General features: G+C 50.9%; 5 protein-coding genes, 1 long non-coding RNA gene and 3 other non-coding genes across 24 annotated transcripts in view; 5 read left to right on the forward strand and 4 right to left on the reverse strand.

The window, feature by feature from the left end:
* Nucleotides 1-2,569: 2,569 nt before the first annotated feature.
* Nucleotides 2,570-33,139, reverse strand: CYGB (cytoglobin). Of its 3 annotated transcripts, none has more exons than XM_063599422.1 (4): nucleotides 33,118-33,139; nucleotides 26,313-26,614; nucleotides 6,648-6,879; nucleotides 2,570-3,820 (listed from the first exon to the last, which is right to left on the reverse strand). In XM_063599422.1, the coding sequence occupies exons 3-4, from the start codon at nucleotides 6,825-6,827 to the stop codon at nucleotides 3,530-3,532; spliced, it is 471 nt and encodes a 156-aa protein (XP_063455492.1). In that variant the 5' UTR covers nucleotides 6,828-6,879; nucleotides 26,313-26,614; nucleotides 33,118-33,139; the 3' UTR covers nucleotides 2,570-3,529. The 3 variants fall into 3 exon arrangements, with proteins under 3 accessions (XP_063455492.1, XP_034798840.1, XP_034798839.1); XM_034942949.4 differs by lacking the exons at nucleotides 26,313-26,614; nucleotides 33,118-33,139 and adding exons at nucleotides 6,167-6,330; nucleotides 12,813-13,652; XM_034942948.3 differs by lacking the exons at nucleotides 26,313-26,614; nucleotides 33,118-33,139 and adding an exon at nucleotides 12,813-13,352.
* On the forward strand, nucleotides 12,511-29,441 carry PRCD (photoreceptor disc component). Of its 7 annotated transcripts, none has more exons than XR_010110717.1 (8): nucleotides 13,219-13,351; nucleotides 15,911-15,979; nucleotides 17,958-18,038; nucleotides 18,437-18,529; nucleotides 19,213-19,342; nucleotides 19,541-19,780; nucleotides 20,942-21,048; nucleotides 28,610-29,420. XR_010110717.1 is itself a non-coding variant. In XM_063599424.1 (8 exons), the coding sequence occupies exons 1-3, from the start codon at nucleotides 15,548-15,550 to the stop codon at nucleotides 17,977-17,979; spliced, it is 165 nt and encodes a 54-aa protein (XP_063455494.1). In that variant the 5' UTR covers nucleotides 15,097-15,547; the 3' UTR covers nucleotides 17,980-18,038; nucleotides 18,437-18,529; nucleotides 19,213-19,342; nucleotides 20,942-21,048; nucleotides 21,428-22,778; nucleotides 28,610-29,441. The 7 variants fall into 7 exon arrangements, 3 of the variants coding, with proteins under 3 accessions (XP_063455494.1, XP_034798841.1, XP_063455493.1); XM_063599424.1 differs by lacking the exons at nucleotides 13,219-13,351; nucleotides 19,541-19,780 and adding exons at nucleotides 15,097-15,621; nucleotides 21,428-22,778 and having other exon boundaries at nucleotides 28,610-29,441; XM_034942950.3 differs by lacking the exons at nucleotides 13,219-13,351; nucleotides 19,541-19,780 and adding exons at nucleotides 15,097-15,621; nucleotides 21,428-21,543 and having other exon boundaries at nucleotides 28,610-29,427.
* A 107-nt stretch (nucleotides 33,140-33,246) lies between the features above and the next one.
* Nucleotides 33,247-40,501, forward strand: LOC100991630 (uncharacterized). Of its 6 annotated transcripts, none has more exons than XR_010110719.1 (5): nucleotides 33,261-33,351; nucleotides 33,869-34,095; nucleotides 34,440-34,538; nucleotides 36,815-36,929; nucleotides 38,314-40,501. It is a non-coding gene; the product is annotated as an uncharacterized LOC100991630 (long non-coding RNA). The 6 variants fall into 6 exon arrangements; XR_004667370.3 differs by having other exon boundaries at nucleotides 36,815-36,925; XR_004667368.3 differs by lacking the exon at nucleotides 33,869-34,095 and having other exon boundaries at nucleotides 33,247-33,351.
* On the forward strand, nucleotides 34,286-34,363 carry LOC112437641 (small nucleolar RNA R38). Its single transcript, XR_003026201.1, has one exon. It is a non-coding gene; the product is annotated as a small nucleolar RNA R38 (small nucleolar RNA).
* LOC112437642 (small nucleolar RNA R38) lies at nucleotides 36,635-36,718 on the forward strand. The gene has a single exon (XR_003026202.1). It is a non-coding gene; the product is annotated as a small nucleolar RNA R38 (small nucleolar RNA).
* LOC112437644 (small nucleolar RNA R38) lies at nucleotides 37,161-37,232 on the forward strand. The gene has a single exon (XR_003026204.1). It is a non-coding gene; the product is annotated as a small nucleolar RNA R38 (small nucleolar RNA).
* ST6GALNAC2 (ST6 N-acetylgalactosaminide alpha-2,6-sialyltransferase 2) lies at nucleotides 40,050-61,399 on the reverse strand. Its single transcript, XM_003818300.6, has 9 exons — nucleotides 61,143-61,399; nucleotides 53,860-53,920; nucleotides 49,492-49,666; nucleotides 48,322-48,490; nucleotides 47,763-47,901; nucleotides 45,692-45,795; nucleotides 43,841-43,924; nucleotides 42,582-42,681; nucleotides 40,050-41,429 (listed from the first exon to the last, which is right to left on the reverse strand). The coding sequence occupies exons 1-9, from the start codon at nucleotides 61,265-61,267 to the stop codon at nucleotides 41,262-41,264; spliced, it is 1,125 nt and encodes a 374-aa protein (XP_003818348.1). The 5' UTR covers nucleotides 61,268-61,399; the 3' UTR covers nucleotides 40,050-41,261.
* Nucleotides 43,925-44,876, reverse strand: LOC129394496 (uncharacterized). The gene has a single exon (XM_055102126.2). It carries the CDS (start codon nucleotides 44,774-44,776, stop codon nucleotides 43,925-43,927), a length of 852 nt encoding a protein of 283 aa, XP_054958101.1. The 5' UTR covers nucleotides 44,777-44,876.
* Nucleotides 61,400-100,362: 38,963 nt separating the features above from the next.
* The window catches only part of ST6GALNAC1 (ST6 N-acetylgalactosaminide alpha-2,6-sialyltransferase 1), a 25,349-nt gene continuing 22,907 nt past the window's right edge, over nucleotides 100,363-102,804 (reverse strand). For all 3 annotated transcript variants that reach the window (XM_055102127.2, XM_063599425.1, XM_057300364.2), the window contains 5 exons: nucleotides 102,259-102,397; nucleotides 101,897-102,000; nucleotides 101,614-101,703; nucleotides 101,427-101,526; nucleotides 100,363-101,135 (listed from right to left, as the gene is read on the reverse strand). In XM_055102127.2, the coding sequence (XP_054958102.2) occupies nucleotides 100,938-101,135; nucleotides 101,427-101,526; nucleotides 101,614-101,703; nucleotides 101,897-102,000; nucleotides 102,259-102,397 (631 nt within the window). In that variant the 3' untranslated portion in view covers nucleotides 100,363-100,937. The remainder of the gene's footprint in view (nucleotides 101,136-101,426; nucleotides 101,527-101,613; nucleotides 101,704-101,896; nucleotides 102,001-102,258; nucleotides 102,398-102,804) is intronic.

A 102,804-nucleotide genomic window follows, 5' to 3' on the forward strand; every position in this document is an offset into this window, starting at 1 on the left:
TGGAGTGTGGGCCCAGAGCCAGCACGCTGTCTTTTGGCATTGCCTCCCTGGAAAGGCGGGGCCCGCACTGTCCTCTCTGCCCTGCACTGTTTTAGTTCACACAGCTCACTCTTGGCCTGTGCCGGGTATTTGTCTTGCTTTCTAAGAGTGTTTATTTATTGATTCTTTGGATTTCTACTTAGTTCCTCCCCTGTGCCAGGCCCAGGAGACAAAGGCGGAGGCTGCACTCAAGGAGTTCATGGTCTGGGAGACAAGACTCTTTCTGCGTGTCAGCTGAGTCTTCCCAGGCAGCCCGCAGGACTCCCAAGGGGCAGAGGCTGTTTCCTGCTTCTCCTGCAGCCCACCCGGGGCTGGTGACCTCCTGGTCCCTTCTCAGGGAGCTGCTGCTGCTGCCGCCTCCATCGTCGGGTGGGGGCTGGGCAGGCCTGACCCAGCAGACTATGGGGTGAGGGATAGAAGGCTGAGGAAGGGGTCTGGGAGCTGAGAGCTCAGGGAAGGTGTTGGGGGTTTAAGGCTGATGAAAGCAGGCTTCCTTTCTCAAACACCCAAGGGCTGATCCACCGCATGTAACTTGAGCAGCAGGGCCGGGCCCTCAGCTTTGCCTGTGCGCAGCCTCCGGTGTTCAGGTGTAGAAGGTCAAGGTTCAGGCCAGGCACGGTGGCTCACGCCTATAATCCCAGCACTTTGGGAGGCCGAGGTGGGCAGATCACCTGAAGTCAGGAGATCAAGACCATCGTGGCCAACATGCTGAAACCCCGTCTCTGCTAAAAAATACAAAAATTAGCCAGGCGTGGTGGCACATGCTTGTAATCCCAGCTACTTGGGAGGCTGAGGCAAGAGAATTGCTTGAACCCAGGAGGCAGAGGTTGCGGTGAGCTGAGATTGTGCCATTGCACTCCAGCCTGAGCAACAACAGCAAAACTCCGTCTCAAAATAAATAAATAAATAAATAAATAAAAGAAGGTCAAGGTTCAAGGTTCAATCCTTGGATCTATCACTAAAGCACTGGGACAAACAGGGCCCTTCTGCCTTCTGTCTGGATATCTCGCCTCTGATTCCTTCATCTCTATTGTACCCTTGCTGGGAGGAGATTTCCAGAACCAAATCTTAAAAACCTCCTGACTTTTTTTTTTTTTTTTTAAGACGGAGTCTCGCTCTGTCCCCCAGGCTGGAGTGCAGTGGCCAGATCTCGGCTCACTGCAAGCTCCGCCTCCCGGGTTCACGCCATTCTCCTGCCTCAGCCTCCCGAGTAGCTGGGACTACAGGTGCCCACCACCACGCCCGGCTAATTTTTTGTATTTTTAGTAGAGACAGGGTTTCACCGTGTTAGCCAGGATGGTCTCGATCTCCTGACTTCGTGATCTGCCCGCCTCAGCCTCCCAAAGTGCTGGGATTATAGGCGTGAGCCACCACACCCGGCCTTGTTTTTTTTTTTTTTTTTTTTTTAGACTGAGTGTTGCTCTGTTGCCCAGGCTGGAGTGCAGTGGCGCGATCTCGGCTCACTGCAACCTCCTCCTCCTGGGTTCAAGCGATTCTCCTGCCTCGGCCTCTTGAGTAGCGGGACTACAGGCACGCGCCGCCACGCCTGGCTAATTTTTGTATTTTTAGTAGTGATGCGGTTTCACCATGTTGGCCAGGATGGTCTTGATCTCCTGACCTCAAGTGATCTGCCCACCTCGGCCTCCCAAAGTGCTAGGATTACAGGTGTGAGGCACCGTGCCCGGCCTTGCCTCCTGACCTTTTAACAAGGCTGACCTCCCCCAACCCCCACAAAACCCCAGTTCCGGTTTCCAGCCCTGCGTTCCTGATGAACCAGGTGAGGAACCCACAGCAATCTTAATCCCCAATTTAGAGAGAAGCCCAGGGGGAGCCAAAGGTGAGACACAGGGGATGGGGCGCCCTTGGTGTGGGACAGGGGATGGGGCACCCTTGGTGTGGGACAGGGGGTGGGGCGCCCTTGGTGTGGGAGAGGGGATGGGGTGCCCTTGGTGTGGGACAGGGGATGGGGTGCCCTTGGTGTGGGAGAGGGGATGGGCGCCCTTGGTGTGGGACAGGGGATGGGGCGCCCTTGGTGTGGGAGAGGGGATGGGCGCCCTTGGTGTGGGACAGGGGATGGGGCGCCCTTGGTGTGGGACAGGGGATGGGGCGCCCTTGGTGTGGGACAGGGGATGGGGTGCCCTTGGTGTGGGAGAGGGGATGGGCGCCCTTGGTGTGGGAGAGGGGATGGGCGCCCTTGGTGTGGGACAGGGGATGGGGCGCCCTTGGTGTGGGACAGGGGATGGGGCGCCCTTGGTGTGGGACAGGGGATGGGGTGCCCTTGGTGTGGGAGAGGGGATGGGCGCCCTTGGTGTGGGAGAGGGGATGGGCGCCCTTGGTGTGGGACAGGGGATGGGGCGCCCTTGGTGTGGGACAGGGGATGGGGCGCCCTTGGTGTGGGACAGGGGATGGGGCGCCCTTGGTGTGGGAGGTCAGGGGAGGACTTTCAGGAAAAAGGCCTGCGTCCAGAACCAGGGATGGGGGACAGAGGTGAGGGAAGGTGGCAGGAAGAGACTGCACGAGTGTGCACAGGTACAGCAAGAACGGGTCTGTTTAATGACACAGCTGGGTCTGGTTACAAACATCAGAAACTAGAAAAGGAGGACGGACGGTTGCACAGATGAGGATGAGGATGAGGATGAGGATGGGCCAGGAGGGGACACAGCAGGAGCCACAGCAGCAAAACATCCTTGAAGACGACACACGTGACCAAGGGGCACACACGGGGGGCCCCCCTGGCAAGCCTGACGCAGATGAATAGACAGGGCCGACTGCCGGCCAGGAGGAGGGTGGGGTGGGGAAAGCCCTCGGCCCTCGGAGCTGAGGGTGAGACCCAGGCATGTGGTCCCGCCGACCTGCTGCCCAGCAGCCCGGATCCCCCGGGGCTGCCCTGGTGGCCAAGGCAGGTGGAGCTGGCGGTCGAGGTTTCTGGACTGAGGCCCCTCCCCCAGTGCGGTCATCCCACCCAGAACTTCGCTCTGCCCCTGCCCATTCTAGGACAGCCGGTGAGTCAGTTCCTCTGAGGGAGTAGGGGGAGCCCACTCCTTTCTGCCTGGAAGTGGAATTCAGGAATGTGGGGAGCTGGTCTGAGAAGGGGCTGGGCTTTGCCGCCAAGCCGGGTTGCCCCAGCCCTGCCCCTCCAGGCCCAGGTCCTCTGCGCTGCTGTGGGATTTCCTCTTTGCCAGAACACTCTGTTCTCTGCACAACCGGAACCCCTCCCTGCCCCACTCACAGGTGGGCCAAACCGAGGCTTCTGGGCACCGCGGATACACATTCTAGATATGTATGTGTGTATATATATATATGTATATATATTTATATATAGCTCGTATATAGAATATATCTGTATATATGGTAGATGTGTGCGTGATACTCTAGATGGTGATGTGGAGATCTGCATGCTGGCCGGGCTGATAGAAACGGGGCTGGTTTATTCCCTAAGGGACTCCTAGACCCGTCCCGCTTCCTGCCAGCCACTCAGCTAGGTCTCTCTCTAACAGTGAGTAGAAAAGCTAAGAAGAGTGGGCCCCGCTCTGCCCGCCGCGCTGGGGTCAGCATCCAGGCAGCCAGCGCCGCCTCCCGGCAGCTCCAGGGGGGGGACCTTGGCCGCCACAGAGGCCTCCTTCGGGGAAGTTGAGTCAGGGATTCCTCCAGCTTCCTTGGCACCCAGAAATGGAGCGTCAAGGAGGGTCTTCAGAACTCGGCCTTCTGCTCGAGGTGCTGCCAGGGAGGGGGGTGGAGGGAGGGGTCCTACGGCCCCGAAGAGGGCAGTGTGGCCGGTGGGCTGTGGACGAGATAGGAAGGGAAGGACAAACGTTACCAGAGGCAGGGAAGGACCCTCGGGGGAAAGGGGGAGGACCTGGGGCTGGCGAGGCTCACTTCCTGCCAAGAGATCCGGCACAGTGCAGTTGAAAGCAACCGTGAGACCCAAGTTCTAGTCTCCGTCCTGCTACGAACGTGCTGTGTGATCTCAGGCAAGTCTACTGGCCCATGGGAGCTCCGGATCTTTTTCTCTAAAATGTGAATAATGTCTGTCTTGTGACATAAACTGGGTAAAAAAGTGTTTCACAAACTGCAAAGCACGATACCAATGTGAGCTCTTTTTCCATTAATTCTGAAACGTGGCGCATTCTGTCCGGCCTGTCTCGTCCCTCCTCAGGCCACCCATCTGTATTCTCGTATTCTCGGTACACACAGCGCCCCCTGCAGTCATTGCGCCCCCCCACCCCCCACCCACGCAAAGGCGCACACCCTGGAGCAGAGACGGCTCAATAAACAGTGGCGCCTGGCCCACCCCTGCTTCCCTGATAAGAGAAGTTGGGCGAGGGCCTTCTAGGACTCTACTCTGTAACTCCATCCTACCCTCGAGCCCATGGGGACCCTGGCAGCAGGGAGGCTCTGCAGGCTCAGGCCAGGGACACTAGGGGTGGGCTAGAGGGTGTAAAGGGATGAGGGGACCACCCCACCACCTGACAGCTGGGAGTAACCCCCATGGGGTGCCAGTTTCCACGGTAGCCCATCTCCATTCAGTCCACAAGGAGCAGAAGTGGGCGGAGGAGGAGACTTCGGCCGTTTCAAAATGTTTGGGGTTTGGAGAGATCTTAGTCCCTAGGGCAGGGTGGGGAGGGCAGGACGGGCAGCGTGCTGGGGAACTTGGGCCATGTGTTTTTGATTCACTGGGGCTCACGCCCAGCCAGCTCTCTTTCCAGTCTCTCTTGGCCCTTGTAAAAAAGCCCTTTTCTCTGGAAGCAGGAAGTCTTGTGTCCTGGCTGTAAACAAACTCATCTTTGGCAGCAGAGCCTGCGTGGGGAGAGGGGTGGGAGGGCAGGCAAGCCCCCTCCCCTTCTCTTCCCCTGTCTTTTCCCTGGACCCTCTGGGTGACCGCTGGTGGGGGGTGAGGGGGCAACCACTGCTCTCCATGCCCTGCCAGTGCCCTCCTCTGGTGGGCCAACATCTGCTTGTTTCCCATTGACTCCCAGGTCTCAGGCAGGCCAGGGCCCAGCTGTGCACATCTGGAGTTGGCTTGGCTCCAGCCAGCAGTTCCCGAGGACTCCACTCTCTTGGGGTGGTGCTGACGGGAGAGGGGGGAGGGGAGCAGGAGCCAGCCCGGGGCCAGTGTGGTCAGCAGCAGGAAGGGCAGGAGGCCTGGCGCCCCCAGCTGCCCTCAGGGGACCTCCTCCAGGAGCCCTGCCTGTGAACAGAAGGGCCGGCAGTCTTGGGGGCCCGTGCAGAGCCCGGCGGGAGACGCCGCCTTTTCCATGGGAAACTGCTGGGAATGTTTCTCTACCACGCGTGTCCCGGGCTGCTGGCTGACCTCTGCTTCCCATTCCCGCCTCCGCTCCTCTCGCTCCTTCCTACTCCAGCCCTGCCTCCGCCTCTCCATTCAGCTCCCAGAGTCAGCCTCCCCTTGGGGGCCCAGGGAGGCCGAGTGTTCCCAACCGCCACGTCTGGGGGCTAGCCCTCCCCTCACGCTCCGAGTCAGCAGGAGTCACACAGGGCGGCCACCCTCCTTGAGCCACCTCCTGGGCCCAGAACTGGAAGCCCAGCCTCCAGGTCAGCCTGGAAGTAAACATCCCCCTGCTCGTGTGCGTGTGAGTGACACCCATGTAGCTTCCTCGTGGGCTGGGGTATGTGTGTGTGTGTATGTGTCCTCGTGATCCTCCGGGCTCTAGCCCTATTGAGGCAGAGGGCATTTAGCGGCACTGGTCGGCATGAGATGAAAAAACAGCCCCTTGTGATTGGCACCCAGGGAGGAAGTGGCTGCGCTGACCCGGGCTGCCTCCGAGCCTGATGATCGGACCTTACCGCCAGGAGCCTCTGGCGCCTCTCTGCCTGGGCAGCTGTGGCTTTGGGTGCTCTGAGCTCTCCCTGGCTCTAGGGAAGGGGAAGGCTCTTTGGGAGGATTTTTGCTCAGGGCTCATGGCTCTGAGCAGCCTGAAGTCACAGGGGAGCCATCTTGAAGGCCTTTCCTATTATGCCTGTTCTTACATGTCAGACCCCAGGGTTGGCCTGCCTCAAGTGTGCCTGCCCAGGTGGTCAGCCCCAGGGCCTCAGGAGATATGGGAGACCTCGGGGACAGCAGAGGACATGGCGGGGAGGCTGCCCAGCCCACCCTCGCCCGCCTCCTCACGTGGTGGCGTTGGGGACCTGCTGCACCCAGCCCACTTCCTTGTAGGCAGCGGTCACGTGGCTGTAGATGAGGCCACGCAGCTTGGCCCAGGCTCTCTGCGTCTCAGGTGGGAAGTCACTGGCAAATTCCTCGGCGACCACCTCCAGAATGACCCCAGAGAGGATCTGGGGGCGAAGGGAGGAAGGGGGAGTGAACGCCCGGGCGCCCTGCGTCCTGCAACCCCCAGGCCCCTCCGCCCCACGTGTGGCCGAGAGGATCATTCCTAACGCAACAGTCTGGCAGCTTTGGGAACCCAGTGCTCTCAGGACAAGGGTTGCCCTGGACCCAGCCCCTCCATCCTGCTGCCGGGCACTGCCCCTCCCTCTCGCAGCCACTCCGGGGATCACCTCTGTTGCTCCAGAGAGCGGTCGCAGAGCCTGCGAGCTGCAGATGGCCATGACGCGTGGGCGGTGGGGGCTCTGCAGCAGATGGGGGCGCATACCTTGAAGTACACCGGTTCCACCTTGTGCTTGAGGGCGTGGGCTTTCCCCACAAGGGCGAGCACAGAGGACACCTTGTCGGGGTCATGCAGGTTCTCCACGACAGTGTTGAGGGCCCCCATGACTCGGCAGGCGTGCTTCCGCAGCTGGGGGCTCCGCTCCATCTCCAGGGGATCCTCCATGTGCTTGAACTGGCTGAAGTACTGCTTGGCCGAGGGGAAGTTCACAAAGAACCTGGCAAGAGGAACAGGGGTGGTCGCTGAAGCTGGAGGCTGCCTCGGGCCCAACCTGAAGCTGCCAGGATAGTGGGGGCTGAAGAAGTGGACCGCAGTGCCCCCCACCCCCGCACCGTCACTGTTCTCACTACCATCAGTAGACCTCAGCATAGACCCTCCTCCCTCTGGCCAAGCCGGCTCGCCCCTACCAAGTCTGGCCATGTCTATCTGCCAGGCTTGCTCAGGCTGGCGGCTTCATCTCCTAGGCCTCTGTCTTCCTCGCTTCTTGCTTCCTTCCCAAACTCTACACCCCCTTCAAGCCCTGCTCTAGTCATAGCCGAGAGGGTAAGAACTCAGGTTCTGGAATCATGAGTTGATCTGAAATTAAATCCTCTCTAGTTGGACTGAAATTGTTCTGACTCTCCCAAAATACTGCTCTCATGAAGTCATGCTTATGCTCAAAAACATTCAATGGCTCCCTATTGTCTGCCAAAGTGAAACTCCTTAACCGGGCATTCCAGACTTCTGAACTGTCCCCCACCCGCTTCTTCAAACTCATGTCCACATTCCCCACTATACTCACATCATCCCTGTCCTGGCTCAGCGGCTTTACTTACTGTTGGGAAAGTGTTCCTCGGGTGAGCCACATTCCTTTCTACTACCCTTTTCCTGTGTCAGACATGCCTTACCTGGAGCAGGCTGGCCCAGGGGAAATGCTTTGCCCCTGAGGCCATTGGCACTACTCAGGTGACCTTCCCTGCCCTCCTTCCAGCGTGTCAGACTGGATCCCAAGGCTCTCACGCACCCTCTGACCCCCTGCCCTAGCTGGGGCCCTGCAGTGTGAAAAATGACAATGGCTTTTTTTTTTTTTTTTTTGAGATGGAGTCTCACTCTGTCATCCAGGCTGGAGTGTGGTGGTGCAATCTTGGCTCACTGCAACCTCTGCCTCCTGGGTTCAAGTGATTCTCTTGCCTCAGCTTCCTGAGTAGCTGGGACTACAGGCATCCATCACCACGCCCGGCTAGCTAATTTTTTGTATTTTTAGTAGAGACAGGGTTTCACCATGTTGGCCAGGCTGGTCTCGAATTCCTGACCTCAGGCGATCTGCCTGCCTCAGCCTCCCAAAGTGCTGGGATTACAGGTGTGAGCCACCACGCCCGGCCGACAATGACTTTTTCACCTCCCCTCCCTGTCGGGGCTGGATGTCATGTGAGACATGGGCACCGACTCAATCAGAACTTAAATAACTTAAGTGAATCCCCAGAAAATGTATGGAGTGGCCTGGACCTGTTCTTCCAGGTTGTTCTGCCCCTTCGTGTGTCCCCTTTGCGATCAGAGAGAGCTGATAATTTGCGGAAGTAGCCCTTTGGCCAGGAGTCGAGTCTCAGATGTGAGGGCTGGAACAGATGCGGAGAGGGCATCTGGCCGGGTCATCCCTGCTGCTGGTGGAACTGCTATTGGCGGGGAAGTTTGCACAGTGACCAGGGCACAGTCTGTGTGGAGACTCAGGAGGGCCCCTCTCAGAGGCCAACTGTGACCTTGGGCAAACCGCTTCACAAGCTCCCTGTTTGCAGAAGGGCAAGAGGAGGGCCCCCGCTCACTGCTTCATGGATACACGGGTGAGGACACGTGAGGCGACGGGTCTGAAAATACATTGAATTTTCTGGAGAAGCACTGTAATGAGGGACAAATGTGAAAAACCCAATTTGGACTTAAACAAGCATCTGAGACTTTGGAGGTTTTACAATTGCAATAAAAAATAATGATATGGCCGGGCACGGTGGCTCACGCCTATAATCCTAGCACTTTACGAGGCCGAGGCGGGTGGATTGCTTGAGCTCAGGCATTTGAGACCAGCCTGGGCAATGTGGCAAACGCTGTCTCTACAAAATACAAAAAATTAGCCAGGTGTGGTGGCACACACCTTTGATTCCAGCTACTCAGGGGCCTAAAGTGGGAGGATCACTTGAACCCGGGAGGCCAAGGCTGCAGGGAGCCAAGATTGTGCCATTGCACTCCAGCCTGGGTGACAGAGTGAGACGCTGAATCCAAAGAAATAATGATAATAATAATAATAAAAGGTCAGGTGTGGTGGCTCATGCCTGTAGAAATTTGGGAGGCCAAGGCAGGAAGATCACTTGAGGCCAGGAGTTTGAGACCAGCCTGGGCAACATAGTGAGATCCTGTCTCCAGAAAAAAAGAAAAAAATTGGCTGGGTGTGGTGGTGCCCGTCTGTAGTCCTAGCTACTTGGGAGGCTGCAGCAGGAAGATCCGATCGCATCACGAGCCCAGGATTGGAGGCTGCCATGAGCCATGATGGCGCCACCGTACTCCAGCTTGGGTGACAGAGCAAGACCCTGACAAAATAATAACAATGATATATATATTTGCCTGCTGTGTTACAATGTTATTGTACCTTTTTTCTTTTCTTTCTTTCTTTCTTCTTTCTTTCTCTGTCTTTCTCTTTCTTTCTTTCTTTCTTTCTTTCTTTCTTTCTTTCTTTCTTTCTTTCTTTCTTTCTTTCTTTCTTTCTTTCTTTCTTTCTTTCTTTCTTTCTTTCTTTCTTTCTTTCTTTCTTTCTTTCTTTCTTTCTTTCTTTCTTTCTTTCTTTCTTTCTTTCTTTCTTTCTTTCTTTCTTTCTTTCTTTCTTTCTTTCTTTCTTTCTTTCTTTCTTTCTTTCTTTCTTTCTTTCTTTCTTTCTTTCTTTCTTTCTTTCTTTCTTTCTTTCTTTCTTTCTTTCTTTCTTTCTTGAGACAGAATCTTACTCTGTTGCCCAGGCTGCAGTGCACTGGTGCAATCTTGGCTCACTGCAACCTCTGCCTCCTGGGTTCAAGGGATTCTCCTGTCTCAGCCTCACAAAGTTAGCTGGGATTACAGGTGCCCGCCACCACACCCGGCTAATTTTTGTGTTTTTAGTAGAGACGGGGTTTCGCCATGCTGGCCAGGCTGGTGTCGAACTCCTGACCTCCGGTGATCTGTCTGCCTCGGCCTCACAAAGTGCTGGGATTACAGGTGTGAGCCACGGTGCCCGGCCTGTTGTTGTATTTAATTGCCACAGCTAAGCGGGTATTACCTCTATTTTACTGATGAGGAAACAACAGGGAACATTTATTGAGCACTTACTGTATGATCTCACGAATCCTTGCAATTCTCTCCTGAGGTAGGCACTGTTTTAATCCCCATCCTATGAATTAGGAATTGATGTCCAAGATTGCCCAACAAAGTAGATGGCAGCGCCAGGAAGGGGCCCAGGCAGGCCCGCTTTGACAGTTTCCCTACACTGCCTGGAGAGACAGCTGTGCCAGGGGATCGTGGCCTGGTAACCAGGTGTCTCCGGCCTCAACACCCACCACCGGGTTGTGGCCCTGAGGAATGACAGTCTCAGGGAGTCCCCACCCAGACCCTCCACGGTTCTGTGGCCCCTGGGGCCCATGTGCCTGGCTCCTTCCTCCTGGCTCTGCGGTGTTTCCACCTGAGACCCTCCCGGTCTCAGCCTGTGCTGCCAGGGAGGAGCCTCCACAGCCAGCCCTGGGGAGTTTCTCAGCTCCCAGAGGCATCTGGGCTTCCAAGAGAGCCTGAAATAGGCCTGTCTGAGTGTGAGGAGGAAGGTGTCAGAGTTACAACCAGGAGGGAGGGTGGGTGTTCCCTCTTGGTCTCCTCCCTGGCAGGGAATGGAAGTGTGGGGTCTGCCTCAGGCTCGAAAGCAACGCCTCCTCCACCCCCACCAATGTGGCAACTTCTCCAGGTTGGGGGTGTGGAAGTGCAGCTGCCTCCTTCCTGCCCTGCAGGCTCATAAGGGCTGAGGGTGCTGGCCTGGCGCAGTGGGGAGGGCAGAGGTGAGAGTGCTGGCCAGAGGGCTGCAGCTGGGGTCTTGACCTTGAGGATGTGTATGTTGTGTGTGGGAAGACAGGGCGCTGTGTCAAGACTGACGGGCCCAGGATCTGAGAAGGGACCTTCAGGAGCCCTTATCCCCCTTTCCTCCCCTTCCCCCACTGACCAGGCCCTGGACAGAGACAGGAGGAGAGAAAAAGGAAAGCAAGGCCCTGTGGGGCTTGGGCTGGCAGGGAGTGGCTGAGACAAAGCTGGGCCAGGCTGTCCTGGGGCTGGGCTCTAGTCCACAAAGAAGTGGAGTCGGAGTGGTGAGGGGTTACTCTGGGCACTGAGTGCATTGGTAATGTCCTCCCCCAGCCCAGGCCCAGGCCCCTCTAAGAGACAGGAGTGGGTAACTGGAAGAGGGGTGTAGAGAGAGAAAGAAATCCTTGCTGAAAACTCGGACTGCCCAGACACGGCCCTGGCCTCGGTGTTTCGTTTCTCCCTTGGCATCTGCCCTACCCTGGTCCCCTTCCTGGGGAGGTTCAATGGTGTCCCGTGATGTGGACGGTGAGCACTTCCTCCACGTATCCGCACAGGTACCTGGCAGGGGTTGGGACACAAAACCTCCAAGGTCCTGAGGACCCTGCCTCGCTTCTTCATGGTGACCCATGAGTGTGCCAGACGCATGCAAGGCCGGTGGGCTGCAGGTGCTGACACACGGCTGACGGCACCCTCCGAGGATGCAGTCTGGCACGTCTGCGGCTCTGCTACCCACAATGTGCTTGTGTGGGTGCCAGCACCTGTGGGGATTGGTGGTTCCGAGCGTCTGAGGCCCTAGTATCCCAATGTCCCTCTTAGCTTCCTGCCACTCCCGACTGTGTTTCTGGGCTTGGGGGCTGCTGAGATAGCTGCCCCCTCCTCAGGAGCGCTCCTCTAACTCCTTAGAAGTGCTTCCTGCTCTTTTTCCTCCAAAATCTGCCTCTGAGTTGGAATCAGGGCATATCATGGTGGAGCTGGGTAGGTCCCAGGCTTGGGAGAGGCCACAGGGAGAAGAAGCTGGAGATGGAGCAGGCCTGGTAGTCAGGGATGCACTAAAGCTGCCCTTCCAGAGCGAGGCTTCACCCCGTCTGCACATGACAAGGCTGCCCTGCTCTGTCCTAGATTTGACCGCTTTCCTCTGCCAAGAAGAGGGGCTTGAGGGTGAGCATGGTCTGGGGCTCCTCTGCCTGCACCCCCAGGGACCAGCACGTGTGGAAAGAGAGCATGGATTTGTAGCTAGAGTCAGTGACTAGCTTTCGAGGCTTGGACACATCACCTCTATAAGGATTGTGTGTGTGCTCTAAGCCTAGGTGTGTGAAGAACGGGGCGCTCTGTGTTTGTGGGTCTCTTGGGGGCATGTAGTGCCTGAATGACCCCTAAGCCCAAGCCACTGCATTTCCTCCCTAGGTGGGAGGTTTTAGGGTTAGGCCCTGTCTCCTGAAGCTTCTCTCTTCTTCCCCTCACCCTCCAAACTCAGCAGGGATTGTATCCTAGGGGACTGTTTGCTTCTCCACTCACCTGTGCCTGCCCTGGGCGCTCCTGCTGGCCCGTGCCCTCCAGTGGGAAGGGGGCAGCTGGGAACACTGGCCCCCCGCGCTCTCCTCTTTCTCAACCTCTGCTCTTTGCGCTCTGTTCTTCCAAGAGGCTTTGAATCCCGCAAGCTGCTGAGCTGGAGACAGGGTTCTGCTCCTCTTTGTCCCCCTTCTTGGCTGAGCCTCGGTTTTCCCATCTCTAAAATGGGGAGCCCCTGCTACTACCTTTGAAAGGCCAGAAAAATGTGTGTGTCTGACAGTTTGGCTGGGTGTCTGGGGTGGCTGGCTGAGCAAGGAGTTCTGAGGCCGGGCAGAGGAGGGGGACCGAGGTGCTCTCCTGCATCTGGTTCCTAGATCCTGGTGAGCACCGCGCCGGAGCCAGGGAAGGCTCAACCCAGGCTTCGTTCACCCCAAGGCGCCCCACGCCGCCTGCCCCGCCGACCTCGGACCGGCCCCATTCGCGGCTGGGGAGGTGGCGCTGGAGCTCGGACCCGGGCCCAGCCCTCCTCTGCCCGGAGCCGCTGCCGCCCTCCCTGCCCAGGGCCCGGCCGGGCCGGGCGACACCTACCTCACCAGGATGGCCACCCCCACGTCCTCGCAGTTGGCATAGAGCCGGGCCCACATAGCCTGCACCGCCTTCCTCTCCGCCTCGGACAGCTCCTCGCTCCGCTCCCTGCGCTCGATCTCCATCTCGCCTGGCACTTGCTCCATGAGCAGCTCCAAGCCCAGCCCGGCTTTGCTCGGCGGCGGCGGTGGCGGGGCGCGGGGCGCGGGGCGCCGGGAGCCGGGGCCGGCTGCGTGCGCGGCGGGCGGGCGAGGGGTAGAGCGCGGAGGGAGGGAGCGTGTGTCTGTGCGCGCCGGGTGTGTGTGTGTGTGTGCGTGCGTGTGTGCAGGGTATATGTGCGGGGGGCGGGGGACAGCCAGCGGGGGGGCGGGGATGTGGTCTGCTGGAAAATGTTTAAAAAAACAAATCCGCTCCAAACCCCCAGCCCCGTGTGGGTAAGAGCCAATGCCGGCAAGGTGAAGGCTGCGCGGGGTGCGGGCGACGCGACTGCCGCCCGCCCACCCGCAGGCCACGGCGGAGTTGCACCGCGGGGCGGGGCTCGGGTAGGTGTGGCCGGGGCGCTGGGGGTCCCGGGAGGAATGGGCGGTCACGCGGCGCTGGGCGGCGCGGGCCGCACAGGAGTGCGCTGGGGCGGGCGCGGGCCGGGAGCGCTGGGTTCCGGGTCCCAGTGCTTGCGGCGTCGCGAGTGTGCGCGTGCGGACCCTTCCCGCGGCGGGGAACTGACTCAAAGTCCAACACTCCCGAGCTTTCGCGGCGAGGCCGACCGCCAGCCCGCCCGTGGGGGCGAACAGGAGCCCCTCCGGCGGCCGCCGTGGACCTAGCTGGGCTCCCCTCGCCCGGGCCTCTCCCCGCGCCCCCGAGCCAGCCGCTGGGGGCCGCGGCGCCATTCCCACGGCTCTGGACGCCCAGGCTCTGGGGGGTTAGCACGGGGGTCGTCCCCCTGCCCGCCCACCGCCCCGGCTGTCGGAACTTGAGCGCACCTCCGACCTCGGGCGCCAGAGGCCTGCGCCCCCTTTCCTTCCGCCCAGCACCTCCATGCCCTCGGTGCACGAACGCGGCGGCGGCGGCCAGAAGTCCCCCGTGGCTTATGAATGACACGCACAGGCAAGAACCAGGCGCTGCCCTGAATTCTGGCCCAGCTGGTGGCGGAGGAAGTCCAGAGAGGCACCGGATAGGGCAGACAGGACCTGGCAGACAAAAAGTCTTGAGGAAGGCGCAGGCTGCTGGGGACATCTCAGCCGCCACCAAGGGCCCGATTCCGGGCCTGGGGGAGGCAAATCCTTCCTCCTGGTGGGCCCTATCCAGGGCGGTGTGAGATTGGGCCAGAGGTGGGGGGAGAATCCCATAGTGCCTGCCCTGCAGCGGCTGCTCAGTCCTGGGGACAGCCTGAGGCCAGACAGGGCCTGGCAGTGTCGGGAAGAGATGTCACTCAGGCTCCCGGCGACCCCTGTCCTCGCTCAAGACTTGATGTCCCATTGCCCAAGCATTGCTAAGGGTTGGCTCTGCGCTTTCGCTATGGTTCATGTATTTATTCTTAAAATCCGACTTTAAGGTCCGGGGGAGGCGAGGAGAACTCACCCTGGCCAGCCTCAGCTGCAGCCTGGGCCCCTCCTGGGAGCTCAGGGTTCAGGTGCCTGGGGGACCCTGAGGCAGTGCCTCTGACACTGTCTCCCCCTTGTTGAGGGAATGAAAATCTAATGCCTCCTGGGGGTCTTGGAGGGGCTGGAGGGGAGTGGGTGGGTTCAGGTTCTCACACCACTCACAGACCCATGTCTCAGCGTGGCCATGGCTGGCTCCATGCTCCACACACACACTGAACAGTTTCTCAAAGTTGGTGTGACCAAGTGGCTGCCCAACAGGTCCCCTTGGGATGTGGAAAGAAAATAGGAGAAATCGTGTAACTATTTCTTTTCATCTCATCCTTTGCAAATGTAATGTAGTCGTATGGTGTAGGAATGAATCTGTACAGTAGTCTAGCATATAATTTGTAAGTGGCTGCACCTGTCTATTTTGTGAGTGCACACTTGAATTCTGCCTTTTACTGAAGAGGGCGTGTAATCAGAAAAGTTTGGAGAGGATTGTCCAGAGGGTAAAACTGCCAGCCCTTCACTGTTGAGTCTCCCGTCTCTCTGGCTTCATTATCCAATATTCCTCCCCTTTCTTCCTCCTCTCCTGATGCTTCCACGGTGACATCATTGCTTCACCTCCATTCACCTTGCAGTTACTGGCAGATGCTCCATGCTTTCATGTCAGTAGCTTCGGCAGCGTCTTCTGTCTGAGGGCTCATCCTGCCTTGTGCACTGCAAATTCAGATGCCCTTGCTCCTCTTTAAACGTTGCCCTGATGCCTGCAACTCTGAAAGTGCCCTGTAGGCGCCTTGAATAACTCCTGGGTCACTCTACTGCAGTCATTGTACTTGACAGCACATTTGTTTAGAGTGGCAGCTCCTTGCAAGCAAGGCCCAGTCTCATCAGATCGAGACTCCGAATACGTGCTCAATGCCACAGTGCATGCCTTGACCCTACCGCTGGAGGGGAGAACCTGGGTCCAGTGAGCTTAATCAGTCCTCACAAGGTCGGGGCCGCTGACCCACTAATCAGCTTGAGCCTCCTAATCCATCCCCAGCAGGAACCGCAGGACAGACGGCAGTGGCTCCTGAGAGCTGGCTGGGGCCATTTTGGCCCCTCGCCTGTGGCCTTCTGCAGACTTGGTCTGGGAGGGGATGGGGCAGCTGCGCCATGTGCACCACCCTTTTCCTGCTCAGCACCCTGGCCATGCTCTGGCGCCGCCGATTTGCCAACCGAGTCCAACCGTGAGAAACTGACCGGGCTATGGCTGGCGGTTGGTGGGGGGGGGGAACCATGGGGCTGGGCTGCCACCAAGCTGAAGGTGGGCAGGGGCTGCGTGAACCTTCAGTGGGGCTGGGAGGGCATTTTGAGGAACCCTTGAGAGAGCACAGTCTCAGAGCAGGGGGACTTAGAGCTTCAAAGGCTCTAGTTGCAGCCTCTACTCCCACAGCCCAATGCGGCCTGGAACTGTGGAGGGACAGTGAGGGGCTGGGCACAGCCATAGCTCTTTCTGCCTACTCTTGCCTCCCACAGAGAGCCCAGCGACGTGGATGGGGCAGCTAGGGGCAGCAGCGTGGATGCGGACCCTCAGTCCTCAGGCAGGTAAGGCAGGAGTCTGGGCTGGGGGAGGGAGGGTGCTGCCAAGGAAGCTGTGGCTGTGCATGCCTGGGGGTGCACGTGTGTGCCTGTGTGCGCGCCTGTGCGTGCACCGTATCCTGGCCCTTGCCCTAAGCACCCTGCTCCCTGTCTGCCTGCTGGGCAGGCTGGATGTCTGTTATCTGCGGTTGGGAATGGGAACCCTCAGCTCGCTCCTCTGGACCAAAGCCGCTGTGCCTCTCATCTCCAGCACCGGGCGGTCCCCCGGGGCACCTTCTGTTGGAAGGCACAGGGGAGTGGAAGGAGGGATGAGGCAGGAGTAGCTCTGTGTGGCTTTGCTCGCCTTTCCTTGCCCTTCCCCCTCCTCCTCCTCTGCCCCCGCCCTGCCTCAGCTCGGCTGCCTGAGCCTCCAGCAGGATTCGCTGTCCAGTCCCCAATAGAAGGCGCGGGAGGAGCATGACATCATCAGCATAGAGTGCCATTGGCTGGGCAGACCCTGCGGGCAGGACGCTGTCTCCAGTGGCCAGAAAGTTAACTCTTCCCTAGGCTGGAGCCATGTGGTCTTTAGGGGGTGAAGTTGGGGGAACTTCCAGACTTTTCCTTCCCTGGGTGACCAGTGTCGTTCGATGATAGGGGCGCCTATCCCAACCAAACACTGGAAAAAATCAGCAAATCTTTATGAAGTTCCCATGCATGAGGGGTTCCTTCTGTGCCTATGGACTCACCTAGCATGGGAGACCTGTCTGAAGAGTGACTTTCTTGCTCCCAGTGAAACAAAGAGTAAAAAAGATCCGATGACATCTTTGGGTCAGGGCGCACTGGCAGGAGGGTGTCTCCACACAGGGAAGACTCAGGTGGCAGGTACTGTGACCATCCATGTCTCTTTCTGAGTGGGGACCTGCCAGCAATGTGTCCCTTAGATATGCGGAAACTGGCAACCGAGAGAACTTCCGTCTTTCTGTCTCCTGTCGTCTGAGTCCTGGGATTCTGAGTCCTGAGATTCTGATGATCAGAAGGCCCAATGGGAAGCCCTGGGCCTGTACAGGAAGCGGAGGCATTTCTGCGACACCTCAACTCGATAGGCCAGCTGGCATCATAATAGTGCCTAATTGATATCACTAGTTAAATCAGCTACAATGACCACCCCTGGGCCTCCCCCGATAGGAGGCCCTCAAATGCTGGGTGGTCCACGCTATTGAGCCCAAGTCTGGAGTTGGGCAGGGAGAATTTAAATTCTGGCTTCCCTCTTACTAATGGAAAGACTATGGGGGAAATTTATGCAATCAGTTTATTTATATGTAAACTAGGATTAATAACAGTGGTTGTGAGGTTTTGGTGAGGGTGCAGAGTGATTGCTCCATAAATGCTAGCAGCTGTCTTGTTTCATGCTCGGGACCTGTGCTTTAGTTTTCTCCAGAGGTTTCCTATCTATTAAGTCACTCGGGAGGCTCAGTAACCCCAGAGGATTGGCAGGACATGTGTTTTTAATCTTTGGTTAATGGTTGTGGAAACTGAGGGACAGGGAGATTTAGGTGGCTTGCTCCGGATCATCTATCTCATTTGTGGCTAATGCGGGATGCTCAGGCCCGATTCCAGGCAGGGTCTCTTCTACATGAAATGGGCCTGGACCTCCTGGCAGGAGAGAAAAGGCCAAATCTGAGGACCATCTGGCCAGGCCTGGCCTGGCGTGACTTAGCCAGAAGGAAGCAGTTGCCTATTAACTCCTTGGGACCCAGTTAACTGGAAAAATTGGTCTGACATCGAGGAACCACCTGCCGATGGTGGCTGCCGTGGAAGGCTGGCAGTGGGGGTGACATTTCTACTCTCCAGTCACACTGTCCTAAATGCCAACTGATTCCTTAGGTGGTCCTGCCCCTCAATATTGGGGTGAATTGATAGGGATGGGAGGAGGAGGAAGAGGAGAGTCAGAAACATGGGAAGGTTGTGCCCTTCAATCCTGACCCCAGTGCTTTCCTCTGTTTAGGGAGAAAGAACCTCTGAAGTAAGCCCTCACCTCTGCAGGTGGGGCTCAGGCCCAGAGACTGGGATCAGCTGGCTCAGGCAGGTAGGGCAGGGCTGGGAGCCGGGGAGGGCAGAGGGCAAGGCTTGGGACAGGCAGGAAGCAATAGGCAAGTCCCGGCCATGTGGGAGGATAGCAGGCAGTGTTCAGCTCTTGTGGTCACTGATGGAGGTTCAAAGTAGGCGGATGGACTCATGCCTTTGGCTGCTACCTTGAGCCTGTTGTGGTCCGGGCCATGGGGCAAGGATGAGTTTGAAGAGAACCAGGTGTGGTTTGATCACATTTTCTAGGCTTGGGGATGGCAAGGTGGTCGTGCTGGGGCATGAGGGCAGTGTCGGAGGACGCCCAAGGGAGAGGTGGTGCTCGGGAACATCCACTCTGAAATGCGAGTCCCATCCCCAGGTGTGGGAGAAGTGCTGATCTGTTCTGGTTTTCTGTTTCAGCTCAGGTCCTGGTTCGTCCCCTAGCCCAGGAGGACGCTGTGGGAGCTGGAGCAGCGGCAAGAGGGAGAACGGGGGGAAGCAGCACTAGAGAAGGTAGACGCCTCCCTCTCAGCCCGGGACCTGCCAGTCTCCCCTTCCCCCAGGCCCTGGGTGTGGGCTCCTGAGCAGGACCTGGCTGGGCCTGGCAGAAAGAGCAGACGTGCTCGCTGCTCTCGGACGGGCTTCCTTCCCTCTGAGTTCCTGAGGCTCCTCTGAGGGACTGCTGAGCCTGAGAAAGCCTAGGATGAGGGACTTGCTGGGTCCACCAGGCTAATTCTGGGGCAGCCAGCAGCCCAGGCAAGAGGCAGGAATAAGTAAGGAGTGAGGAGACCCCAGAAGCAAGGGACGGCTGATAGCTCACATTTACTAAGCAAGGGCTTCCATTCATTCTGTAATTTAATCTTCAGTCACCCACAGAGCCTGGTAATGTTATTATCCACAATTTCTAAATGGGGAAACACAGAGACAGGTTAAATAATTTGCCCAACATCACCTAGCTAGGAAGTGGAGGCTCCCAGGCTCACACTGGAGCTGCAGAGCCCACGCTCCTACCCACCATGGCAGGCGGCCTCCCCCTGGAACCTAACACAGTTTGCAGGGGTTGGGGGTGGTTTGCTGGCCTGGCCAACTGCCTGTCAGCCCAGGAGCTATTCTTTTAAGCCGCCACTTGTGGTCCGAGGTGCTGGTGTCAGTTTGCCACAGTGGCACTCGCTTTTGTGTCATTTGCCTTTCCCCAGTTCCCAGAGCTCATCCTGTCACTGGCTGCTCTGCTGAAATTATCAATAAGAAATGCCAGTTGGATCTGTGACATGTCTGCCTGCAGCTGGATGGGAGCAACGGACAGCTTGTCCTCCGAATGTGTTTTCTGTATGTGTGCAAGTGCGGGTGTTCCAAACGGGCAGTAGCGTGTGGGAAGGAAAAAGCCTGACACTTGTTTTTATCAATTTGCTGATGCTCAGTCCCAGCGGCTGCCTCCTTTGCCCCCAGCTGCTCTGCCATCTCTCTCTTTTCAATCCTGCATGATCCTGAGCAGAGATAAAAGCAGATTTCCGCTTCTGCTCCCAGATCCAGGAGCAGACCCTGCAGGCAGCTGCTCCTGATGTCTCACAGCTATTAGTCTTCAAAAGCCCCCCGTGCCTCTGTGCACACGCGTCTCTCCTCCCCAGCCAGCCCCCCTCCCAGCCCAGCGGCGATGTCTCTGCCTGGCTGGCCCGTGCCCTTGACTTCCAGGCAGTAGGAGATGGAGTTCTCGAGACAGCAGCACTTCAGCCGCCACTCCGCCTCTGAAGGGAAGGAAGGGAAAGGGTGAGGGATGCCGCAGAGGAGAGGGAACCGCTGGGGAGGCGCTCAGGGTTGGGGAGGAGGTGCATCCCACTGGGGAGGGCCTGCTGGTACCTCGGGGAGCCTGGCTGGGGTGTGTGCGAAGGCAGTTCTGTGGGAGCCTCTCAAAGTAGGGCAGGCAGGAGGCAGGGGGAAAGTCACACTAGGGAAGGAGCCTGCAGAGGCAAAGCCAGAGCGCCAGCCTGACCCAGGTCGTGAGCCCGTGATCGCCTGTCTCAGCTCCTGTCAGCCTGTCTCTCTCTTTGGAGGCATCGGCCTTCCTGGTGACAGGCCTGTCAGGCTGAGGGCCAGAGGGCACTGTTCCCGGGACCCAGTCCGTGCTCCCCGATCCTATCTGCATTTATTCTCTAATCTATTTGCCATGTTCCTGTCACCTCATCCTTGCTGCCATTTCCAAGTTGCTCATCTTCCACTGGTCTGAGGAATTGTCAGGCCAAGGTCATGGAGCTGGCTCACGGCCCAGACGCACTTCCCCAGGGCAGCGCCCCTCCACGCCACTGTTCCGAGAACCTGCGCAGGAGGTGGTGGCTGCTCCAGGGATCCATCCAGAGGAAGGGCGGGAAAAAGAGAGGAAGGGGCTGCTGGCGGCCAGCGGGGCTGTGGCTGCCTGGGCTTGGAGGTTGCCTGGGCAGCTGGGGTGCCATGTGGGCTGGGTGGGGGGGCTGTCTCCCCCAGGGAGCAGGCTGGCTTTGGTGGGAGCAGATTGTGTTTACACCTTCCCCGCACACCCAGCCCACGCTCGCCTCTTATTCCCGGGGCCTCTCCCACCCCTGGGCTCTCTGCGCAATCTGCACATTTGCAGCTCCTGCTGCAGAAAGTTACCTCTCTCAGCCTAGAGCTCCCCACAGAAGGCTCCTGGGACCCGGGTGCCCCTTCCTTGGCCCACTGGCTCCCATCACAGGGCTTAGTGTGAAGCTCAGGGCAAGGGTGGACCTTTACATGGGGGAATTAAATCCTGACTATGACACTGTCCCCACTGAGGCTGAGTCCTTTTTCCTCCCTTTCCTTGCAAAGAGCCGCTGCTTGGGAATGGGAGCAGGAGTGCTCAGGGGCTTGGGAGAGGGCAGATAAAGGGCAGCTAGAGAGGGAGAGCTGAGCCAAAGGGTGGGGTCCCTTCTGGTCCAGGGTGCTGGCTACTGTGAAATAACAAGAGTCCAAGAGCAAGGTGTCCAGAGTCAGAGCTCCTGGGTTTGAACCTTGTTCCACCAGCACATCCTACCTCTGTGGCCTGGGTAAGTTTCTGAACACCTCTGTGCCTCAGTTTCTTTAGCTGTAGGATGGAGATCCTACTGGTATATGTCTCTTAGAGTTGTAAGGGTTGATTAGATAACGTGTGGAAGATGCTTAGCATGTTGGGTAAGTGTCCCATATATGTGAGCTGGCACAATCCGGTTTGAACTGTAAATTACTGAACAGTGGTAGATTCAGGACGGCTAGAGTTCCTCACATCCTCGCTCTCTGGTCCTTCCTGCCGTCTCTCCACATACACAGAGCTGGGCGACCGGTAGTTCTGCAACAGATCAGAGGATGGCAGAGGGTGGCATTGCTGGGGTGGGGAAGCCCCCTGTAAGCCTGTACTGGAGAAGACCACCACTGCCTCTCTGTGCCCAGAACCATGTCCCAACCTCCAGTGGTGACCTCGACTTGGACAGCGCCACTCCCAGCTGGCTCTGCTTCCGGAATGAACCTCAGCTCCTTGACAAGACGGGAGGCGCTGCCCTGCTGTGGTACCTTCCTCCGTGTGAATGCTAATCTCTCTGCTGGGGGAGCCTGAGTGACGGGGAAAGGCTGCTTGGAGCTGCAGGGCGGCTGAGGGCAGCAACCAGGAGCAGGGAGGTGCTGCTCCTACGACTGAGGCTCAGAGCGGCTGCCAGTCTCTCCTGGAGACTGGAGCATGACCAGGGAACTAATGAGGTGGTGGGGTGTGGTGGGAGCCAGGGAAGTAGCCACTGCAGCTGTGGCTGTCCACTGTCACCCTGGGGTGTAGATGTCACCTTGGGGAGTACCCACCCATTCCAAGTGTGCGGTTGTGTGTGTGTGGTTGTGTGTGTGTGTGTGTGTGCGCGCAGTCCTGGGCAAGGGCAAACAGTACAGGTGGTGGGCCAAGACTAGATGGGTAGGGCACGGTGCCCACTCTGAGACAGGCACAATGGCGAGAGAGCAAACCCTGCTGGTTCCTCAGGCTCCCGTAGCCTCTCGGTGGGGGGCCTCACTGTTAGGAAGAAGCCCAAGACCTAGAGCTAGAGGAAGATAATGCTTCTTTGTGAACCTCAGAAGAACAGTTTGGTTCGCACGGAAGCTTATGTTAACATAATGATGATACTAATCGTATGATTAATAACCACTAACATGCATTGGGCGCTTACTATGTGCTAGGCACTGTGCCAGCTGCTGTATTTTACGCACTGTTTCATTTATGCGGCAGGAACTGTTATCATTTATCCAATAAGGAAAGTGAGGTTCACAGAACTTGCTCAAGGTCACTCATAGCTGGCAGTGAAGCCAGGACCTGAGCCTGGGAAATCTGACACCAAAGCTTGGGATAGAGGGGGCCCAAGTCTCGAGTTGGGGGCTGTGAGGAAATTTTGATTGTGACCTGTCTACAAGGCACAAGGAATGGAGCTGTGGTCCCGCCCAGCCTGCCTTTGCAAGTGGGCTGGCGTTGGCCAGGGTCATTGCCACCGTTCTGTCTTCAGGAACTCACATTCAAGGGCAGACCAGACTCTAGGCCCTGAGAGGCTGGTTCTTGCCTGCCAGGTGAGGGGGAGAGGAGAGCTGCCCCTTTAGGACCCCTCAGTTTTCCTCAGGAAGGATGTGGTGGCCTCTGGCAGGGATGACCGACAGCGAGGTCATCACCCACAGTCACTGCAACTGCCACTCTGTTGCCTCCTTCAGCCAGGGGCAGGGCCCTGGGGAGAGGACAGGATGGCAGCCAGCAGCCCAGCTGGAGATGCGGAGCCTGGTGAGGAAGGTTGTTTTGATTTGTTTTTGCAGGGGGAGGGTGCAGGGCATGGAGACCAAGGAGGTGGCTTTCAGGGGGATCCGCTGACAGCGGGAAGCCAGTCCTTGTGCCTAAGGAGCACAGACCCTCTCTGTGTGACACATGTGCCCCCTAGTGGGGATGATGACTGTAGTGGGGGACTGAGAAAAATTTTAAAAATTTACTAACAGACTCAGCCTGTGCACCTGGGGAGGAGAGGCCAATCCTGTCCCTATGTGAACACACACACATTCACACATACACACATATTCACACACAGAGACACCCACATTCACACACACAGACACACACACACAGACACATACATTCACACACACGCATACACAAACACACAGACATATACCTATACAAACATATAATACACACACAGACATACACACACACATTCACAGAGACACACATTCACACACACACAACACACATTCACACACACACACAGACATACACATATACATATTCACACATACACATACACACAGACACACATAACACATTCACACACACATACACATATACAAACATTCACACACATATACACACAGACATACACATAGACACACATAACACACACACATTCACATATACACAGACATACACATAAACATATACATACACATTCACACACACATTCACACATACACATGCATACAGACATACACATATACGAACATTCACACACATACACATACACACAGACATACACGTACACACACAAAACAGACACACAGAAACACACACACATAATCACAGATACACATGCATACACAGACACACACACATTCACACATACACACATATACACCGGCACATACACATTTACACACATACAGACATATACACTTATAGACACACATAGCATACACATACACACAGTCACACACAGATACACATAAACATACATACACACAGAGAGACATACACATACACAAATACACACAGTATCATATGCAGAGGCAGAAGCCATTTGAACTAAGCATTAAAATAAATTAATGTGTTCATTTGGTCATTTATTTAACAAGCGTGTCCTGGGAACCTGCAATGTACAAACCCTGTATCAGGTGTCAGGAGTGACACTCGAGGAGAGACAGACCCTGCCCTGCTGGTTGGTCCTATAGGAAGGCCCCAGCCTAGGTGGCCTAGTTCTGCCAGCCCAACCCTGCCTGTCCCTGTGACCTTTTGTTCTCTGGACCTCGGTTTCCTCATTTGATAAACATTTGTCAAGCCCAGGTGGGCTGGAGTGAGGACGCAGAGGACTAATGATCTCCTCAGGAAAAGAACAGTTTAGTAAAATGAAGGGGATGGACCAGAAGCTCTCTGGGGGCCCCACCGACTTTCCCAATCGAAAGCGACTGTAATGAACTGTGTCTGGAGTGCTGTGTGCCAGGCACTGTGGATCCAGAAACGGATTAAGACCTTCTGCCACAAACAACCAGAAAACTGGGCAAGATATAAGCAGCAGACACTTGACAACAGGCAGCACACAGGACAGTGACCCCATGACTGCCTCAGCTTCTGCCTGGAGACAGTTCCCTGACTGTGCCTTGGGGAGGGGAAACCCAAGCAGACCACAGTGGCTTTGCTAAGGTGAGGAGGAGACAGAATCAGAGGGCAAGACAGTGTGAGAGTCATCAGGATATACACACAGATCAATGGAATCCAAAACCAGATGCAGCAAAGGCAATCCAATGGAGAAAGAAAGGTCCTTTCAACAGGACACAAAAAGCACTAACCAGAAAAGAAAAATCAATACACTGGACTTTATCAAAATTAAACCTCTGCTCTTGGAAAGACTAGGAGTAAATATTTGCCAAACAAAAATCTGAGAAAGGACTTGTATCCGGAATACATAAAGAACTTTTACAATTCGATAATAAGATGGCCCAATAAAAAAGTGGGGAAAGATTTTAATAGACACTACAACAAAAAATATACATACAGCTAAAATACATAGAAAGTTGTTCAACATGCGGCTGGGCGCGGTGGCTCACGCCTGTAATACCAGCACTTTGGGAAAGAAGAAAGATACTCCACATGCAAATCAAAAGCCCAATGACATACCACTACATGCCTACCAGAGTGGTTACAGCTGAAGGCCGACCATAGTAAGTACTGTCCAAGATGTCACCCTGTCATGCACGGCTGGGGACTGGTGAAGTGTTACAACCACTTGGGAAACCAGCATGGTGGTTCCTTATAAAGTTATCCCAGAGGAATGAAAACTTACATCCACAAAAAAGACTGCAAAGATGTTCATGGCAGCTTTATTACTAACAGCTCCAAACTGGAAACAACCCAAATATTCCTCGACGTGGGAACAGATAAACACACTGAGATATATGAAGATAGAATAATACTCAGCAATGAAAAGGAAATGAACTGCTGATGCCGACGACATGGGTAAATTGAGAGAAGCCAGACACAAAAGAGCCCCTACTGTGTGATGATGACATGTACACGGAATTCTAGAACAGGCAGAACCGACTGATAGTGACAGAAGGCATCAGTGGTTGAATGGGGCCGGGGTTAGATATCGTGGGGGTTGACTGCAAGGGTAAGAAGGTTTTTGTTTTTTTGGTTTTTTGTTTGTTTTTTTTTCTTTTTTTTGAGATGGAGTCTCACTTTGTCACCCAGGCTGGAGTGCAGTGGCATGATCTTGGCTCACTGCAACCTCCACCTCCTGAGTTCAAGCAATTCTCCTGCCTCAGCCTCCTAAGTAGTAGGGACTACCAGCTTACACTACCACGCCCAGCTGATGTTTGTATTTTTAGTAGAGACGGGGTTTCATCATATTGGCCAGGCTGGTCTTGAACTCCTGACCTCAAGTGATCCACCCGCCTCGGCCTCCCAAAGTGGTGGGATTACAGGTGTGAGCCACCGTGCCGGCCTAGAAGTTTCTTTTTTTTTTTTTGAGATGGAGTTTTGCTCTCATCACCTAGGCTGGAGTGCAATGGTGCGATCTCGGCTCATTGCAACCTCGCCTCCCAGGTTCAAGTGATTCTCCTGCCTCAGCCTCCTGAGTAGCTGGGATTACAGATGCCCACCACCACGCCCAGCTAATTTTTTGTATTTTTAGCAGAGACGGGGTTTCGCCACGTTGGCCAGACTGGTCTCAAACTCCTGACCTCAGGTGATCCACCGGCCTCAGCCTCCCAAAGTGCTGGGATTACAGGCATGAGCCACCGCACCCGCCTAAGAAGGTGCTTTTGAGGTGACAACAGTGTTCTAAATCTTAACTGGGATTGTGGTTACATGGGTCTATACACTTATTGGACTACTGAACCATACATTGTAAATGGTTATACTGTATTGTATGTAAGTTACACGAGAATAAAGATGATTTAGAGAGTTAGAAACAAAACAAGAATGAAGAATGATGCTTGTTTTGCTCACCATCTAGCAGAAAAGCCAGACATACAAACAAATAATCATCAAACAGTGGGATGAGTGTTCAAAGTATGTTGAAATAACACGAACTCCCATTTATCAAGTGCTTACCTTGCGCCAGGCGCTGTGCTAAGTGCCCCGAAGCACTGATTTAACGAAGTCCCGTGATGTTTGGATGATCCTCCTCCTCCTCCTCATTTTACAGATGAGAAAATAAGACTCAGAGAGAAGTGAGGTGACCTTTGCCAAGGTTACTCAGCTAGAATCAGCAGAGCTGGGACTTTCCTCCAAGTCCTCCTGGGTTGCAGACAATGTGCTAATCCACCTGCTACCAGGAAGGTGCCACGATGAAACAGCTCGGGAATTGTTGCAGCGTCTCAGTCAAAACTTCGCAGGAAGTATTTAAGTACAAGCTGGAATTTGCAGAGCAGAGAAGAGAATGCAGTGAAGGGACTTTCAAGGCAACAGGAACAAACACCACCACAAGCAAAGGTTATGCAACAGCTGTGAGAAGGCAAGGGTTTCTGGGCATGGAGAGACATGCCCAGGAAATAACAGAAGAGATCCATGGAGCATTATGTCGTCTTCAAATTCATTTATTTTTATTTTTAAAAAATCAATTTTTGAGTAATACTCTAGAGGCAGTGGCTCTGCCGAGCAGGGAAGTCAAATGCATCGCTTTTTTTCCTGGACACTGTTGGCAAGCACAGATAATCCACAACTCCAACGCCATCTATTCTCAATGCATAGGGTCTGTGTTATATTTCTCCTCCTCCAGAAAGTTAAAGCTCGGTGAAACTTAAAGCAGTGATCCCAGGTTTTTAAATTTTTATATTTTTACTTTTCTTCCATCTGCCTGGTCATCTGCATGATCCCAGCTTTCTGAACAGGATTTGTGACACTGTTTCATGGTCCTAAGAACTCTCAGGAAAAAATCCTCTATGTTTTCATGACAGGTTTTCTAGGTGGGTGAATTAAAGTCTCTGGAGTTAAGCAAAAACGGTCCACTGTCATAGCGTAATTTTTTTAGGAAACACGGCATGGTGGCTGAGACCATGGGTTTTTAGGCTGGATTGTCTGAGTTCAGATCGCAGTGCCTTCACTCATGAGTTCCTTTAACCTTTCTGCACCTTGACTTCCTCAGCTGTGAAATGGGAAGGTGGGGGGGCGGGGGATAATGACAGGGCTGTCATGAGAATCAGATGAGACAGTGAATAAAAGGTGCTTCCAGAGTACCTGCCACAGAGTAAACACTTCATATACACATAGCTGTTATGATTTCCAGAAGGAGGCTTGCACACATGAGCTCATTTTCTGTATTCTGCCATGATCCATTCTTCTGGGAAGAATTTTTAAAAGATATCATTTAGGATGATTTGACTGAAACAGAACACCCAACTTAAAATGACTTAATAAGATTTCTTTTTAAAATCTCACTTTTTATTTATTTATTTATTTTGAGATGGAGTCTCGCTCTGTCGCCCAGGCTGGAGTGCAGTGGTACGATCTCCACTCACTGCAAGCTCTGCCTCCCGGGTTCAAGCCATTCTCCTACCTCAGCCTCCTGAGTAGCTGGGACTACAGGCACCCGCCACCACGCCCGGCTAATTTTTTTTTTTTGTATTTTTAGTAGAGATGGGGTTTCACTGTGTTAGCCAGGATGGTCTCAATCTCCTAACCTCGTGATCCACCCTCCTCGGCCTCCCAAAGTGCTGGGATTACAGGCGTGAGCCACCGCACCCAGCCTAAAATCTCACATTTTGTAATTCACTCAAACTGAGATGCCATTGCTTGTAAGACACATCCTGCATTTAAGAATATGAAAATGCGACCGGCTGTGATGGCTCATGCTTGTGATTCCAGCACTTTGGGAGGCTGAAGTGGGTGGGTTACCTGAGGTCAGGAGTTCGAGACCAGCCTGGCCAGAATGGTGAAACTCTGTCTCTACTAAAAATACAAAAATTAGCTGGGTGGGATGGTGCACACCTGTAATCCCAGCTACGTGGGAGGCTGAGGCAGGAGAATCACATGAATCCAGGAGGTGGAGGTTGCAGTGAGCCGAGATCATGCCACTGCATTCCAGCCTGGGCGACAAGAGCAAAGCTCTGTCTCAAAAAAAAAATATATATATATATATATATAAAAAAATATATAAAAATATATATATAAATATAAATATATAAATATATATAAATATATATAAATATATATAATACATGTATATGTGTATATATATGTATACATGTATACATATATATGTGTGTGTATATATATATATGAAATGTATAAATGTGTCTCTGAATCAAAACGAGGTCTGAAGTTCGGGGGTGTCGGGACTGGCGGTTTCTGCGGGTCAGCAGCATCACTGAGGACTCATGTTCTTTCTTCTCTCTACTCTGCCATCGCAGTCCTTCAGCTCCTACTTAATGGAAGCCTCGCAGCTGCAAGATGGCTCCAGCAGGCCCAGCATCACTTCTTCTCAGTGTCCCAAAGCCAGAAGAGAGGCTGTTGTTTTTAAAAGCAGGAAAACTTTCCTAAACTTGGCCAGAATTGCATCACAGACCCTTTCCTAAAACAATTTCCAGCAAAGGGAATAGACTTACCATGTCTGGTACAGATGAATCAAGATTTGCCCCTGGGGGCTAGGGAGGGGCTTGCCCCTGCTGAAGCAGACCCTTGCCCAGCAGCTGAACGGAGCCTAGGTTCACCAGATGGAGGAAGAGACTGGCCACTAACAGTGCCTGACATACAGATGTGCTTCCTGTGATATCGCTGCCGCCACTGTTCCAAATGTAAGCAGTTGGCTGTCTGGGATACTACCTACCTTCGTTTGTGTTCTTATTAATAAAATTAAAGATTGCTTTCTGGGTAGAGAAATTAACCTCAATATTCTAAAGACTGTTTTATTTTTATGTATTTATTTTTTTGAGACAAGGTCTTGCTCTGTCATCCAGGCTGGAGGGCAGTGATGAGGTCATGGCTCACTGCACAGCCTCAATCTCACGGGCCCCAGCAATCCTCCCACCTCAGCCTCCCATCCAGCTGGGACCACAGGCATGTGCCACCACACCTGGCTGTTTCTCATTTTTTATTGGTAGAGACGGGGGTCTCCCTATGTTGCTCGGGCTGGTCTTGAACTCCTGGGCTCAAGTGATCCTCCTGCCTTGGCCAACCAAAGTGTTGGGATTATAGGCATGAGCCACTGCGACCAGCCCAAAGACTGTTTTCTATTACTGTGGGTTTCAGATACCATGTCTTAAACGCTGTCAGTGACCACCCCAATACAGCAGGCCAGCTGACTGGATTTTCCCTTTGTACTCAGAGCCTGGGTCCCTGAAAAGCGCTGGGGACTTCTGCCTTCCTGTTTGTAAAGAGTCACTAGACTGTGACTCTTTCCATGTCAATAAATAGAGGTCTGCACTAGCCTGGTATAAAGGCTGTATAATAATTCCATGGTAGGTAAAACTCAAATGTCCTAGCTCTCACTAGCAATGAGTGCAAATGAGATCACAGTAACATCCACATTTCAGTCTCAACAGCTCTGAGCCCTTGCCGGCTCATTCAGGAATTCTGATGCATTCTCTGAAGTCCCCCTAGTTATTTCTGGGTTGGCTGCACAGTGTACTTTACATGTGCTCGGCACAAGGCCTCTCATTGTATTTCGCTCCAGCCTCTTGGCCACTGCCCAGCTGCCCTGGCATCCCCATCTGCCATGAACCTGCTGTTGGGGAAGCGATGTCCAGTCAGGTGTGAAAGCAACTTGGTGGCCTGCGGCAGAGTGAAGAGCTGTAAAGAATGGCCCTCACTATACACTGGGTGGCATCCAGGCCCAATACAGCCCTGCTAGAGCCCAGAGCCTCCATCTTCCACACATCAGCTCTGCAGCCTCCCATCCTCACTCTTCCTGCCACGAAGTGGCTCAAATGGCAGAGCAGGTGCCCATTGTTCCCCCTTTCAACCTCATTTCTGATTTTGTCCCCAACCACCCCTACAAACACATGAAAATCTTCTTCCTTCTCCCTTCCTCCCCCAAAACAAAAGTCCTTATACATAAGGTCACCTTATTCATTAGTGGTAAAAGCATGGATTTTACAGGCTGGGAGCAAACCCTGACCCTGCCAGTTACTGGTTATGTGAATTCGGGCAAGTTACCGAATTTCCCAGTGCTTCCGTTTCCTTATCCGTAAAATGGGGACAGTGATAGTGTTACCGGAGAGGAGTCCTGATCCAGACCCCGAAAGAGGGTTCTTGGATCTTGAGCAAGAAAGAATTTGGGATGTCTATAGACTAAAGTGAAAGCAAGTTTATTAGAAAAGTAAAGGAATAAAAGAATGGCTACTTGGCCAGCCATGGTGGCTCAAGCCTATAATCCTAGCACTTTGGGAGGCTGAGGCAGGCAGATCACTTGAGGTCAGGAGTTCGAGACCAGCCTGGCCAACATGGTGAGACCCTGTTGCTACTAAAAATACAAAAATTAGCCGGGCGTGGTGGCGTGCGCCTGTAATCCAGCTACTCGGGAGGCTGAAGCAGGAGAATTGCTTGAACCCAGGAGGTGGAGGCTGCAGTGAGCCGAGACAGCAGCACCACTGCAGCCTGGGTGACAGAGCGAGACTCTGTCTCAAAAAAAAAAAAAAAAAAAGGCTACTCCACAGAGCAGCCCTGAGGGCTGCTGGTTGCCCATTTTTATGGTTATTTCTTGATTATATCCTAAACAAGGGGTGGATTATTTACGCCTCCCATTTTTAGACCACATAGGGTAACTTCCTGATGTTGCCATGGCGTTTGTAAACTGTCAGGGCGCTGGTGGGAGTGTAGCAGTGAGGACGACCAGAGGTCACTCTCATCGCCATCTTGGTTTTGGTTTTGGTGGACTTCTTTACTGCAAACTGTTTTATCAGCAAGGTCTTTATGACCTGTATCTTGTGCCGACCTCCTATCTCATCCTGTGACTTAGAATGCCTTAACCGTCCGGGAATGCAGCCCAGTAGGTTTCAGCCTCATTTCACCCAGCTCCTATTCAAGAAGGAGTTTTCTGGTTCCAACGCCTCTGACAGTAGTACTTCATCGCATTGTGAGGATTAAACGAGTTCATACATGTACAGAAACCAGTATAGGGAATGGCACCTGCTAAGTGCTATGAAGTATTAGCTATCACTACTATCTTGTCTACAGTAGGTCACCAGCCCGCTAGCAGCTTCTGGGAAATTCCACACTTAGAATTCCCACTGTAAGTCTCAAATGAAAGGAACTATGTTTGCAGGGATAGAACACATTCTTCCTTTCAGTATTACACAAAATAACGTGTCTTCAAGGGTAAGGTAGAGAAATCTAATGGCCAGAATTACTGCTGAATGAATTAATGATTATTTGCTGAAGACTTACTGTGAGCATAGCAGGTAAATACCAAACCCTGCACTGTTAAGAAATTAAAAAGAAAAAAATAAAAATAAAAAGAGGCTGGGCGTGGTGGCTCACGCCTGTAATCCCAGCACTTTGGGAGGCCGAGACGGGTGGATCACCTGAGGTCGGGAGTTTGAGAACAGCCTGACTAACATGGAGAAACCCCATCTCTACTAAAAATACAAAATTAGCTGGGCGTGGTGGCGCATGCCTGTAATCCCAGCTACTCGGGAGGCTGAGGCAGGAGAATCACTTGAGCTTGGGAGGCGGAGGTTGCCGTGAGCCGAGATCGTGCCATTGCATTCCAGTCTGGGCAACAAGAGCAAAAGTCCATCTCAAAAAAAAAAAATAATAATAATAATAATAAAAAGAGACTTCTGCTCTTGAAGAGCTTACAATCAAATGAAAGGAGGTAAACATAAGCAAATGTGGTAATTTGAAGATAAGTATCTGCAACATATTACCATCTGCAGGACAATATAACCCACACCGAAGGCCACAGAGATCACTGTTAATGGGTGGATGAGAACAGGGAGACTGGAATGGAGAAAAGGCTCTCGGTCTTGCAAACTTAAACTAGCTTTCAAATACGTGCAAATTCTGGCCCTGATTGTTGATGTCGTTTTTGCCTTATTTTTATTTCAAAAATGAAGCCAGACCGGGCGCAGTGGCTCACCTTTGTAATCCCAGCACTTTGGGAGGCCAAAACAGGAGGACTGCTTGAGGCCAGGAGTTTGAGACCAACCCGGGCAACATAGTGAGATCATCTCTGCAAAATAAAAATAACCAGCTGGGCGTGGTGGCGCTCGCCTGTCGTCCCGGCCACTCAGGAGGCTGAGGCGGGAGGATCACTTGAGCCCAGGTGGTCCAGGCTACAATAAGTTATGATTGCACCACTGCACTCCAGCCTGCGTGCCAGGGTGAAACCTTATCTCAAAAACAAACCAAAAAAACCCAGAAACAAAAAAAAATGAAGCCAAGGTGTTTGCCTGAAAAATAACACTCAGAAGAGCAGTGGGTGTCACATCATTCTCCGTTCTTTTCGTAATTCAGCTCGTGACACTTGCCTTTTTTTCTTTTCTCGGAATGCCCCGGGCCCCTGGGCAGCCGCGGAGGCCGAGCCCCGTCGCTCTCCAGCGCCCCTTGCCGCCCGCGCCTCGGCTTCACCGGCCTCGCCCCAAACTTAAAAACACCTGAGCAGGAGGTTGAACGATTCCCTCGGAATCTCCTTTTCACTAACCCAGCGAACCACCCCAAATGCCCCATCCTCCCCCAAATAAAATCCGCAGAGCAATTAACAAAGATATTCGGCCAAGCCCCGGTTTCCTCATCTGTCCCTGCCCCCTCGAACTTTCTGTGCTTCCCCAGTCTCGACCAGGGACAAACTGTGCTGAAGCTCAATGACTTTCTGGCAGAAGTGAACCTCCAGCTTCGTTTTCTGACAGCCGTGGTTCTTCACAGGCCTGGTTTCCCACTCCGGACCCTCCACTGCCCCTGGTGGCGGCCACCATCTTACCCCCAGCTCCCGGGTCGCGCTGAGGACGCGGCCAGCCCCCAGCCGCCGCAGTTTTGAACTACATTTCCCACCAGCCCTTTCTCAACATCGCGAGAGTTCCGGAGAGATTGCCGAGAAGACTTGCGCGCAGGCGCGGTCTCGCGTTCTTTTCGAGGTCGGCCGCGTGGCTGGAAGACATGGCCACTCCCGTCGGTGTTGAGCATGGCGAGCAGTCTCAGGCCTTTAGTGATGATGGTAAGGCTGCCTGAGTGGGAAAACGGGGTCTTCCTTGACACAACACTAACATACTTGGCTTCCCTTCCTCAGAGACGAAGTGGTGACGATAATCTCGGTTTCTCCCTCATAGGGTGGTTAGGAGGGTTAAAAGTACTGGATGAGAAAATGCTTTCCAAACGTTGAGAAAATGTTACTATGTGAAGGGAGAGAGCTCAAGCCCGTCCTCGGCGTCATAGGGCCGGCTTCTGCGGGGGAGAGCGCCTAACAACCTGGGCAGCCCCGTGCGCCTCCGCCGCGCGTGTGCTGAGCGTGCATGCCCAGGGGTCTTCGGTGCCCGCGCACGGGCAGACTCTGACGATGGTGGTTCTTAATTCAGCATCAGGAGTGTTAACGTGTGAAGACGTGATTCCGCTTGGAGTGCCTTGAGGACGGCCCCAATCGGTAGTTCATATTTAGCTTTACAGATAGGAGTCAATAGGATTGTAAACTTCTGGAAAGCCGTAGTTTTAACAACGAGCATTTTTTCCTCCCCCAGAGGCCTTTCTTTGTTTGGCGTCTGCAGAGGCGGTGAAAAGCAGAGCTCCAGATTGAAGGATCAGAGTAATAGATGGATCCCTTAACATGAGTAAGAGTGGGTGCAGGCAGGGCCTGAGTGGTCACTAGAAATGAGAAAGCACAGTTGGTGCCATCACATACCTTCACCTCCTGCTTTATTCTGAAGTTCAAGTATGAGAATACGTGTTGACATACAAGCCAGCTATGGTAAGAAATTACTCAAAATTCAGAATGCTAATTATTTTAATGATAAAAATGAGTAGGGTCTTTGCCCGTGTAATTTGGGGCCACTAGGTGTCATTGTAACCAACGTGGATCCTCGTTAGGGCATGCAGGGATGAAAGAGACATGGCAAATGAATTTTGGATCGCTAGGATTTAGGAATCTTTGTTATTGGCTGAGCTGAGGATGATTTAAAGTTATCCCTGTCTGAAATGGTATCTTTTGTGAGGAGGTCTGACTTGCTGAGGCTCAGCTGTTTAATACAAATCTGGAGAATAAACCTTAAGGTGGTTTCTGTTAGAATGAAGCCTGTTATCCTTCTCTTTTAGATTAAAGGTGTTGGCTGTGGCCTTGAAAACAGTCATGTGAAAACTCATCACCTTAAGGTGTTAAGTGTAAGGATCTTCATGATGAAATTTCTGTAAATGGTGAGATTTTTAGTACTTTCATAGACTTGAATATGCTTATGGTCCTCTTTAAGTATTGGTTTGTTAGTTTTGGGGATGTGTTGGCCTTCCAGGGTTATGATTGCCCAGATAATGGAAGTCCAGGGTTATGATTGCCCAGATAATGGAAGTAGTATGGAATTCCTTTTGATAGGGTCCTTGCCAAGCACTCTCATAAAGAGCATTTTTTGTTTGTTTGTTTTGAGACAGAGTTTTGCTCTTGTTGCCCAGGCTGGAGTGCGCTGGTGCGATCTTGGCTCAGCGCAACCTCTGCCTCCCGGGTTCAAGCTAGTCTCCTGCCTCAGCCTCCCAAGTAGCTGGGATTACAGGCATGCGCCACCACGCCTAGCTAATTTTGTATTTTTAGTAGAGACGGGGTTTCTCCATGTTGGTCAGGCTGGTCTTGAACTCCCGACTTCAGGTGATCCGTGCTGGGATTACAGGCGTGAGCCACCTCGCCTGGCCATAAATAGTATTTCTAATGTCAACCCCATATGAGGTAAATTTTTTTCCCCACTCTGCTGCTGAGTAAGTAAAAGTGAGGCGTAGAGAGTTCTTTTGCCCAAAGTTATACAAGCAGTTAGTGAGTTAGACTGGCAGTTCTGAACTGGGGAGCGATGGTGTTCCTGGCATCTGGTGAATGCTACTATTAATAAATACCCTGGCTGGGCCTGGATATTTATCTCATGCCTGTAATCCCAGCACTTTGGGAGGCCGAAACAGGTGGATCGCCTGAGGTCAGGAGTTCGAGTTCGAGACCAGCCTCGCCAACATGGTGAAACCTTGTCTCTACTAAAAATACAAAAATTAGCTGGGTGTAGTGGCGGGCACCTGTAATCCAAGCTGCTTGGGAGACTAAGGCAGGAGAATCTCTTGAACCCAGGAGGCAGAGGTTTGCAGTGAGCTGAGATCGCACTGTTGTACTCCAGTCTAGGCGACAAGAGCGAAACTCTGTAAATAAATAAATATCCTACAATGCATACAACAGCCTGCATGAGGAATAATTGATCCACCCAGTATGTTAGTAGAGCTGAGGTTGAGAAACTCTTGTATACCACACGTTAGGCTAACTAGAGATCTGAGCTCTAGTCTCAGCCTATTTTCTCACCAGAGTCTTGTTTCTTCATTTGTGAAACAGGGTTAGTGATTTCCAAACTTGATTATTACATCAGAGCCACCTACAAAGTGTTAAAATATACACATTCCTGGGCCTCACCTCCAGGCATGGGTGAGAATGGCTCTGGAGTGGAGTCCAGGAATCATGTGGCCAGTCCAAGAGCAAGTGGGTAGTAACTAGATCAGGGGTGTCAATCTTTTGGCTTCCCTGTGCCACATTGGAAGAAGAATTGTCTTGGGTCACACATAAAATAAACTAACACTAATGATAGCTGATGAGCTAAAAAAAAAAAAAAAAAACATAATATTTTAAGAAAGTTTACAAATTTGTTGGGCTGCATTCAAAGCCGTCCTAAAGTTTACAAATTTGTGTTGGGCTGCATTCAAAGCCGTCCTGAGCCACATGCAGGCTGTGGGTTAGACAAGCTTGAAGTAGATGATCTGATCTGTTTTTAGTGCAAGGATTTTATTATAGTGAGATTATAGTGCTGGCTATTTTTAAGTAGCTCTTGGGCAAATCTCTAATACTCTGTCTTAAAAAACTGAAAGCCTGGAGGGCACAGTGGCTGACACCTGTAATCCCAGCACTTTGGGAGGCCGAGGCGGGTGGATCATCTGAGGTCGGGAGTTCGAGACCAGCCTGACCAACATGGAGAAACTCCGTCTCTACTAAAAATACAAAATTAGCCTGGCGTGGTGGCGCATGCTTGTAATCCCAACTTACCTGGGAGTCTGAGGCAGGAGAATCACTTGAACCTGGGAGGTGGAGGTTGCAGTGAGCCGAGATCGCGTCATTGCACTCCAGCCTGGGCAACAAGAGTGAAACTACTTTTCAAAAAAAGAAAAAGTCACATACTTGCTCCACAAAGAGTTTGCGTGAGGGAAGTGAACAATTTGATAAGAAAAAAATAGTTTGCGTGTGCTGTGGCTGTTAGTGCTGTGGGCCAGCAGGTTGGTGGGAGCTGAGTCCATGATGATTTCAAGTTATCCCTGTCTGAAGGCAAAGAAAGGCCTTTCTGTGTGGAATTTGAATATCTGAAACTCAGTTTCCCAAGTTTGCCTTACAGAAATTTTAAGCTACTTGAGAGTTACTCTGTGTGTATCTTAAGTAGTTTTTTTTCTTAATTTCTCTTCCTTCCCAGGTGCAGTCAGCCTCAGTTTCCAAAGCCAGAAAAGGATCCTCTAGAAGCCACGGTGTGGCAGCTGCTCTGAACCAGGACCTGGACCCGGACCCAAAGTGCCATGTCTTCAATGTGAGTAAGTAGACGAACTGGTAAACAGGCTTGGTTTGGTTTGGGGGAGTGGTAATCTTTTTTGCTTCCCCTGCTCTGGACTTAAAGCAATGGGGGCAGGGAGACTTTAGTAGCGTTTTGTTGCTAGGTGTCTGCAATAAGAGACGAAACTGAACTGCTTTGCCGGAAACAAGTGAAATGATTGCTTTCCTGTTTGTAAGCTTTGTTTACATCTTTCATATCCGTAAGAAGTCCCACAAGCCTATGATGGTTAGTTATCCCTGTCTGAAAATCTGGACTGAGGGAAATAATCTATTCTGAGGCTTAAGGGTTTGGCTCCATGGTTTTTTTGTTTTTCCCCCCCCTTTTTTTTTCCCTCAGCATATCCTGCTGAGAGCCCAGTCTAGAGCATCATTCCTCTAAAACGTGAAAAGCAAATGAGTGATTGTCCTGCTTTCTCTAGTCCTTTGATTATGGCTCTGAGGGTACAGGCTGTGTGAGGTGGCAGAAATGCACAAGTACCCCGGATTTGATTTATGCCCTTATTGTGGAATGAAAGTGCTTGTTACATATTTCAAGAAAATGAATGCGCTCTTAGAAACAGATTGGAATGTAGGATGTATGCCAGCTTGTGGCAATGAGAATGCTTAATGACTCTGACCTTGCCTCTGCTCCAGGGTCCTGACATTTAGGGGAAACCATGGCTGTTTGGTTTCTATGTGCTTTGTTAAGGACGCCAGGGAGGTCTCCTAAGTTTGTAGCTTAGATCCTGTCTGAATGTCAGGACTGGCATGTGAGCAAGAAAGAAACCAAGTGGTGCTGGAGAGTGGGGTGCTCAGCTTTGTTCCCATTGGAATGCCAGGCTTGAAGTGCACACAGATTGCCTTTCTTTTCTGTTGAAAGGGGAGGTGTGTGCAAACTCTTTGTATTTAAGGTTGTGTTTTTGCTGGACACCAAAGAAGCTGTATTCTGGGTGAGATTTAATGAGCCTAAAAACTGGCCCCAGTAGTTTACAGCCTGCAAGTAAAACAGTGAAAAGGGTAGCTTATCAAGTGGTTATTGTCTGCTGAGTGGACTTGACTACAGAACTCAAGTAAACCATAAGATTTGACTTGAAATGTTTCTATCCAGAGGGAGTGCTTTCTGATAGTTGTTTACTGGCCTCTTACCAGAAACTGCTCCCTCAGAGGTACTGTCTCCTTAAAATGAGTCATCCTGGATCCACACCAGCCTGCACCAAAATGGTGTGATAGTGCCCCGTTACGCTCCCGCAACGTGCACATGCCTGCTGGTGGTGAGAGTGAGTGCTCTTGGACTGACTGCCTGTTCTCCCAAATTAGTTGTTATATAGCATTCAGTTTTGAGTCACTTCCTTGGCTGTTACTTCAAATTATTCTTCTGTTCTATAGGTTAGCTCCCAGCGATGCCAGATGGGATCAGCACAGCCCTGCCTCTGCTGCTAATTGTTCCTCTAAAGTAATCGCCATGCGTTCTTCGGGCTTCACCTTTAAAGGAATGAAGCAACTGAGATTATTCTGGAAAACCTTTTGGCAGTTGGTGAAATTAGAGTACAACTAAGAACATTTTCAGACCTCCACTGTGGATGACCTGGGTATAATCTCACAAATCGATGGGACTGCAAGGATTGTAAACTGAAATGAACATGATTATACTCTGTTGGAAGAGCCTAAGAGGAAACTGATGCCATGAGTTTCAGAGAGTAATGCTTAACCCCAGTTACACAGGATGCCGTCTTGTGTTTCCTCTTGTTTAGTTACCCACTACAGTGATTTTGTGATCTGCTAATGGGTTGCCACCCACAACCATTGCTTTAGCACTTTTCCTTCAAATCAATGAAGGATTGATAAAAGTTCTCCTGGTGTCTCCGCAGAGTGGCTTCCAGGAACAGATCTTTGCATAGAATATCAGTGGTTTCCTTTTTTGTTTCAAATAGTGGTCAGAAAATACCCAGTGTTGACTCACCAAGGCAATCCGCTTCCTTTTTCCCTTTTTTTTTTTTTTTTTTTTTTTTTACATTTTATATTTTTGCTTTATTTTATTTTATTTTGTTTATTTTTTGAGACGGAGTTCCACTCTGTCGCCAGGCTGGAGTGAAGTGGTACAATCTTGGCTCACTGCAACCTCCACCTCCCGGGTTCAAGCAATTCTCCTGGCTCAGCCTCCTGAGTGCTGGGACTACAGGCACGTACCTTCTTTAGTAGAGACTGGGTTTCACCATGTTGGCCAGGATGGTCTCTATCTCCTGACCTTGTGATCTGCCTGCCTCAGCTTCCCAAAGTGCTGAGATTACAGGCGTGAGCCATCAGACCCAGCATTTTTTTTTAATTTAAAATTTTTTCATTTTTTTGAGAGGTTTTTTGTTTTGTTTTGTTTTTGTTGTTGTTTTTGAGACAGTCTTGCTCTGTCACCCAGGCTGGGAGTGCAGTGGCATGATCTCTGCAACCTCTACCTCCCAGGTTCAAGCAATTCTTGTGCCGCAGCCTCCCAAGTAACTGGGACTACAGGTGCACGCTACCACACCTGGCTGATTTTTTATGTTTTAGTAGAGACAGGGTTTCAACCATGTTGCCCAGGTTGGTCTCAAACTCCCGAGCTCAGGCAATCCACCAGCCTTGGCCTCCCAAAGTGCTAGGATTACAGGTGTGAGCCACCACACCCAGCTATTTTTTCTTTCGTTTTTTAATTTTAAAGTTGGGGGGTTTCAATTTGTTACCCTGGCTGGTCTCGAACTCCTGGACTTAAGCGATCCTCTGGCTCCAAGCCCACTACTAGTCTCAGGTTTCTTTACTAAAAGATCACTACCTTTTTTTCTCTTATCTGCTGCCATGTGAGATGTGGCTTTCACCTTCCGCCATGATTGTGAGGCCTTCCCAGCCACGTGGAACTGTAAGTCCAATAAACCTCTTTTGTAAATAAAAAAAAAAAATCACTATTTAAGATACTAGGATGGATTGTGACTGTTGAGGAGTACTTACATATCCTACATTTGACTACATTCTTTCCAAACCAAGTATTCTATCCAAAGGAACATACTGCTATCATAGAGACCAAGGAGGGACTGTTTAAGGTTGCCAAGGTGAAGCGAGCTGAGAGGCTTTGTCCTCGTGCCAGTAACTCTGAAATCTCTCTTAATTCCTGCTGTCCAGGCAGCAGAATGCCATGGTTTCCCCAAGTAGGTAGCTGCTTTAGCAATTAAAGCCCAAATGTCTGTTCTGTTGATCAGAGGTCTCTGAATTTCTGAAGTGGTGTTTCGTTTCTGGTGACTGAGTTAATCCTTTACAATCCCTCTTGTAAAGTGTGCTAATAGAAAGAATCCACCTTTCAAAGCTGCAGAACCAGACCGTTTCCTAAATTGACCAACGTAACTGATGTGCCTCGGGAAGTCTCTTGGCAGCTGTCCCTGTGAAGACCCCCCTCCTGCCCCCCCAGCTGCTGCCTTGCACACTGAAGCATCTCAGACTGCAAAGCCATGTAGTCATCAAGACAGTAAATCCCAGGGCTTGGTTAAGTGCTGTGTGATAACTTGTTTGGATGAGACTTAACTTAAAACCACTTACAATAAACTTGGGAAACTACCGTCAGCTGAGTTCAAATTTACTGACGCCATGATATGAGGATGAAGGTTTATTACCTGGTGACATCATCCTGTTGGTGATAAGGTGGTGATACATCTCTAATGGGACTTCCCTCGGTGGCAGGCAGGCTGCCAAGCAACTAACCCCCATCAAGTGCCAGACGCTCCCAGTGTTCTGAGAGTCATCTCCATGCTAAACAGCCTGCGTTTTATATGATTTCTCTACCCAGCCAAAAAAAAAATGGTCCATCATGTACGCAGTTATCTAGTCTTAAGTTATATTCTGGCTTTTTTCTCCCACTTTATTATGGAGCAGAAGTAAGCCTATCATGTTCTTAGAAAGGCTCTTAAGAGGTGTCCTGGAGTCCTTGAATCACTTTAGCCTCTGGGGTAGGATGTGCCACAAGGAGGATTTGGGCTGGAGCGTGTGTGTTTGCCTTTGACCTGGACTGCTGTCTGATCTTGCTGAACACTCCACCGACATTTCCTAAAGTTGCTCAGGGCCAATCCAGCAAAGCAGTCCATTTTCCCTTGGCCAAGATTGAGATGTATTGTTTTAGATACAGAAGAGTTCTTGGATGAGCCAAGGACAAGCTGGGGTGTCCTATATTGAACAGACCTCGATGAAAATCTTGAATTCACCCCAGTGCCCTCTGTTGGCAAGAAGGGAAGGTGAAGATTGAAAAGTTAAAAAAGCTTTTGGCCACTTGAGAGGATCAGGGCCGCAACTCTTGAAGAAGCAAAGGGCTCAGTGCCTTGGGGTCAGCGCTGGTACAGCTGAAGGATGCCGGCCTTGTGCAGGTCCCTCCACAGGGCAGCTTCCAGGGACAGATCGTGGTTTGCATAAAATATCAGTGGCTTCATTTTTCGTTCGAAATAGTGGTCGGAAAATTTCCAGTAGTTGCTTGTGATGAATCCATAGGCACTGACCTGGGCAAGGACAGTCGTTGGATTAGTATTTGTTGAGCGTCTAGTGTGTACAGACACTTGGGTGAAGTGACATGAGTTTAGAAAGGTGTCCCTCTGCTGAGGTGAGGATAATGGTCTAGGGCTTATTCCCACTTAGCAAGTGGGGAGATGGATTCAGGGGTGACTCACTGTGTCCCCACTTGGCATAGCTGGTGATTGCCAGAGCTGGATTTGGAACTTGAGGGTGGAGGCAAAAGCCCATTACTACTCTCTCTATCCTAACTGGGGACTGCAGTCAAGACACTCCTGCATCAGAATAGGAAAAGGCCCTGTGTGGTGGCTCACGCCTGTAATCCCAACACTGGGAAGTTGAGGTGGGAGGATCACTTGAGCTTGGAAGTTTGAGACCAGCCTGGGCAACATGGTGAGACCCTGTCTCTACAAAAAGTAAAAAAAAAAAAAAAAAAGAGCCGGGTGTGGCAGTACATGCCTGTGATCCCAGCTACCCAGCTACTTGGGAAGCTGAGGCAGGAGGATCATCACACCACTGCACTTAAGCCTGGGTGACAGAGTTGAGGCCCTGTCTCAAAAAAGAGGGAAAAGATTTAGGTGTGAGTCGTGGAGAGGCATTTGGACCCCAGCTCTCCATACCAGCTTTAGCGTGGGTCACGGCCTCTCCTTGAAAGCTGCTGCTTGGCCCCTGCCTCCACGAGCTTCACGTGGGTCATATCCCATCAGGAATGACTCTTAACGGTGATTTCAAAGTAGTTGCATGTGGGAGGCTAAACCTGCTGCCCTACCCCAGCTCTAGGATGTCCCCATAAAAGAATGTCCCTATTTGGCCCAGTATGTTGAGGACTTTGGCTTTCACAAGGGCAGTTTGATGATTTGAGCCTTAAATACCGTATTGAGTGGCTGCCTTGGAGAAGAGTGAAAGAAGGAAGCCTGGGGCAGGTGTCAGGAGCCAAGGCAAGGCTGGCCCAGGACCTGTCCTTCAAAGTCCCCTGGGTTGTGGGCAAGGAAATGAGCAGTACCAGCAGCACTCTTGGAACTGGGGATTCCACGAACAGAGGCCAAGAGTCCCAGCTCCGAGGTAAGGGATATCGGGATCCTGTTGGGTTCTGTTATCCTGTGTTCTGCCGGCATGGGCTTCTGGAAGAGAAGGCCTCTTACCTGGTCACAGGTATGCAAAGCTGTCAGCAGCATGAGAGCCCCGGTACTAGGCATATATAGGTCTCCAAAATTTGTGTTAATCAACTTTGATTTCAAGAACCTGGAAGCAAAAAGAGACGTTTCAGCTCACTAGCTTGATGGCTATCATCACACTTCACAACTACACATTCAGATAGGTGGGAAAACTTCAAAAACTGAGGGCCTTCTACTCCAATCAGTTCTTTATTTGGTCCAAGTGGACTAAATACAAAGATCTTTGAGACCTTAGGTAAGGTTGGGGGAGGGGGTAGTGAGAAAGGAACCACAGGTTCCCCCTTTTGGCAACAGCTTGTTTTCACCCCAAGCTACTAAGTAACCACACTGCCAAGGGCATAGGTGGCCTGTTTATTTAGCCTGAGACTGCAGTTTCTCTCTACTCCACATCTTGATTAAGTAGGAATCACGCGTGAGGAACAGGGAGCTCAGACCCTGTGACTGGACCCACACAGTCCAAGAGTGAGGCCAGGGTGTGACCACGGGCTCTGCCCTCAGGCCCGAGTTCACATCGAGCTGTGCCAGGCCGATCACCTGACCTCTCAGAGCCTGTCTTCCTCTGTAGCACGGGACTAATTAGAGGGGCTTCATTTGCCTCCCCAGATCCACACACCCCTCCAACTGCTCCCTGCCCTGGGATTCGAGCTTCTGGTCCACAGCAGGGTTTCTCAGTCTCAGTGCTATTGACACTTGGGGCCAGGTGCTTCTTGTGATGTTCAGCAGCATCCCTGGCCTCTACCCACTGATGGCACTTGCCCCCACCACCCTTGTGACAACCCCAAATGAGGACCATATGCACATCCACATTGAGAACCCCTGGCAGGAGGGAGGGAAGGGGGTTGAGGCTGGTCCCTGGGTTCCTTCCGGCACCTTGTGTTGGCTGTGTTTGGGCCTGAAGGTTCTGATGCCCTGCTGCTGACGGCGCCACTGCTGCTGTGCACCTTATGGCCCCAACTCCCAGTCTGTGCCTTTGTATAAACCTCCTTGAGTTATCCTGAGTTTCCTGTCCATTTCCTGGTGACTGACACATATCACCCTCCCTCTATCAAGGTGCTAAATAAAACAGTAAATGAAGTGACAGTGCTTCGCACACAGCACTCGGGACAGTGGAGCTCTGGTTATCGGTCAGTGCGTGGGGCTCGTGCAAGGGCGCTGACTGGATGTGGGGTGGGTGTGTAAAAGGCGGAAGGAAGGGGACGCTGTTCTTCAGGCACCCCACTCCGTACCTTTCTGTCAGGTAGCTGATGAAGTCCGGGTGTAGCAGCTTGAATTTACTGGCAGAGGCTTCTGGTCCAAAATAGGTGTGCGGCCTAGGACCCATGATAGAAGTGGACAGAGCGCCCAGAGCCGTCGTATTGCAAGGGGGAGATGGAGGGGAGGGTCAGGGCGCCGGAGTAGCCGCGGTACCCTGAGCGGTAGGAGCGGGGCTGGGAGTAGTAGCGGGAGAAGGGGGTGTAGAAGGTGGCAGGCAGTACGGTGGGGACCACGTGCGGCTTCCTGCTCACCAGGACCTCCACGGGAGGGGTGTAGGAGAGAGAGGAGGGGGGCAGGAACAGACCGGGGGGAGTTGGGAAGGGGCAGTTAAACTGGGGGTGGTGGGGGGGTGGGGGAAGGAGAGGTAAGTAGAGTGAGTCAGGAGGGGGTGGGGGCTTCCGGGCAGGGCAGGGAGAGGGACAGGCAAAGCATGGGTTTTGGGGAAGTGGTGCTGTGGGGGGCTGGAAAAAGGGGGGCTCCTTCAGAAAGCGGGGCACATAGGGGGTGATATAGGACGGGATGTTCTGAATTGGCCCGATATAGGAAGATGAGGTGGCAGGGCTGTAGAAGGAGGACTTGGGGGGCACAGCGGGGGTTAGGGAAGGGTTTCGAGAGAGGGATTTGAAACCAGACTGGGAGGGAGATTTGGAGGTGGGTGGGGTGGGGGTTTGGGCAGCCCCGCGGGGCACGTGTTGGACCTGAGGACTGGGGTTCAGGGACGAAGTCCGGGAAGAGGGCTGTGAGGCATTTGGGGTGGGAGGGTGGGAGGGGGGCCGGGAGGAAGAGCCCCGAGTGGGGGAGGGGGAAGGGGCAGGCTGCTGGCCTGGAGGGGAGACAATGTTGTTGGAACGGGACTGGGAGGGAGACTGGGTAGGGGATGGATTAGGGGTGTGGGAAGGGGAGCTCATTGGTGTTGGGGAGGCTTAGGTCCACCCGATGTCTCTGAGGCAGCCCCCAAGGGCCCAAGCCCAGCGTGTCACAAAGCCCAGCTCAGACCAGCAGTGGAAGCAATTGTTGGGTAATCACCAAGCGGGGGTGGGGTGGGCCTGGCTTTAGAGCCCTTAACCCATAAGGACCACCTGTAAAGCCGCTCTGTGGGGGTGGGGAAGATGTCCTCAGCGAGACGCCGAGATAGGAGGGCTGGTTGTCTGGGCCACAGCAGTGGCGTCGGTTTTTAGGGACCTGATCTCAGGGACAAGAGATTGTCTCAGAACCCCTGGGAGGAGGTTCAGATGAGAGTCAGGTCGTGGCTCAAGAGAGCTGGACCCAGGCCTGCTGTGCAGGAAGGTGGGAAAGAAGACAAAGGGCCCATTGTTTCCGCCTCTCAGGACGCTGGGCCTCGAGTCTGCTCTCCCGTTTCATGGGTATGACCCTGGGAAGGATGCCCAGCAGGAGGAGTGGCCCAGACTGGCCCCAACTCTGGTTTCCAGCACAGTGTGCTCAGTGGGACAGCAGACCCAGCCCAGTCTGTGACCCGGAGCCGCTGGCGGCTGGGCTGGGCAGGGAGAGTGCAGCCCGAAGCCGAGAAGCCAGACCTGCTCAGCCCATTCAGAAGAGCTGCCTCTCCCACCCCCAGCCCACTGCCCCCAGAGGGCTACTGGGAACCCGGAGGGTCACCTAGGCTTTCCAGGGGTAGACAAAAAGTAGAATTTCCCAGTGCTGTTATGTGAATAATTGGAGATGATTGAATTCTTAGGGCTTTTCTTGCTGCCCTTCACCCACCTCCTCTTACCCCATGATGGGCCCTGGGAGCAAAAAGGAGATGACCACAGTGTCCCTTGCCCCTCTGCCACGCCCCACACCACCACGGCCTGGCTGCTCACCTGTCCCCTTTATCTAGGCCCTCAGGGACAGGCACGCCCAGAATGGCCGATCTCAGCATCACATAGTCGCGGATGTCTGAGGGGATGAAGATATACTGCAGGTCCTGTCAGAATAGAGACAATGAGCCCGGAGGGGAACCAGGACATGTTTAGCTCCTCAGTGTGGACAGCCCTCCACCCAACCTTGCCCCCTGAGCCGACTGGAGAATTTCCCTTAAATACCTTTCATTCCCACCCAGAGGTGCTGTACTGGTTTCAATGTAGGTCCACAAATCCTCTAATGCTCCTTCAGGAGGTGGCACCCAATTGCCATCCCCTGGAGTATGGGCTGGACTTAGCGACTCATGCACAGGATTTTTGTGATAAAGAGGAAAGTGATGGTGTGTGGCTTAGAGACTAGGTCATAAAAGGCACTGTGGCTTCCTTTACGTTCTCAGATCACTCACTCTGGATGAAGTTAGCTGCCATGTCGTGAGGATACTCAAATAGCCTACAGGGGGCCCAAGTGGCAAGGGCCTGTGAGACGTCATCTTGATGTCAGCTCCAGTCAAGCTTTTGGGTCTCTCAGATGATGCAGCCCATCACCTGCACCTGAGCCAAAACCTCCCACTAAGCTCCCCCCAAATTCCTGACCCATTGAAACCACAAGATAGTCAATATTTGTTGTTTAAAGCCACCAAGTTTTGAGATCATTTGTTACACAGTAATAGATAACTCGTACATGTACTGTGGCTACGCTGAAACTAAGGCCAGGCGCAGTGGCTCATGCCTATAATCCCAACACTTTGGGTGGCCGAGGCAGATGGATCATTTGAGGTCAGGAGTTCAAGACCAGCCTGGCCAACATGGTGAAACCCCATCTCCACTAAAAATACAAAAATTAGCCAGGCGTGGTGGTGTGTGCCTGTAATCCCAGCTTCTTGAGAGGCTGAGGCAGGAGAATCGCTTGAACCCAGGAGGCAGACGTTGCAGTGAGCTGAGATTGCACCATTGCACTCCAGCCTGGGTGACAGAGTGAGACTCCGTCTCAAAACAAAACAAAAGTCTAAAGCTGCTCTATTTTGTTCCACTTCACAGAAGAGAGGTTCTAGTGTGAGGACTCAGTGTGGTGTAGACACTATGGTAGGACACTCCTTAAGCCCCTGGTCAGGGGAGGAAGCTTCTAGAAACCCAACTCAGCTTCCTCCGGCGCTGCAGATCCCCTTTTCCTGAGATCCCCTAACCCTGTGGCTGTGGCACCCACAGCCCCTGAGGAGGGAAGCTTTGAGTTACGGCCTTTGGGTGTGGGTGGAGGAACCTGGAGGCCAGCAGGTAGGGCCAGATGCTGGCTCGCATGCAGTGGCTGCCACCTGGGACACGTCCCTCAGTGTCTCTGACCCTCAATTTCTCACACAGGGCTATTGTGAGATTTCAAGAGGCCACACATCATTCTTCCAGGGGCCAGTGTGGGGAAATGGAAACAACCCCAGCGCTGGGGTCAGAGGGTCCTAGATCTAGATGGTTCCAGCTGGGTGACCTTGGACATGTTCCTGAACCTCTCAGCGTCCCTGCTTTGTCATCTGGAAATGGGTACACGGGTCCCACTCAGGGCTGCTGTGGTGACCGTGTGTGTGCCCTGTAACATGCTGGGAGGAGGAACTCCATAAATCCCCTTCCCCTGGGAGTCTGAGCTCCCCAAAGAATGCCAGCTCTCGAGGTGGGGGGTACTCTGGGTGCAAATCCTGACCCTACCGCTGACTCACTGAATGAAAGGCACCAGGCTTTTATCCCCGCACCAGTAAAACCATGGGTTGCACGGTCTCTGTAAAGTGCCTGGCAAGTCACAAGCGTTGGGTAAATGCTGGCCATTCGCATCCCATGCTGCAGAGGAGTCCTGTGACGCCTGAATCAGCAGGGAGTCCGGGACCAGATCCCCCCTCACCTTCAGTGGCCGTATCTTGCATCCAGAGTCCTGGCACCCCCTCAGCATCCACTGGACCAGGGTGTGTGAGCCCTGTGGCCCCCACTGAGGGGACTCCAGGAACAATGGTGCCATTGTCAACCACAATGGCATGCCCGCCAGAGGCCTCACCTGTCCTTGTGGCACGGAGGTAAAGCCCAGGTTCCAGTAGGAGACGAGGGAGTTCTTCATCGTGTTCACAGTGAAACCGTAGAAGGAAGTCTTGGTGCCCACATCGCGCTCGAAGCCTTTGATCACAGCTCCATTGAGTCTGGTTGGCACAGAGGCCGGTCAGTGTCTGCGGTTACACCAGGCCGTCTGTTCTGCTTCCATCTCCACGGCTCTGCATGGCCTATCCCCCTGCTTCTGTACGACCACTCCCTTCTGCCCATGGCAGTACCAGTGCCCAGTTGTCAACCAGACCCCCACTCCTCCAGACCTCAAGGGGTGACGCCCTGTGAGTGGGTAGAGCTGGCCCTGGCGGCTGCTTCCTCCTGGGTCCCCTGCATGGGCACCCATGCTCCGTCCTCAGGGCCTACTGTTTGTTTTTGCCTTGTCCATGCCCGTGTGCTGGTCACAACTGCTGAGCCGCCCAGGCCACTGCTGCCATAGCCCACCGCCCCTGGGGGAGACACCCCCACCCTCCAGGCAACTCTCCCTCCCGCCCCTCCCCAGCCCCTACCCCTCATACCTGAATACATAGTCATGGGCATCGATGTTGGGACCCTGGCGGGACCCATTCAGAATGCCTCCGTTGCCCACCACGGCACACCGGATACACTTTGGAGGGGTGTCCCTGGGCGGGGCCAACAGCTTGGCACTCTCTGAGCCGTTCAGAAGGCTCAGGGTGGAGGCGATGACTGTGGGTACAGATGGGGAGCAGCCATGAGGAGGGCTGGCATCGGGGGCACCTGGGGCCTTCCCTAGGCTGGTTCTGGTGCCCCATCTCCCCTGAGGCCTGACCCTAGTCCCTCCCAAGAAGCACAGAGGGTGGGAGGGGAAGGAGATGTCTGTGGGGGGAGAACTGAAAAGCTGACAGTGGAAGAGGGGGCTTGGCGGCCTTCACTTGTCTTAAGAACTTGAATAACTTATCTTCTTAAGACTAGTGCTAGAGAAGTGAGCTCAGGGCTTAAAAAAGACTGGGCTGGGCACGGTGGCTCACACCTGTAATACCAGAACTTTGGAAGGGTGAGGTGGGCGAATCACTTGAGGCCAGGAGTTCGAGACCAGCCTGGGCAACATGGTGAAACCATGTCTCTATTAAAAATACAAAAATTAGCCAGGCGTGGTGGTGCATGCCTAATCCCAGCTACTTGGGAGGCTGAGGCACAAGAATCACTTGAACCCGGGAGGCGGAGGTTGTAGTGAGCTGAGATTGTGCCATTGCACTCCAGCCTGAGTGACAGAGCGAGACTCCGTCTCAAAAATAAAAAAGACTGTATATTGCAAAAGAAAAGAATCGGAGGCCTGTGGGGGTTTGGGTGCAGGTATAATGTAGAGGGGGCTCTGGGCCTGCAGTGTGAGGGTTCCTGCAGCAGCAACTGTGAGTGAGGTGGTTTGAGGCCCCACAGCCTCTGTCCTTGGCCACCATTGGACGCTGCAGCCTTTCTTGCCAGGGAGGCCCCAGGACGGTGAGGCCCACTGGCGGGGGCAGCCCCATGACTCTCACTGACCCCTGGGTGCTTGGACGGAGGAGGGAGGTGAGGCAGGAGTTGCATAGCTGGGGCTTCTGGGAGGAGAGAGGGGGTCAGGGAGACCTGGCATCACCAGTGCTATGAGGGCAGAGAGGCCTGGCCTACTTCAGGGCAAAGAGCAGGAAGCTGAGGCAGAAGGCAGGTGAGAGACGGCGGGCGCGGGTTACCTTGGTGAGAGAGCCCCCGCCAGCCATACGGGGCTTTGTGTTGGCTCAGGCGGTCCCAGAGCGCTGGGGTGAAGAGGTCCCCCCACAGCAGCACTGGAATGGAGAGATTGAACAGGCCACGGAAGTGGGGGTGCCGCTGAATGGCCAGGTGAAGCAGGTGTCGGCAGGCCTGGCCCTGTGGGTGGGAAGGTGAGGGCTGAGCCCCGTTAGGTGGGGGCTGGGGTGGGTGGGGCCCTGCAGACGCTGCAGGGGAGTTGTGAGTTGTGAGGGAAGGCCTGTCCTGTCCCCTCCAGATTGGGGTCATCCTTGCATTTTTTTTTTCTTTTTTTGAGACAGAATCTCGCTCTGTCGCCCAGGCTGGAGTGCAGTGGCCCCATCTCGGCTCACTGCAAGCTCCGTCTCCCGGGTTCACGCCGTTCTCCTGCCTCAGCCTCCCGAGTAGCTGGGTCTACAGGCGCCGGCCACCACGCCCGGCTGTATTTTTAGTAGAGACGGGGTTTCACCATGTTAGCCAGGGTGGTCTTGATCTCCTGACCTCGTGATCCACCCGCCTCGGCCTCCCAAAGTGCTGGGATTACAGGCGTGAGCCACCGCGCCTGGCCCATCCTTGCATTTTTGAACTGAGCTGGCAGCTAGGGGGTCTGGGAACTTTCTGGATTTAGCCTGCCCAGCTCTTCCTCTCCCAGAGGCCACGTCCCCTTGGCCTGGTGGTTCTGGCCTCACACTCCTTCATCTCACGCTTGAGCAAACTCTGGGGCATTTTCTGATGCATGGGTCTGACCTGCCTGCCCTTTGGTGGAGTAGTTTCAGCCTGGGCTGAGCTGAGGCTGTCACCCTGGATGCAAAACCCTAACCCTACTGGTACTCGCTGTATAATTTGTGTGTGAACAGGCTGCCAGGAAGATCTGTGATAGTCTTTCTTTCCAGTGGTGCCTTTAGGGAGTGGAAGTGTCCTCCCAAAATTCATTACCCAGAGCCTTGGAATGTGACCTTAGTTGGAACTAGGGTCTTTGGAGATGGAATTAGGAGGAGGTCATATAGGGTGAGGTCAGGCCCTAACTAGCATCTGTGGAAAGAGGCCGGGTGATGATGAAGCAGGGATCTGTGCGATGCACCACAAGCCAAAGAGCAGTGGAGCCGCCAGAGCTGGGGAAAGGCGGGGGAGGCTTTCTTCGAGCCTTCGGAGGGAGCGTGGCCCTGCCAGCACCTTGATTCTGGGCTTCTGGGCTCCAGAACTGTGACGATTCAATTTCTGTGGATCGAAGCCCCCCAGGCTGTGATCATTTGTTCCAGCAGCCACGGGGAAGGAACACAGCACCTCTGTACTTGTGGGCCTCGAGGGAGGGTGAGGTCAGGAAACAGGCCCCAGCCTTGTCTGCCCGTGACCCCACAAGTTCAGAATCGCACACAGTCATGGCCTGGGTGGGCCTTCTATTACTCCTGAATGGCGCTCTTTGTTAAGCCATTGGTTTGATCAAAAGACAAAGCAGGAAATAGCTGTACAGTAATTTCTGCTATAATGCAACTTATGAGTGGCTAAATATCACCATGCTATGCAAAGCTATGCAATCATGATCATGGGGCAGCTGGGCATGGGGGCTCACCCCTCTAATGCCAGCGCTTTGGGAGGTCAAGGCGGGAGGATAACTTGAGGCCAGGAGTTTCCAGATTAGCTTGGTCAACATAACGAGACCCCATGTCTGCAAAAAAATGTTTTTTCATTAGCCAGGCATGGTGGCCCAGACCTGTGGTCCCAGCTACTTGGGAAACTGAGGTGGGAGGATTGCTTGAACCTGGGAGATTGAGGCTGCAGTGAGCTACTGAGACTGCACTCCAGCCTGGGCAACAGAGTGAGACCCCATCTGAAAAACAAAACAAAACAACAATAGCAAAACGAAAAACCACGGGCCTATGAGAAAATGGGATGAGTGACATAACACTGAAACGCTGTCAGGAATGCATAAAACCAAAGATACAAATCGAAGAAAGACAGAAGCACAGTTTTACTGATGTCCCGTGGTTAAAGAATACTTGAGATTGATGTGGAAGTGGGTGTGGAAGTGGGTGTCGGAAGGGGGCAGTTTGTGTGATATTGTGAAATGGTGGAAAGAAGTTGTCTGAAATCGGAGGGAATTGTGCCACCAGACTCACTAGGGCAGGTGAACCCATAACACACTCGGTGAAGCTGATGGAGATTTCAGGTGCGCATGTGTGTACTTTTTGTGTATTCCTACATGGCTCTGCTGAGTTGGGTGTGGTTTCTATGTTAACCTAGAGTTTTCACTGACAAAACCACTCAAAAAAAAATCCAGGCCAGGCACGGTGGCTCATGCCTATAATCCCAGCACTTTGGGAAGCAGAGGTGGGTGGATCACCTAAGTTCAGGGGTTTGAGACCAGCCTGAGCAACGTGGTGAAACCCCGTCTGTACTAAAAATACAAAATTAGCCTGGCGTGGTGGCACATCCCTGTAATTCCAGCTACTTGGGGGGCTGAGGCACAAGAATTGCTTGAACGTGGGAGGCGGAGGTTGCAGTGAGCCAAGATGGTGCCATTGCACTCCAGCCTGGGCAACAAGAGCGAAACTCCATCTCAAAAAAAAAAAAAAAAAAATGCAAAATGTGATGCTCAGATTGTTTCCTAATATGTCAATCTTGTTGGAACAAATTAACAAATTCTTTTTTTTCTTTCTTTTTTTTTTTGAGACGGAATTTCGCTCTTGTTGCCCAGGCTGGAGTACAATGGCATGATCTCAGCTCACTGCAACCTCCACCTCCCAGGTTCAAGCGATTCTCCTGCCTTAGCCTCCCAAGTAGCTGGGATTACAGGCGCCTGCCACCATGCCTGGCTAATTTTTTGTATTTTTTGTAGAGACAGGGTTTCACCATATTGACCAGGCTGGTCTCGAACTCCTGATCTCAGGTGATCCACCCACCTCAGCCTCCCAAAAGTGCTGGGATTACAGGCATGAGCCACTGCGCCTGGCCGTTTTTGCCTTCTTATATGTGTCCAAAAGCCACCTCAGACCCTTTGTTTTAGACCAGGTGGGGACATACGTCAATTAGCATCGAACAGCTCAAGGCTCAAGGTGGAAAAGAGTTTAGGAAGCTTGAAGATGACCTGGTCCAAGCACTCCTAAGGTGCTCAAGGCCTCTCTTCAGCCTGCCGGCCAAGTGTCCATTGGCCTCTGTATTTTTTTTTTTTTTGGAGACGGAGTCTTGCTCTGTCACTCACAGTGGAGTGCAGTGGCACAATCTCAGCTCACTGCAACCTCCGTCTCCTGGGTTCAAGCAATTCTGCCTCAGTCTCCCAAGTAGCTGGGATTACAGGAGCCCGCCACCATGCCTGGCTAATTTTTTGTATTTTAGTAGAGACGGGGTTTCACTGTGTTGCCCAGGCTGGTCTTGAACTCCTGAACTCAGGCAATCTGCCCACCTCGGCCCCCCAAAGTGCTGGGATTACGGGTGTGAGCCACCACATCCAGCGGCCTCTGTTCCTAAGACAGGGCCTCCATCACCTGCCCGGGCTACTTGCTGTGTCTCTGAACAGCTTGGCTGTCGCTAAGCTCTAGCATGCAGTGAAATCTTTCTCCTGGAGGCCCCAGTCAGCATGTCCCATTTTAGTCTCTTGGGCATGGAAAACACCTCTTAAGCCTGTATTAATCCAGAACAACACAGTCATCATCCTGCTTATCGGCAGCACATGGAGCCAGGGTGGGGTGGAGTGGGATGGGGTTGGGGAGGTTGTATCGCGCAGTGGTTCTGAGCCAGGTTCTAGACAAGAGGCTCAAACTCCAGGACTACCTCTTACTACCTAAGCGGGGTACTTAACTTCTTGATGCCTCATTTTGCTCATTTGTAAGGGCCACGTTCTAGGGTTGCTGCGAGGCTTCCGTGAGAGAACGCAGGTAAAGTCCCAAAATTAATGCTGTCTGTTACTTAAGGTTATGAGGCAGGGCCCTGAAGCTTCTCAAACCTTCTGGGCAAGCAAGGGCATCTTTTCAGAGCTTGGAGTTTGCTCCAGGGTGAGCAGTTTAAATGTGACTTTTATAGGAAGTAGATATTTTGAGGAGTAGAATATAAAATTCACAGGACTATTTAAGATACAATCTTAAGACTCCGAAGAACTGTTCAGCTGGCTACACCCCATGAGTACATATTTATTCATCCTTCTCTGCTGTTGGGCCACAAGAAACCCTATTGGTCAGGTCTGAGAGGCCCTGAAGGGACGGATGCTCAGCTGTAACTTAGGGCGTTCCAAAGAGCTCCTGCCCAGCAATCTCATGAGAGTGTTCTCGTTTGCTCTTCTTCCCTCCTCCCCACTAATTTGAGGGTGCTCAAAACTGCCACGGGGTAGTCAACCACTCTACCTTTCCTGTCCAAGAATTCGATGGCTTGGATTGAAAGAATGCTTCAAATGATGTGGTGTCCCTGGGGGAAAAAGCAGAAAAAAGCAGGGGTCAGCAGCTCTGACCTACCCCTTGGAAGCTTTTGGACTGACCAACCCCCTTAGCTCTAGGGGCGGACAAAGTCTGTCTGTGCCCATCGTGGTGGCTCACATCTGTAATCCCAGTGCTTTGGGAGGCTGAGGTGGGAGGATCGCTTGGGACCAGGGGTTGGAGACCAACCCGGCCAACATAGCGAGACCTCATGTTTACCAAATTAAAAAAATTAGCTGGGCATGGTGGCAGGCGCCTGTAGTCCCAGCTGCTCAGGAGGCTGAGGCAGCAAGATTGTTTGAGACCAGGGGCCAAGGCTGCAGTGAACGTGATTGTGCCACCGGACTCCAGCCTAGGTGACAGTGAGACCTTGTCTCAAAAAAAAAAAAAAAAAAGTTTGTTTGTTCTTTTGATTTTTTCACTTCTGTACTCTTATTCTTTTTTTTTTTTTGAGAGGGAGTTTTGCTCTTGTCACCCAGGCTGGAGTACAGTGGTGCAATCTCGGCTCACTGCAACCTCTGCCTCCTGGGTTCAAGTGATTCTCCTGCCTCAGGCTCCTGAGTAGCTGGGATTACAGGCATGCGCCACCACACCCAGCTAATTTTGTATTTTTAGTAGAGATGGGGTTTTTCCATGTTGGTCAGGCTGGTCTCGAACTCCCGACTTCAGGTGATCTGCCCACCTTGGCCTTCCAAAGTGCTGGGATTACAGGCGTAAGCCACTGCGCCCAGCTCTGTGCTCTTATTCTTGCTATGTCTCTCTTTAGGCACACAGGATACTGTCACTTTCTTATGTTTTGCCTCACTGTGTAAACTCAGAGATCAAGGCATCCCTCAGCAAGTGGCAGAAATGTGGAGTTTATAGGAACAGTGAGATGGTGGCTTAAAATATATGAAAATAGAAAAGATTGCCAGCCACCTGGAACTGTGACCATCTGAAGGATCTCCCTGACAGGGCCCCAGAGGCAGGCATTAGGTCTGAGATGACTGGGCCTTCCTTCCCCTTTGTGTGGGTCACGCCCACCACTCCTGAAGTACAATCCTGGTTACGGTTATGGCTCTTGCTATGGTTTGAATGAGTCCCCCAAAGTTTATGTGTTGGAAACTGAATCCCCAATGCAACAGTGTTGAGAGATGAGACCTTTAAGAGGTGATTAGGTCACTTGGGCTCTGCCTTCATGAATGGATTAATTTGGTTATTGCAAGAGTGGGTTAGTTATTGTGGAGTGGGTTCCTGATACAAGGATGAATCCAGCCTCTCTTCTCTGGAGCATACGTGCTCTCTTGTCTTTCTGCCTTCCAGCTATGAGGATGCAGCAAGAAGGCCCTCTCCAGACACAGACCCCATGACCTGGGACTTCCCAGCCTCCAGAACCATAAGAGGTAACTCTCTGTTTTTTGTAAATGATCCAACTCAGGTGTTCTGTGATAGCAGCACAAAACAGACTAAGACAGCTCTGAAACCTCACTTCCTGGGTTTGCAACCTGTCTCCACCACTTGGCTGCTGTGTGATCTTGGGCAGTTGCTGAACTTCTCAGAACCTCAGTCTCTGCATTTATACAATAGGGATAATCATATTGAGCTCCTTTGATTGTTAGGAGGGTTCAAACAGAGAGTGTATGTTAGCACATATAAAAAGTGTCCTCTAGGTGGCCAGGCACGGTGGCTCATGCCTGTAATCCCAGTACTTTGGGAGACCGAGGTGGGTGGATCACGAGGTCAGGAGTTCGAGACCAACCTGGCCAACATGGTGAAACCCCATCTCTACTAAAAATACAAAAATTAGCTGGCATGTTGGCACATGCCTGTAATCCCAGCTACTTGGGAAGCTGAGGCAGGAGAATCGCTTGAAGGTGGAGGTTGTGGTGAGCTGAGATCACACCACTGCATTCCAGCCTGGGTGAAAGAGTGAAACTCCTGGCCGGGTGCGGTGGCTCACGTCTGCAATCCCAGCACTTTGGGAGGCCTAGGCGGGTGGATCACAAGTTCAGGAGATCGAGACCATCCTGGCTAACACGGTGAAACCCCATCTCTACTACAAATACAAAAAAATTAGCCAGGTGAGGCGGCGGGTGCCTGTAGTCCCAGCTACTTGGGAGGCTGAGGCCCAGGCTACTCAGGAGGCTGAGGCAGGAGAATGGCGTGAACCTGGGAGGTGGAGCTCGTAGTAAGGGGAGATCACACCACTGCACTCCAGCCTGGGTGACAGAGTGAGACTCCGTCTCAAAAAAAAAAAAAAGAGTGAAAGTTTGTCTCAAAAAGAAAATAAAAGAAAAATGTGTTCTCTAAATATTATTTTTACCTCCTAAAGGAGGAAGAGAAAGGATCTTGCTGTGTCAGCCTCTATTATTAGTGTCCCTTCTAGAGGGCAGTAAGGGGATAGTGTTACTATCCCCTCCCAATGCCCAATTCCCAGGCGCTAGGTGGCCCCTGAATCAGGGCAGAAGGAAAACATGAAGGAAGGAACAGGGGTCCTTACCCTTTCAAAAGGTGGCCAGGCTTCTCTCAGACCCCTCCCTTCACCCCAGCAGCCACAGGTGGAGGGGACTCTGGGTTGGCAGCTTGCAAGAGAAACAAAGGTCTCTTGTTACCTGCTTCTAGGTGCTGAGATGCCTGAGCCACAAGGGAACCCAGGATCTGCCTCCCTTTGGTTTCTAGGTTTCCTATAAGACCCTGGAGGGACGGCCCAGAAAGAGCAGAGTTGATCCCTTCCCCCATCCCTCCCTTGCCCCCTTGGACTGTCCACTTGTCTGCCCACGTAATCCCGTAGTTCCTGCTCATGAGCACAAAATGACCCCCTCTGGGAAGGAACTAGGACGGTGGTGCTCAGCCTAGGTTGCCTATGAGAACCCCCAGGGAGGCTTGAAAAACCCCATTGCTCAGCCCCGAAATCCTGAGATTCTGATCTGATTGTTCTGGGGTCGGGGGAGGGCATTGGTGAGTCCAGTCCCTACCCTCCCACCCCAACCAGGTGATTCTGCTGTGCAGCCAGGCTGGAGAGCCTGATGGAGGAGCTGCGGAACAGGGCAGAGTTGAGACGGGTGGGGGACAGGGGTAGAGCTGTAAAGGAGATGATGGGGAACCCCCAAGTTCAGTTTTGCTGCCCTGAACTACCCACCCTCAGGGAGGCCTGGTGTGACTTCAGAGTATCCCTGGTGCTCAGCCACTTCTCCCAGACCCGCTCCTACTGATCCTTCCAGCCCCTCCCTCTCAGGAATCCAAGTGCCTGGGACACCTGGGAGGGCGTAGGAAGGGGACCAGCCTGCGCATGCCCTTCTGGGAGGTTTTACCAGCCTGAGGAGATATACAGACCATGTGCTGCGTTTTTCAGAAAGCTAATTTTACTCACAACTTAGATCATATTCTCTTTTTTATTTTTATTTTTATTTTTTTTAAGACGGAGTCTCGCTCTGTCACCAGGCTGGAGTAGTACAGTGGTGCATCTTGGCTCACTGCAACCTCCACCTCCTGGGTTCAAGCGATTCTCCTGCCTCAGCTTCCCAAGTAGCTGGGACTACAGGCGCATGCCACCATGCCCAGCTAAGTTTTGTATTTTTAGTAGAGACGAGTTTCACCATGTTGGCCAGGATGGTCTTGATCTCTTGACCTTGTGATCCACCCGCCTCGGCCTCCCAAAGTACTGGGGTTACAAGCGTGAGCCACCGTGCCCAGCCTTTTTTTTTTTTTTTTTTTTTGAGACAGGGTCTCACTTTGTCACTCAGGCTGGAGTGCAGTGGCAGGATCTTGGCTCACTACAGCCTTGACCTCCTGGGCTCAAGCGATCCTCCCATCTCAGTCCCCCAAGTAGCTGTGGCTTACAGGCATGTGTCACCATGCCTGGCTATTTTTTTTTTTTTTTTTTTTTTTTTTGGTATTTTTAGTAGAAATGGGGTTTTGCCATGTTGCTCAGTCTGGTCTCAAACTCCTGGGCTCAAGCAATCTGCCTGCCTCAGCCTCCCAAAGTGCTAGGATTATAGGCATGAGCCACCGTGCCCGGCCTTCATATTCTTAATACTTAGCCCTAAAATGTTCTCTTTTTAAAAACATAACGTTGACAATGGATAGTAACTGGCAGCCCTATGTTGATTCTCACTCTCCTATTAAACAACAACAACAACTTTTAATAGAAATGCCCATGTGGGGACCCACTGATCCAGATTCTGCCATGAGGAAATGCCCAGACTGGGCTCCACTCTAATCTGCACTAAAGAGCCCTCTCCTTGGGCTCTGTAGACCCTGTCCCAGCTGCCCATCTTCCTGGACTGTCCCCGGTAGCCAGGCATGTCCGTTTGCAGTCCCAAGCTGGGGAAGCTCATGTGGCCTGCCGGCTCTGCCCAGAATGCCATCCACCTCCCACTCTCTCCCAGACTAAATATCTACCTCCCACAGCAAGGCTGAGTCCTGAGCTGCCCCGCACTGGGGTTTAAGCTACAGTGCAAATACAGAGAAACAGCAGGAAAGGGCCAGGTGCTTGAGTCATACTACATTTTGAAAAGAGGAAAGATCTTTTTTTAAAAAAAGCATTGTTGCATTATAATAGAAGTATAGTAAACTTCATACTTAAAGTCTATTAGATACCCTGAAACAATTTTAATTTGTGTTTTTTAAAAAATGTATTACTCGGGGCTGGGCGCGGTGGCTCATGCCTATAATCCCAGCACTTTGGGAGGCCCAGGTGGACGGATCACGAGGTCAGGAGATCGAGACCATCCTGGCTAACACGGTGAAAACCTGTCTGTACTAAAACATACAAAAAATCAGCTGGGCATGGTGGCGGGCGCCTGTAGACCCAGCTACTCGGGAGGCTGAGGTAGGAGAATGGCATGAACCCGGGAGACAGAGCTTGCAGTGAGCCGAGATGGGGCCACTGCACTCCAGCCTGGGCGACAGAGGGAGACTCTGTCCCAAAAAAAAAAAAAAAAAAAAAAAAGAAGATAATGTATTACTTGGGAGGATGAGGTGGGAGAATCATTTTAGCTCAGGAGGTGGAGGTTACAGTGAGCCAAGATAGACCCACTGTACTCCAGCCTGGGTGACAGAGTGAGACTGTCCCCAAAAGATTATTTTTATAAGAAAAGGAATTCATTTCTTACAGTTATGGAGGCTGAGAAGTCCAAGGTCGAGGAACCACATTTGGTGAAGGCCTTTTTTTTTTTTTTTTCTTTTCTGCTCCTTGTGGAGCAGGGCTACCCCATAGGCAGTGGTCCAGGGCAGCCAGAGGGCCTTGGTGTTGGTGGGGCAGGACGTCACATGCAAAGTGGGGCTGAGTTGCTAGATCAGGTCTCTTCCTTTTTGTAAAATTATTTTTAATTGGCACATACTTGCACATATGTATAGGGTACAGTGTGATTTTTTTTTTTTTTTTGAGATGGAGTCTCGCTCTGTCACCAGGCTGGAGTGCAGTGGCGCGATCTTGGCTCACTGCAAGCTCCACCTCCCAGGTTCACGCCATTCTCCTGCCTCAGCCTCCCGAGTAGCTGGGACTACAGGTGCCCGCCACCACGCCCAGCTAATTTTTTGTATTTTTTAGTAGAGACGGGGTTTCACCGTGTTAGCCAGGATGGTCTGGATCTCCTGACCTCGTGATCCGCCTGCCTCGGCCTCCCAAAATGCTGAGACTACAGGCGTGAGCCACCGCGCCCGGCCACAGTGTGATATTTCAATACGTGTATGTAATGTGTAATAATCAAACCAGCTAATTAGCATGTCCATCACCTCGAACTTTTTTTTTTTTTTTTTTCTGGAGACAGGACCTTGCTGTATTGCCCAGGCTGGAGTGCAGTGGCGCGATCACAGCTCACTGCAGCCTCGACCTCCCAGACTCAAGGGATCTTGGTCAGCTCCCGGAATAGATAGATGGAAGCACAGGCATGCACCACCATCCCCGGATAAGTTTTGTATTTTTGGTAGAGACGAGGTTTCGCCATGTTGCCCAGGCTGATATCAAACATGTATTCTTTCTTTGCATTGAGATACTTTGTGTTTTAAACATCTTTACATAAAAGTGACAAGGATTCCTTTTCTTTTGAGACAGGGTCTCGCTCTGTCAACCAGGCTGGAATGCAGTAGTGCAATCACAGCTCACAGCCTCGAATTCCTGGCCTCAAGCTATCCTCCCACCTCCGCCTCCCAGAGTGCTGGGACTACAGGCGTTAAGTCACCGTGGCGGGGCAAGCACCCTTTGTTCTAAGAGTGCTGGACTCCTGATCACTGGCAAGCTGTTTCACATTCTTCTGCAACTTTTGGTGTATCCTTTGACAGCATCTGTGGAGACCAGATACTTATTTTGTTTTCATCCCGTTAGGCCCCCAGCAAGGTTGGTAGGGGGTGCGCAGATGGAAAAGCTCCAGGAAGGGAAAGGCTGGGGCTGGAGGCCTCTCCCTGAGGCTGCCGGGCCCTTCCCTCTTCCCAAACCCAGACTTCGCACGGCTTGGTCCGCCTTTCTTAAGCTAAGCGAAATCGTTTTGCGGCTTCTTCAGTCACCGGAACCACCACCTGCTAGAGGCCGGCTCCCAGGTTCTCCTCGTGGGACACCCAGGAAAGTGCCTAGGGAGGAGGAGGGAGTGGAGCGCAGGACGCGGCGCGGGGAGGAGAACGCGGATGGAGCCAGGAGTCACCCCTCTTTCCCTCGGGCGCCCGCCTCTTCGCGGATCGCGCCGGCACTGGGCTTATCCAGACACGGCCAGCGGAAGCCGGGGAGAAGGGAGCGGGCGCGGGGCGGACAGAGACCGCAGCGGGCGGGAAAGGTGACTGGCCGCGGCCCGACGGAGGGTCCCCGCGAAGTTGGAAACCGGAGACTTGGGCCCCTGCCCAAAAAGCAGAATCTGACGTTACCGAGGGAGAGTTCCCGACAAAAAAGGAAGTTTTTATCTGCTTCGGGGACCCAGCCAGATTTCGACAATAGAAAGTGTACTTATCAGGCCGAGGAGGACTTCACCAACAAGGGGCACCGGGGCGGGTCGCCAGTGCACAGGGGCGAGGTCTTCCTTGGACCCAGGCAAAGGCCGCGGGGTCCGGGCAGCGCGAGGTCAAGGCTGGGAGAGGGTTCTGGCGACAAAGGGCCGCGGCCGAGTCCTCGCTGAGAGCTGGCCCCAGAGGGGTCCACGCGGAGGTTGGGCTGAGGGCTGCGGGCCGCCGGGGAGCCCTGGGCTGGGGACCCTCCCCGCGCCCTGGTCGCCCCTGCGCCCTCCCGCTCTGCGCTCGGCAGCCCCTACCTGGCTCCGGCCGCTGGCCCCGGGTACCGCTGCACCGCCGAGAAGTACAGGGCAAAGAGGAGCCCCGAGCAGGCAGCCGTGAGCAGGAGCAGCAGCCAGAAGAACGACCCGCGCGGGAGCCCCATACAGCCCCGGCCCGCGAGCGCCCCGTCCGCTGACGTCCCAGGCAGAAGGGAGAGGCCCGGGTGGGTCGGGTGGCACTTGCGGAGGCGGCCGTCTTGCCCTGCCCCGCCCTGCCCGCCGGGTGCCTGCGGCGCCTCCCCGCCCGGCAGCTCCCTCTCGGCCCCGGCTGAGTGGCCAGAGGCTGCCGCACCCTCGGGAGCTGGGCGGCGGGTCCCCCGGGGCTGGAGTGTCGCCCCGGCGCCCAGAGCGCGCGCTCCTTTGGCCCTGCCCCCTGCCCGGGGGACTTCGGCAGCGGCCACTCCTGCCACTGCGCTCTCTCCAGAGCCCAGCCCCGGGAGGCCGCCAGTCTCGGGTTGGGCAGGGCGCTTTCCTCGCGCCGTCCGGGGCTAGCTAGGCGCGGGTAGACGCCGCCACCTGCTGCGCTGGCTGCGCTCTGCCCTCTGCGGGCCCGGCACTCGGCCTCCAGACTCTGTGGCGGGTGGGCGGCGGCCGGGAGGAGATCTGCCCGGCTCCCTCCAAAGGACCCTCAGATCTGTCAGTCTGCGGACGCCAGGACAGCTGGGAGGGGGCGGGCAGGGTGGAGGAGCAAAACCCGACAGCTCAGTCTCTGGGCTGGCGGTAGAGGGGGGAAAAGGGGGTGAGGTGGGGAGCTTGCCGTGATGGGTTTCGTGGGGGAGCTAAGGCTGTCAGCGCTTATTTGGTAACCATCCAGGGTGGCCAGTCCCCTCAATCGCATTGAGTTCCTTTCACAGAACGAGGCCAGTCAGAGAGACCACCTGAAATGTTCAGCACAACGGGTTCCCAAACTTATTGGCACCAGGGACTGGTTTCCTGGAAGACAATTTTTCCACGGAGGGGGGTGGGGGTGGGGGGGTTGGGGATGAAACTGTTCCACCTCAGATCACCAGGCATGAGTTAAGATGCTCTCATAAGGAGCCCGCAACCTAGATCCCTGGCATGCGCATTTCACAAAAGGGTTCGCGCTCCTTTGAGACTCTAATGCCGAGGCTGATCTGAAGTAGGCGGAGCTCAGGCGGTAATGCTCCTTCCCCCTCCACTCACCTCCTGCTGCGAGGCCCTGTTTCTAACAGGTCGCGGACCAGGCTTGGGATTGGGGACCCCTGGTCTAGCAGGCTCCAGCATCAGAAAGGGCTGGGAAGCTCAGCACCCGTGCTCTCTAAGTGGAACACTCCCTGGCAGTGAGTGGTGGATGAGATGGGTGTGCTCCAGTGGCCACTGTTCGGCAAGCTGTGACATGCGGCAAGCTGTGACATGCCCCAGACTCCCAACTGTCAGCAGGCTGCAAGGATGAGAGGGACCTAGGCTACCGTGTCACGTGCCTTCGGCTCTAATCTGTTCTTCATGTATCCGAGGAAGTCTGGATGCAGCAACAGGTACCTGTCTGATTGCAAGGCTTCCCGAAAACCTCCCAGGGCTTGGGCCTGTGGTCAGGAATGGCCATTCAGTCCATCCAGTCTCAGTACTCCTACCAAGTCAGGGTCACTGGAGGTCACTTACATTGGGCCAGTTCTTTCCTTCACCCCAAGACTGCTCAGCAGAGCCGGACTCATCTTGCTACCCCGCAGATGGGCACTACTTGGAATTTATGGTGTCACGACTTTCATTTCAATCTTTATGGGTTTACTTGTCAAAATTCCTGTAGATGTTACTTATCCCCTGATCACTGGCTTCTCACATTTCCTCAGACCCTCTCTCTGTGCCCATAAATATCCCTCCTAGCCCTTGCTCTCAGTAAGTGCCTTACCCTCTACTTCATGGAGAAAAGGAGAATCATTCATTAGTAATTTATTCAACTTTCCACTTACAAACCTACAAACTTGGCCCCCACCACAGCCCAGCCTCTCCCTGCCGGGACTCTAGTCTTTTTTTTTTTTTTTTTGAGACAGCCTGTTACCCAGGCTGGAGTGCAGAGGCGTGATCTCGGCTCACTGCAACTTCCACCTCCCAGGTTCAAGCGATTCTCCTGCCTCAGCCTCCCCAGTAGCTGGGATTACAGGAGTGCACCCCCATGCCCAGCTTTTTTTTTTTTTGTATTTTTAGTAGGGATGGGGGTTTTACCACGTTGGCCAGGCTGGTCTCAAACTCCTGACCTCAGGTGATCTGCCCACCTTGGCCTCCCAAACTGCTGGGATTACATGTGCGAGCCACTGCGCCAGGCCTCAGGACTCCAGTCTTAAGAGTTGGGGAGAGGGTGCTCTCCTCCTGTGTGGGAGTTAACCCCCTATCTGTGTTAATAATCCAGGTCCACCTCCAATGCCTTAAATGGCAGTACTCCCCTCACACCAAGATCTCCTATCCACCCACCTGGAGTTCTCCTTCCTCCCATCTTCAGCCTCACAGGACCTCCAGGGTCTCCATCCTTCCCTTTTCTCCCAGTGGGCCAACCCTCTCTCAGCAGCTTTCTTTCCTATCTAGGCAGGACTCCCTGGGTTATAATCTGAGCTACTCCTGCATCAGTAACCCAGATTCTCTTGTGTTCCTGGCTTTCTTCCCAGCAAAACTCTGACCTGGATTCACTCTTGCCTCTGCCTCTCCTGTGCTGCCTGTCCCTGGCCTGGCTGAGTGCTGCGGGGGTCAGGGGTCAGGTGTCAGGTGTAGCTCATTCCAGAGTGTGAATTGGGAACACAAGTTTGGCCTCAGCTGGCTCTCAACATCAGCCATTTCCTTATCCTTGCTCAGCTCCAGCTTCTATCCTGCTCAACAATGATTCTAGAACTTACTTCTTTCCTCAAGCCTCCTCTTTTCCCAGCCATACCTGTGAGAAAATGCAGCCCATCAGGAGTGACCTTCAACTTCCCATGCCCCCAAGTTCAAAGTCATCTTTTGTTAAGAACTGTGCAGATTTTGCTCTCCTTACAAGCTAACCAATGAAACTGCCATAGTTCTGTGGATGCTGGTAGAAGACACAAGACTACTGGATCAGAGACAAAGGACTTTATTACTCATGGTGCAGCAAGCAACATAGGCATCATGTTTGTGTCACTTCTCTTTACTCCTCAAGCCCCATGAGAGTGATACAGAGAGGCCCAGGTGAGTGTTGCACACACAATGGGTTTGCAGCACAGCTGAGAATCCCTGAGATAAGGAAACCAGAATCTTTATAATGGGCTGCAAGCAAACCTGCTCTTGTCCAAGAGGGAGACATTATCTTTATTACGTTGGATAGTGAGGAAATCTGCCCTCTGCTCCAGAGGGAGGCACTATCTTTATCTTCCAAGGCAGTCTGCTGTACCAACAATCTTTTTTTTTTTTTTCTTTTTTAGACAGAGTCTCGCTCTGTCGCCAGGCTGGGGTGCAGTGGCACGATCTTGGCTCACTGCAAGCTCCACCTCCCGGGTTCACGCCATTCTCCTGCCTCAGCCTCCCAAGTAGCTGGGACTACAGGCGCCCGCCACCACATCTGGCTAATTTTTCGTATTTTTAGTAGAGATGGGGTTTCACCATGTTACCCAGGATGAACTCGATCTCCTGACCTCGTGATCCGCCCGCCTCGGCCTCCCAAAGTGCTGGGATTACAGGCGTGAGCCACTGCGCCTGGCCTATACCAACATTCTTGAAAAGAGCCTGGAACAAAAGGTCAGTTGGTCCCTCTGCTCACAGCATGATCCTGCCCATGCACCCTCACCTTATTGCTCCAGACTCTCCTCCTTCCAGGGAGAGCCAGCCTCTTCACTGTGACCTCCCATTCTTCAGCTCTTGCTTCAGCAGCCCTCCCTGCCCCCTCTGCAAGGTCCTTATCACAGCCTATGAACATGCCCCAAATAGCTCATCCTAAAAAGCAAAGCAAAGCAAAACAAACAAAAAACGCCATGGAGCTGGCCCCCTTCATAGCTACTCTCTTTTTCTTTCATCCAAGTTCTTGGTAGAGTCTATTCTGTCTCTGCTTCTTTTTGCATCTGACTTCCTTACCTACGATGCCATTGAAATTGTACCCACTGAAGTCACTAGCAACCATCATCCTTCCAAAGGGAGTCCACATTTTCCAGTTCTAATTCTGCTGCATCTGTCTCTCTGAATTTGACACATAGCTCCCAGTAACTCCAGCCTGCAACTCTTTGTTCTCATGGTTTCAACAACCAGCTTTCTGTTTGTGACTCCTGAATTAGTCTCCATCTGAGGCCCAGATCTCTATCAGCTGCAAACCTGTTCAGCTGTGTATAAAGGCCATCCCTGGAGACCTGCGTTACTTTTTTCTTTCTTTCTTACTGTTTTTTTTTTTTTTTTTTTTTTTGAGTCAGAGTCTCACTCTTGTTGTTCAGGCTGTAGTACAGTGGTGCAATCATGGCTCCTGCAGTCTTTTTCTTTTTTTCGAGACGGAGTCTCACTCTGTTGTCCAAGCTGGAGTGCAGTGGCATGATCTCGGCTCACTGCAACCTCCACCTCCTGAGTTCAAGCTGCCTTGATTCTCCTGCCTCAGCCTCCCAAGTAGCTAGGACCACAGGCGTGTGCTACCATGCCCAGCTAAGTTTTTGTATTTTTAGTAGAGATGGGATTTCACCATGTTAGCCAGGATGGTCTTGATCTCCTGACCTCATGATTTGCCCGCCTCAGCCTCCCAAAGTGCTGGGATTACAGGCGTGGGCCACCGTGCCCAGCTGGCTCCTGCAGTCTTAAACTCCTGGGCTCAAGCGATCCTCCTGCCTTAGCCTCCCAAGTAGCCAGGTCGATAGGCATGTGCCACTGTATCCATCTAATTTATTTTTGTTTTAATTTTTGCAGAGACAGGGTCTTGCAGACACAGAGGGCCTACTTCTCATGGGTTTTTCAGGGCTAACTATGGGACTTGAGTATGTGTGGATTTGGTTTGGTTATACGGGCAGTCCTGGAACCAGTCCCCCATGGATCATAAGGGATGACTGTACGTAAATACACTTACATAATATATAATTATAAAATTATACTTTTTATAATTACAGAATTTCCTTTACCAGAGTTGTTGTTTTTTTTTTTGTCTCATGTGTATTTGAATCTTGTTTCAGCCTGAAGATTCCTTTAGTATTTCTTGTAATGTGTGTCTGCTAGCAATAAATCCTCTTACTTTCTGTTTACTTAGAAGTGTCTAGGCACCTGCCACCACACCTGGCTAATTTTTGTATTTTTAGTAGAGACAGGGTTTCACCACGTTGACCAGGCTGGAGTCCACTTTCACTAGAAAGTGGGGCTATAGAGTTCCTCATGCTGGCAGTTCATCTTTTGCAATTTTTTTTTTTTAAACAGTCTCACTGTATTGCCCAGGCTGGAGTGCAGTGGCGCAATCTCAGCTCACTGCAACCTCCACCTCCCGGGCTCAAACGATTCTCCTGCCTCAGCCTCCAGAATAGCTGGGATTACAGGCACCTGCCACCACACCCGGCTAATTTTTGTATTTTTAGTAGAGATAGGGTTTCACCGTGTTGGCCAGGCTGGTCTCGAACTCCTGACTTCAAGTGATCCACTTGCCTCGGCCTCCCAAAGTGTTGGGATTACAGGCGTGAACCACCGCGCCCGGCCACAATAGTTTTTAATTTAATGTTGACTTCCTCATTGATTTGTCATCTTAAAATTCTATTTTTTGAATCAGGAAGATTGATCTGGATGTTTGATAAATCTAAGGAATTGTTAACTTTTAAAATGTGTGGCTAGGTGCGGTGGCTCACACTGTAATCCAGCACTTTGGGAGGCTGAGGCAAGATGATATCTTGAGCCCAGGAGTTTGAGACCAGCCAGGGCAACCTAGTGAGACTCCATCTCTATTTTTAAAAAGAAAGAGGTGAGGTGCAGTGGTTCACACCTGTCATCCCAGCACTTTGGGAGGCCAAGGTGGGCAGATCACCTGAAGTCAGGAGTTTGAGACCAGCCTGGCCAATATGGCAAAACCCTGTCTCTACTAAAAATACAAAATTTAGCCCGGGGTGGGTGGCGGGCGCCTGTAATCCCAGCTACTCAGGAGGCTGAGACGGGAGAATCGCTTGAACCCAGGAGGCAGAAGTTGCAGTGAGCCAAGATCACGCCACTGCACTCCAGCCTGTGAGACAGAATGAGACTCCATCTCAAAAGAAAAGAAAGAAAGAAAATGTGTGATAGTAGCATTGTGGTTATTTTTTAAAAGTGTCCTTATTGTTAGTAATACATACTGAATATTTACAAACGAATATGATACATGGAATTCTTTAAAAATAACCAAGTCTGGGCCGGAAGTGGAGAGTGGATGGGGACACAGATGAAACAAATTGGCTATGAGTGTGGCTCATTGTTGGGGCTGTATAATGGGGATATGAGGGTGCATTACAGTATTCTCTCTACTTTTGTATATATTTGAAATTTTCCCTAACAAAAACCTAAATTTTTCTTTTTAGCTGAAATATGCTTCATTACATATTTTTAAACTATAAGGTTATCCTTAACTTCAATCAAAGTCTTTAAAAGTATATATACATGCTTTTCACACAAGATGAACTATGGATTACGGATTTGCAAAACCAAGAGATCAAAACTTTGAGTACTCTATGTTCTAAAACAACCACGTGTAAGCATTTTGTAAAAACATATTTTTACTAAAATCAATTTATTTCTCAGTATCTGAAACTGGCATGAATGTCGAGCAAGTTCCTAATCAAAATGTATTAGATGTTCTAATTATGTGTCAGAGGCTGTTTTTGTCATTTCAATCAAAACCATTTTTAGATGATTGATTATTTTATGAAAAAAAGCAATGATGAAAATTGTTTCAGTTGTATTTCAAGAGTTTATAAAAAGACAAATTTATGCATTGAATTGAAGCTGAGTAGAAACCGAGTTTGGAAAAAGAAAATACAGTTGATGGCTTAAATTTGAATATGAACCGGATATTCTAGATCAGTCAGAAAATGGATTATTAGCACTTGAGATTCACGAAATTAGAGCCTACTGCTTTTCAGGGTATAAGAAGTTTCTTTTTTTTTTTTTTTAATAAACTCATTAATGGGAAGACTTTTTTTTTAACTTCTTGAAAATGTCAACATTTTGAAAAAAATGTTATTTTATCATAAATGAGAAACCAATTTTTTTTTTGAGACCGAGTTTCCCTTTTGTTGCCCAGGCTGGAGTGCAGTGGCGCGATCTTGCCTGACCGCAACCTCCACTTCCTGGGTTCAAGCGATTCTACTGCCCCAGCCTCCCAAGTAGCTGGGATTACAGGTGCACGCCACCACCCTCAGCTATTTTTGTATTTTTAGTAGAGATGGGGTTTCACCATGTTGGCCAGTCTGGTCTCAAACTCACAACCTCAGTTGATCCACCTGCCTTGGCCTCCCAAAGTGCTGGGATTACAGGTGTGAGCCACTGTGCCCGGCCAAACCATTTTTGTTTAATTTCATTTCTACATGGTCGTCAAACGTGCCTATCCAATGAAGCCTTCATAGAAGGCCCAAGAAGACAGAGTTTGGGGAGCTTCTGGATAGCGGAGCATGTGGAGGTTCCAGGAGGGCGGGGTGCCCAGGAAGGGCATGGAAGCTCCGTGTCCCTTCCCCATACCTTGCCCTATGCATTTCTTCATCTGTATCTATTGTGATATCCTTTACAATTAAACTGGTAAACATAAGTGTTTCCTGCCTCTGTGAGCCACTCTAGCAATTTAATTGAACTTGAGGAGTGAGTCATGGGAACCCAAATTTATAGCCGGTTAGTCAGTAGCACAGGTAATACAACCCCTGGGGGTTGTGATGGGAATTGGAAGTGGGAGGGAGCAGTCTTGTGGGACTGAGCCCTCAACCTGTGATCTGATGCTGTCTCCAGGCAGATGGTCTCAGAAGTGAACTGAATTAGAGGACACCCAGCTGGAGTCCGCTGCAGAATTGATTGCTTGCTTGTTGGTGGGGAGAGATCTGCACACATCTGGTCACAGAAGTCTTCTGTGTTGATTGTTGTTGAGTGAGAGCAGAGGAAAAATGCGTGTAGGAAATGCGCACGAAGGAAATGTGCACGTGTGGGATGGTGGGGCAGGGCCGGGAGCCGGATCCTCATCTTCCCTGGGAGACATCAGTAGATAATCTAAAACATAATTGTCAACGCACACATGTAATTTCGAAGTATGGAGGTAAATGCCAAAGGCTCAGCTGGAAGATTTGAAAGTGGCTGACTCTGCATAGATGAAATAGCAGGAGAGTAGCTGGGGACTACCAATTTTGAAAAACAATATTCTCTCAGGGAATTCACAAGTTGAATTTTATCCTCAGGCCCAGCATCTAGAAAATAAGCCCAAGCTCTGATGCCTCTCATTCAGGGCTCCCAATGAGCTGGACCTCGCCTGCTGCTCTAGTAAGATTCCTGCGTTATATTTTCTGCAACGGCATCACCTACTGTCTTGTAGGCCTCACACGTGCATGTTGCTGTCTCGCCCCATTCTTGTTCCTGCATTCCTCTTTGCCTGGCTTGCTATTTCTTCCCTCCACCCTCCACCTGCCCCACCATCACCTTTTTCTCCTGCCTTCCTGTGGATTATTTTGCTTTTAGCATTCTGTTTTTGTTTCTTGTTTGTTTGTTTTTTGAGACAGAGTCTCACTCTGTCACCCAGGCTGGTGTGCAGTGGCATGATCTCAGCTCACTGCAACCTCTGCCTCCTGGGTTCAAGCGATTCTCCCACCTCAACCTTCCGAGTAGCTGGGATTACAGGTGTGCATCACCACACCCGGATAATTTTTGTATTTTTAGTAGAGATGGGGTTTCACCACGTTGGCCAGGCTGGTCTTGAACTCTTGGCCTCAAGTGATCCACCGCCTTGGCCTCCTAAAGTTCTGGGATTACAGGCGTGAGCCACCGTGCCCGGCTCCATTGTTTTCTTTATTCCCCATGTTCCATGTTTTCTTCTTTTATCATTTCCTTCCTGTTCGAAGAGCTTCCTTTAGTTATTCTTTCAGGGTAGTTCTTCTGGGGACAATTCTCTTAGTTTTCTTCATCTTGTCTGGACGCTACTGCTTTCCTTGGGTCAGTCTATCTTCGTGGCAATACCACATTGCCTTAATTACTTTAGCTACGTAAACATCTAGATATGTGTGATGTAAGCCCTCTAGCTTTGTGGGATTTCTTCAGTATTGCCTTGGCTATTCTTGGCCTTTTGCATTTCCAAATGTTTTAGAATCAGCTTGTTATTTCTACAAGAATCCTCTTGGGATTTGGTTGGGATCACATTATAGGTTAATGTGAGTAAATGGGATATCCAGAAACATTATATATAGTTCCATGTATTTGGGTTAATTTCTCAATAATATTTCATAGTTTTCAGTATGCAATTGTGCTCATTTTTCCGTAAATGTATACCTAGGCGTTTGGTCCTTTTTTTTTTCAACTTAAACGTACTTTATTTACTGATTAAGAACTTATTGTACAGAAAATGTCTTATGTGGTTGATCTTAGCTTTGTTCATGCTGACTTCAGGGGGTCTGGTTCTCTATGCTCAAGACTGTTCGATTGGCCGGGTGCAGTGGCTCATGCCTGTAATCCCAGCATTCTGGGAGGCCGAGGTGGGCGGATCACGAGGTCAGGAGATCGAGACCATCCCGGCTAACACAGTGAAACCCGGTCTCTACTAAAATATACAAAAAATTAGCCGGGCGTGTTGGTGGGTGCCTGTAGTCCCAGCTACTTGGGAGGCTGAGGCAGGAGAATGGTGTGAACCCAGGAGGCGGAGCTTGCAGTGAGCAGAGATCGAGCCACCGCACTCCAGCCTGGGCGACTGAGGGAGACTCTGTCTCAAAAAAAAAAAAAAAAAAAAAAGATTGTTCGATTGCCGCTGTTGCTTTCAGGCTCAAGGTGAGTACTTTCATAGATCTTAGTTTTCATTCCTTCTCTGGCAATTCTTTCCTGGATTCTTTGCTTTGCATAATTATACCTCCAATGAAACCAGCATCCCAAAGTCACCAAGATAAATCCCCCTACTCCAATGTCACATGATCTTCTAATTCTACCTTCCCCTGCGCGCGGCTCGCCGGGCTCCAACCGGGAAGGCCATGGGAACGATTCCGAGCCTGCACCCGCCCTCTGTTTGGTGCTTTTTGATGTTATTGTAAACAACCTTGTTTTTAAAATTTCATTTCTTTATTTTTTCATTGCTGACATATAGAAATGCAATGGTTTGTTTAATTACCTGTGTATTGAGATTTTGCTAAATTCACTTTTAAATTTATGTATTTTTGGCCGGGAGCAGTGGCTCACGCCTGTAATCCCAGCACTTTGGGAGGCTGAGGTGGGCGGATCACGAGGTCAGGAGTTCGAGACCAGCCTGAGCAACATGGTGAAACCCCATCTCTACTAAAAATACAAAAATTAGCTGGGTTTGGTGGCGCGTGCCTGTAATCCCAGCTACTCAGGGGGTTGAGGCAGGAGAATTGCTTGAACCAGGGAGGTGGAGGTTGCAGTGAGCCAAGATTGCACCACTGCACTCCAGCCTGAGTAACAGAGCGAGACTCCACCTCAAAACAAAAAAATTATTTATTTATTTATTTATTTTTTAGTGATGGAGTCTTGCTCTGTTGTTCTGTAGGCTGGAATGCAAGGGTACAACCACAGCTCACTGTAGCCTCAACCTCCCAGGCTCAAGTGATCCTCCCACCTCAGCCTCCCAAGGAGTAGCTGGGACCACAGGCACACACCACCATGCCTGGCTAATTTTTATGGATTTTTAGTAGAGACAGGGTTTCGCCATGTTGGCCGGGCTGGTCTCGAACTCCTGGGCTCAAGCGATCCACCTGCCTCGGCTTCCCAAAGTACTGGGATTATAGGCATGAGCTACAGTGCCTGGCCTAGTGTTTAATGAGTACAAAGTTTCTGTTATCCATGATGAAAGAGTTCTGGAGATGGACAGTGGTGACCGTTGCACAACATTATGATGTTTGCAATTGTTGAATACATAGAGGGAAGGGTCCCTCTCCTGCCAGGGAAGCTGAAGGACAGATGGCCCTCTCCCTGCTCATGGCAGCCAGAACACAAGCACAGGGCAGAGTCCGCCACCTGGGTGCTCCTGGGACTTTGAATATTGAGAGATTGATACAGAGATGCAGAGATAAACAGAGTTTCTTTTTGTCGTTGTTGTTGAGACGGAGTCTCGCTCTGTCACCCAGGCTGGAGTGCACTGGCACGATCTCGGCTCACTGCAAGCTCCGCCTCCCGGGTTCACGCCATTCTCCTGCCTCAGCCTCCCAAGTAGCTGGGACTACAGGCGCCCACCACCACATCTGGCTAATTTTTTGTATTTTTAGTAGAGATGGGGTTTCACTGTGTTAGCCAGGATGGTCTTGATCTCCTGACCTCGTGATCCGCCCGCCTTGGCCTCCCAAAGTGCTGGGATTACAGGCGTGAGCCACCGCTCCTGGCCAAGATAAACCGAGTTTCTTACAACTGTGCATGGATAGATCAAGAGTCCACTGGGCTGGTGGCAGATCCCTGGTGGCAGCAATACAATGGCGTTGTCCCAAATGGACAGTTCCAGCAGCAAGATCTTGGATGTAGTCTCACTGCCTGGTCACATGACCACTTATTTGAAGTCAACTTTATACCTTATGAAAGCACTCAGAACTGGATTAAGAAACAGAGGACGTAACTGAGACTTTATGTGTGTGTAGGCGTGGGTGTGTGGTGAGGGCAGTGCCACCCAGTGACCTCCAGCTGGTACTCTGAAACTGTGCATGCCTCCCCAGCCTCCAATCTACTCTGGCTGAGTCCTCTTGGGAAACTCCCAGAGGCTGCACTTTCCCCCAGAATGCAAGACCAGGCAAGCTCTCCTTTTTGCTGCTGGTCCCTAGTGACAATCTCTCACCTCAGCACCAAAACAAAGCAAGTCCTCACCTGCTCCTTTCCCCAGGGAGCCCTGGATCTCAGATGTACTTGCCAAGTCCTGTGTGATTGCCTCCCTGGCTGCTGTCTTACTTCAGAGAGGCAGTTGTGGGGACAGACAGAGTCAGGGACATCTGCTCCAGCCACTGTTCCCCGAGAATCCCGTAGCTGGGTTCCCTTGGAATAAAAAAAGGAAGTGGGGAGGAATGCCAAGGAAGAGGACACTTCGAACATCTCTGAGCTTCACACACTCCAAACGGCAGTAGAGCACTTAAGAGAGGGGACTCCAAAGCCCAACAATCTCAGCTCTATTTGTTAACCGTGTGAACCCAGGGGAAATTACTTAGACTCTCTATGCATCAGTTTCCTCATCTATAGCACAGAAATGATGATAGTACCAACTTCATGAGGATTGCTGTGCTCATTAAATGTGCTTGCAACAGTTCTGGAAACAGGAAGCACTATACAAACGTTGGCTGATACAGTCCTGAACAGACTGAAAAGTGATGTGTTGGGGACAGACCTAGACCTTGAGAAAGACTGGGCTCTTTGTGAAGGAAGAACTACACTGCCAGGCATTGGACAGGGGAAGAGCTGGACTCTGCCTGCAAATCTGGTGTCACCAGATGTGTTGGATTGCTGACAAAGATGGCATTGAATGCACAGCCCTTTGCAATGTGACTTTGTCACTCCTCCTAACAAGAGGCTGAGTCTGTTTACCCACCTGCAGAATGTCGGCAGCTGCATGGGTAACCCCAAGCCAGAGCAGAAGGAAGCTGATCCCAGCACAAATTGCTGATCTTTAAAATCATAAGCAAATACATGGTCATTCTTTTAAACCTTCAGATTTTGGAAGACTTGGAGGGCAGCTTCACAGGTAGTGAAGTTGTTCTTGGGCCCTGTCTTTAGGGTAGAGCTGCTGCTTACACCTGGGGAGCCCCAGGAGTGGTGACATTTTCTTCCTGGGCTCCAACAGGTGCCTCATGATGTGCTGTTTGTTCATCCCTTACCCACAAAGATGGAAGCTGTTATTTCTTATATCACTTCTCTGGTTTTTTTTTGTTGTTTTTTTTTTTTCTGAAGCAAGCTCTTACTCTGTCGCCCAGGCTGGAGTGCAGCGGTGCCATCCCAGCTCACTGACCTCCCAGGCTCAATCATCCACCTGCCTCAGCCTCCTGAGTAGCTGGGACTAAGGTATGCACCTCTACACTCAGCTAGTTTTTTGTATTTTTTTGTACAGATAGGGTTTCGCCATGTTGCCCAGGCTGGTCTCAAACTCCTGGGCTCAAGCGATCTGTCTGCCTCAGACACCCAAAGAGATTACAGGCATGAGCTCCCGTGCCTGGCCATCACATACTTCTTGAAAAACTCTAGATGCTGGACCTGGTTGCTGGGCAAATACAAAGCTGTAAGCAGGTTAAAAGAGAATTGCTAATTTGGGAGGACTGCACAACCAGAGGAAGGGAGACCAAAGGAAAGGAGACACCCAGAACTGTCTCCTACTGAAGGAGAATGAGGAAAGGACCAGGTGGGAACTTTAATCAAACAATTCTAAGTGTCCTTGCCGGGCGCGATGGCTCACGCCTGTAATCCCAGCACTTTGGGAGGCCAAGGCAGGCCGATCACCTGAGGTCAGGAGTTTGAGAACAGCCTGGCCAACATGGTGAAAACTCGTCTGTACTAAAAATACAAAAATTAGTTGGGTGTGGTGGTACGCACCGTAATCCTAGCTACTCAGGAGTGTGAGGCAGGAGAATCACTTGAACCCGGGAGGCGGAGGTTGCAGTGAGCTGAGATCGCACCATTGCACTCCAGCCTGGGTGACAGAGCAAGATTCTATCTCAATAATAATAATAATAATAATAATAATAAGCGTCCTTGGGCCCGGTGCGGTGGCTCACGCCTGTAATCCCAGCACTTTGGGAGGCCAAGGTGGGCGGATCACCTGAGGTCAGGAGTTCAAGACCAGCCTGACCAACATGGTGAAACCCCTTCTCTACTAAAAATATAAAAATTAGCTGGGCATGGTGGCAGGCACCTGTAATCCCAGCTACTTGGGAGACTGAGGCAGGAGAATCGCTTGAACCCGGGAGGTGGAGGTTGCAGTGAGCTGAGATTGGCCCCACTGTACTCTAGCCTGGGTGACAAGAGGGAAATTTCATTTCAAAAAAAAAAAAAAAAAAAGGAAGTGTTGCAAGCTTCCAAGGGCAAACGCATTTCCGTAGAAGGGAAAGAGAATTAACCTAACATTGGACTCTCTCTTGTTTCTAACATGAGAAGCTGGAGAACAATTTGGCAAGAGGACAAGTTTCTTGTGAGATGCGTGGGCATATTTATACATTCACAAATGCCCCCAGCCAGAAGTGATGTGTGTCTCCACGCCCAGCTAAGCACTGTGATGAATGATTCTGCTCTGGTTGTCTAAATGGTGTCTGCCTAAGTGAGAAACCTACCTATTCCCTTGGCCCAAACCCCTTTCTTGCCAAGCCTCTCTTCTGTACCCAAATTGTATCGCCTGACATGGTCCTGATTTCACTAGCCCCTGACTCTGAGACAATGATACTCATTGCTGTTTTCTAACACCCCTGAAGCAACGAGCAAGGTTAGACGAGTCCGATGAATCTGTAAGAGAGGAATTCTCCACCCATGCCTGGGGTTGGCTATGTCAAGAGTTTGTCTTTCATCTCCTCCTACGCTCAGGAGTGCTGTGTCTATGCGAAATGGCAGGGCGTGCAGACCCTGTTTCTTCCTGCCCTCGCGCTCAGCTAAGGGTAGACACCATATCGTGCATCACCTTGGGTGTGCTATTTGCCTTGAGTTTTTTTTTAGGTGGGGCTGGGGGGACAGGGTCTTACTCTGTCACCCAGGTTGGAGTACAGTGGCGCCGTGATCATGGCTCACTGCAGTCTTGAATTCCTGGGCTCAAGCTATCCTTCCACCTCAGCCTCCTGAGTAGCTAGGACTATAGATGCGCACCACCACACCTGGCTAATTTTTGTACTTTTAGTAGAGATGGGGTTTTGCCATGTTGCCCAGACTGGTCTTGAACTCCTGAGCTCAAGGAATCCGTTTGCCTTGGCCTCTCAAAATACTAGGATACAGGCATAAGCCACCACACCCAACCTGCCTTGAGATTCTGAGGAAGCTGGTGTGTGTGTGTGTGTGTGTGTGTGTGTGTGTGTTTGTGTATGTGAAGGGGGTCGAGGTCAGGCCTCTAGTTCCCTGTTCCCCAGTGCCAGCACAGAACTATTCTTTGTGCCCACCCAGTATGTGATAATCCAGAAAATGCCACATTTTTGTATAAACCGATTTGCAAACAATTTTGTAGATAAGTATAAATCCTCAAGCTTGGTAAAGTGTACTTTTCTCCTTCTGTGAACACAATGTTTGACTTTAAGCTTTCCTTTAAATACCAGTCAAAGCAGGGAATAGTGACTTAAGCCTGTAATCCCAGTACTTTGGGAGGCCGAGTTGGGCCGATCGCTTGAGCCCAAGAGTTCGAGACAAGCCTAGGCGACATCGTGAGACCCTGTCTCTACCAAAAAGAGAGAAAAAAAATGAACTGGGTGTGGTGGCACATATGCAGGAAGCTAAGGTGGGAGGATCGTTTGAGCCTGGGAGTTCAAGGCTGCAGAGAGCTGCAATAGCGCCACTGCACTCCAGCCTGGGTGATGGGGTGAGACCCTCTCTCAAAAATAAATACATACAGTCAACAGGACATGTGAGGACTGCCATGGAGACCAGCATGAATGCAACATTATCCTCTGAGTACACTTTAGACTTTCCATTACTATCACCAGAAAGGGGTCCCAATCCAGACCCCAAGAGAGGGTTCTGGGATCTCATGCAATAAAGAATTTAGGGTGAGTCCAGAGTAAAGTGAAAGCAAGTTTGTTAGAGAAGTAAAGAAACAAAATTATAGCTATTCCATAGGCAGAGCAGCCCCAAGAGCTGCTGGGTGGCTATTTTTTTATTTTTTATTTTATTTTTAGTAGAGATGGGGTTTCATGGTGTTAGCCTGGATGGTCTCAATCTCCTGACCTTGTGATCCACCCGCCTCTGCCTCCCAATGGGTGGCTATTTTTATGGTTATCTCTATGCTAAACGAGGAGTGGACTTATTATGTTTTCCAGGAAACGGGTGGGGATTTTTTGGAAATGAGGTTTCTTCCCCCTTTTAGACCACATAAGGTAACTTCTGAACGTTGCCATGGCATTTCTAAGCTTTCATGGTGCTGGTGGGAGTGACTTTAGCACGCTAATGCATTATAATTAGCATATAATGAGCAGTGAGGACTACTAGAGGTTACATTTGTTGCCATCTTGGTTTTGGCTGGCTTCTTTACTGCATCCTGTTTTATCAGCAGGGTCTTTGTGACCTGTATCTTGCGAGCTCCTATCTCACCCTATGACTAAGAATGTCTAACCCCCTAGGAATGCAGTACAGCAGGTCTCAACCTCATTTTACCCAGTCCCTATTCAAGATGGAGTCACTCTGGTTGAAGTGCCTGTAACATTGCTAACACAAATATCTGTCCTGCTTCTGAATCTCTCTTGATCTCTCCAATGCACCCTCCACCCAGGAGCAACTTTTGGACCCTTTGCCTACTCCTCACTGCAAAAAAGAACAAGATCAAAAACTGCTGATCCTAGGCTGGGCGTGGTGGCTCACACCTGTAATCCCAGCATTTTGGGAGGCCAAGGCAGGCGGACCGCCTGAGGTCGAGAGTTTGAGACCAGCCTGGCCAACATGGCGAAATCCCGTCTCTACTAAAAATACAAAAATTAGCCAGGTGTGGTGGCAGGCACCTGTAATCCCAGCTACTCGGGAGGCTGAGGCAGGAGAATCACTTGTACCTGGGAGGCAGAGGTTGCAGTGAGCCCAGATCGTGCCAGTACATTCCAGCCTTGGCGAGAGAACAAGACTTTGTCTCAAAAAAAAAAAAAAAAAAAAAAAAACCCAAAAAAACTGCTGAGAATTGCGAGACGTGTTAGATCTGTACTTTAACCTTTTAAATCCTCTAAAACAGCTGAATTAGTTGTCTAAGTCCCAGGCATGTGAGAAAAGAGGAAAAATGTTGATTAATGTTAAATCCGTGAGTAACTGTGTGAACCCTTGCACCAGTGACTCTGAAAGGCGGAAGAAAAAGAGAGACTGGGGTTGTTGAGAGAGAAATTATGCTGCAATGTTTAATGGATAAGCCATGGTTTACCCACTGGTAAAACACTCAATTCCTGGCCCAGGCTTTGAATCATTGCAAGGGCACTCCTTGGGAAGAGGACATAGTTGGAGGCTGTTAGTCTGTTTTTACATTGCTATAAATACCTGACAGTGGATAATTTATAAAGAAAAGAGGTTTAATTGGCTCATTGTTCTGCAGGCTGTACAGGAAGCATGGTGCCCACATCTGCTTGGCTTCTGGTGAGGCCTCAGGGAGCTCTTATTCATGGCGGAAGGTGAAGTGGGAGCAGGCATGTCACTTGGAGAGAGAGCAATAGAGAGAAGGGAGAGGTCCCAGACTCTTAAACAACCAGAACTTGCATGAACTAACTGAGCAAAACTCACTTATCACCAAGGGGATGTTGCTAAGCCATTCATGAAGGATCTACCCCATGATCTAATCACCTCCCATCAGGCCCCACATCCAACATTAGGAATCATGTTTCAACATGAGGTCTGGAGGGGACACACATCCAAATCATATCAGAGGCCGTAGAGTTTGGAAGCCTGAACTTGCACTTGGGGTTTTTGGTCTAAGCTGGAATGAGTCAAGAAAAAGGATGGGGCTGGGCGCGGTGACTCACACCTGTAATCCCAGCATTTTGGGAGGCTGAGGCGGGCAGATCACTTGAGGTCAGGAGTTCAAGACCAGCCTGGCTAAGATGGTGGAACTCCGTCTCTACTAAAAATACAAAAATTAGCCAGGCGTGTTGGTGCACACCTGTGATCCCAGCTACTCAGGAGGCTGAGGCAGGAGAATTGCTTGAACACAGGAGGCAGAGGTTGCAGTGAGCCAAGATCACACTATTGCACTCCAGCCTCGGTGGCAAGAGCAAGACTCCATCTCAAAAAAAAAAAAAAAATAAGAGAGAGAGAGATGGGAACTATGATTGTTTAAATAATTTTTTTTTAACTTTTTTTTTTTTTTGAGATGGAGTCTCTGCTCACTACAACCTTTGCTTCTCAGGCTCAAGAAATTCTCCCGCCTCAGCCTCCTGAGTAGCTGGGATTACATGTGCCCGCCACCACGCCAGGCTAATTTTTGTATTTTTAGTAGAGACGGGGTTTCACCATGTTGGCCAGGCTGGTCTCGAACCCCTGACCTCAAATGATCCTCCTGCCTTGGCATCCCAAAGTGCTGGGATTACATGTGTGAGCCACTGTGCCCCACCTAATTTTTTTTTTTTTTTAAATAATAGAGAAGGGGTTTTGCCATATTGCCCAGGCTGGTCTCAAGCGATCCTCCCACCTCAGCCTCCCAAAATGTTGCGATTACAGGTGTGAGCCTCCATACCTGGCCAGAGTGGGAGCTATGTTTTTTTTTTTTGAAATGGAGTCTCACTATATCACCCAGGCTGGAGTGTGTAGTGGCACTATCTCGGTTCACTGCAATCTCTGCCTCCCAGGTTCAAGCGATTCTCTTGCCTCAGCCTCCCAAGTAGCTGGGATTACAGGCGCCTGCCACCAAGCTCGGCTAATTCTTTGTATTTTTAGAAGAGACAGGTTTCGTTATGTTGGCCAGGCTGGTTTCAAACTCCTAACCTCAGGTGATCTGCCCCCTTCTGTCTCCCAAAGTGCTGGGATTCCAGGCATGAGCCACCGCATCTGGCCAGAGTGGGAGCTATACTTTATGGCAGCCTCTTTTATTGAACAGATTATATGTTCCTGTCCACATTTTATTTCAAATTTATAAGAGAACTAGGCTTCTAAGAAAGTCAGTTCTAAATGTATTTCTGGTAGAGTTTTCATAGCAAGAAAGAGAGACTAGATGGCCAGGCGTGGTGGCTCACACCTGTAGTCCCAGCACTTTGGGAGGCTGAGGCAGGCAGATCATGAGGTCAGGAGACCAAGACCATCCTGGCTAACACGGTGAAACCCCGTCTCTACTAAAAACACAAAAAATTAGTTGGGCGTGGTGGCGGGCGCCTGTAGTCCCAGCTACTTGGGAGGCTGAGGCAGGAGAATGGCATGAACCAGGGAGGCAGAGCTTGCAGTGAGCCAAGATTGTGCCACTGCACTCCAGCCTAGGGACAGAGCGAGACTCTGTCTCAAAAAAAAAAAAAAAAAAAAAAAAAGAGAGAGAGAGAGACTAGATAATACCATGTGACCATATATAAGAAAGGGATGTCTGTTTCGGCTGTTTCAGGGTTGGGCTTACTCCCAGAATTAGAGGCAACTGTGTGAGTTAAAACCACCTAGAAAGGCCTTCGTATTAGGTGTCCTCTCCCAGAAGTAGAGCCTGAGCCAGGAATTTGGGGCATGTGGTTTACTGAGGGAGGGCTCATCACGAAGCATCTATAAGGGAGAGAAGAAAAGGATAATCGAGTGAAGTCTCAGGTAAAGGCTTGGCTTGACCTGCCAAGATCTCAAGCATAGATCCCAACACAGAATTGTCCTGTCCCCTTTTGTATCCCTTAAGTGAGACATCAACTCCCCAGGAGTGGGGATGGGGTGGAATGTCCCAAGCATGTCAGGGTGACAGGCTCTCCAGGAGCCTCCAGAGAAGGTCACAGGTGTCAGCCATTAGCCTGGGTAGTGTTTTGCTGGCTGATAAAGGGCATTTGGGTGGGTCCCTGGCAATAGTCTGTTATTCACATAAGCCAGAGTTCTGCTTTTGAGAGTGTATCAGGAAATTATGGAACTATGGTATTAGAAACGCTAACTACAGAGATGTCATCTTTTTTTGAGGCTGAAGACAATGATCCGTCTCAGAAGCAGGTGACTTATTCCCCCTTCCCCCAATCTTGTGTGTTTCTTTGGACAGTGTCCTAGATGGTAGCATTAATTGCACCTCTGTTATGCCACCAGCTCTATCTTGGTAAGCTTCTGAAGCACAAGTTAATTAAATGAGTGTAGCTGATGAACGCTAAATGATAATGTGTTGGTTTTTTTTCTTCCTGCCTGACATGTAAGATAACCTGTTAGACGTGTGTAGTGATATGTGATGGGGTGGGAGGATTCCATTTTTTGCATCTTTATTACAGTGGGTCTTAGGTACTAAAGCATTTTAAAAGATTCTCCTTATTTCCCAAGAAGATAGATAAGATGTTGGCTGCATTTTTAGGTTGTGTAATTCAGGTGATTGTTTGGTATATTCACGTTGTGAAACTATAACTTTCATGCACGTCCGTGTGAAGAGACCACCAAACAGGCTTTGGGTGAGCAACATGGCTGTTTATTTCACCTGGGTGCAGGCGGGCTGAGTCCGAAAAGAGAGTCAGCGAAGGGAGATAAGGGTGGGGCCATTTTATAGGATTTGGGTGGATAAAGGAAAATTACAGTCCAAGGGGGTTGTTCTCTGGCGGGCAGAGTGGGGGTCACAAGGTGCTCAGCAGGGGAGCTTTTGAGCCAGAATGAGCCAGGAGAAGGAATTTCACAAGACAATGTCATCAGTTAAGGCGGGAACAGGCCATTTTCACTTCTTTTGTGGTGGAACGTCATCAGTTGAGGCAGGAACCGGCCATCTGGATGTGTACGTGCAGGTCACAGGGGATATGATGGCTTAGCTTGGGCTCAAAGGCCTGACATTCCTGTCTTCTTATATTAATAAGAAAAATAAAATGAAATAGTGGTAAAGTGTGGGGACGGTGAAAATTTTTGGGGGTGATATGGAGAGATAATGGGCGATGTTTCTCAGGGCTGCTTCGAGCGGGATTAGGGGCGGCGTGGGAACCTAGAGTGGGAGAGATTAAGCTGAAGGAAGATTTTGTGGTAAGCGGTGATATTGTGGAGTTGTTAGAAGGAACATTTGTCATTTAGAATTATTGGTGATGGCCTGGATATGGTTTTGTATGAATTGAAAAACTAAACGGAATAAGAGGAGAAAAACAGGTATAAAAGGTCTAGGAATTGGGAGGACCCAGGACATCTGATTAGAGAGTGCCTAAGGAGATTCAGCATAGTCCTGCCAGCAAAGATTATTTATTTACTTCAAGAGTTAAGAGTGGCAGTTTGGGGATAGCACCAGGAAATATCAGCTGTGATGGCTTGGAGAAACAGTGTAAACCGGCAGTGTAAACAAGAGCAGGGAATGTATGAGTAGTTGAGAATGGTGAATAGGAGTATGACTAGACAGAAGATAGTAGGGATGACAAGTTTTTTTGGGGCACAGTCTAAGTTGATCTGGTGTCTGGAATGAGACTGGGGCCTAATAAAAAGGAGCATCTATACAGGAGCTTAAATGGGCTGTACCTTGTAGCATTCTGAGGTCAGGCCTGACTTCTGAGAAGGGAGAGTGGTAAAAGTACTGTCCAGTCCTTTTTAAGTTGGTGGCTGAGCTTGGTGAAGTGTTTTAAAAAGATCTTTAGTCCGTTCTACTTTTCTTGAAGACGGAGGACCGTAAGGGATATAAAGGTTTCACTGAATACTAAGAGCCTGAAAAACTGCTTGGCTGATTTGACTAATAAAGGCTGGTCTGTTATCAGACTGTATAGAGGTGGGAAGGCTAAACTGAGGAATTATGTCTGACAGAAGGGAAGAAATGACTGTGGTGGCCTTCTCAGACCCTGTAGGAAAGGCCTATACCTATCCAGTGAAAGTGTCTACCTAGACTAAGAGGTATTTTAGTTTTTGTGACTCGGGGCATGTTGAATAAAGCTAATTTGCCAGTCCTGGGCGGGGGCAAATCCTCGAGCTTGATGTGTAGGGAAGGGAGGGGGCCTGAAGAATCCTTGAGGAGTAGTAGAATAGCAGATGGAACATTGAGAAATTATTTCCTTGAGGATAGATTTCTACAATGGAAAGGAAATGAAAGGTTCTAAGAGGCGGGCTAGTGGCTTGTACTATAGCATAGCCTGCCTTTGCTGCTGTGTGGTGATTAGGCCTGGTGGAACTGCCATCAATAAATCAAGCCTGATCAGGGTGAGAAACAGGGAAGAAGGAAATGTGGGGAAATGGGATGAACATCAGGTGGATCAGAGAGATACAGTCATAGGGGTCAGGTGTGGTATCAGGAATAATGTGGGAGGCCAGATTGAAGTCCGGGCCAGGAACAATGGTAATTGTGGGACTTAACAAAGAGTGAGTACAGCTGAAGGAGCCGGGGAGCAGAAAGTATATGCGTCAGGTATGAGGAAGAAAATAATTTTGGAAGTTATGAGAAATGTAGAGTGAGATGAGCATAGTTTGTTATTTTGAGGGCCTCTAAAAGTATTAAAGCAGTGGCAGCTGCTGCACGCAGATATGAGGGCTAGGCTAAAACAGTAGGGTCAAGTTGTTTGGACAGAAAGACTACAGGGTGCGGTCCTGGCTCTTGTGTAAGAATTCTGACCGCACTAACCATGCCTGGGAAGGAAAGGAGTTGTTGTTTTGTAAGGGATTGAGGTTTGGGAGATTAATCGGACACGATCAGCAGGGAGAGCACATGTGTTTTTATGAGAATTATGCTGAGATAGGTAACAGATGAGGATGAAATTTGGGCTTGACTGAAGTAATGGGGGCTGTCTGTGAAGCCTTGCGGCAGTACAGCCCGGGTAATTTGCTGAGTCTAATGGGTGTCAGGGTCAGTCCAAGTGAAAGCGAAGAGAGGCTGGGATGACGGGTGCAAAGGAATAGTAAAGAAAGCATGTTTGAGATCCAGAACAGAATAATGTGTTGTGGAGGGAGGTATTGAGGATAGGAGAGTATATGGGTTTGGCACCATGGGGTGGATAGGCAAAACAATTTGGTTGATAAGGCATAGATCCTGAACTAACTTGTAAGGCTTGTCTGGTTTTAGGACAGGTAAAATGGGGGAATTGTAAGGAGAGTTTATAGGCTTTAAAAGGCCATGCTGTAGCAGGCATGTGATAACAGGCTTTACTCCTTTCAAAGCATACTGTGGGATGGGATATTGGCATTGAGCGGGGTAAGGGTGATTAGGTTTTAATGAGATGGTAAGGGGTGCATGATCGGTCGCCAAGGAGGGAGTAGAGGTATCTTATACGTGTGGGTTAAGGTGGGGGAATACAAAAGAGGAGGACGCAAAGGAGGCTTTGGATTGGGAAGAAGGGCAGCAATGAGATGCGGCTGTGATCCAGGAATAGTCAGGGAAGCAGATAATTTAGTTAAAATATCTCGGCCTAATAAGGGAACTGGGCAGGTGGGGATAACTAAAAAAGAGTGCATAAAAGAGTATTGTCTAAGTTGGCACCAGAGTTGGGGAGTTTTAAGGGGTTTAGAAGCCTGGCTGTCAATACCCACAACAGTTATGGAGGCAAGGGAAACAGGCCCTTGAAAAGAAGGTAATGTGGAGTGGGTAGCCTCCGTATTGATTAAGAAGAGGACGGACTTACTCTCCACTGTGAGAGTTACCTAAAGCTCAGCATCCGTGATGGTCTAAGGGGCTTCCGAGGTGATCGGGCAGTGTCAGTCTTTAGCCGCTAAGCAGAGAAGGAGTCAGTCAGAGAGCCTTGGGCCAGAGTTCCAGGGGCTCTGGGAGTGGCTGCCAGGTGAGTTGAACAGTCCGATTTCCAGTGGGGTCCCGCACAGATGGGACATGGCTTGGGAGGAATCCTGGGCTGCGGGCATTCCTCGGCCTGGTGGTCAGATTTCTGGCACTTGTAGCAAGCTCCTGGGGGAGGAGGTTCTGGAGGAACGCCTGGCCGCTGAGGTTCAGGCGTTTGGAAGTTCTTGTGTGCTGGAGATGTAGCTGGGGTTTGTCTCACAGTGGAGGTAAGGAATTGCAACTCAGAAATATGTTGTTACTTGGCCGCCTCTACTCTATTATTGTACACCTTGAAGGCGAGGTTAATTAAGTCCTGTTGTGAGGTGTGAGGGCCAGATTCTAATTTTTGGAGTTTTATTTAATGTCAGGAGCAGACTGGGTAATAAAATATATATTGAGAATAAGACAGCCTTTTGACCTTTTAGGGTCTAGGGCTGTAAAGCGTCTCAGGGTTGCTGCCAAATGAGCCATGAACTGGGCTGGATTTTTATATTTGATGAAAAAGCCTAAACGCTATCTGATTTGGGATAAAGAAAAAGGAGCATTAACCTTGACTATGCCTTTAGCTCCAGCCACCCTTTTAAGAGTAAATTGCTGGGCAGGTGGGGGAGGGCCAGTCACAGAACGAAACTGTAAGCTGGACCGGGTGTGAGGAGGGGAGGTGATAAAAGGATTATAGGGTGGAGGAGCGGAAGCTGAGGAAGAATTGGGACCTAGCTTGGCCTGGTGAGGAGGGGAGAGGTCAGATGGGTCTGTAGAAAAGGAAGATTAGAAAGACTCAGTGACACTTGGGGTTGGGACTGAGGGGACAGGCAGGAGGGAAAGAAGGAAGATTTGGGATGAGTTGCATTGGGCACAGAGACTAGGAAGGGACTGATGTGTAAAAGAATGCCTGGATGTCAGGCACCTCAGACCGTTTGCCTATTTTACGACAAGAATTATTTAGATCTTGCAGGATGGAAAAATTCAAAGTGCCATTTTCTGGCTATTTGGAATTACTGTCGTTTGTATTGGGGTCAAGCGGCATTGCAGAAGAAAATAAGGCATTTAGGTTTTAGGTCAGGTGTGAGTTGAAGAGGTTTTAAGTTCTTGAGGACACAGGCTTAGGGAGAAGGAGAAATGGAAGGTGGAAGCTTGCCCATAGTGAAGGAGGCAAGCCCAGAGAAAAGAGAGAGTAGAGACACGGAGGGAAGAGGTTCGGGGGTTCTTACCCTCCAGAAAAGCGGGAAAGGGGTCGGGGTGTGGAAATAAGGGATTGGGGCACACAGATAAGAGGTTAGGGTGCGGAAATAAGGGATTGGGGGTTCTTGCCCCCTAGAAAAGCGGGACTTACCGCTAAGGGTGAAGGAGAAGGGGTTGAGGGATACTTGCCACTCCCTCAGAAAAGCGGGACTTGCCGCTAAGGGTGAAGGACCAAGGCAGGCGTCCCTGAGTGGTCTGACACCTTTGAAACGTGAGTGAATAATCAGAGAGGCGTCCCTGCAATGATTAAACACCAAGGGAAGGCTACCTTCCCAGTCTGTGACCAGTGCCGGAGTTTTGGGTCCATGGATAAAACGTGTCTCCTTTGTCTCTACCAGAATATGAAAGGAATTGAAATTGAGAGAAGGGAGAGATTGAAGTGTGGCACCAAGATTGAAAGGAGCAAGAGGTTGAGAGATAGTGAGGGAAGTTGGAGAAGAGAGTAAAAAGAGGCCGCTTACCGGATTTGAAATTGGTGAGATGTTTCTTGGGCTGGTTGGTCTGAGGACCTGAGGTCATAGGTGGATCTTTCTCACAGAGCAAAGAGCAGGAGGATGGGGGATTGATCTCCCAAGGGAGGTCCCGAGATCCGAGTCACGACACCAAATTTCATGCACGTCCGTGTGAAGAGACCACCAAACAGGCTTTGTGTGAGCAACATTGCTGTTTATTTCACCTGGGTGTAGGTGGGCTGAGTCCGAAAAGAGAGTCAGCGAACGGAGATAAGGGTGGGGCCATTTTATAGGATTTGGGTGGATAAAGGAAAATTACAGTCCAAGGGGGTTTTTCTCTGGCAGGCAGAGCGGGGGAGGGGGAGGGGGGGACAGTCACAAGGTGCTCAGCAGGGGAGCTTTTGAGCCAGGATGAGCCAGGAGAAGGAATTTCACAAGACAATGTCATCAGTTAAGGCAGGAACAGGCCACTTTCACTTCTTTTGTGGTGGAACGTCATCAGTTAAGGCAGGAACTGGCCATCTGGATGTGTACGTGCAGGTCACAGGGGATATGATGGCTTAGCTTCAGCTCAGAGGCCTGACAATAACCAATATCTTCTTGCTATTTATTCTCACAGCTCCCTGCCCCTCCCTAATTGAATCACACTGCACGCTTAGCTTAATTGTCTGTCTTCCCTTAGACTGTGAGTGAGTCTATGAGGACAAGAACTGTCTGCCTTCCTAATCAATTTTCAGCACCTTGCCCAGCCTGGCACATGACAGGCACTGAACAGAAATTTGTTGAATAAAGGCCCTGAGCAGTGGCTCATGCCAGTAATCCCAGAACTTTGGGAGGCTGTGGCAGGAGGATTGCTTGAGCCAGGAGTTTGAGACCAGCCTGGGAAACATACTGACAGCCTCCTTATGCTTTATTTTAAAACATTATCCAGGCATGGTGGCGTGCACCTGTGATCCCAGCTACTCAGGAGGCTGAGGTGGGAGGGTGGCTTGAGCCCAGGAGATTGAGGCTGCAGTGAGCTGTGATCACACCACTTCACTCTGTTACCGGCATTGTTCTTAGAGCTCCCAAGATGGGGTGGGGCTGCTCCCAAGATGGCAGCAAGCCTTTTGTTCTCTGACCTGGGGTCCTTGGCCTCACAGATTCCAAGGACTTGGGCCATACAGTGAGTGTTGTAGCTCTATTAGAAGCCGTGGATCATGGAAGAGAACTGTGGCACCCAGTGACTAGTGTTCAGCTCAATTAGGACGAACCCGGGACTTAGCCATGCAGGAACAATGGCGAGCCTTTAGCCCGATTGGGAGCAGCAACGGGCACCTCACTTGATCAGAAACACAGCGGACACCCTGCCAGAAGTCAATGGTGGGTCTGGGATGGTGGCAAACAGCAGTGGTGGTGAACAGCAGTTGTGGACTGTGAGCGAAAGCTCAGCTCGAGCAGTAACAAACATGGGCCAGGAGAGTGTGCAGTTGCAAGATTTAACAGTGAAAACAGAGCTCCCATACAATGGGAGGGGTCCCAAAGGGGGTTGCCACTCCCTGCTCGAATGCCTGGATTTATATCCTGATCATTGTCCCTCCCCCTGTGCTCTCAGGTGATATATGATTTGACTATTTCTTTACCTCCTGCTTTAGCCTAATTTGTATTTTAGTGAGGCCTCTTTACTACCTGATTGGTTGGGAGTGACCTCAGTTACAAGCCGCATGTTTAAAGGTAGGTACAGTCACCTTTCCCAGCTAGGCTTAGGAATTCTTAGTCGGCCTAGGAAATCCAGCTAGTCCTGTCTCTCAACTCCAGCCTGGGCAACACAGCAAGACCCTGTTTCAAAACAAAACAAAAAAGAAAAAAATTTGCTGGGTGAATAAGTAACTGAAAAGAATGGAAAGCAGATCTTCCAGGCTGTGCTGGGTTGAATAGCGTCCCCACAAGCTGTGAATATGACCTTACAGGGTCTTTGCAGATGTAATCAAGCTGAAATGAGGGCACAGTGGATTCGTTTGGGCCCTAATCCAATGACTGGAGGCCTTACAGAAAGAGGGAAATTGGGGCAGGAACATACACCTGGGAGCAGGGGGAGGCAGAGGTTGGAGTGACAACCTGGGCACCAGGAGCTAGGAGAGAGGCATGGCCCTGAGTCTCCAGAAGGGCCTCCGAGGGCCAGGGGCTGAGGAAAGGCAGGTGCACTGAACAACTCAACAACCCTGCGGCTTACAAGTCACTCCCTTTGCGGGGCCTTGCAGACCCGGGGAGGGAGCAGCGGTGCTGGCTGCACTCGCCAGGGATAACTATGGCTTGCTTCTCATTGGACGAGGTGCTCCTCAATCACAGAAAGGCTCAGGATGGGCCTCACTGTGACTTCTGGGCCTTTTTTCTTTGACTGGTCAAGTAAAGGGGCGGGACCTGATTGGGTACAGGTTTGAGGACAGTTGTCTCCCTCTCTAGACTGGAAGGAGACTGGCAGTGGCTGAAGCGCATGAGCTGATGACTTCTGACGCCCCAGAGTGGCGCTGAGGTGCATTTGGAGGTTTTTGGAATTTCCGATCAAAGGTAGAGGCAGGGTTTACAACCAAACCTAGAACAAATCATCCGTTCTCTTTCCTGATTTCCCTTTCTGAGTAACTAAGATTATAACCTCCAGGGCGGCTTTCCTAAGACTTCTGGACCTGACAAGATTCTTCTAGAATTCCTCAGCTGCGAGGTGCTCTCACCTTCCCTCAATCTCAATGAGAAGCAGAATAACCAGATGTACAAAGAATTTGAATTCCAGTTGTACAAGTATAGAGAAACAGCTGCCAAAGAGCTGTGTAGGAACATGGACTTTGAGCATCTCAAAGAGTGGCCCTCTGGCATGTGGCTTTCCTGCCTGGGAGGCTGGTGGCGGCTGCCACATCAGGTCTCAGTGGACAGAGACGAAGTCTTTGCAAACAAACAAAAAAAAATAAAATAAAATTGTCTCAGTGGGCAGAGATGAAGTCTTTGCAAACAAACAAACAAAAAAAAATAAAACTGTCTCTTTTGTATTTCCCCACCCAGAAAAACAGCCTTGACATATGCTGTTGTGTCCAAAATTGGTGGATTCCTGATCTCACTGACTTCAAGAATGAAGCCACAGACCCTCACGGTGAGTGTTACAGTTCTTAAACATGGTGTGTGCGGGGTTTTTGCCTTCTGATATGCAGCGAGTGTTACAGTTCTTAAAGATAGTGTGTCCGGGGTTTGTGCCTTCTTATAGGCAGTGAGTGTTACAATTCTTAAAGATGGTGTGTCCAGCGTTTGTGCCTTCTGATATTCAGACGTGTTCAAAGTTTATCTCTTCTGGTCGGTTCGTGGTTTTGCTGGCTTCAGGAGTGAAGCTGCAGACCTTCCAAGTGAGTGTTAACAGCTCTTAAGGTGGCATGTCTGGAGTTGTTCATTTTTCCCGGTGGGTTTATGGTCTCGCTGGCTTCAGGAGTAAAGCTGTAGACTTTTGTGGTGAGTGTTACAGCTCATTAAGGCAGTGCAGACTGAGAGTCAGCAGCAACAAGATTTATTGCAAAAAGCAAAACAAACAAAGCACCCACAATTCAGAAGGGAACCCCAGTGGGTTGCCACTGCTGACTCGGGCAGCCTGCTTTTATTCCCTTATCTGACCTCACCCACATCCTGCTGATTGGCCCATTTTACAGAGAGCTGATTGGTCCATTTTACAGAGCGCTGATTGGTCCGTTTTACAGAGAGCTGATTGGTCCGTTTTGACAGGGTGCTGATTGGTACGTTTACAATCCCTGAGCTAGACACAGAGTGCTGATTGGTGTATTTACAATCCTCTAGCTAGATGTAAAAGTTCTCTAAGTGCCCACTAGATTAGCTACACACAGAGCACTGGTTAGTGCGTTTGCAAACCTTGAGCTAGACACAGAGTGTTGATTGGTGCATTTACAAACCCTGAGCTAGACACAGAGTGCTGATTGGTGCATATAGAATCCTCTAGCTAAACATAAAAGTTCTCCAAGTCTCCACCTGACTCAAGAGCCCAGCTGGCTTCCCTTAGTGGATCCTGCGCCAGAACCGCAGGCGGAGCTGCCCGCCAGTCCCACGCTGCATCCCTGCACTCCTCAGCCCTTGGGCGGTCGATTGGACCGGGCGCCACAGAGCATGGGGTGGTGCCTGTCGGGGAGGCTCGGGCCCTGTGGGAGCCCACTGTGGGGGGGCTTGGGCATGGTGGGCTGCAGGTCCTGAGCCCTGCCCCATGGGGAGGTGGCTGAGGCCTGGCGAGAATTCAAGCGTGGCACGGGCAGGCCGGCAGTGCTGGGGGACCCAGTGCCCCCTCCTCACCTGCTGGCCTGGGTGCTAAGATGCTCACTCCCTGGGGCCAGCGCCGGCCAGCCGCTCTGAGTGTGGGGCCTGCTGAGCCGGCGCCCATCCAGCACTCCCGCTGGCCCACGAGTGCCATGCGCGGCCCCGGTTCCTGCCCGTGCCTCTCCCTCCACACCTCCCCGCAAGCAGAGGGAGCTGGCTCCGGCCTCGGCCAACCCAGAGAGGGGCTCCCACAGTGCAGTGGTGGGCTGAAGGGCTCCTCAAGTGTGGCCAGAGTGGGCGCTGAGGCCAAGGAGGCACCGAGAGCAAGTGAGGGCTGCCAGCATGCTGTCACCTCTCACTGTGGAGACAAGATCGGTGAACAGGTGGTAACGGAATATGAATGGAAAACCCTGGAGGCATTTGGGCTTCAGCTCTAGGGCCAGGAGCTGCCTGGCTGTGGTTTTAATACCTGACTTCCAAATGTGACGTTTTCCTGGAGGAACACAGCTCTGTTTACTATGATGGAATTCAGCATAGCTGTTGTAGGGGAAGAAAAAGCATTTTTTTTCTTCACCTCTCATAAGTTGTTAGCTGATCTGGCCTCCTGGAATAAAAAGACAGATTAACAAGAGAAAGACAAGGCCTGGCGTGGTGGCTCACACCTGTAATTCCAGCATTTTGGGAGGCCAAGGCGGGCGGATCACTTGAGGTCAGGAGTTCGAGACTGGCCTGGCCAACATGGTGAAACCCCATCTCTACTAAAAATACAAAAATTAGCCAGATGTGGTGGCATGCGCCTGTAATTCCAGCTACATGGGAGGTTGAGGCAGGTGGATCGCTTGAACCCAGGAGGTGGAGGTTGCAGTGAGCCAAGATTATACCATTGCACTCCAGCCTGGGCAACAGAGCAAGACTCTGTCTCAAAAGACAAAATTAGCTATATGAAAAAAAAAAGACTCTGTCTCAAAAAAAACACAAACGAAAAAAACGAGAAAGAGCGAGACCCTGTCTCAAACAGCAATGACAACAACATCCCAAAAAATAAGAGAGAGGTTTGTCAACATGCACATTTCCTGTGCACATGGGAGACGCCCAGGGAGTGCCTGGTTCTCGAAGTGGCTTTGAATCGCAGCTCGTGTTGCATCTTCCACAGAGAACAGTACCTCTTTTTTTTTTTTTTTTTTTTTTTTTTTTTGAGACCGAGTCTCACTCTGTTGGCCAGGCTGGAGTGCAATGGCACGATCTCGGCTCACTGCAACCTCCACCTCCCTGGTTCACGCGATTCTCCTGCCTCAGCCTCCTGAGTAGCTGGGATTACAAGCGCCCACCACAATGCCCGGCTAATTTTTGTGTTTTTAGTAGAGATGGGGTTTCACCATGTTGGTCAGGCTGCTCTTGAACTCCTGACCTCATGATCTGCCCGCCTCAGCCTCCCAAAGTGCTGGGATTACAGGTGTGAGCCACTGCGCCCGGCTAGAGAACAGTACATCTTTAGAGAAGTCACCAGGGGAGAGGACTTTGGGTGTTGAGGGGCAGCCCCTTGGGGAAGGCACGGAGCTGGCAGGTGCAGGCTGGTTGGGGAAGCCTGTTCCTGTGGGTGCCTCTGGAGCCGGCTCCAGGCCCACAAGGGCGCAAAGATGTCTTCAGTGGTTCAGCTTTGCTCTCTGTGGTAGAAAGGGGAGTAGGATAGCTTCTGTCTCTGTAAATTGATGTCCTGCTTTTATTATTATTATTATTGAGACAGAGTCTTGCTTTGTCACCCAGGCTGGAGTGCAGTGGCACGATCTCGGCTCACTGCAACCTCTGCCCCCCGGGTTCAAGCAATTCTGCTTCAGCCTCCTGAGTAGCTGGGATTACAGGCACCCACCACCACGCCCGGCTAATTTTTGTATTTTTAGTAGAGATGGGGTTTCGCCATGTTGGCCAGGCTGGTCTCGGACTCCTGACCTCGGGTGATCTGCCCACCTCGGCCTCCCTAAGTGCTGGGATTACAGGTGTGAGCCACCGCACTGGGCCTTGTCCTGCTTTTAGGCAAACAGGGTGGGCAGAGCTTTCTGGACCTGCCGCTTCAGAACTGCCCTGAGCTCAACAAGCCTGTGTATTTTGGAGTGGCATCCTCTGGCCTCCCACACTGTATTTCTTGGGGAACCTCAGCCTCTAGGTGCCTTTGCCACAGTCATAGGCCATGGTCTGCTCAGTGTTTGGGAGGAGAATGGGAGAGACCTGGATGGAGTCTTGGCTTGTGGCAGTTTTCTCCAGTGATGCGGTCAAACCCATCTGATAAAGACTATGGGGGACACATCCATATGTCCACAAATTAGGTTTATTAGCTTATTCTAGCAGGGGAGTTACTGGCTCACACTCAAGGCACTGTGGGCCACCTCCCCATGCAAAAGAAGGGACACGTGGTTATAGGATTTGGGGAAGGATGGAATGGGGGTAAAATGTAAATGAAGCAGTTCTTTGATAGGTTTAAAACAAATATAGTGAGAGCCTGTCTCTACAAAAGGTTTTTAAAAATTATCAGGTGTGGTGACATGCACCTCTGATCAGAGTTGCTCAGGAGGCTGAGGTGAGAGGGTCAGTTGAGCCCAGGAGGTCAAGGCTGCAGTGAGCTGTGATCATGCCACTGCACTCCAGCCTGGGCAACAGAGCAAGACTGTGTCTCAAAAAAAAAAAAAAAAAGAAAGAAAAAAAATTTGTTGGATGAATAACTTCAGACTGGAGTTGAAGGCCTGGCCCTCAAAATTGACTCAAGGTCCTGTCTGTTTGACATAGTTAAGAAAAATGTAGAATGTTGTGCTCATTCTGGTTATCTGAAGCTCTGCACCTGGGTTGGGATTGGGGCTGTTTCTCTGGGTCAAGGGACCCACATGCTGCTGAGGCAAGACTGGGATGTTCCATCCTCCAGGCAAGAGTGGCTTGTTCCATTCTCACTGATGTGACTTCAAACAGCAAACTTGTCATGGTCTTTGATTTTAGCAGCCAAGGTTTCCCTGTTCTATGTCCTTAATGTTAATGAACAGAGCCACATTTTTATGTGTTCACAGATGAAAAGCAGGTCAGATAATAAGCAGTTGGTTTCATCAGGCTATCAGTATGGGGTATCAGGCTATTATTATTCCCTCTAGACTTCTATTTCTTCTTATGTTTGTAGAGAAGAAGCAGATACAGCTAGAAGGGTTGAGGAGAATGCGGGTGTGGGGGCAGGCTGGCATGACATGAATTTGCCAACTTGTCTGTCATGTTTCAGAGAGATTCTTTAATCTTCCCCTTTATTGTACAAACCATCTGGAGGACAGAAAAAACAATTTATCAATAGGAAAGATAATTCGTGGTAAATGTGTATGTAATTTTAGGTTGATCTTGAACTGTATTGAAAGCTATAAATTTTTTGGCTGGGCACAATGGCTCATGTCTGTAATCCCAGCACTTTGGGAGGCTGAGATGGGTGGATCACTTGAGCCCAGGACTTCAAGACCAGCCTGGGCAACATAGTGAAACTCCGTCTCTACTAAAAAATACAAAAAAATTAGCCAGGCGTGGTGGCAGGCGCCTGTAGTCCCAGCTACTCGGGAGGCTGAGGCAGGAGAATCGCTTGAGCCCAGGAGGTGGAGGTTGCAGTGAGCTGAGATCGCGCCACTGCACTCCAGCCTGGGCAACAGAGCGAGACTCCATCTCAAAAAAAAAAAAAAAATTAGCTGGGCCTGGTGGTGTGCGCCTGTAGTCCCAGCTACTCAGGAGGCTGAGATGGGAGGATCGCTTGAACCTAGGAGGTGGAGGTTGCAGTGCGCTGAGATCATGCCACTGCACTCCAGACTGGATGACAGAGTGAGACCCTGCCTCAAAAGAAAAAGATTTTCTTTCTTATGTATGTGTGTATGTATTTATTTATATCAGTGTGGACTCCTAGATTACCATTTGTTGAATGTGTTGAAATTCATTACCATCATTACCAATTTTCATTCTCAAATCATCTTGTATTGAGCCAGTGGGAGCGTCTTCAGGCTGGCTTCTGTGTTCTTTTGATGTGTTCCATTCTTTAAGCACGTCCTTACTTTCTAGAACAATAAAATGTTCCAGGTTCATTTTGTACCTTCCCTACCCCAGCCCTGGAATCAGCCATTTCTCTCTAAGAAGTCCTGGTTGCTTATAGTGAAGAATGCTATCTAGGAACCCAAGATTACATGTACTCACTGTTAGCGGAGTTTCGTTGCTTCTAGACTCTATTCACTGACGGATCTAGGGAATGTATGTATACGTGTGTGCATGTTTATAGGCAGATTCCCACCCATAGAATTCTTTCTTTAGATCTAAAACCATAAGTTCATACTGATACCTTCAATTCTAGTCCAACACCAGAGGGTTCATTGTTCATTATAGTCTTGCCTCTTTCCATAATTGTAACTTTTTTTGACAATGAGAAACAGGAGTCCCATTTTCCTTAACATATTTTCTTATTTGTTGAATCCTGTAATTCATTGAAAGTGGCTTCAGAATGATAAAGCAGTGTGAAAAACAAACCTACCCACCAACTAGAGTTCAATGTTTGTTATCTTTTTTGTCTTTATTCTGAGGATATATAATTGAAATATTGTTTTGCCCATTCTGTGGGGTTATAAATTAGATTTTAATATTGTTAGTTTTTTTTGTTTTTTTGTTTTTTGTTTTTTTTTTAGGCGGAGTCTCACTCTGTCGCCAGGCTGGAGTGCAATGGTGCAATCTTGCTCATGGCAACCTCTGCCTCTCAAGTTCAAGCGATTCTCCTGCCTCAGCTTCCCAAGTAGCTGGGATTACAGGCATGCACCGCCACACCCGGCTAATTTTTGTATTTTTAGTAGAGACAGGGTTTCACCATGTTGGCCAGGCTGGTCTCGAACTCCTGACCTCAGGTGATCCGCCTGCCTTGGCCTCCCAAAGTGCTGGGATTACAGGCATGAGTCACCGTGCCCGGCCTTTTTAAAAATTTTTTATACAGAGTCTTGCTGTGTCACCCAGGCTGGAGTGCAATGGTGCGATCTCGGCTCATTGCAACCTCTGCCCCTCGGGTTCAAGCGATTCTTCTGCCTCAGCCTCATGAGTAGCTGGGATTACAGGCACGTGCCACCATGCCCAGCTAATTTTGTATTTTTAGTGGAGACGGGGTTTCTTTGTGTTGGTCAGGCTGGTCTTGAACTCTCGACCTCAGGTGATCTGCCTGCCTCGGTCTCCCAAAGTGCTGGGATTACAGGTGTGAGCCACCGCATCCAGCCTTATTGTTAGGTTTGTTTGTTTCTCTTTGTATTCAATTTTAGTATTTTTCCCCATCCTGTTGATTTCATTATTTTTTGGGTATGTAAAGTGCAAAGGCAAAACTGCAAAAAGGTATACTGGGAGTAGTGCCACTGCCTCTGCTGACCCTTATTCAATCTCTTATCCCTTCCGCCCTATTCCTCTTTAGCCCCCTTAGGTAACCAATCTCATTAGGTTTTGGTAAATCTTTTCTTTGTGTTCCTTTTTTTTTTTTTTTTTTTTGAGATGAAGTCTCGCTCTGTCACCCAGGCTGAAATGCAGTGGTACGATCTTGGCTCACTGCAACCTCCGTCTCCCAGGTTCAAGTGATTCTCCTCCCTCAGCCTCCTGAATAGCTGGGACTACAGGCATGTGCCACCACACCCAGCTATTTTTTTTAATTTTTATTTTGTATTTTTTGTAGAGATCCTCATCTTCTTTGCCATGTTGGTCAAGCTGGTCTTGAACTCCTAACCCCAAATGATCCACCGGCCTCGGCCTCCCAAAGTGCTGGGATTACAGGCGTGAGCCACCATGCCTGGTCGCATATTTCTTATTCTATCTTGTACAAGGCATAAGTACTGTTCAATTAAATTTGTCCTAAGGCTGCCTCTGTAGATAGAGAACTGTAACCTAACTTGGTTTGTAAACAAACTACAACCTAAAGCTGAGAGAATATTCTTGTAACAAATAGCCAAGTCTTGGTCAATCATAGCAGCTGGGCTTTCAACCAGTCACAGACTGTAAACTGTTCAGATTTGTCCAAATAAGGCAAAAGTGGAGCCGTAACCAATCCAGCTGTTTCTTTTCTTCTTTCTTTCTTTCTTTTTTTTTTTTTTTTTGAGATGGAGTCTCGCTCTGTCACCAGGCTGGAGTGCAGTGGCACGATCTGGGCTCACTGCAACCTCCGCCTTTTGGGTTCAAGCAATTCTCCTGCCTCAGCCTCCCGAGTAGCTGGGACTACAGGTGCACGCCACCACGCCCAGCTAATTTTTGTACTTTTAGTAGGGATGGGGTTTCACCATGTTGGCCAGAATGGTCTCGATCTCTTGACCTCGTAATCTGCCTGCCTTGGCCTCCCAAAGTGCTGCGATTACAGGCATAAGCCACCGCACCCGGGCTTCTTTTTATTTTTGAGATGGAGTTTCGCTCTGTCACCAGGCTAGAGTGCAGTGGCATGATCTCGGCTCAGTGCAACCTGTGCCTCCCAGGTTCAAGCAATGCTCCTGCCTCAGCCTCCCAAGTAGCTGGAATTACAGGCGCCCACCACCACACCCAGCTAATTTTTGTATTTTTAGTAGAGACAGGGTTTCACCATTTGGCCAGGCTAGTCTCGAACTCCTGACCTCAGGTGATCCACCCGCCTCGGCTTCCCAAAGTGTTGGCATTACAGGCGTGAGCCACCACACCCGGCCCAATCCAGCTGTTTCTGTACATCACTTCCCTTTTCTGTCTATAAGTACTGCCTACCCAGGTTGCTGGGTAGAGCTCTCTGAACCTTTACTGGTTCAGGGTGCTGCCTGATTCATTGTTTCTTTGCTCAAAAAACCTTCTAAATTTAATTTGTTTAAAGTCTTTCTTTTTTTTTTTCGTTGTTTTTGTTTTTGTTTAATAGAGACCAGGGTCTTGTTATGTTGCCCAGGCTGGTCTTGAAATCCTGGCCTCTAGTGATCCTCCTGCCTCAGCCTCCCAAAGTCCTGGGATTACAGGCATGAGCCACTGCACCTGGCCTGCATTTCTTACTATGAGTCAAACTGAACATTTTTTTCACATGTCTAAGAATCATTTTTACATCTTTTTTGAGGAGTTGCTGTTCATTTTTTTTTTTTTTTTTTTTGCCTATTTTTCTATTAGGTTTTTGGTCTATTTTCCTCAAAGTCCTTTACTATATATATATATTAACCATTTATCTGTGATATATGTGGCAAATATTTTCTCCCACTTTTTAATTTGTCTTTTGACCTCCTGGTGATTTTTTTCACCATGCAACATTTTATTATTATTATTTTTTTTTTTTGAGACAGAGTCTCACCCTGTTACCAGGCTGGAATGCAGTGGCGTGATCTTGGCTCACTGCAACCTCGGCTTCCTGGGTTCAAGTAATTCTTCTGCCTCAGCTTCCTGAGTAGCTGGGACTACAGGCGCACGCCACCACGCCCAGCTAATTTTTGTATTTTTAGTAGAGATGGGGTTTCACCATGTTGGCCAGAATGGTCTCAATCTCTTGACCTCATGATCTGCCCACCTTGGCCTCCCAAAGTGCTGGGATTATAGGCGTGAGCCACCGCGCCTGGCCCATTTTATTAATTTTATGTAGTAAAATTTACCAGTCTGGTATTGCCTTTGGATTGTGAGTCCTAGTTAGAAATCTTTTTCTTACGTTCTGGTCAAAGAGCTACTCACCCATGAATTCTTAGAACTCTTGTCATTTCTTTCTTTTTTTTTTTTTTTTTTTTTTTTTTTGAGACAGTCTTGCTCTATCGCCCAGGCTGGAGTGCAATGTCACGATCTCTGCTCACTGCAACCTCTGCCTCCTGGGTTCAAGCGATTCTCCTGCCTCAGCCTCCAGAGTAGCTGGGATTACAGGCATGCGCCACCAGGCCTGGCTAATTTTTTGTATTTTTATTAGAGATAGCATTTCCCCATATTGGCCAGGCTGGTCTCGAACTCCTGACCTTGTGATCCGCCTGCCTCGGCCTCTGTCATTTCATTTTTTTACATTTAGATCTCTGAACCATCTGGAATTTAATTGTTGATGGGAGTTACAGACCTAGTTTGATTTCTTTCTAAATGACCACCTGGCTGTCTGAGCACCATTAATCACAATGCTTGGGTCTATTTCTGGACCTTCTGTTCCATTCCACTGGTCTGTCTATTCCTGCTTCAGTACCACACTGTTTTAATTATAGAGACTTTATAGTATGTCTGAATATTTGGTAGAGGTAGACCTCTCTCATAGCTTTTCTTTCGCAGGTATTCCTAGCTCTTTTTACATTTTTATCCTTCCATATGAATGTGTGTATCAGTTTAGGCTCTAGAAAAAATGTTTTGGCATTTTACTAGAATCGCATTAAGTTTATTAATTAACTTGAGGAGAACTGACATGTATTTATGATATTGAGTCATCTTTTCCAAGAACAAAAGATGACTTGGCTTATTCGGGTCTACTTCTGTGTCTTTCAGGAGTGTTAATGTTTTCCTCATACAGACTTTGTTGCTCTTGTAAATGGGTTTTCTCTACATTATATCCTCTACTTGATTATCATTTATGTTTATGACAGTTACTGATTTCCGTATGCTAATCTTATATCCTGCTAACTTACTATAATATGTAGCCTATTTATCACAGTTTTCCTCTTCTCTTCCAATCCTTATGCCTCTAATTGACCTATCTTTTCTAATTCTATTGGCTTATACTAGCAGAGTGATCTAACCCATCAGTATATTCTACTTTGGACTCGAGTAACACTCGGTGAGGCTCAGTCGTTAAGTTTAGGTAGCCTGAGTTTAAATTTGAGGAGGCCAATATGGGGGTAAGGGGGCGCTCTGCCCGTGGCTACTCATTTTCTCTCCTGCTCTGACCTGATTGGTGTCCACCCTGTCAACGTCGTTGTGACTAGAGCTTTGTGGGGGAAAAGCATTTATTGCTTTTTATTGCTGAACTAAGGAGCCTGGGGTGCCGCGGAGGACAGGGCGCCGCGAGCAGGGCGCCGAGCTGCCGCCACCTGCCGCCCGGAGCTGGCACTGCACCCTTTTAGTGCAAAGCAAATCCCTGTCCCATTGGTCACCTCCTTCCCTAACCATGAAGTCTAAAGGGAAGCTCCCCTCTCTCCCTTCCACTCTCCTACCGAGGGTCCTTTATTCTATTTATTTATTTATTTGTTTATTTATTTATTATTTTTATTTTTGTTATTTTTTGAGACGGAGTCTTGCTCTGTCGCCCAGGCTGGAGTGCAGTGGTGTAATCTTGGCTCACTGCAACTCCGCCTCCCAGGTTCAAGTGATTCTCCTGTCTCAGCCTCCCAAGTAGCTGGGATTACAGGCGCCCGCCACCACGCCCGGCTTACTTTTGTATTTTCAGTAGAGACGGGGTTTCACCATGTTGGCCAGGCTGGTCTAGATCTCCTGTCCTCAAGTGATCTGCCTGCCTTGGCCTCCCAAAGTGCTGGGGTTACAGGCCACCGTGCCTGGCCACTTTATTCTATTTAGAATTGTTAGGGTTGTTCCAGGCTCCAGAGTCCAAATCCTGCAGATAGAGCTCAAAGGGTAAGGTGAACTGAAATGTCTTTGGCTTAGCTCAATTCTCGTCATGGGGGTTTGAAAAAGAAAGCAGGTTAATGGGGAGAATAGAAGAATGAAAGGGACCACGTGCAAAACTGGTCCCTATCCACGGAGTAACAACTAGTTGCATCTTCACTGTACAAAATTTATTTGCCTTTCCATGGACAACAATCATTTGTATTATTATCAGTTTTCTACAACACGTAGAGCTGTCAAATAGCTTAAAGACAAGGACAAGTATAGACCCTTCTAGAATCAGATAACCCCTAGAAAGGTCTTCTAGACAATCTGTAGTGAAGTTAAGTAATACCTTCAAGATTTCACAACTGTAAACTCAATCTGGAATTCAAACCAGATCTATATGTTTCTGTAAATCCAGGCTCTTTTTTCTGTATCAAGAAGCTTTTGGACTGGAAGAGTGTTTTTCAGCAGGAATTGTGGTATTGGCCACCCATCACCCCATTTAATTAAAAATCCCTGGCCTCAGGACCTACAGCAATGTACTGAAGAACTTCAGAACCTCAATTAGCCATTTGCCATCTTGAGAGAGTCTTGTCCATGGTTCAAGTTGTTCCCTTGGAACTCCTGAAGGACTTGGAGCTTAGTCTGAGCCCTGGGAAACGGCCAAAGAGTCTCAAGATTCCCACTGTACCCTGTGGCTTGGAGTAGGCAAGGAGACCATGGCAGCCCTGGCCCCGGTCAGTTCTTGGCTTTGGCAGTTCCGGGACCAGGACGCTGGTACAGCCGGATTATCCCTTCATCGTGTAGCCGCTTCCAGACTTCTCTCTCCAGCTTGAAGTCATGGTTTGTGTAAAAGATCAGCCGCTTCCATGACGTATCATAGTAGTGATCAGAAAAGCGCTCATGGCCCTCGGTGATGAAGCCATAAGCACTCACCTAGATCACGGTTGGAGGAGAAACACAGCCTGTAGTTGCTGTTGCCCGGTCTTCTTCTCATGGCTAATTCTGTGTTGAGGGGTGGGGGTTCTTTTCCCTGGCTCCATCCCTAGGGGTCTGGGTGCAGGTCCCTGGATACGCACGCATAACTGCATGTACCCATACTCATGCCCACCCTCTTTCCCACCAGACGTGGGCACCCAGCCCATGCATTGTCCTATGCTGAACAGGCCCAGGAATAGCCCAGGAGCTGTTTCTCCAGGTATTTCTGCAGCTGCAGTGGAGTCTTACCTGGTCACAGAGCTGAAGGGCAGTGAGCAGCAGGAGGGCCCCAGTGGTGGGGCGGTATATCCTCCAGTGGGCACCATCCAGGGTCTTAGACCTCAGAAACCTGTGAAATGCCCCAAACCCCCAACTGTCAGGAGGCTGCAAGGATAACAGGGACCTGGGCTACGTGTCACGTGCTTTCTGCTCTAACCTGTTCTTCATGTATCGGAGAAAGTCTGGGTGCAGCAACAGGTACCTGTCCATGTGCAGGGCTTCCCGAAAATCTTCCTGGGGTCTGTGCCTGTGGTTAGGAAGGGGTCATTCAGACTCAGCTCCCTTACCTGGTCTGGGGTGGGCCAAGTCAGGGTCATGAGCATGACTGGTATCCCATCTCCAGGTGATAGCTAAGGCTGTCCCCACCTGTCCAACCCTTTAGAGCCACTCACGACATGGCTCAGCCTGGGATAAGGGGATGGCAGGAGGACAGTGGGTACCTGAACCAGAAAAGGTTTTTTGACATCACTGTCTGATTCATAAGCAGTGCTTCCAGCCACTCATAGTCCCGGGTGCCTTCCAGGAAGTGCAAGTAGCGGACGTCCTGAGGACCAAGGACAGGGAGTGGTCCAAAAGTACTGCCTTCAGGACCACCAGCTGGGGTGGCCCAGCTCTGACTCCGACTGCCCACTTGCTCTCCTCTGGACTGGTCTGACTGTCCTCCCCACTCCTGCCCTTATAGGAGGGGAGCCTGTACCAATCACAGACTCCATCCGGATGAAAGCCTCTCCTCTCGCTTCTCACCTCTTGTGCTCCCTCATCCAGAGTCTGGGTGTGGCCAGGCTCCTTCCTCTTTGCTCACCTTCCCGAGAGGCACGTTCTTGAAACCCCGATTGCCCAATGTAAGGAGTGACTGGGTCAGGGAGAAGGCGGTAAAGCCGTAGAAGGATGTCCGAGTCCCCACATCCTGTTCGTAGCCTTTAATGAGAGCTCCGCTCAATCTGTGCAGAAAGACACAATCAGACGGGACAGGTGAGCAGAGGAGGGAGATTTGTGTAGGTGGATGGGGAAAGGAAGGAGAAATGGGGGAGGCAGCAGTTATGTGCGGAAATTCTCTGGAGAGCCCAGGAATTCCGCCTTCCAGATGCAGGCGTGGAACATCCTATGGGTCTCTCAGAAGAGTCCACGTCTGCAGAGGAGGGTAGGAGAGGGGCAGGAGGGGGGCTGGAGGGGGGCTGGAGGGGGGCTGGAGGGGGGCTGGAGGGGGGCTGGAGGGGGGCAGGAGGGGGGCTGGAGGGGGGCAGGAGGGGGGCTGGAGGGGGGCAGGAGGGGGGCTGGAGGGGGCAGGAGAGGGGCAGGAGGGGGGCTGGAGGGAGGCTGGAGGGGGGCTGGAGGGGGGCAGGAGGGG

This window comes from Pan paniscus, chromosome 19, assembly GCF_029289425.2.
Source record: "Pan paniscus chromosome 19, NHGRI_mPanPan1-v2.0_pri, whole genome shotgun sequence".
NCBI classification, from domain to species: Eukaryota; Metazoa; Chordata; class Mammalia; order Primates; family Hominidae; genus Pan; species Pan paniscus.

Excerpts from the sequence above, each read along its gene's own strand:
- CYGB (XM_034942948.3), bottom strand. The coding sequence starts at position 12,955 with ATGGAGCAAGTGCCAGGCGAGATGGAGATCGAGCGCAGGGAGCGGAGC. Across the intron at positions 6,880-12,812 it reads GGGGTGGCCATCCTGGTGAG|GTTCTTTGTGAACTTCCCCT; the intron begins GTAGGTGTCGCC and ends TCCTCTTGCCAG. Across the intron at positions 3,821-6,647 it reads TGGAACCGGTGTACTTCAAG|CCCACCGGCCACACTGCCCT; the intron begins GTATGCGCCCCC and ends TCTCGTCCACAG.
- PRCD (XM_063599423.1), top strand. The coding sequence starts at position 15,548 with ATGTGCACCACCCTTTTCCTGCTCAGCACCCTGGCCATGCTCTGGCGC. Across the intron at positions 15,622-15,910 it reads TTTGCCAACCGAGTCCAACC|AGAGCCCAGCGACGTGGATG; the intron begins GTGAGAAACTGA and ends TGCCTCCCACAG. Across the intron at positions 15,980-18,436 it reads GACCCTCAGTCCTCAGGCAG|CTCAGGTCCTGGTTCGTCCC; the intron begins GTAAGGCAGGAG and ends TTTCTGTTTCAG.
- LOC129394496 (XM_055102126.2), bottom strand. The coding sequence starts at position 44,776 with ATGAGCTCCCCTTCCCACACCCCTAATCCATCCCCTACCCAGTCTCCC.
- ST6GALNAC2 (XM_003818300.6), bottom strand. The coding sequence starts at position 61,267 with ATGGGGCTCCCGCGCGGGTCGTTCTTCTGGCTGCTGCTCCTGCTCACG. Across the intron at positions 48,491-49,491 it reads GCGGGGGCTCTCTCACCAAG|TCATCGCCTCCACCCTGAGC; the intron begins GTAACCCGCGCC and ends CTGTACCCACAG. Across the intron at positions 41,430-42,581 it reads CTTTGCATACCTGTGACCAG|GTCAGTGCCTATGGATTCAT; the intron begins GTAAGAGGCCTT and ends GTCCTTGCCCAG.